Source organism: Aedes aegypti, chromosome 1, assembly GCF_002204515.2.
Source record: "Aedes aegypti strain LVP_AGWG chromosome 1, AaegL5.0 Primary Assembly, whole genome shotgun sequence".
Classification (NCBI taxonomy): domain Eukaryota; kingdom Metazoa; phylum Arthropoda; class Insecta; order Diptera; family Culicidae; genus Aedes; species Aedes aegypti.
The window spans coordinates 149,485,101-149,629,279 of record NC_035107.1 but is presented as its reverse complement, the minus strand read 5'-3'; the positions used below and the strand labels follow the sequence as shown (position 1 = coordinate 149,629,279).

Genomic DNA, 144,179 nt, shown 5'->3' with positions numbered 1-144,179 from the left:
GTCTTCTGCCCATCTACCGAAAGTATAACAAGCCTTCATTGTTTTGGCCAGGCCTGGCATCGACTCACTATGCTTCAGCTACTTTGGAGATGATCAAGAAGGAAAAAGTCGAATTTGTTGAAACATGGCAGATTCTACCGAATTGCCCATAACTACGCCCCATTTGGAAATATTGGGCAATAATCAAACAACATCTTAAGAAGGGTGGAAGATAAGCAAGTTCAGGGCTGTAACAAAAATCTTAAAATCGTATCCGCGAAAATCGCGACTGGAGAAATTTGATCCGCGCCTAGAAACACCAATCCGCGCCGAAAAAAAATCTGTTTCATTGGCATCTTTACTATTCATTATAAAAAAAATGCGTAAACGTGCATGATCAAAAACTAGTTTTTAATGGTACTTCAAGTGAATATTTTCACCTTATCTTAAAGTATCTACCATTGAGCAAAACAAGTTGTAGAAAAATCGAATAATTCGAAAAAAATCGTATTCAACAATATCACTCGAAATGTATTTGTCAACAACATTTCAATATGTTTTTTTTTGGAAAATCGTGCAATTCAATAAATGGTAGTGTCACTACAAGCAGAGAGGAGGCCTAGTTTGCAACTATACTTAACACAATTCGATATGATCTTTGCATACAATAGGAGATGCAAAATGAAGTTATTAATGATAACTTAAAAAGAAAAACGTACACATTAATTTTACATTGTCAATTAGAAGCATTGAAAACCTTAAATTGCTATTTAAATTTCGAAATTTTCTCTCATCTAAGTTCGCACTATATTTTAAGTGGTGATGTTATCGAGAGCGAAAAGATTGCCATTAATTAAATTAGATTGTCAATACTGTAATGTTTTCATGCAATACATGGATAGGTAAACACCATCATATTGTTTTAGAAAATAATGTTGCAAAAATATTGTTTTATTTATGAGATGTGGACAGCAAAACAATAAGTTTGAAATGCATACCATTCATTGTATGAAAACTGTTTTTATTTTTATAAAACTTCAAGTCTTAATATTCAATCAATTTGAGGTAAAAATACTTAAGATTGTTGTGATAATTTAATATTTTTAACAAATTTGTTTTTATGAAAATTGTTACATTTTTTTCAGTAATATTCATTAATCGTTGACAGTACATTGGACTATACATTTGAAACTCTATCGAAGTTTTACACAAAATGTTCAACTCTACAGGTCCAGATCTGAGCGAATTATAAATTAATTTTGATGAAAGCGGAGCTTACTTTTTTACACAAAAGTATTGAAAATGTAATGTACATGCCAGTGATGCATTTTAAACTGAACGCATTCTAATTTTGCACGTGAACGCAGTTAACATTGAACTCTCGTGCAAAATTCTGACGCTGCTCACGGACGGCGTGCCCGTTCACTTTAAAATGCACTTTGAAGCACAAAACCAAAAAACACTTCTTTAAACTATGTTGAGTCCATATCACGCACAATGTATGGAACCTTAAATGTCCCTCACAGCTTCAGAAAATCTTTCTGCTTTTAAATTTGTTCTTAATCCGCCATGAAACAATTTTCCTTTCGCGTTTACTTTTCAGCTCTTCTGAGTTCACATTTTTGAACTGATTAATGTTCAAGCCTACTTGATCTCTCGTTAAAAAAAATTAACTGGAACGCAAACTGAACGCGTTCAAATGCAACACTGGTACATACAGTTGTGTTCAGAATAATAGTGATGAAAGCCGATTTTCATATAAAATGTTCAACTTTAACATGCTAAAACTTCTCCTATGAGCAAAACGCATGAAATTTTGACAGAGAGCTCTAAATATTATCACAAAATTTGTCATAGTACTGCACACTAAGAAGAAACTAATATTACGTACGTAACGTAAGATTGGTGGCATTAGAAATTAAAAATACGTCATTCTTGTAATATTACATCCAACGTGACTAAAAAATTGTTGTGATTCGAATAATTTTCAGTCCATTGTGACGGAAAGCTACGTCATTTGTGACTTAAGTTTACCTAATTTTACTTGCTTCAATATGTCGGGCACATATGACATAAATTTCAATGATTTTTTCTAAGTGTGTTTAAATTTTTGCAAATTTATAAATTTGGTGATTCCACCAGATGCTAACTTTTTAACCGGTGTGTTGTGGTGGTGATTCAATCGTTGCACTGTTTTTCAAAGCAGGTTGTAAAAAGGTTTTATGGTAATCAGCTTAAACTGCAAAAGGTTTCATTTAGTTATATTTACATCCAATATTGCTTTAATTATACATACAACTTTCAGTGCTGCTTTCTATAACCTTCAAGTAATTTTTATCTTTTAGATTTACAATGCTTTTCACTGACACAAACTCCTAATTTGACTGCGGAGCTATATAATGTTTTAAAATTTTCTATTGATACTAAGATTTCATAGGGTAACCAACTATGACTGCAGCGCCAAAACTCAGCAAGAGAGTCTGCATATTATCCGCCAAATTCCTACATGGTTTAATGTCTTGAAATATTATATTCATTCATGATCAGCAAATTTGACACATTTCTGATTTCAAATATTTGAAAAACCAAGCCAAATGAGCGTCATTTTCTAAGATTTTAAACGAGAAAGAAATGCCCTTCAAACTCACAGGATTTGACCGATATAATTTTCTATTTCCAGTTTAACCTATTCAACCAAAAACCTACCGATCGCCGTAAACATCAATAAAAAAAATTAGATTTGTGACATTGAGAATTTAGGGAAGAACTATCTCTTGATTGACTAGCGACCCTCGAGAAAAATGACTTCAAATAAAATGAAAATGGTTTACAAATAAAATGTTACTGCTTTTTTTTATTTCCCTGAACAATATTTTCCATATCAGTGACTATACTAACTGAACTTTACTGCTCTCTAGGAGAAGACATGGATTTTCTGTTTTAAATAGAAAATTTCTAATTATGAAATCACGACTGTATGTATATAACTGCAATTTTTGTTGCATAATTTGGAAAATCCGCGATTTTCGCGCTTGGCTGGAAAATCCGCTACAAATCCGCGAAAATCGCGAAATCCGCGAGAATCGCGAAATTCGCGCCTGTTGTAACAGCCCTGCAAGTTCCATGGATTTTCTCAAGAAAATGTGGTAAGAACACAAAGAAAAGTTACGAAGAAAGTTGTGCAGAATCCGATGGGAGGCATCAAGAGAGGAATGCTCAATAAATGTTCAAAATTATGTGAATTTGGTCGATATTACTTTGATTTTCATGTATTTCAAGAGAACTCATGAATTTGTTCGAAAATAAACACTGTTTATATTAAACAGTTTGCTTTAAAAAATACGTGTCCACTTTCTTTAATGAACAGTCCTTAACGGTACATGATTTGTAAGAACTGGTGATATAAAAAAAATCATATCAGGGGATCACATTCTGTTATAATCTTGTTTCTTCCGTCTGGTCGGGTAGTGATCCATTTACGGCCAAATTTGCTGAAATACCATCCTTTCACTCCCAACAAAAAAGTAAAGTAAAGAGCTTGTGCAAAATTTGTTTATATTGGTTGGTAACTATATTTTTGCAATTTCTCATCGTAATACAGTTTTGTTTAAAATTCCAAACAGACTCATATTCCGAACACACGGTTTTTGTATGGCGATTTGGTTGAAATGTTTAGCTAAAATATGTTACCAAATAACAAGGAAATGGTTGCAGTTCAATTTTAACGTCTCCAATATATTTTATACCGTGGGAGTAGTGATGATTCTGTAGTTTGAGACCAGTAGAACAAGCTCATATAAATTTATTTCGCAAATTTTCATTTGAATACGATTTATTCGTGCTATTCTGAATTTGAAAATTTGAATCAAGGTGTTTGGAATATGAGACAGAATAAACACAGTGTTCGGCATTTTAATCAAAATGTTGTTCCGTACTTTTGCGTACAAACAATACTAAAACTAATTAAATTAACATTATTATTGGTAGACCCAATAGCTAACAGTTAGACTTTACGAAGAAATAAAAATTTACACAAATATCAGCCAATTTAGGCCAATCAAAACCAAAAATCATTTGAAGTCACTGTTGGCCTTAAGTGTTCGGAATAGGAGTCAAAACGGTAGGCTGTTTTTCATCACGCCAATCTGTCATCAGTATAGCAAAATTATTTCATAGGTTGGTATAATAACAGGACATGACATAATTGTATTTTATTGTATGAAGAACATAAAAGATGAGTAAAATTTTACAGTTTCTACCAAAGCGGATTTGTAGCAAAATATGTTACAATTTTGATATGCAAAATTTTAGTTATTTCAACAACATTCTGTATCTAATTTATAATAATCGATGTTACAAAAATGATCATAACTAAATCATACATCAAGTTATAATTTTGATAGTCTCAGCTAGTCGGAAAGATAAATTGTGAGTTTAAACCACACTCAATGGTATAAATTTGACTCTTTATGGTCGTTTTATTGAAAAAATCATACTTTTAAAAACATGTACGCATATTTACCGATCTGTTTCGTGTTTCTCCAAATATTTCGATCGGTAATCTTAGAATAACACATTATGAAAATAATACAGGGAAAATAAATTCTATTTCATAACAGTCTTGCTAATTTTGAAGATTTACTTTGTGATTTGAGCGATCTTACTAAATTTTATTATTTACTTCGTGCCTTGAGAGTTCTTCTGAGAATAACGCATTTATTCTCTGTTATACTTTCAGTATGACGTGGGACTATTTTAGTACCGTAATCCGGGGGCAAATTGATCATTGGGGCGAATTTGATCAGTTCGGTATTGAAAAATATTTCCTCTCAAGGATGCTGAAGGTTTCGTTAGCACCACACACATTCCATGTTTTCTAGTTTATAGATGTATAATGATGATTTTGAACTATTTCATTTTTATAAGGATCAGTTTTGCATAGAATTATTCACACTTTTTGAAGGTGTAAGCAATACTGTTGGAAATGTCGGTGCTACACATTTCCCTCTAAAATTGTTTTATGATATCTAGTTGTTGCTCCGAAAATAACTTGTAAAAAAATATATTATTGATTATGCTTTTGAACAACAAGCCCTATTTATTAATAAAAAATAGATTATCGAATTTTTCAGTTAATTTCTAATAAAGATTGGGTTTGATAACCTTCACAAATTGACCGTTCCTAAGGTTGTTCCTTATTCAATTTGGTGGATTTTATATTATCATAATATCGTACAGAAAACCGATTGCGAATTCATTAATGTATTTAGAAGATATAGCATGCACAATGTGTCCACTTTAAAAAATGAGCAGTCCTTAGGGTTAGAACTATATTGTTTGTGTCATATTGATGACACTTAGGCATCGTCCACAAATTACTAAGGGGAGGGAGGCAGATTCTAGCTTTACGACTACATGCGTCTACCAAAAACCTACACAGCACTGAACATTAATACAAAACTGCAATAAAATGTTATTATTATATTTCTATGAGTGACAATAAGATGAAACATCATAAATCCTTCATAAAAGTAACTGGTATATGATCTCAGATTCTATGTCTCCAATATCGTAAATTTACGAAATTTTTGTATACAATATGGTGACGGCTTATTATATGCACTGTTTGACCTTAAAGCGTCCGAGAGCAACCCTTCAAATTATACGACTGGCGGCGCAATGCATTGCCAATAGTAAAATTTTCAATTTATTTTGTGGCAAGATTGCAATGCTACTTACATACCTTTATGTATTAGCTATACTGCTCGTGAATAGCCCACACCGGTGCCGTTATTATTATCTTGGATTTATTCGTATACTATTACAATTTCGAAGAATTCCAACTGAGCACAGAAGGAATGTGGTGTTCTAATGGAAAGCCCCTCTCCACCGAAATCGGTATGGCAGGCAAACCCTTAGCATGGGTCGCTTCCTTCCCTTTATGGAAAAGCGGTCCACAAATAAGTAGGAAAATCTGCCGCAACACTTGGAAGCGCAGTCAACAGAAGGGGAAGAAGACCGTAGCAGAAAAGTACACGAAAATTCCTTCCCCCTAGAGAGCGAGGCTTAGAGAGGGTGGCTGACTGGTAATTGGCGTCAATTTACTCTTCGCACCGTATTCCACCAAACAAAAATAAAAATAATAATAAAGATAGCAGGCAGCAGCCGGGCGCAAGACGCCAGCCGAGGCTCGGGATCAGCGGGCCTGGATTGTCGTCATCGGAAAGCGGGAAAACAAGAAAAAATAATAACAGCATCTAGGGAATTTTCCCTCCTAGGAGCGCGTCATATCCATCCAACCATTCATCCTTACAACAGCAATCCATCCGGTACAAGGTCTGACATCGAAAAATGCTTAGTATGAGGGATGACGATGACGACGATAATGGGAATTTTCTCCTGGTTTTTCCTCCTCGTCGCGTGAAACACCCTTCTGGTGCGCTAGGGTAGAAGACCAGGGTCGGCTCTTGTCTATATTACCCAATATTATTTCAAAAAACTAATACATAATAATAGTTACTGTTAAATCTTTTAAATATATTTTGTATAGAAAAGAAGCTGCTTATCTTTTATAGTTATAAAACATGGCAGTCTATGTTGGGCTGATCACGGCGCACGGATGCTAGAAAAGCAACAATAGAGTGGAGCATCATTGTATGACTAGAGCCAAACTGTGGGCTTCGAGGTCCGGGGTAACATTGATCAGTTTTTGAGATATTTCTTAAATTTTTCATTTGAAAATCAAAATGTTGGAAGTTTTGTATTTTTAAAACAAGTACTGGTACCCAGTGCTCGTGTCTATCTATATAAATAAAAATGGAATGGTGTTTGTATGTCACGAAATGGCTTACGAACGGGTACGCGGATTTGGATGATTCTTTCTCCATTTTGTTCATCAAGGGTTCCGACGTGTTTGTGTGTATAAAAGTTCCAGGAAACTCACCGGGAAAGCCGGAAAAACGAGAGTGAACGGAACTGTCATTTTGAATGGGACGATTCGTAGCGGTTTTCATCAGCCTACTTGATGGCAAGACGAAGTTTGCCGGGACCACAAGTATACTATATTTTTGTTTCCAAAAGATTTAAGTATGTTTAAATAAATATTTTTTGATTTTTTGATTTAGCTGATATGGGGTAACATTGATCATCAATGTAAACAACATTCGATTATATTGAAAATGTCGTTACTTACTTAAATCATGGCCCCTACAGCCGAATATGAAAACCAAAATCTTACAAGTCATTTACTTTTTTAGTTATTTCAAAAATAAAATACCTCGAACAGCGGAATACGCCTAAAGGTAGGCAATTTCCTAAGGAAATTCTACATTCTTAACAGTAATTCGTTAATGTTGCCTAACTGAACATTCTTATGAATGTTTTGACAACGGAATCGTTTTTGGCGATGCCATTTTTAGTAATAATCACATTTTCCTTGCTCAACATTCCAATCTTAACTCATGGCTTTGGGCATTTGTATTGGAGCTCCTGTGAACATTCGAACGAAATCGATAAAATATTGTTGAAAAAATAGCTACATTTAAGGTTTTTTTCATACAAACAACAGAGCATAGAGAATCTTTGTACCTGCCACACGATAACATGCAAAAATGGTCAATCAGCTAAGTAAGCAGTAAATAACTGTAGAAGTTCTCATCAACAACACTAAGATGAGAAGCAGGCTCTATCTCGGTTAGGACGTAACGCCAAACGTCTAACGTCTATTTTGATCTGGATGAAAAATCATGACTTATGAACTGTCGCATGATAGAACTAATGTCCACATCGCATCATAGCGGAACCGGTTCCGGAACACTTTGACCAAATCCGGCAAAATCTAAAGGTTGGTCCCCTTGGTGCTGTTGTAAATTGGAATGAAAAACCATGAAATTTAAACCGTCGTTATATACATGTGTATCAACTGCTGAATATGTATACGCCAGTTCCTTTTGAAACAGGTTCCAGGTTCCCTTGTGCCCAGCATGGCCAAACTCACAAAAAAACTCAAGGTTCCATATCTTTCATATAAAATATTCGCTAAATGGATTCTTGAGAGCGTTTCAAAGTCATTGGTCATTTTTGATCCTTAATGCATAATGTGTCACTTTTTTTTGTGGCACCGCACTCAGAGAATTCTCCTTTTAGCACGAAAATGTTTGTTTTTAGACGTAAGGAAAAGTCAAAAAATTTCAGATCTCTTTTCTCTACAAAGTTACAGCTCATTTACCGGGCCGATTGGCCAAAAATGACCCCAATGGAAGGTTAGGTAAAAATTTAGAAAACAAAATTCAAAAAATGTTAATGTTAAAATTCTTACGAAGTAAGATTAGCTAACTTATTGCCTTTCAAATGCGCCATAGAGACTTTTAATTAGATGTGTAAAAACAGAGATATGGATAAAATACTTTTGTTTGTTTTTAAGAGGATAAACCCAAACATTTGCACGGGAGTGTATGTAATTAGTTAATAAATAGTCTTTACCATATAAAATGTAAATTCAGTGGCAAATTGAGCGAATTTGTGCTGACAAGCTTGCATTTTCAAGTGACAATATCTCAAAAAACTAGACGTGCAATTAAGTGAATAGCGATATTTTGATGCTCGAGACTAAGAAATGTTCCGCAGTAATATGGTAAACTTTGGATGGTTAGTTAGGTTTGTCTTTTAGACGTTCAACAGTTTATATCTTTTTGGACATAACTGTTTTCTTCATAGATTTTTCGTTTGTTGATCAATCGCTTAAGTAAAATCGTAATATTTTTTTAAATTTATATTATTATATATATTTTTTGGGTTTTGCTGAACTTTTCAGTAATGACTATATTTTAACTGAAAACAAAATTAAAATAAATGTAAACATGAAAATCTAGGATGAAATAGCGCATCCGAACGAAAAATTCCTTGAGTCATAAGAAGTCACTTTTTCTAAGTTATTTGGGGTAATGAAATTGCAATTGGGGTTTTGCAACATTACATATTTAGTTGAGCGTCTCTTGAAAAGCTGAGTAATCAAGAATATTAGAACAGAAAAAGCCAGCAAAAAATCGATACATGTTTTGCTGAAATAGTCGGTAATTTCTGCCAGTTTGAAATATTTTTCAGAACCCCAAATTTCGGTTATCCCAAAAATTACAAAAAAAAAAAACAAAATCAAGAAATTTTATATGTAATTCCGTACGACAGAAGTTGCAGCAGCCGTTTTCTAGTCGAAACTCCCAGGCCAGCCCTGATAAGAACTAAAAGCAACCGTTGCTGTTGGCGAAGCTTCTGCTTTTGCCGCTGTTCTGGGCTGCATGTGAAAGTGAGAAAAAGGAATCATATTTCATAATTTCGGGCACCGCAGAGGGACTCAACCGTCAGCAGAGTAGTAGGCGCAAAACGACCACTTTCACCATCGAAGCAATCGTGGCTTCCGTCACCACTGCCGTCCTCGTTCAATTGCTGATGCATGCAAGTAATTCCACTCCTCTTGTGTACATTAACGATCTTTCCACGAGGGTGAATGAATTTACTTAAGAGAAGAATGAGTTTTAAATAAGATTTTGAGATAATTTCACATTAAGGTAATTTAAACATACTTTCCGCGATAATTGCCATTAACTAGAATATTGCGTTTTCGTGAAACGAAATGGAACTCGTTTTGATTTATCCACCAACTTTGGTGTGGCCTTGAGGCAATGCGATTGATTTCACCGAAGAAGCCTTCTAAATGGTGACCACTCCATATCATATGCATGAGTTCATCCCAAACGATGAGATCGATGGAAAACCACAAGAAACAAAATCTAGCAAATATCAGCCGTCAAACCAGACATCGGCGGCAACCATGATTTTACATAATTAGCGTTGAGCATCTCAGCATATACAGGATTGCCCACAAACGCCCGCGTTTTATGTGACGCACTGCAACAATCAACTCCAATGTCAAGCACAATCGACTTTATCCAGATTAACAATCAAAATGCAGGCGCAAAGTCCGGCAAGAGGAGGAACGCACCTATACATGACCCGGGCATACAACGACGCATAAAGCCCCAGGGGCCACGCCACGCACTGACTGTTTTTGTCACTTCAGTTTACTGTCTCATATTTCACATAATGCATTTTACTGTTTAATCTCCCTCATTACCAGCTAGTGTCATATTAGGGTTCTTGTTCATGCACTCGTGCGTTTGTGCAAACTTTGTCTCCTGGCTTTGCAAACCTTGGTGGTGGAATAAGGCGGATTCGTCGTTAGATTCGGTCACGTGTCTGGGAAGTGATCTCAACTGAAAGCTCATGCGTTCACATCAACCAATGTTGATCCATGCTGAACGCCGTCGTGTGTCTCCAGAAAACTAAGGAATCCATGCTTGCAAAGTGGACCATGCGTTGTTCCATGGCAACATACATAGTTGCCGCCGTTGATTGCTACGTTCGCAATGACTTGTGGCACGCATTGTACGAATTTTGTAACCCGATCCTGAAAGTGAGTCCAGTTCTGCAGTTACAAAAGCAGCGCTAGAGTTCCTCGGGGAATATTGCACTTTGAGTTGAGCTGGTCCATGATTTTGGTAAAAGAAGCGGTTTTGCTTTGTATGCATGTGGCACGCGGTGCATGACATGCACTTTTGGGTAGATTCAATTTTTTGTCGTAACTTTAGAGGATGACTGAAGATATGCATACTCGTCATTTGATTACCGCATTTTGTAAATCAGATACAGGAAGTGGAAGCATATCTGTCGTGACTTTTAAACATAATACTGCTTTAGGCCTTGATTGAAAGGTTCCTATTGACTAAAAAGGTGGTGTAAAGTTTTACATTGTAAACAAAGACGTATGTGTGTAAACATTCCAACACAGTAGAAACAAGGAGTAAGATATAATTTACCCCATATAATTACAATAATGGAGCTATTATTTTCTCTTGTACTTATGGTATTTGTTACTACTCTAGTGCACGCGAAACCGAACCGAAACATCGTTGCATATCGCATTGGCCAATTGGTTGATGATTGCAGGGAAGGCAACGAGGTGCTCCACCCAATTCGCTAGCTCTAGTGTTCAATGCCTGCATCCTCGGGCGGGGCCAAAGTGTAGAAGAACGTGCAACAGCTCGAAACGAACCCTCTGTAGATAAGTACCTACACACTACACATATTGCGCCAGCCGCCTGGAGAGATACCGTATGCTGGAATGAATTTGTACCGGCGCTTGGCAAATTGATCTATATTATTACAATTTAAGAAGTTTCGTAATTTTTATTTTAGTTGATAATATACTTCCACAAGAAATCTACTAAATTCCACAACTGTCATTAAAATAATATACACAGTTATGTTGTTCTAAATTGTGCGATTTACTGACATAAATTATTTCAATTCGATTGAGTAACGTGCGCTACAAAAATCGTTTTACATTTTCTGATTGTATTGCTGTGTGTGTTTGAAATGCAAATATCAACTGCGGGAACACCAAATGCGGTAAGATTTTTCACAAGAAATGCGGTGGCAAAGATAGATTTTTCTTGCTAGGACGGCGGTGATTTTTATAATCGTTGCTTTGATTGTTTTGTGTTACCGCATTTGGAGGACGATTAGTCAAGATTTGCATCTCAAATGCAAACAGCAATACAGTTATCACAGTTATGAATCACTTACAGATATAGATCAGTGCTAGATTGAACACAATATTTTCAGATTAAATAGATTTCCAGTTACGCAAGAAACATTTAAATTGCGTGAAGTGTTAATTTCGAAAGGCGAATGCAAGCAATAGAAATATAAGTAGTAGAACGATAGTGGCGCTGTTATCACAAAACTGAATTATTTTATAAATACTTACTATTAATGTTTTTGATTGTTTGTTTAGTGCAATGTTGTAGAGATTGTTTTATTATGGTTGTAAAATTTGATTCGACACTTATAGACCCGGTACTCAGACTGTCAGAGCGTGGCAAACTAGATGTTTGTCACACGAACAGTCGCGACATTGGCCTTCTACGGCTAATGCTTCTACTATGCAAGCCGGTAAATCGCTGTTATAGTGTTCTGAACCATAATCGGTTTGATAAGACATTGTGAGATGGACAATGTTTGAAATTTCAGTAACAACTACATATATACAGTGCAAGGGAGGTAATTTTGTTTTGTATAGCATCACTATGATTTTTAACCATAGTATGTTCTAAAAATTATCCCCCATTGATCAATAACTAAGGGGTGATCGTAATAGACTGTTTCTATCATAAAACGGCCTTCGTCATTTATCGTATGGATTTCAGTCGCGTACTGACCCATTACGCAACGCCTTATCATTAGTTAGTTAGATTTTAGTTGATTGATATGTCCAACAAATGCTTTCCGTTGTCAAATATTCCAGAAAAATAGGAAGAGGCCAACATTTTACCAATTTTAAAACCGGGCGATATTCTGCCGAAGCTTTTAATTATTTTCCAATCAGCTGACTTTTTTATATCAATAAACATTTAGAAATAGACATTTTGAATAGAATGAATCATAAACGAAAATTCATTTATTTTAACAAGCAGCTCGAAATTTGTCTGCCAAATCGTACTTTTCATGTTTATTATCAGAACTCCAAGTCTGATAGACTTCCTGTATGTGCAGCATTCATATGTCAAAAAATATTGTTAGTGTACGGATCTGATGTAGTGGTTAGAACACACGCCTCTCAAGCCGAGGACCTAGGATCGAATATAATCCCCGAGATAGTCACTGACAAAAAAGTTATAGTGACGACTTCCTTCGGAAGGGAAGTAAAACCATTATTGGTCCCGAGATAAACTAGCCCAGAGCTCGTTAATAAAGATAGAAAAAAAAATTGTTTACGGATGACTCATGCCTTTTAGCCACCAGCACATGCGTGTAGAGGTTTGCAAAAAAAATGAGATATTTGTTTATTCATACTTGCAAAAATTGAAAATTTCTCCTAAGCTTCCAAAACATAATTTATAACATTCTCACACAAAACATTTTCATTTAAAACCTTCAAGTAGACATATCGTCACAATGAGAAGAGTTCCAATACACTTGACAGGTGGCGATAAGTATCCAGGACTTTTCTTAGATAAAAACTTCCAAAAATCACATTCATTCACATTCAAGCCAAATGTAATAAATGTTTAAAATGTCTGTATCCACTTTTTAACAGCAAATAGAAACTTTGTCTTAAGAACAAGTGTTCATATATTAAGGTTGAATAAGATGAACTTAATAAAATAAGCGTTTTTTCTCGTATAAGCAGGTGAATTCAATTCAAATGAAAATGAAAAGTCCTAATTTAATTTTACCTTTTACTTTTACCTAAATAGAGGGATAGTGTTGTTGACAGTTGTTGTTTTAAAATAAAAAATGATAGTAATAATTAAAATAATACTAAAAAACTTTTCTTTTGTCACGTATTCGGAACTTCAATTCGCTCTTGCATGCTATTGTTCCATAGCTACGTTTTCCAACTTAGCTAGGTCAGACAAACCCACCCAATATTACGGTACATCTGTGTCTTACTCAGTCAAGGCAAAGCTGGAAATGTTGAGTGCATCCAAGCTTGAATGCACGGGAAACGGAGCCATCACGGCACGGTTTACGACGGTGACGACGACGGCAGGCGTCCATACTAGTCGATCATTTCGTCTCAATTGTTTTTTTCCGCCATACTTTACCAGATCTTGTTTGTACCTACACTTACACTCAACTAGACGATCTTGCTCATGAGGGTTGTGTTGCTGAATTTTCGAGACGTAGAGCAATTTCCGTTAATTTTTAATTAAGTGTGTGGAAAAGGTGACTTCTTCATTATTCTGGACCGTTCTATCCTATTTTACAGTAAATTGAGTTTTATTCTTACTGATTTCGTTTTAATCCCAAGTTAAATGCATTCCGTAAAATATACCCGACCAGAATCACGTAACAAGATTATAACACATTTCAAATATCAAAGCAGTTATTATTCGAGAGGTTTCTTTGCCAATTGACCATTTTGCATTTTCCATGGAAGGCGAGAAGATTCCCATTACGAAAAGATCCTCGACCGGTAATGTAAGGGGCCCCGATAGCCATAGCGGTAAACGCGCAACTATTCTGCAAGACCATGCTGAGGGTCGTGGTTTCCAATCCCGCCGGTCGAGGATCTTCTCGTAATGGAAATTTTCTCGATTCTCAGGGCATAGAGTAGCAAAGTTACCCGCATTATCAAAAAATATCCCTTTTAACAGTACCGTAAAAAGGGGTAAGTTTGATAGTTTTTTTTGATGCAAACTTGATTATTTATGCATGCCGTTTCAAAGAATTACAATTTACATTTTTAAAACAAGTACTGGCATCCTAGCCATCGATTGCAGTTAATAGATTGCCAAAAGATTTATTTTGAATGGATATATAATTTTTCATATAATCGAAAGTCGGTTTTCCGTTTTGGGGTAACTTTGATAGTGGAGTATAAATCGAACGAAAATGAGTGAATTACATAACATTTATAGGGCATTGCATATCTCTAGGCGTTAAACGTTATATGGAAATTTCTGACTTATGCAGTCCACTCTCTTTTACTCGATATTCCGTATCTCGATATCGAATTAGAGAACCATAGTAAAAGTTGGTTTTCATGGCTAACTCGATGGTCCCTTAGATCGCAGTTGCACTGGTTTTGTGTTCTGTAACTCGATACCTCCCTAACTCGATGGTGTATTACCAAAAAGATCCCAGTTTGTAAAAATGTTTTTTGCTAAGAGATTTGAGACCATATTCAAGATCTATTATAACTAGGCTAACTAAGTTATCGTAGAGCAGATTGTTTGTAAGCGTTTGAAAAGTGTTAAATTCGTATAAATTTTAATATTCGTATATAAAGCCTCAAATGTTCTCGATTCAAATGGAAACAGCTCTTACATGAAGTGTCATACTAATATTCTTTAATTTTGCATTCGTTTTGCTTAACCGATTAACAGAAATTATGATATTTTGTTTAGTATGAGGTGAGTTACGCACTATCAAAGTTGCCCGCATTATCAAAGATACCCCGTTTTTCAGCGTACCCATATGTATAGACTGCCAAAAAGGCTATAATTCGATTTATATGATCAAAATTTCTGTGATGTCGCCTTAGTTTGCCTAAATTTGTTTTGACATTCAATATAATTATAATATCATATTTTTTAGGAAATGTTAGATGAACTGTTCAAGGATATTTCTCAAAACTATCGACTATAGCCAGGGTTTTATAAAAATACAATTCAAACTGTGCCATACAATCCAAATTGTTCTCTAGCCTAGTTTCGAATTTGTATTGAGGATAAAAATTCATTTGCAGAGAAAAATATGTTCTATGAGCCGGTTACCACTTTTACCCTGGAGTCGAAAACTTCGTTTTAATTTCTAAAAACTGTTTTTGTTGTAATGATAACATTTTGTCAAAATTCCGTTTACATTATTTGATAAACATCCAACCTGTACAGGTTTCAACAATATTTGAATCTCTTATAAGTTATCATCTTCACCCCATGTTACGGTACATGTTTTTCAACAACTGATGATATAAAAAATGTGTCAGGGAAACACATTCTGCTATAATCATATTTCTTTTGTCTGGTCGGGTAACCAACTGCAAGTTTTGGTTTTGCGATTCCTGTGTTAATTTCATGCACTTCGTCTTCCACAAACTTTTGACCTTTATGTTCAAGTTTGATCCGGCAAATTGGGTCCTAAAATGTTTAATGAAATCTTGTTTTTATTTAATGACACGAAAGAGCATGTTACTGCAACTATTTTACCATTTTTTCCCGCTCAAATAACGGCTACATCATATTTAAACTTTAATTTTAAAATTGGGTCCATAAACGAACCTTGACACTTTTGATCATGTTTGACGTTCGCTTAATCGACAAAAACACCACAGGGCTTTTAGTTTTAACACTGGGGTTGTTCCTATCTGACATTTCGGAAGGGACACGGAAAGCAAAATACACCCAAAATTTGAGTTTAAGCCAAGGATTGTGGCAAAGTCTAAAAAAAATGTTTTTTGGACACAAACCAAAGAAAAACATTTAAAAATTGAGTAAACATGTGTTTTTGGCCTAAACTTAAGCGTTTGGCATTAAAATTGGGAGAGGTCTTTAGGACCCTATTGATTCACATTGAAAATTATGCAAATTTTCAATAATTCTTCCGTTCCCTACATTCATCTGTTGTAAAAAAAAAACCTGTCACGTACTGCAACCAGTCCACAGGATAGAAAAATATCCAGCTCAGCAAACTTTTCCTGCTGCAGCCACCATTGATTCTTATGGCATCTTCATCCCACCGTGGCATCGTATCATCGTTGGGGCTGTAACGGAAGGAACAATTCCGCCACCGGAAAGACAACGTGGAGGAGTGCGCGGTGCTCGAAATTTCTCTCTCGGGGAAATCACACACCATAAAAAGCACTCTGAGCGGGCATTACATTTGAATAAAAATCACCATCAATGGAGGAATGATTTTATTCTCACGCGTAAAAGGAAATCGCCCTCCAATCTGTGGCCACTGTTTTGTGGTCTCGTTTTTCTTCGTGCGTCTCCGCTATATTTCAAGGATAGAGGGACAAATCGCCGTAGACGAATAGTAGACAAAGACTGCTCGCCCCGTACGCACTTAGCCGTGATGTGCATACAATAGCCGTAAAGCCATCACAAACACTCACATCACGCTCGTGACGGACTATTGTTGCTGTTGCTGAGTCTTGCCGTTAAGAATTTGATAGGAAAAAAATCACTCGTATCGAAGGGTGCAACACAAACGATGAATTTATAATGGAATCTGTTTGTTGATGGAACCAGAATTAAGAGCATGAGCGCAAATAACTTTCAAAATAATCACCCCGCTCGTCAAACCGCCAGAGCACACACACAGCATTTAAGGCGTTACAAGCCGTTGGTACAATGAAAATACACATTCGGCACGCGGCCTGTTTAACTATAGTGCTCCCAGATATTTCTCATCGAACATCCAGCATCAACAACGCAAATTATTCGCCCTGTCAGGAGTCTTTGGTTAATCCGAACTAACACTTTCTGTCTGGCTGGCGAATGTTTATTTATTAAAACGTTTCCTTGTAGAACTAACACCGATCGGAAACCCTTCTGAATCGAAGTAAGCTCAAAATTGAATTTAATTTAAAATGTTACATACAGTTCTGTTAAGAATAAAAGTAATGAAAGTCGATTTCCATACAAAATATTCAACTCTAGCACGCTGTAACTGTGTTTTCCATTGAGCAATTGTCATGAAATTTTGACACTAAACTAAAAAATATGCCCTGTTTTATCATCGCATTTTTTTTTTAAAGCTTCAATAAAAGGACCCATATTTGGGCGCAGAGCTATTGGCACGGTGCTCCCCTGACCGTTATTATCAGAAAAAAATCTCCATCAAATCTGTGCTCACCAGTCGATTTCTATAGCTAAGCTGCATGTCTGGGCAAAATTTTAAAAAAATCGTAGGGCCCGTTTTGAAGTTACGCCCTTTTGAATGTGTAAGTCTACTTATTCTAAGGAAATCTAATTCTAAGAAAATCTTTCAAACGAGTTTTCATTGGCCGTGATTATCAGAATAGATATAATATTAAAATTTGAATCAAAGTTGGTTTATATAGTTATTTGTAGCTTCTGGGAGGAGTTTTGAATGAGAAGATAGACGAAATTTGGAGTTATGTCCTTTTGGAAGTGTAATCATTGAAAACACAAATTTCCAAAAGATTAATTAGGCATTCTTTTAAGCAGGCATTCCGTTAAGCATTTTCAAATGTTTTCAAAGACACATTGCACTTATATATAGCCAAAGTCTTTCACAATTGATTATTTTTTTAAAGGCTCAAGCGCTGTAAGGCATTACGGAGCAATTTTCATGTCAATATTATTATTCATAAAATATGGTTCCGTGGCTACAAAGCAACGCCATACTGGAGGTGATTGGGTTCAATGCCCGGTCGGTCCAGGATATTTTCGTAATGAAAATTTCCTTGACTTCCTTGGGCATAGAGTATGATCGTACCTGCCACACGATATACGATGCAAAAATGGCAACTTTGGCAAAGAAAGCTCTCAGTTAATAATTGTGGAAGTGCTCATTGAACACTAAGGGATGGTACACAAATTATGTCACGCTAAATTTCAACTTTTTTGACCCCCTCCCCCCTCTTTGTCACGTTTTTTGTATGAGTCCTCGCAGACTGTGCTTGTGAAGTAAAGACTCTCCAGCTGCTATGACACATCACAAACGAAAAAAAATCATACTTTGGGAGCCTCACAAAGTTTTACAAATTGACAAAGACAAACATTTAAAATTAAGCTCTGTAAATGCTACAATTTTGAACTCCATTAAACAAAATAACAACGGATGTTCTAAACTTTGCAATGTTTTCTATCATTTTGTATCGCTGCTTTCCACGTTGTTAATTTTATTTTATTCCATACATTGCTATCCATAACCGAAAACTTAACTCGTAAAGTATTCCTTGACGTATACTTCGCTTCGATTGTACAACAGGTTACAATCAATTACATGTAAAATAAACTGAATCGTGAGTACATGGGTTCACTAGGCTAGCCAGAATGTTGTGCTACAAGAACTAATTTGATTGCATGATGTAATCAGCTTCGTAATGCCTTAAAACACTTGAGCCTATGGAAAATCAGTTGATTGTGAAATAATTTGGTTGCATATAAGTGCAATGTGCAATTGAAAACATTTGAATATGCTCAAAGGTATAAGAATGCCTAATTAATCTATTGGGAATAAGTGATTTTAATGGTTACGCTTCCAACAGGACGTAACTCCAAATTTCGTCTATCTTCTCATTCAAAACTCTTCCCAGAAATAACAAATAACTCATAAACCAACTTTGATTCAAACTTTCATATTATATCTATCCTGATAATCACGGCCAATGAAAACTCGTTTAAATATCTCAGATTTCCTTAGAACTAGGGCACTTACACATTACAAAGGGCGTAACTTCAAAACGGGCCCTACGATTTTTTTAAAATTTTGCCCAGACATGCAGCTTAGCTATAGAAATCGACTGGTGAGCACAGATTTGATGGAGATTTTTTTCTGATAATAACGGTCAGGGGAGCACCGTGATTGGGGCACTATGATTTACTTTGGCAGGGGGGGTTTTCTCGACCGAATTGTCTGAAGCTTTAGAATAAAGAACACTTCAATGCGACACATAATGTAACCAAATATGTGCTCTGCTGCTTTAAAAACACTGCTGAAGTGAATTAAAAGTGCTCCCGGCTCCCTATCCAAATGTGAACTTATGGGATGCTATTAAGAATTAAAAATTGTGGAATAATCATGTGTTTATGGGCTTAGATGGGTTTTTCATTACTGAGAGGAGAGACCTTGAATGTCAATTTACAAACTTCACGCAAAAATAATAATTGGCATAAAACGTTTAACTTCAATGGAGATCTACTCTACTTCTTCTTTGACGGTTTGCAAAGTGGAGTCCAAAAGGCCAAAAAACTATTTGATGTCCAAATAAACTTTCATGCTTGGCAAAAAATGGTACAAATCAATGTGCCCTGCAAGATCCGATCATTCTATTGCCATGGGGCTTTAGCTGATATAATGAGGCATCAAAGTATACTAAGTATGTCTGTCATAAAGTTCCGATTGAGGACAAAATTGCCTAGAAAAATTATATAAATTTTACTATAAATTCATTATACCTTTCGATGTGATGATTTCACAGCTTTGATATATTCGGCAAAGTTGTGTATTTGTGTAATATATGAAATGTTGTAGAACATGTTACTATCATAAACTGCACATTGAGCATAGAAATTGTAAAATACTGATATTCACGGCAAAACAGGTTAAATTAACAGGTTAAAAAAAAAAATAACCATGAAAACGAAGTCAAAAATATGTAGTATGTTCAGCAAAGTTGTTGAAAATAAAAAGATTTAACATGCAGTTTTTAATAACTGATATTTTTTATTGTAGTTGAGTGAACTTTGTTCACTAGATTTTGGGTGATGCTAAACATAAAGATGTTGCAATACTCAGTATTGCAACGATTCCATACTTTTGGTAGGTAGTGTATATGCTAAAACGCCTCTCTAAGAGGTTTTGATCGTCAATTTTCAGTTTTGTTCCACTGTGCGTTTGTGGTTAATGCATTTGCAAATGTTTAACAAATATTTCAAATTGATTCATATTTCACTGATTTATGAATGTATGAAAATTGATTCATTCTCACCGCATGGAGGGGTGACATTGAGTTAAACAAGCTGGAATTGGTCAGTGTTAGGAACAAAGCAGAAGAAACGCACTCTATTAGAGTTTACCTTAAAGATAACAATGAATAGTATGGATATTAATATGAAATTTCAAAATAGTTTAAGTCCTTCTAAAATTTAAAAGTTATTTAACACCTCAAAATAAGTAATTTCATGCTTTCTTCGATGTTATTTGAAAATTACTTATTGGTCTCAGAGATAATTTTTGTTTGTTTGTAATTTTTGACATCTTTAAAAAATATATTATTAAAGTTGTGCATTAATTTTTCAAAAATCCTTTGAGTTATTTCAAACAATGCTTCGACCCATTCTCATCCCTCTAATCCATTGCCATCTCGATCGACAGTACTCAAGTAGAAGCAGCGATAAAAGTTGTTATATTTCTATTTTCTTAGATAAATAGAGCAAGGTGAATATGAACATTCGCTTGTATGACTAACTAATAGTACTCAAGAATTGGTCACCGAAACTAAAATTTGATGATGATTTTTTCCACGAGGAAATGAGACAAAACCAATATTTTCAAAGTCACGCGATATTCATGACATTTATCAGCACTGCTTATGAACACTCGGACAGTTTGTAACTGAGCGTTGCCTGCAACTACCTTGTAACTGACAATTTATGCATTCGTATATCATATGGCAAGCACAAAGATACTCTTTGCCCTGGGAAGTCGAGATAATTTCCATTACAAACAGATCCTCGACCTGTGGGATTCGAACCCATGACCCTCAGCTTGGTCTTCCTGAATTTCTGCGCGCTTATCGCTACGACTATTTAGGCCCATTTTTCGTGACATATTCTCAAGATACTTCCCTAGAAGTTTATTCAGGTATTTGTTGGATTTCTGTCAGATTACAACTATTTTTAAATGAATTCCATCAAGTATTTCTCAGGAATGTCACGAATCTTCCAATTGGTGGGGAACGTGCATTTGGAGCCGACCTTCTAATACCTGAGCAATAATTTCCTCAGGGAATAACAGAAAAAAATCCTCCAAAAACAAGCATCCATGGATTTATACGTAAAGGTTTCCCTGAATTCCTTAAAAATTAATCCAGAAGTTTCTTGTTAATTGGCTTCTGAGATTTTTTCCTAGGATATGAAATATTGAAATATTTGTTGAAGCGGTGATTTTGAAGGTATTCATACACGGGAAAGAATTCTGAATATTGAATTTTTAGCTGACTACGCCCATTCTTAAAACTACTTTTGAAAGAAATCATTTTCATGGAACTACATGATAAAATCAAGCGCATTTCTGGTCTGCTGAAAATTGCCAGTACGAGCGCTTATGGTAACATATTAATATTGGCAGCACATTTTTTTTTTTGCTTGTAGCTGAATTTCTAATGTATCCTTGTTTGAATATTTGACGAAACTCTGAGGAAAACATTAGACTAGTTCTCAGAGATTCCAAGGAAAATCAAATGAATGATTCCGGGAGAAATCAATTTGACTTAATTTGAAAAAAAAAACTTTATTGAGATATCTCAGGAAAAAAAATATCAAGAGCGAAATAACCAGGAATACTTAGGAAAATTTGTAAAAACTCACGAAAAGATTTATTAGTGAATTCTTTGAGAAGCTCCTTGGTTGATTTATTTTAGGCTAACTAGTAAGACAAAAACATTTTAAGCTCCATGACAGATTTTCGGCAGATTTCTAGAAAGATCTGTTTTGGACTGCTCATAAAATTCGCGAATGATTTTTTGAATGATTTTCTGCTGACGCCTATTTGTTTTGTAGACTTCAAAAATTGTCTCTGAGAACTATCTTGATGCAGTTTTTATTAATATTTTATTGATCATTCAAAAACTCTATTCAAAATACATTTTTGTAGCTATTTTTTTATCCCTAGGCCATGGCCAACAATTTCAAAGACTTTTTAATGAATGTTCGAATCCTCTGAGCAGAATCTCAAATAGAGAAACTTAAAAGTAGATAGAGTACCGTGTACCGTGCGGAATTAAAAGGTACACGGTACTCCATCTACTTTTAAGTTTCTCCAATCCAACAACTCCAATTCAATTAAGTTTCTCAGAATTCAACAAAGCAATACATATCATGTTGATTGAAAAATAAACAATTTAAAGAAACTTTAAAAAAAACCCTCTGCCATGTTTGAATTATTATCAGTCCAGCAGTTTATCACGTATAATAAATTGTTTTAATTATTGTAAGAAAATTCTCAAAAGTAATAAGATAAATATCTGCTATTATTCTTCATGTAAACTTTGGTGATTTAGATTTTTCTGCCAGTTGAGTGCCCAGAGAAGCTTTTGCTTCTGAATTATCATCAATGTTGAGCGATACAAGTCCGGCTTTTATTGGTTTCCTATTTAACCATCCAGTCGTCGCGCGGTTCGCCACCGCCAAAGCCACCACGCTGCTGTTGTGAATGAAAAGCGAGGTTTCCTCAATAGTGTTAAGTGCAAAATACATCAGCGCAATGACTGAAAAGATGGAGAAGTTATATTGACACATAGCGGAAAAGAACTAGGTTTCGACCTACAAGAAATCTGTGCCAATTTTTAGATTTCTATACAAAGTAAGCCAAAATCGTATGAAAGGGTCGAAAATTAGTACTGGGTCGAAAATTGGTGCTTTTCCTCTATATTGAGCGGTTTTTAAATTATTTAACTCATTACGCGTGACAAAGAGGGATAAATTATGGGTGAAATTATGAAAAAAAAATCTACGTGCTCAGGTGAGATTTGAAACCGCGACTAGACGAATGCTTTACCAACTAAAACACAGAGCCAGTTGGCGACCCAATAACTAAGAAGGTTACAAGTTTCGAATTCAAATCCTAACAGTTCACGCAGATCCTTATCATAACCCATATCCACCCATCTCATGTATACTACAATGGAGTAGGTTTTAGTTTTATATACACTTATAATGTCTATGAGAAAGAAATAATCATATGATCTGCGATACGCTGACCCCATCCTTTGAAACGAACGAAGAATAGACTTCCCATTTTATAGACAAATCAAATTGACGGCTTATATCCCTGGGATTCCTCTGCAAGGAAGATTCGATTGATTATGATACATGAAATACAATACACATAGCGTATATTTTAACAACAAAACATTTATTTTGTTAAAAAATAATTCATATATGTTCAATATTTATATTTTACCACCTAGACCAGATTCGATAAAAATCGGTCTCAGCTATTTTTTTCTGTTTTCACATTTTTTAAATTTTGATAAGTTAGTTTTTTTCTGTTGTATACATAAAATAAAAATTATTATAATCAATAGACAATAATCCTTCAATAATAATAATAATGATAATAAAAACAGATAAGCGCTAACTAAAACCTATTTTGTTATATTTATTTTTTCGCTTTTTCCCTAATAATTTTCTGAGTGTATCGGTTACATCGCTACGAATATGTGAAATGCGACTCCTGCTGCTGGTGTATCATTTACTAAATTTGAAAAAAAAAGTCATCCACAAAATAATTCAAAGATCATTGAAAAATATTCATCAATATACATTCAGAAATGGTATAGATCTACCATTAAAATTGACATAAACATTTTACTACGTCTGGAGGTAGGATTTTAAAACCATTTCATTATCAAGATCATTAACATCTGACAATAATTATGTGGAAAGTTCAATGAAAATTCTTTTCAAACTAATCTCTTTTCATAACTAAACGACCTGGATTTGCAGAAATAATCAAAATATATCGGTAAGGTGTTAAAGGAAGGTACAAAGAAATCTTATTTTTGCACAACGGAGTTTTAAAATATAGATTGAATGTTGCATCATATTGCATTCCATTTATTTTTCACCGACGCCAACCGTAGTGTCGCATTTCACCAAATCGCGTTACTTCTTCAACTAGTGGCTCCAAGATTTACGTGGGGAATTGCTCTTCTGTTGTGCTACAATCATAAATCATAACCAATAAAGAACATATCTTGCCAAACATAATGGAAATTGTCTAAAAACATTCGCTGCTTATACGTTTCATTTGCTTTTCTCTAAGTTTTAATTATATAAATAAAAATCACAAATTTTACTTTTTGTATACTGAGTATGATTTTCTTTGTTTCGCATTTTTTTTTTTAATTATTGTGTTCAATTTGAGAAGATTGCTTCCTTCCTCAATTCTGATATTTTTGTATTATTTTAAACTAAAATGCCCATATAGCTGATCTTTTTGTTTGCTTTTTATTCTAATTCGAGAAGAATTCATTGTTCAATTTGTGTGACCGCCGCCAGAAGCGAGTTTAGCTAAGTATATCCTTTTTATTTCATTTTACTTCGTTAAGTTTACCGTCCTCCTTCGCATTCTCGATCATAGATTGAGTTAATTTAAATATATTTTTTTCTTTTATTACATACTTACAAAAAAATATTTTATAATTAAAATATTTTTGCTCCTTCCATGGTTTGTAGTTTTGTTGCTTTTTAAATATAGTTCGTATACGCATTTCATCATGTTAAATTTAAAGCTTAACTTATAATCTATCTAGGTAAATTGTGTATAGGGTTGGATGCTGGTTGTGGCTTGTTTATTAATCAATGAAGTATTTACTTTATTTGAGAGACATTGGTATTGAATTAATTTCAAATTTTAATCATTTTTACATTCGTTCACTGAACATTCATTCTTTGTTTGGCTTTAATTTTCCTTAAAACTCGACATTCTATAGAGTTGAAATGGAAGCTAGGCATTGCGAAGTGAAATGCAGCTGGAAATTTTTTCTAATGAGCAACTTAAAACCATATCCAAGCACTTTTTACATACCGAATGTTGAGAAATGCGCTTTTACCGATGAATGGTAAGATAAAATTGCGCAAAAACGCATATAGTATACAGCAACGATCACGATCGGATTTCATTTACGTAGTATACTGTGTATATTCAATTTAGTTTGTTGTTACAATAACAAAAAAAAACCGTTTTGTCATACGAGATAGTGTACTCATGAAACAGTTGCGATTTTCGCAAGAAACAATATCGAAATCCGCAACCTCTTTATGATCACTCGTACGGGATATTGAAAACGTTTAAAAAGAATTGCAATCAGTATTGCAATCATGTGATCAAAGACTTACGCGCATAATCGAGGAATTAAAATCGTATACAGTAGTTTGTTGTCGTTCACATCACTTATTCGTTTGTTTGTTTTTTTTTTTTTTCAAGTCATTAGGTTAATATGTCCAGCCGAGCAGCGTATCACTTTTACGCACTGCTAAGGCGGGATTAGTATATGAGAATAAGGAATTTCAGTCATATGTATATTACGTATATCGTTTGCTTTATCCTTGAAAGTGTGTTATTACGTTCACTCATTTTCACCGTACTCTATTTTCCCCAACACAAATTCAGGAGGAATAAACGTTAGAATGAAGAACTAAAACGTGGTAAAACAACACAAAAATAAAACATGGTTCAGGATTTACTTCATGTTTCAATTGGTTAAGCCTTAACTACTGTGTAACATATACTACTGATAATTGAAACAGAAGAAATTCTATCGAACCAGAGTCATCATCTCTCTACTAAGATGATTAGAGGTTATAAAATTTTTATTGGTATTAGTAGATTTGTTCTTTTTTGTTCTTGTAAATTGATGGAAGAGATTCTATTAGCAAAATTGCGACGAGGAAAAGTAATCACGAAAGAAAAATGTCAACAAAGCCTACTTCGGTGGCTTTGAATCCTAGTATGTGTATTCGCCCCAAAACCCTTGAGGTATCAATTAACGTGTTGCCATAGATTAAAGATTGGCTATATAATAGATACTAACGAAAATATAATACGCAAAAAATACTTTATCAAAGTAATAATACATCTATACATGCAAACACGGAACCATTTGACAACAATGTTTTTTTTACCAGCGATAAAATTGTGCGTTGTCAAAAGGAAGTAAGATTGAGCAATTTCGAATCGTCGCAACGGATGGTGTATAGATTTTCTTTACTTTCAGTGTCTTACAAACCGCGAGCTCTTGCACTGAAAAACAATGAACCATCTGTTAGATCCAGAGAATATATCCTCAGTAGGCGCTAAAACGTGCGTTCGTTGGATCTGGGACGATCATGCTGGTACGCACACGCACGTGCAAACGCGTACATTGTTGCCAAATTGTTCCGTGTATTGAAATTGGCGAGCTATATGGGCCTCTTGCAAAAACGAAGTATACTTGCTACTTTTTTCTTCTTTATCTTTTCCTGGCTTGCCTTAACAGCTTTCTGCTTGATTTTTGATCAATGAAGGTTTAAATTACTTTGATTTACTTTTGTTTTAATCCTTATACTTTAATTACGTATATAAAGTTGCTTTTACAATCTATACATCAGATTCGTACGTTTTGTCGTTTTACTTGTTTTGTTTAGTATTCGCAATTAAGATATAGCAAAACAATGCTATTCTGTTTTCCTTTACTTGCAACGCTGTTTGAAATTCCACCGCTTGCCGCACGTACAGAAACTACAATTCATTCAAATTGTCTGATTTATACATTTTGTCCCTTCTCTCTCTCTGTTCCATTTGGGTTTCTGTTATGAACAGGATTCATGGTTCAAGGCATTGTAATATGCTAGATGAAAAACGAGATTATACATACACACAAGGGAAGCATTGCACCTGAGCCGGTGGTCAGAGTGTGATTGTTTGCACTCACTGGCTTGTTTACCGCTCTTGCTTGTTCACTGTCTGTATTGTGTTCTCACCGTTTTTCTCTCTGTTGCACATGCACACTTGCCATTTGTGTCTTTCTGTTTTCATTACCACAGTTTACATTTCTGTTTTCTATCCAGACGTTTAGAAATGGCTCACACATGGATTTTTGTTTCTTAGAGCGAGGAGTAACATCCTGGACTTGTCGTTGTAGCTTCTGTACGTGCTGCAAACTTCATTAATCATCTCAATGCTACGTTGGTGGCTCATAAGATGTTAATGCAGATTTTCATTGGCGTTTACAGTGTTTTATTTGCTCTCATGGCTTCTGGCTTGTTCGTTTTTTGTTGGTTTGAATTTTTCTTCTTTTAAAGATGACAATTTTGAATCAATGCGTTTTTGGTATTTCTGTTTTCAATTTGTTGTATCTAAAGTAGTACAATTAAGCATATTCAGCGCGATCTCAAGCGAAGTTCTGGCCGTTATCCCAGGGCATTGTGAGCACCCGCTTCGTTTTTGCAAGAAGGTCATAGTCGTACTACGAACATGGGTGCACCACCGCATTGTAGCTCGCCAATATAGGACCATGTGCTCCCGCGAAGGGGGTACTCACAACGTCTGGTGTGCTAGCTCCATCTGTATGTGATGTTGAATCTGCATTACTTCTACCCTCGCCATTGGCACCGCCTAGCTCTGGTGGTTTGGTGGTGTCCCGTTCGTCAATCACTAAATCTATTGGCATTTTACCCTTTAAACATGAAATATATCGATGGCAGAAATTATCGCATAGTTCGTGCACCTGAAAGAGAAGGTAGAGATGGAAAACAGGATGTCAGTCGGGGGTCGTCAATTTTTCTTCACGGTTTTGCGTCTATGCGTCCGGTTTAACATTCCGATTGGAACTAATTGACACAAGGTCTATAAGGAGTCTGGAAACAATGATCGGTCATCAACTAAGCAGCAAACCTGATCAATAAAAATCAACTGCCGATTTACTAGTAGGTGTGCTTACTGTGTCAGCCCGTAGCTAAGGAAACATCTCACTATAGAAGCGAAGATGTTCCGACATCAACCAATACTTACATTGCGAGTACTTCTCCAAGCGAATGCAACCACAGGAAGACGACAAGCACAACTACTTTGTTTTATGCTACGAAAGCGTGCTTGTTTACAAACCGCCTCCGTCTCTCCTCACGATTCGTATCAAAACATACATAGAACATATTTATTGTGATTACTAACCGAAAATAAGGTATCTTACACATATGCTCGAGCGACCCACGCATAAATGGAGAGATGCAATTTTCGCTCCTCTTGTACACTTGATTCAATCAGTCCCATTGTATATCCAATATACAATTCGTGTACCAGTCATCTTTACATCAAGCCTGAACCTTAGTTACTATATTCTTGACATGTTGTGTGTTCTTTCCCCAATAAGATATCTCAATTGACGTAAATTATGCACCTTGTTACAAGGGCACCTATTGCTCTAACAGAGGTCAACAATAAGCTTTGCATATTTCCAATACCGATTCCTGAACGTGAACCTCATGTGAATGATTCAAGCATAATTATCCATAATGCGAACAAATTGTTCAAGCTACGAAATAGACCTTTTTGCGTCTAGCTATTTGAACTCAAGTAAATCTACAGAAAATTATCTGCCGACGGTAGTTTTTAAGTCCACTCCGTTGCTTCGACACCGGCTCACATGTGCCCGGTACTCTGCAACAACCATAACAACAGTCCAATGCACAAAATCGTGTGGAGGAATAATAACAGAAGTCACAAGTCATGCTACATTTTTAACGATTACCACGCAAAAACTACCCAAACCTCACGTTGGTTCGTTGGCTTTGGTAGAAAATCGTTCTTTCACCACAGTGTGTAGAGTTGCAACTGTCATTTGCACTTTGCTGCGCACAGTCCTCTTGGGCCCGTAATTATTTTACCGCGACCGGCATCTCCTCGACACAGTTTTTGTGCGAGTCGTGCTGCAGAGTTTGGTGCTCAGCGCGCTCAGACTGCTAATGTATCATCACACGTCATCGTGATTAAGCAAAAGAAGAATCAAAACTATTCCACACTGGCTGAATGCGACGCGACACGCTTGTTCTGAAGTTCGTCGTCGTCGTCATCGTCTGACGTTAGGTCTGACTGGACACACTCGGTTGTGTGTTTCGTTAACACCTTTAAGATGCTTTTGATTAAACGCATTCATTCGTATGAATTCCTTTTTTTTTCTAGGTACTCCCTGAACGCTCTTCAAATGTTTTTGTTTACTTTCCGAACTCTTTGGGGGCTTTTAGTGTTCGGACGATGTTCGACGTACATTCAACAGGGCTTCTAAAGAGATCAAGATTTACTGACCGCTTTTGAACTTTGGGCAAATGCTTCATCACCCTGAACAATAGCAGGCATGTAGGAACCATAAGATGCGAAATGTTGGTTTTGAAAAGTGTAATTAACAGTCAGATCAAACAATGTACAATTGCTCACAAAAACTTACTGTGAATTTTATGTATTCATAACATCTAGTATTTTGAATGTAGAAAATTATATCACAAGATTGCAATAAGTAGATTAGAATGAATTAAAGAATTCTTCTGCTTTCTAGCATTACGTTCCAACTGAGATTGAGCATGCTTATCTGCTTAGTGTTCTTATGAGCACTTCCACAGTTATTAAATAATTGCTCTCTTTGCCGATTGACCATTTTCTGCATTCGTATATTGTGTGACAGGATTCGAATCCACGACCTTCAGCTGGTCTTGCTGAATAGCTGCGCGTTTACCACTGCGGCTATTTGAACTCAAAATTAAAGAATATCATTATTCATCTCGTACAAGCCTAACACTTTCAATTGTTTATGTATTTGATTTTAAGCAATCGGGATATGTACAGAGCCTGCTCAGTTTGGTGATCACACGTGACTACCAAATGAGAGAGGGGCTTGCAAAAAAAACAGCACACTGAACTTCTTGGCGTTTGGCATCTTTCATTGAAATTTATGCATACCATCTTCATTTTCGTCTTGTATGTGTTTTTTCACCATAAATTTTAATGCTCCAGCATCGGACATGGAATTTGCATATTCACATTCTTATGGAGTAAGCTGGTCACATTTTTGTTCACATTCGTTAGTTGTAGCAGCTTTCCAGTGATACTACTTGCGCAATCGGCATTTACGGTTGCGTTCAAAATCTTTCGATTAATAGAAAATTGCGTTATTCAAAAAAGGATCAGATATCTTCTTGGTTGGATCTGCGCGGATGTTAAAAAAAACCGGTTTGAACGGTTAGTAAACTGGTCCAGTGCCGGTTGGAGAGCAGTGGCAGCGGAAAGCCGGGAATCTTCATTGGCATTTTTGTCTCCCTCGCGAGCGCGACCGCTTCTGTCATACTCTGTGAGGTAGCAGCTTGTGTCTGTCTGGGCTGTGGGAGACAACTATGAACCGTCTTACAAAGCTCAAGTGTAGTTTTTTTTCTCCACAGTTTTGGTTTCTTGTTATTTTTGGGACTCGGTTGAATGTGCTGTCGAAAGAATAAGGCAAAGATTAACCTTGCTTAGGTTTCGTTTCGCCTTATACGACGTTTTAATTTTATCTTTCACAGATTCTAACATTTTAAAAAATGAATTTCTTGTTCACCCTACTTCTTCTACCTTTGGTTGATCTTCCTGCATTCCCTTCTATGGTTTCTTGACTCCGTCACTCGTGCTGGGATATGTTAGATTTTTAAGGAGATGAGAACCGAATTTATGAAAGAGAAAATATCTTTTTTGATTTGAATTTATTCAACACTCGCAGACGACGGTGCGCGCCGTGAGAGAAGGGAATAAAATTAACAAAACTTTAATCGTATTTTTGTTTCGTTTCTTCATATTCTCAGTTCATTCGTTACAAACGATTTTGGTCTTGATCTCGCCTTGCCCAATGGCTCAGGTTTTTTTTTTTCATCAGTTTAAGAAACACAAACACCGCAGGGTGAGATGCTGCGAGAGAGACACATTCAGATATAAGATATCATTTGAATTTCCCATAAATATCAATATCCACCAGACACAAGCCCGTCATTATGCTTCTCCCATAAGAGTTTTTTTGATCTTTATAATGAAAAGTCTAGCGATGGAACGGAAAGAAGTAGAAGAAAAAGAAGAAGTAAATAGTTTCACGGCTGGATGTAGACGGAATTTACGAGTTGATCTTTCACAATTTTCAAAAAACCATCGCTCAGTTTCGCCGAGTCAAACGAGACAAAAAAGGAACACGACAAATCAGTGATCTGAGAAATCAATAGCCATCCCACTGTTTCCCAGATTTATGCATAACCAGCCAGAAAGTTTCAGTGTTCAGTGCCAGGTGATAAGGAGGCTTTGGTCAAATGAATCACCTCGGCGACTGTCTAAACGATGAAAACGAACGCAGTGGCACATACTGATCGCAGTAGGCGAATAAGAAAAATAATAAAAGCGACGGAAATTAAGCCGCGGAAATTTATGTTATAAAAAAGGCCCCGGAAAATTAAAATCTCGTAAATGTGTCCTATATCGACGGACGCAGAGCTCAGTGGAAGCAGCAAAGAAGAGCTATAACAACATAAAATGACTACTTTACGATATTTCCCACCCTTAATCCATTCTTTCGCTTTTTTTCCTTTCTCGTAGAATTATCTATCATGACAGACGACATGAAGGTGGAGGAAGACAAACGAGTATGCCACCAACGTATATTATATCATTTAATTTAAATTAATGTTGGAGTGCATAACGAAAAACTTATGAACTTCCTCAACCCCTCTATTAGGACCTAAGCTATACGATTTGAATGGGCTGATAAACATGAATGAATGCATTAGTTTTTCATCATATCAGATCAAGCTGATTTATAATCAATGTGTGATATACAACCTTGTATGATCAAATTATCCATCAAGCTTATTATTGCAAAATTGCGCCAGTAATTTGTCCAGTTTGCTAATCAAATTCAGGTCTTACTTTGATTCTCCCCATAACCCTGAATGGCATTACACCTAATACCTTTATCGCGGAGCAACGTAATTTAAAGCAATTATACGTTCGGACTAACAGCATTCGGGGTTATGGTATATTCGGGGTAATAGGTTTCGGAGTAATGTGATAGAATCCTTGCATTAAAATAACAAAGGGGTAAGCGGAACATAGTGAACATCCTGATTTATTACTGTGAGTTTTCAATTATTCTTTAAATTGTAGTTGATTCAGTTATACAAATAATTAGGGTGATTGGAGGCATAATGGACCCCTATGTGAAATGGACACCTCCTCATCCTATGAGAAAATGAACTCTTCAACCAAATTTGATAAATTTTGTGAGTTTTGTGTTTCATTATGAAATTATTGGGTTCATTTTATTTGTTTACCATTTCATCAGTAGCGGAGAAGCATTGGCATTTTAAGGCTACCGTACGACAAATAATGATATCGGGTGCCAAAGTTTTACCATTTTTCTTTAAATCAAAAAGTACAATATCTGGTAAAAATGGTTGAAAGTGTACTCTGTAACATAACATTCTCGTTGAAATTAATACTTGTTATAGGCATTGGTGTTGTCATAAATGGTCATTGGTAAATGGTTTAAATTTGAAAAAAGTTCTGAAACTTCTTTCGTAAGTTTAGGTCCCATATTACTCCATAATCCGGTTTCTATTCACCCCGTTATTTCCCATAATTTCATACTGTTTGACAAATACTTGACCCTTGGAAAACTACAAAGTATAACATCTTACGAATCATTATTTGTTCAGCATGACTTATTGTACTCGCCTTAATCTTGAGGAAATATATTGGCACGTTTCAGTAAATCTAATATTTAACGATGTCAATGTATCATTCTAAAATCGAGTTTCATACATGAACTGTACATTGAAGTAAATGAATCACATCACTTGCTTCTTTGTTATTCATCACGATGCACTATAGCAAGACAGAGTACAATTTCGAGCTGCAAAAGTGCACTCTTAATATGAAACTGATAACTCGTGAAATGTCTATGATAGAACCCAATTATAATTCGACGTGAAAATATTTACCCAATCTATACAAATCTCAAGCCATGCTTAACGTTCAAAGATCCATCATCGTAATCATCGTCACCATCGATAGCAGTTTTTTTTTGTGTTCAAAACTGAGATTTATTCGACGAAAAAGTGTTCACTGTGTTTTGGTTGGAGAAAAGAATCCATTGAACACATTATAATGTAAACTTTCATGTTTTTGAACGAAAAAACTGTTTTTGAAAATTTTCAAATTGATGACGAATATTCTTCTTCTTCTTGATATTACGTCCTCACGGAGACAGAGCCTGCTTCTCAGCTTAATGTTTAATGAGCACTTCGACAGTTACTAACTGAGAGCTTTTTTTTGTCAAAAATGCCTTTTTGCATTTGTATATCGTGTGGCAAGTACGATGATACTCTATGCCCAGGGAACCAGACACCAGGCATGGCTTTGAAATCGTGGACTCTAACCACTCGGCAAAGCAAGGGGGACGGATCCTACCCCTTAATCTTAATAAAAGAACTTTCAGGGTAATAACTGACTAGATGACCGATCACTGCCCGAGTGAGTATAACTTAAATAAAAATAAAAAAAAATCCAATACTTTCAATGCCGTTGTTGTCGAACTCAAAACGAAACTGCTGAGCATTGTTCCAGCTATTGCGGAGCTTCTATCAAAAAATGTCAAAATATGGAAAAGAGTTATTAGAGCACTTTGAAATTTGGGTTGTAGACTTAATAAAACAGTTTGAGTCTTGTTAAGATAGTCTGCTACATCAATCAGTGTCTATCACATCGCAATTGTAAGAGGTTATTTGATGAATTCCATATAAAATATGGATCATACGACAACGTTCTTAAATAATGGAAGCATATGTTAAAAGGCTCTCCGTGGGGCATTCATTAACCTAGTGGTAAAGCTTGCGGCTCCAAAGCAAAGCCATGCTTCCCGCTCAGTCCTGGATGTTTTCGTAATAAAAATTTCCTTGATTTCCTATACTCAAGATAAAGTTCCCATTTGATTCATGTGCCAACCTACATGGATTTTTGCAATGGGGGTTTGCACATGGAGAGCATATGCGAAAACAATACACTATTGCCAACCTTTGTTTGCATTGCAAGCATGATTAACTCAAATGAAATCAATAAACCTGACACATACGTTTCATGTTTTACTTTCATCTAATGCATTTATTATGTACATCACTTGAATGGGTGATCTGCTACGTGGATCAGATATATTTTCAATAAAATCACAACTAACTTCCAAACTTTTTAACAACATAAGGTTGGAGGTTGTTACTAATTCCGGTGAAATAATATATTGAGTATTGTGGTACCGTAATACAACCGATTGTTTATCTGTTTGTATCGTTTCATGCAACATTGCTGCTGACTATCCTTTCTCGTAACAAAATAGTTTCTTCGATTTTGATTCTTTAGGTTCTCTATTTTTACCTCATATACATTATATTATAGCTAAGTACAAACCAGGCAATCACAATTCCAGAGCGAAAAACACTCCTTAGCTGCCATTTTTGTTTACATCATATGCTTTGAAACGGTATAAAGCTTGCACATACAATGAATGTGACTCAAATGATATATAAGAACCATACTAAACTGAGGTATTTGCTAAGAATCTACTGCTTATATGACACAAATGAAATTTATGATGTATATGTGCAACTGCACGTGTATTCCAGGGGGCTGTTTTCTTGAGTGTAGCGCATAGAGTATCATAGTACTAGCCACACGATATACGAATTCAAATATGGCAACTATGACAGAGAAGGGTCTCAGTTAATAACAGGGAAAGTGCTCATAAGAACTCTAAGCTAAGAGGTAGGCTCCGTCCCAGTTGTGATGTGATGCCAAGAAAAAAAAAATAAAAGAATTTACCGACGAGGGTCTAAATATGCCTCATTTACCCCTAAGCGAGAAAGTTGCGTTTTATAGATATAAGAGGCGAAACTCAAGTATGAAATCAAAATGTTTTTTGAAACAAAATTTACAATGAATTTTTACCATAATGTATACATAATGAGGGATTCAAAAAATATCATGAAGCAATTTCAAATGTTTACTTCGTCTACTGATCAATCAGTCGAACACCTTGTTTAAAAACCCATTTTTCTTCCACATGCATTCCCTCTATGTTTATGCTCATCGTAGTGTGAAACAATTATCTTCAGACTATCTCTACATAGATACCGTCTGGTTTTGCTGGGTGGTGCACAGAAAACACGCAACGTTACTCTGGACGAAACACATTTGATGAAGATTCAGTGATAATTTAAATTTTATTAATACGATAAAAGGAATAACTATTTCACCAGAAATAAATTAGGTTTAAGCAATCAATGGACGAATTAGCGTTGAAGATGGACGCTGAAAGAAAAGGTGGTTTCCCCAATAAAACAGCTGGTTGGAAGTAAAGCGGTCGTCCCTCGATAATAGGCAAGACACACCTTTTTCTTTGAGTGCCTATTTCGTCTTCCTCACAAGGGAAAATATTCCGCATCTTCTACTGGGACTACATCGCACGCTAAATGTTTAGTCAATTGGTGCGCACAAGTTCTATCCCTCGTCATTTTTTGGGTAGTCGTCCATGCTAGTGAGAACCGGTCTGACAGACGAACAAAAAAATGTGAATATCAAAAAATGCTAAAAACGAAACCAACCACCGAAAACAGGTTGCGGAAATCGTGCACTCCCTCCACCAAACAATTTTTCGGGAAGGTACACCGAACCGATAAAGCATTTTACGTATCATTTCTTTAATATATTCATACATAAAAACTGCTTAGTGTTCTTTTCTCTCTTCTACGTGCCTACTTTCTTCCTTTCGGCTCTCTAGCTTATGAAAGAAGCCTTACGTCTCAGGCATGATATTCTGTACCCATTCGTATCGCTATTGGCAAAACTCATGACAAATTATGCTAATCAGCAGCGTTGATGAATTAATGTATGCAAAGGGCACATATTATTTTTACTTTTCCAGAGTAGTCTCCTCCTTCCATCTTTTTCATCTTGTTCATTTGATCCACCTTGGTATATATATTTATATATTTTGTCTCCAATCTTAGCTTTAACCAAAAGCGTGGAATGTAGAACAGACTTATAAAATCAAAACCAACATTATCGACATAACAGAAACAAAACATGTTGTTGAATCAGTAAACCATATTTTGCAAACTTTGTTTCAAAAATAGTAGGTACCATTGTACATTGTAAAAGGTCTCCCTAGTAGATGATATTAAACGAATTCTTGTAAAACAATTAAAAACAACAAATTGCTAATGTGAGAAGCTCCTAACAAAATAGTTGGCATAACACTGATTACCAAGTGAAAAAGCTCTATATTTACAACCGGAATAATCATGCTCTGAACCGATGTGGGAAGCACGACGCAACGAAGCATTCAATCTGCCCAAACAGAGGAACGAGTGATTAGCGCTGAAATTTGTAATAGTAAAATTAATTTACATTTTTATTTTTGTCCAAATCTAACCCCTAGTTCTCCTCTTCAAAGTTGATCAGTTGAGCTCAGTTGGTCTGAGCTGAGGGAGAAGTAGCTATCGCAACGCACCTGTTGTTGACCTCGAAAAGCGATAGGAACGAAGGAAAAAATGTTTTATTGATAAAGCAGATGCAGCAACGAGAGGTCCTACAGTATTGACCGGAAGACATCAATATAAACTATACAAAATTCCTGTGCCATTTCATCTTTAACAGCAGGTCGAAACAAGTGGCACAAGTTTTCATATTTAATTCAATTAGAGAAATGAATATATTTGCCTACTGCATGTTGCCCTCTTTTACGTAACGCTGTAAACAAAGGCGCAAAGGCTGGGAAGAGTTGTAAAACTTTATGATACTTAGCGATCCACGCGCTAAGGCCACCACATCGCTGCTGTTGGACAACCGAAGCGGAATCCTCCGGATCGGTATAGGACTAACGTGGTTGTCGAAGAAAAAGCAATAAAAAGTGTAATTTAAATTCTCTCTCTCTGTCAAGGGCAATTAATTCGATCAAGGGTTACACTGCTACAGTTGAGGTATTGCGTGAAGTCTGGGATCGGTCAGTGAATGTCTGGTCGCTACGATAAGTCAGTCGGGATAAGGTCGATTTGAATACTAGTGTTACTTACTTTTTCAAGTTCTAGGAGGTGAAACCGTAGCACTTGAATAGCTTGCACCATCTGAAAGAAAATGGAACAAAATGTCACGTTAACGGAAAGTTTTGAAACTACTTCATGTTTCTAGTATACAACCGTTACAATGTATAGATTTGTTCAGAATTCATTTTGGTCTAAAATTGATGTCTAGCAAACGAGCTATTTCCGAATAGAGAAATTGATTCTTTTTTTTAATACTTAAGGTGAAACATCTTGGAATCCAAATATGGCTGCTATAATAGCTGACTTGAAGAAATACTGCGTCAAAGTTTCTGCTAGTGCACAGAGCTAAAATTACAATTCAACTGTCTTTAGTCACTTGCTTCGTGAAATTTGAGTATTTGAAGTTCTGCCTCAGTATTGAAATTGAATTCCAAGCTGTTTCAGCTGAAAGTCAGACGGTTTAGGAATATACTAGAATCATACACAGTGGTTACAAAGAGATGAGTTCAATACTTACAAGTGAGTCTACTTCGGGGTCCGCCACATAGTAGGGTTTTTCTTGCCGTATCTGCAGGTGCGAAACAAAGAAAGAAAAAAAATCATTAATCAATCATAATTACGAGGTGTAATCAAATCCTCTTGCACGACGGGCGTGCAGCTTCGGGATTTTTTTTTTCTTCCGACACTAACTGCTCAGTAAAGTAGGAAAAGCTCTCCCCGCTGCGACACAATCGATGCTGGGTGAGCGAAGCCGATAGGAGAAATATCGAACCAAGGCGATGCGACGCGTCTTCGTAGTGGCCCGATTGAATAAGATGAATATGCGCATGCGTTCGTCACATCGTTTTGATTCGGTATCAAACAGCATGAAGTTAATTCCTCTCAATTTGGAGGTCCCTAGTTGTTCCTCTTTCTTTTGTTACGTTTGCATTTAGTGACTGGCTGTGAAAATTGTTTTTTAGATGAATGCAATTGGATAGGTTGCATTTGAATGGTTTTGGCTCTTCAAATTAATTACGCAAATTCAAACCCCCAATCTGTAACAAGAACATAATGCCAGAATCATTTCGAACATAGAACTCTGAAATTTTAAGAAGACAACTATAAGATGCTCCTGGGAAAATTTCAACAGTTGTTTGCAGTCACACAAGAAAACATAGCTTTGCACAATTATTTATAGACATCCAGTTTTTTTTTTTTTTTTTTGAAAAGCATTACAAACAATTTAAGTTTTAAGTTTGTACATCATAAAATGATAAAATACATATTCAATTATCGATCTGAAGCATAATAAGTAAACGTAAAAGCGATCTCCACTATTGTACAAGTCATTCCTTTTGCAAATGACTTGGTTTGAGTTCTATGAAATTCTTCCTGATATAATATGGAAATTAAACGAGTAATCAGACTTTTTGGTTTAGTTTTAGACCTAGACAACCAAAATTTTGATAAACACTGGACATTCATCCAAAAATATGGATTGATGGCTGGCTACGATAATTTCAGTTGTGGAGTTTGAGGCAATAATTTTCACCTATAAATGAAATTTTATGTTGACAATGTTCTTAAAAAAATCCATTGTTGAGGGCCCTTGCTTTCAATGCCGGAAGGGAAAGTGAAATTCTGTTGTTATAGACAACGTAACCTTGAAGTTAACGTTTCTTTGCAAACACATATTCCATTGTTGAAGCAAGGAGCATTGCAATACCAAAATGTTAAGTAAAATTTGAATACGTGATTATAGACGATGATTTTAATCTTTTGATCCGCCTTAAAAACGCGAGAAGAAGGAAATTACAACGTACTCGCGATGCTGTTATGAAAATTATACAGAATGTTTTTAAAAACTATTTTCTAGATGGAGATATAAAACTTTTGAAAGTAAAAATTTTCAATTGTTCCCTAGCTCTAGGCCTTTTTGAGTTTTTGTTTAAGCCTTAGATGTCAATCCTGGCAAATTTACTATGCAATTCGAAAGCGTGCAAAAATTTAAGTTGGGTCTCACTAGTCCAATTGAGCATCAAGTTGCACAGGATTATGAAAGCGCTCTCTCTCAATCAAGAGATCGTATTGGATAATATTCGGGGGACTGACTGAGAACTGAGAACTATCACTGGAAAATTAAAACGGATACCCCTAGCGATAACTGATTTATTTTACAATCTTATCAAAAACTTCCATAAATTATCATATTGATGTTGGTGCATTTATTAAACCAGTAGTTTCAATTAGCATATTTTGCGAAACATCTAGCTGTCTTTGTACAATATTTTAACATCTAATATACCTGAGCTACCAAGAGGATGTCAAAAACCTTTGTTTTCATTGAACACAGACCTTTCCGACAAAACTCAAAAATTAGAACTTTAAGTCGCAAGCATTTAATCTTCAAGTAAGATATCGTGTGGCAGGTACGATTATACACTATGCCCAGGGAAGTCAAGGAACTTTCTATTACGAAAAGATCCTGGACCGACCGGGAATCGAACTCAGACATCTTCAGCATGGCTGTGCTTTGTAGCCGCGGACTCTAACCACTCGGCTAAGGAAGAGTGGCTTCGATGCATCTTCGCCTTAATTACAAAGTATATACAATGATGCAACATTGGAGCAAATGTGGAATAAAACTATCAATAGTTTAAGGTAAAAATAGTTTCAATCTTCTACTGCCACGATAAATTCTTTATATATCTAGGTTAAGTTTATTAAAACCTTTCTTTTTTTCTAAGCTGGTGAGTAGAGCTCAAATGCAAAAAATCAGAATTTCTACGGAAAAATATGTTGTATATTTTTAATAAAATTACAGTAAGAGCTTAATTCAGTTTTACAAAATTTGGATGATGTTATTGAAGAACACTAGCCACCTAAATATATAAAATGAATGGAATGCTGGAAACATTAAAATCGAAATCTCACTTCTAAAACAATTTCAATACTTTTCTCCATAATAAAGAAGGTACCTAACACTTACCATTGAGCACGCTGACAAAATGTTCAGAATAATTCTTTTGAATCAGGTGATTGCATTATTGCTTAAATTATCGCCACAATCAAGTAGGCAGTCCTTACTAGGGTACACTAAGATTTTTCTTGTCTTGGACAGAAAGAGCTTATAAGTCAAATCAAAAGTTAAATAGCCCTCAATGCACTCCATGCATGCATGGGTCATAAAAATATTTTTCTAACGCTTCCCCGAATTCAAGGCAAGAGACAAATGCAAATGATGTTATTACCTTGACCTTGTTGAAGCAAAAACCAACAAAACTTTATTGCTCTACAGATTTACAACATTCAATGTTGAGTTGATTCGATTATCCCAGAAATAATAAATGGCTACCTAGATGCAGGAAAAGAGAAACAGACAAAATTGTTATTGAGCGCGTGCTTTGGGAAACACGTGACAACTGTCTAAAACAGTTTCGTCTGCAGTGAGAATCGTAAATCTTATGCAGGGGTTGACGAAGACCGGCGAAAAGCAAAAATTTTCTCCCTTTTCCGTATCATCCTGTGCAGAATAATTATACCGAAGCGCTATAACCTACCATTAAACCGTTCCAGAGGTTTATAGCCATGTTATTACCAAATCTACACAAAATAAACATATTTCCATGGCAGACGCTTCGGCCATCGCCTGCTATGCTTTTGTTTTACTCTGTCGATCATTATAAAAATATAAAATCAAGCGTTTGTGCGCGATTGGGCCGAAGGTTGTGTTGAAGTTATGATTGAATGATGATCAGTCATTATGGCCACTCACAGGGTCCTATTATAGCTTAGGAATTTCGAAGCTCAAACTAATGCGCGCACTGCCATATTATAACATTCTTCTTCCTATATCCATCCCCAACGTAGAAGGCACCCATATAAAATCTGTTTCATTTTGACGGACTGACTAACTGACTTGACTGACTGCCTTACTGGATGACGAGAGGAAGAAAGAAAGAATGCCACGCGTTGAAGGGATCACAAAAAGGCCAACGAAAACAACTCTCTTGAGATAATTTATGGCTGTTGTTGATAAATATTGTAAAATCTGCTAAAAATCGTTATAATTTATGGTTCACTTTCATTTTTTTACACCGGGAAGGGCCAACCCCAACATCGTTTGACTGACAGATGTATCTTGTTCAGCTGTGCAAAACCACACCTTTGGTGGTTTACGGTATTTTGCGGTAGATTTTTATATAAAAAAATAAGGATATAATCATGAGATAATTACAGCTTGCAGTTTCTACTATCCTAACTTGGCAAATCAAACGAATTCGAAGTGTTGCACAAATTATATCATTTCAATAACGCGCAATTTCAAAGTAATAAAACTCAGTCCTCATAATTAACATGGATTCGGAAAATGATATTTCAAAGAAAACCACATCGCTTCGATTGCTCGATTTGGAGGAATAAGCAACAAACGTCAATGAAAGCCTACTTCTTCTTAATCATAAGGTGAATCACGCGTTGAAATCGTTTAAACTTTGAATAATCAAATTTGTGACATCCCACCATGATTAACTCAAGCGTGTTTTAGAATAAGGCTAACCATGAGACAGCTGAAATCAGCTGACTATTTTGTTTACTATGATTTTTGACGTTTCACATTTGATCTGGCAGCTTAATCGCTAAGTAAAATGTAAAGCACCGATATCACTTACAAGATTTGTTTACACTTTCGTTTCAGTTGCATATATACTTTGAGCTGTCATTAGAATAAAGACGTCGTAAGAATGAAGACTTTTCCAAAACCGTAATCCGGGGTAACAATTATCTTTTTTTTTTTTTGGATATTACTCAAAAATTTCATTTGAAAATGCATATGTTGCATGTTTTATATTTAAACAAAAAATACTGACACCCATTGCTCCTGTCTATATACTGTATTTCGTTTTCTGAAGGTTTATGGCATGCTTAAAAAAATGTTTTAAGTGATTTTTTATTTAGCTGACATGAGATAACAGTGGTCACCCATGTAAACAACGTTCGGTAATATTGAAAATTTCAATACTTACCTAAATCATGGTCCTTGCAGCCAAATATGAAGGTCAAAATCCTTACAAGTCATTCACTGTTTGAGTTATTTCAATATTAAAAACCCCGGTTATATGCCTAAAGGTATGCGATTTCCTGAGAAAATTCTGCATTATTTAAAGTATTTTGAGAGTGATGCTTAACTGAATAAATTTATAAAAGTTTTAAGAACGGAATCCTTTTCGGTGATGCCATTTTTTGTAACTTTTTACGAGCAGGGTCTTCGTGATCAATGTTACCCCGTTGGAAAATGTTACCCAGTATTACGATAATAATAGCCCTTTAAGGATCAAATTTTCTCCATCCATTCTATCTTAGATTCCTAAAAGTCACAAGATGCAAGTTAGTTATCATACCAAGATGACATCGCAGCCAACGGTCTTAGGAGAGAAATTGGTAATGATTTGCATCTTTGTGAACGTCGTGGCCTTGCGGTTAGTGTATGGTTCGATTCCCGTTTCAGTCCGGAAAACTTTTAATCAGGAACGTTTTCCGACTGTGCCACTGGGTGTTGCATGCTAGTCCATTGTCTAGTGTGGTGCTTTCTTCATAGCACATTACCGTCCACTGGAAGCATTAACGTTTCAGTATTTTTAATCACTCCTCGAGTTCATAATGGGCTTGGTATCTTGGTTGGTCTTGGATCTTTTCGTAAATTAATTAGAATACCGCCGTACTTGTCACACGATATACGAATGCAAAAATAGCTACTTTGGCAAAGAAGGCTCTCATTTAATAACTGTAGAAGTGCTCATAGGAATACTGTTCTGAGTCGCAGACTTTGTCCCAGTGAAGACTTAATGACAAAAACAAGACTATGTCATCGAAATTCTACCACTTTTACCAAAAAGAACATCCATCAAAACATAAAATCAGAGAAAAAAATCCCTCTAGCTCTGGATACAGTGATAAACGGTTTTTGCAGGTTATTGCTCATTTCATAATCAAGAAACGCCTTTCGGCAAACAGATAGACTTCTTCCCCTTTGTATCGATTCAGTCCCAGTCATTCGTGCAATTCACCTTGAAGCTAAGTTGTAAAAATCCTTGAGAAAATTTAACCGAAAAGAAAAACATAATAGATAGCAGAATACCCAAGTTTCAAGATGTGTCTCAGCTTGACGGTACCAACAACACATATCTGAAACTATACCTTCACGTTACAGGGGAACTGCAATTTATATTTCAGCTATGCTTTCCGTAAATTGGATTTGTTCTCGTGTACCTTTAACACGGCTTCAAATACAGGCACTGAATGAGAAACCGTATTTCTATAGCAAAACAAAATCGTCTAGAATTTCAATGCTTGTAATTGAAAAGCTCGTTTTCTTACAATTCATCCCGGGACACCACACGGTACAAAGTTTGGGACCTACGAAATAAAACTGCGCATCCTTGCATCAATTCCCAGTATAAAATTTCCTTTCCCTTTGTGCTCTTTCCTTTTACCCATTCTACATTGTAAAACCAGGGGTCCTGATGCCTGCAAGCAGTATAAGAGCAAGACCATGTTTCGAAAAATATAATGCAGGAAAATGTCTACGAGGTAGATTCGGAGAAGTCACACCCTGCTTTATCGTTCCGATGGATTAGGTATAGGATATAGTGGATTAGCCTCAGTAAACAGATCGTTATGTTCTGCAAGGGACCAATGGAACCCATTTTGCCAGCATCTGTTCGAATGCATTTTCAACCCTATAACCCGGTTCTGCGTCAGCTGCGGAGCAACACTATTTGTAATGCCAAAATGAAACAAACGCTAGTTTTGACTATCATGTCTATTATATAGGAACTTTGCACGTTGTTAAATGCTAAACGTATGTCAGTGTCCAAAACCTAAATATGGTCATGTAAGTTGTTTGAACTATCCTTAATCTACAGTATAGTTAAGTAAGAAAGTTAATTTTTGGAATCAAACATACATTTTTTACTCAAATCGGAAGCTTTTCCTTAGCCCTATAATTGCGGTACCTATATTAAAGAATAGTAATTCAAGCAACAGGTTGCATAATGATGATTTTTACAACATGACTGGAATGACATGTATTTAACGCCGAGTTGATAATTATTTCTTGTATTGTAAACATCGTTTTTTGCAACGAGTTGCGTACAATATTTTTTTTTTTTGTTATTTCGTAAAAGGCCACTTACAGGGACTTTTTGAAAAATTAGATTCTTCTATGAAGATCATTTGGAACTGTTCTTTAAGCAAAAAAAATGGTTCAATTTTAAAAATATTTATTTGATTTAGCTTGGGAATATTGTAAACTTTGATCATCATAAATGAAATCTTCGAAAATTTCGTTTTCGATTAATTATGTGGAATTGATTCTTCTACCGCAACAATAAAGGCTACTGCAATCGATGCCCAATTTGGACACCAGAGGCCCAGACCAGATCTCATGAAGTGCCTTTTGAATGCACAAACATTTGTTTTACCCTACATCATTTCATTTTCGGGCTGTCAGATGCCAGTAAAATATTTATCACCTTGTACATAACTTATGCCTGTAGGTTAAAAATTATGCAATGGTTCAAAAGATTGCTACAGAATCGACGCAGTAATTCCTCACATAGTTCATACAACTTGAGTTAAATTAATCAATTCGTGAAGCATTTGTACACAAACTCCGTAATTTTGAATACGTATTAAGCAATGTTTACGGATTCTGATGGCAACTGCCCCCTCAAATCTGGGGCTGACCGCAATAATACGCAATTTACTCTAGAAATAATACAACGTTAATTATTCGTATATTGAACCACACATTTTTTTTCTGACGTTACAGGGTCAAAGTTGGCTCCTAAATTAAGCTTTCTATGAGTACTTCCAATGTTATTAAACGAGATCTCTCATAGCCAAAGTTTTGCACCGTCTTACGTTTCTCATTTTCCTATTCCATTCCCGCTTATCAAAACGATAGAAAAAGCTATCAAAATTATTTAGACTCGAGTGCCTCGTTTATTCCATATGTATCGTATCAAACGATATCAGAATGCGCTAAACAAGCCATCGAGTTAGGTGGCGCCTAAAAACAAATAAAATTTAAACATTATGTAGCAGTAATAGCCAATAATTTTTCCAAAACAGTAGAATGGTAAACAGAGAAGAACTCGTTCAACCGCACTCTTCCTCAAATTTCTCAGTTGGCAAATCAGCACATATCGAAGTTTTTCGAAACTGCATTTTGTAAACATATTCATCTTTCAATGTTTCACTTTTTTCGTTCCTTTCGTCAACTTCTGATCACATATTCTTAGCAATAAATAAACAAATGAAATTATATGCTTGGAATTGTCGACGAAGATATGAATCCAAAAACACCAACATATTTTAGTAAGGATAGAATAAGTAAAAAACTGAAGATAAAAACATCCACGAAGTTCAGAATATTGCTCCCGTGTGTAAGCATAACAATCTTTAAATGCTCGATTTAAAATATGGTTCCACGGATCTATGGAGCAAAAACTGCATACCAAAGCGAACAACACGTCATCAAATCATTCCTTACAAATGTTTTGATGGATTCCCCAAAAAGAGAATTAATCCAAACCTTAATTCCAAAATAACAGTAATTAGTGTCATATTTCAGCATCGAACATATAATTATTTAATTTGGTTGCGTGGAAGGATCATTTCATTCGTTCCACGTTGACCAACAAATTTGTTTCTCTGCATACGCGTGTGAGGCTGTGCCTAGTCTTAGCAGATCATGATGGTCCAAGAATCAAACGACCGGTAGTAAAAAAAATGAAGGCGTTTCGGCCTACTTTGGTCAATGGATGCCTCCGCAAAAGTAAATTCATGGTTAATTATTTCATTCCGAGACCACATTTCGTCGCACGCGAAGCTGCAGAATATTGATCACTCACTGAAGTAAGTTGTAAATCCGGTGGTTTTTAATAGCCCTTTTAAAGCAAACCCACCGAGCGCATATTGCAGCGACAATAAAAAAGTTCTCACAATAAAAGGCAAATGGAACGCGGAACGCTAATCGGCAATCAGGCGCATGCAGTTAATACAGTACGGAACTGGGTATCTACATGGGAAACACCAAATATGTGCTCCAGATATCATGCATATTGAAAAAATATCGTATATTTTATAACCATTTTCTATCGATCATAGGTTCGTAAAATGTATATAGATGTTGATGTTTTCTTTTTATTATTTTACAGCACTAATCACATATCGTACATTTAGTATCATTCTCGCATGAAAAACTCAACTGGTCGGAGTCGAGATACGCAATCATGGTGCGACATATACCTACCTCTACACGACGAACGATCGTAAATCAAGAGCTTTGAATCACTGACGAGCACGCTTTCGCCCAGCTGATAATTGTGTGCTTCGAAGCAATTGAAGGGAAAAACCGACGGGCCGGCAATATCGGATGGGAGTAGCAGGAGAAATCAATGTATCGGCATTTTATTGGTTTACAAATCATCATATTTTTATGGATGACAATAATTGTCAATATTTAACGTGCACAATGTAAGCATGCGAAAATATTTGCAGTAATCTTGCAAAAACGAAAGTGAAATCATAATACGACGTTTCTTAAATTCAATCAAATTGAAAAGAGCTCACGAAATTAAGAGTAAAAGAAATTGAGTTTACAGTGCCTTATCGATTTAAGTAGCAAGGTGTGTTTGCCAAATTAAAAAGGTTGTCAAATTCGGGTATTTTGAATAGATTATATTTATTTGCATTGTAACTGTCAGTGGCCCTTAGCAACTGTTCTAGAGTGCAAATGTGCAGCTTTAAAGCAAGGTCTTATTGAATGCAGCTGGTTTGTATTACAGACTTGGTCGCACCCGATAAGATGGATGGCAATTTTTTTGACTTTCTTGAATATTTGGCACCTAAACACTAATTTATGCAGTTAATTAATCCCATAAATCAGCATACAAGCTGACGAACTTGCACGCAAGTTAACTGAAATTGATAAATAATGCATCGTTAACAAAGAATAGGATAATTCGCCAATTATTGAACAGCCAAAATGCTCGCTAATTGTTGAACGCCCCATAAGGAATACACGGACTGTTCAACAATAGGCGAGGTTTTTAGCCGTTCAACATTAGGCGAATTGCCTTATCTCAAAAACCAGACGCGCTGCGACATTTTTGAAAACGGCAATGTGTTCAGCAACCTCAAATTGAGTAAATAGCGATAGGTTGGTGCTTGAGACAAAAAAGTGTTTTTGTTATTCACAAAAACACCGTTTTTACGGATTTAAAAAAAATGTTTGCGAATTTCCGCAGACATCAGTCGGAGATTCTGAAGGTTTTAACTGTAAATTGTATGTTGTAATCAAATTTCGATTTGAATTTCTGCTGGGTAAAGATTTTGATTTCCCAACATGAATAATTTTAATTAAATAGAAATCTGTGAACTTTTTGTAATTCTTATTCCGGACGCTTACTTATTTTTGCATCATATTTCGGAAACTTTTCCGAACGAATTCCGGACAGCTCATTAAAAGCATGTAGGGCAATTCGCCTAAAGGCTAAAAATCTCACTTAATGTTGAACAGTCTGTGTATTCCTTATGGCGTGTTCAACAATTAACGAGCATTTTAGCCGTTCAACAATTGGCGATTTACCCTATAGAAAAGTTAAATCATCAATTGAAACGACAAAGCAAAAAAGAGATGTGTAAAGCAGTTGCGCGTTATAAATTTTCATACACATCTATGAAAAATGTTTATTGAAACGAACCTCAAAAGTAAGAAATTTTTAAAGGTAAAAATTGAAACGTTTTGTTTGAAATGTTTCCCATACAAGTACAGTGTCCAAATGCGACTATCAGCCGAAATTGCCATCTAGAGTTTTTCACTTGCTCTTAAAACTCTAACTGAAATGGCTCCAGATATACGTAAAATCACTCGCCAATTATTTCAAGAAAACTTTTATAGATTAGCTCAACCCAAGTAAGCTAATCCTTATGAGAGAATTGAAACAAAAATTATACACATCAGCACGCCAAACTTCATTGATCATCCCGATTGTTATGTAATAAATCCTCAGAAGCATCGCAACAACTAAAACAGACGTGAGCAACTCAGTGAGCTAATAATCCTTACATATCACGCTCTGATTTTTCTTGATTTTAGTAAAAATCCTATTTCTCCAATTTAGAAAGTCTGTTTAGCAATAATTATTGCAGGCCATGCGTTGAGCAATAAATTTGAAAAATATAAGTTTTACCAATAATTACGATCCTCATCCCCTCTTTGCTCTTTGCAATGTTCACCACCATTTCTATTCTGATATATTTTCCCTGTGTTACCAAAATCGGGAAGACACTGTACATCTTTCTACTCAGAATTTATTTGGTTCAATTCTGGAAGCACTAAGAGCTATACGGCGAAAAATGACACGTGAAGATGAACGCTAAAATTAACATTCAGACTCGGACAAAAATAGAAGGCAAAATATGAAAACACGATAACGAGTACATGAAATGATGAACTGTTACAGACCATAAAATAAAACACCACGGATGAGTTTCCATTTCGCACAAGAGAGATTACCCATGGCAACACAATGATCCCGCTTGCACAACCGCTTGGCGCATCTCGACACACTGGGATGTGGATGGTGGCCAAAATGTAGGAGTTGTTCTTCAAACTAAGCATCCAAAAAGCAAATATATGTGTATAGAACCCAATCACAGAAGGCAGAAATGTACCATGGCACTCTGTGTGTCACGATTTCAAATTATAGTTCGTTTGGTTTAGAATTTCCAACACATACTTTACGCGCCGATCACAGTCGCCTGTCTGGTTGCGCTGGTTTGCATGCTTGGAAATGTTATTTCCACTCACTCATCGTTCGTTGTGTCTCCGAGCCGCACCAAGTCCAAGTCGTTTTGTGGTGATCTTGCCCGATGAAGATGCTGGCCTGATGATAATGAATCCCTCACTTTTGCCTTTTCTACACCGCGCGTTGATGCCTCATCTGTACATCATTTACCGTACGCGAGAAAGCGAACCCAAATATATACGCAGCCAGGCACAACATCAACACACCAGAAACGAGCAAAGCAACGAATATGATCAATCCCCCTACAGGTCAATTGGATCGGCTTTTTTTCAAAACTTCTTTCAGTAGATAGTCAGTACGAAACGATACAACTTGAAACACCTAATTCGAATTAGTTAAGTTTTGTCATAATATTCATATGATACCAATAGTGTATCTGGGAAAGAAGTATTCGAGACTGATTTAAATGGTTTTACGTTTATGATGTGCACAGCATAACTTCTACGTTGCTGACATGGAATGATCTTCACCACACGATTCTATTTTAGTGAAAATATTCGACTGCCTGCCTTTACTTAAAGAGCATGTCGCCGCTTCGAAAAAAAGGGGAAAGGCGAAAACGAGAATGCCACCACATCGAATAATATCGAATGACGTCAGCCTATTTTCGAAATGCACTGAAACTGCGACAGCAACTTTTAAGAAGGCTTCTCAAAAATCATTTTGTTAACGTATTGGTTGGTATTTGATCATGAAAAAGCAATAAATTTGATAAAAATAATAAACTCATTGAATTCATTACGGCATTTTCTGAAAATTTCAGACCTCATGAACTTATTATCAAACTGAGGTCGAAGACCATAGGACGATAAATCTTTGATGATTTAACCCAATTTCTTGCATTTTAAATATGACCTATCCCAGAAAAACAAAGACCTCATAAGGAAAGTCTTGAGTTGAGTATGAAATAAATTATACCGAAAATCATCCTCCAAAAAAAAACACCTATAATATAATTACTCAAAACACACAAGGCCAATTAAAACAGACTGAAATATATGACAGTTTTGTTCGATGGTTCATTCCCATATGCAAATATTATTGCTCTGATATAAAATGCGGTAGCGCGTCACCCTTAAGAACAAAATTATTGCCCGAGGTGTTCATGAATGGAAAAAGGATACATCAAAATTAGTTGTGTTCAACCGTCATCTTTCATCCGCAAAAGGTTATTCCTTAGTTAGGAGCCAGAATCGTCAATTCAGGTGCAGGGTTTCACAATTTCCCTTTTGTCATGCAAGACCCCAATGCCGTCATTGTACGAGGTAACAAAACATTTAATAAATGCTATGGTGTAGCGGGGCAAGTTGGGCCGAATGGAGCAAGATGAAATGCAAATTTTTGGGCGTGTTATCAATAAACAACAAGTTTTTCCTTTTTTGTTTGTTTAATAAATTTAATGAACATATTTCCGTTTAAATCTTCGAACTTAAAATAATTATTAGTAATCATAACATCAAAAACAGAAACCGAACACTTAAAAATATCTACGCTATTTAAGTATGAGACTTGCAATATAACATACTAACAATTAGTTAAATTACAGTAGACATTCAAGTGTCTTGAGTGAAAAGATTCCGTACTATGGTACTAATAATTAGATTTTACCTGATTACTTGCAGTCTCAAATTGCCCCGGTTCACCTTACAGTTTTACATCAGGCAAGGTTACGTCGTACTACATCATCCTGTGGATGTTTCACGCTAAAGAAATGTTCAAAATTCATTATACGCATCAGATATCGATCGAACATGAATTTAATTTCCCAAAATATTTTCTGATGTTAAGATGATAGAAGTTCACACACAAAACTAGGGGAAATCAGGTGAACGTTATCGACGAAACTCTTAGAAATGTTGTCGCTATCAGTAAATTTTTACACGGCTCGGCTACCATATTTTCGATAACGTTCTGACTATTCATACAAACCTCCACCGAAGAGATAGGTGCAATCAACCCAAAAATCACAATTGTTCGAACCGAGGGCTGTCAAGCCAAACAATATCTGTCCTATTGAGTTTGATTGATCGAACGTTTCGAAGCCCGTGGATTTGTTTGGGAATCAGGCAAGGCCTCACGACGAAATCCCCTGAAAGTCCAGCAGCCTGGTGAATAACACCATTTATTGATAATCGGTGGGATTTGACGTAAAGTACAAAGTCGCAGATTAATGGCAAGAGGTGCGTTTTCTCCGTCGCTTATCAGATAACACAACTATAGACCAAGCGCTACTGAAAGCCAGAATAAAATGTAACGATGTGTTGTAGATAAAAGAGCAGCTTGGTTCCCAAACACAACGCCAAAAGATAAGCATGGCAACGATATAATGCCTGCTAGTGATGCCAAAAAGGAAATCTAGTTGAGTATTTAACAAGTTGAAAAAAACAACGCTATTTTTAATGTTAACATACTTCTAAAATTGGAGCATTTGTAATTTATGACGAATACTGATATTTGTACAATAATTTATACATGTAAAAAGTTTTCAATTCATTGGTAATATAAACTGCCGTGAATAACAAATGTTCGAACACTTTTTTTCACAGACAGGTATGAGTTTTAATGTACACTAGTTATATTCTAGAACCATCTAAAGAAGTGCTGCTTCTAACGCTCATGTTGAATAAAAAATGAAAAAACTAGAAAACTCACCATTTTGAATTAAAAAATCGAATAAAAAGTGAAACAAAGGTACTTTTAGCCTATTGGCCGTAAACCACGAAACATAATTACTTGTATTAGAATATGATGCATGAGGACGCATACGATTACAGATAAAAAGTCCCCTATAAACAGTTACTGTGGACCTATCTCAAAGCAATGAGATTCATAATTCCTTATTCTTATCTTGATTGTCATGATTGGAAATGTCTCTGGTTCAAATTTAGGTAAATTTCATAAAGATTAAGAAGTGCATCAAATCAATTTTGTGTTCGGACTAATAACTTTCAAAACATAATAACATAATAAGCACAAACATAACAACAAATTTTCTTCCACCACTAACTGATTACTATGTACCCCTGTAAAAATTTTTTTGGTCACTCCCTATGGCTTATTCAAAAAACAATAAGTTAATTTAGATTCGTAAGTATTATAAAAAAATGAATATTGATTACTAAATCTTGTGACATTTTTCAAAACATACACTATGAAAACATGGATAATTTTGTTAGCATTGAATCGACTAAAATGCTTAATCAATGTTTGGCATTCTTTGACAATTTGGGACAAAAAATGACTGTCGACTTTGTCATTTTCTGCTTTTATAAACATTGGATAAATTTTCAAATCTACCCGTCCAAAACACAAGTTTGACTCTACCGAAATTTGACCCATAGGCTTCTTTAGGAAAAACAGTCAAGATATGAGGGTGTACTGAAATAATCGAGGACTTTGTTTAGTTTTGATTTAATTCATTAGAATTTACATCGATTCAGTTGGCCTAATGAGCTAGAGAACTATTCTATTCTTTAATCTTCTATCTTCTATATTCTATCTACATATCTTCTATATAAATAAAAATGGAATGGTGTTTGTATGTCACGAAATGGCTAACGAGCGAGTCAACAGAATTGAATGATTCTTTCTCCGTTTTGTTCGTCAAGGGTTCCGACGTATTTATGTGTATAAAAATACCAGGATATTCACCGGGAAAGTCGTATAAACGTGCGTAAACGAAACTGTCCTTTTTGTATGGGACCATCCAAGGCGTTTTCCAACAGCCTAATTGATGACAAGACAAAGTTTGCCGGGTTCACTAGTTTACAATAAAATTTAATGTTTTGCAAGCAATGAAATTTCTTCAGTTCACAACTGTGCTATTGCTCACGAGAATCATAGTATCAAGGAATAAATTTCCAGTACCAATAGCAACGTAGAACGACGAAAAAAGAACATGAAGCTCATATCGTATCTCGGTTTGTGAACAAACAATTGGGACGCTCTCTTATCAATCGATACACTTCGCCGTACTCCAAATCGAACCAAAATATGTAATCAAAATAAGTTGTTTGCCTTACGCAAACGTTGAACAAATGCTAGATAAGTAAACGGTTTCCAATATCCAATATGATGACTTACCTGTTTACTAAATACTGCCACATCTTCACTAAAGGAATCTGACGAACAGACATCACCACCCGCGACACCTGGTTCTCGAGGCGTACACGTTGCTAGTTCACATTTTTCGAATATTAGTGCCAATAGCGGGAATAGCGGGTGACTGTAAAAGAAAGAAAAAGAGAAAACACCGTTGAATTAATCAAATACCGATTCTTCTGTTAAATTGGGCTGCTTGCACCGATTTGTCACTGCTCTGATACTGACACCTCTTGCATCAAATGTCGAATAATGTTCACTGAATGAAGAAAGTTACGATCACAGACAATCAGATGTAGTACTGAAGATTTTTTCATCGACCACACAACTAACGATCATTTTCAAATCTCTATGTTGTAAACCTCACACACAGAGGTGCGCGCATCGTTTTTCTTTGTTTTACGTTGCACACTAGCGCCTTCGGCAGGCCTCGTCGCACAGAACACCGGTGTGAGCGATGGATGTTCAATAAAATTGTTCTAAGTGGTACTAATATGTCTGTCTGTGTTGCAATTTTGAATGCAGACGACCGAAACACAGAAAAATAGACATAACATATAAAAAAAAATGCTGTGTTATCCAGCATAATACGAATTTCTAAATCTAAAGCTATTTTGAATATATTGCGAAAATGCAATAGTTTAATAGAAGCCGTTGCAAACGAAAACTTGAAGTCACCGTGAGCGCCACGTGAAGTTCTGAATGCTTGAAAATGAATGTTACATCCATTTCCCATGACCGGAGAATGTGAACGTATAGGCAACAAAATTTGATAACGGCTAGTTAGCTCACATTTTGATGATAAGATCATTCTGTGTCGCGTAAGGTGACTGTTTGCTAGATTTTTTATGACTATGGAATGCTTACCGTGCCTGCTGCTGCGGTAGCAAGCTCATTGAATCAACAAATAAAGTTTATTGTTCAATCTCGAAACGATTGTAAAATTTTCTCCGTCATTTTTATGATATTTGTTGATAACTCCGGTGCGTTCACCAGCAGGAAAGTTTAATGACATTTTCTCAGCTGGTGTCACCAAAAGCGCCACAATTAGGTTCACAAAGAATGCACAATGTAAGCATCACACACAAATCCACATTTCGTTCATATTTTGTCGTTGTACAGTGTCTACCAACCAGTTGGTTACAACCCATAATAGCATACAGTGGATCGTTTCGCACGATTAGTTTTTGACGAAATTTGAACGTGTTGCCAAATTCGAATGGGCATTATAACTTGATAATGCTTTGGGAGCTCTCTAAAATTGTGTATGAATCGTCACTCCTAACAACATTTGAATAATTTGAGGATTAATTCATTAGTGTATATATTATTCGTTTTGTGATGAATAGATTTTCGTGGGGAAATAAATACTCACACGTCAGTTTATACGACCTTGCATTCAATGCACCATCCAACAGTGTACGATACATCTTGATTTTGTTAGCTACGACGCCATCTCATATATGGCAAGCATGGTGGGACAATATTTTGGTATGACATAATTATTTATGCGTAAGTCTATTGGAGGCCAAAATCCTCCATAATCACACGAAGCAATTAACAAACATCAATGAGCCATCAGGAAACTTAATGCTACATAATAAATAGAACAAACTGGATGGAATATTCAAATATTTTTTTAATGTTATTAAATGAGACCTTCATTCGCTGAATTTGCCTTTTTATGCATTCGTGAATCGTGTAGATACTTGTGGGCTTCGTGGCCGTGCGGTTAGTGTCATCAGGCAATGAGCGCATCGTCTCATGGGGTGTGGGTTCGATTCCCGCTGCAGCCATTGAAACTTCTTGTCAGGAATGTTTCTCGGCTGTACCATTGTTTGTCCGTTATCTAGTGCTAGTGACGGTGTCCGTGTATTTTACTCTATGCTCAAGAAATTCGAAGAATTTTTCATTACGAAAAGTTTCTAAGACAATCAAGAATTGCGCCAAAGCAACTCCAATACAATTTTGCTTCATAGACCCTGTTACCACAAGGCTAAACAAAATTATAATCTACTAGTTTAATGGAAGGAATTATTTGTTCTGAAACGACCTCTCCTAAAGTAGAGAACCTCTGTCTTTAAATGGAAATAAAAGTTTATCCCTCTGGCATAGTAAGCGTTTGTGCCTACTGAGCTACTACAAGCACGTCTAGCTCGGTTGCCATAACAACAACGCTCATCTACGTTGTGCAGGAGGCGTATGTGGCGCACATACACTATCGAGCCAGATGAAATATAAATTGAAATAAACAACCAACCGCATCGTATCGTGGTTGCGTTCACCTTTAGCGAAGATTTTCGAAGGTTTCTTTGTTGAATGAACACTCTCCAACCGGCAATATGTTGTTCTGCATGCAAGAATGCGATGCACGCCATGTGAGACACTGCCGACGACGCCGGTATACGTAAATATTTTGATAATGTCACTAAATATTATACTTTTACGAATTGTTTATGTAGTTTTCTGGATGATTTTGATGGTTGTTTAAGTAAGAGAACCTCGATGGAATAATAAGAGGAAGCAAAATTTCCTGGATGCTCTTGTTAGCACTTGCCAACACCACACCACACAAGTTATTGGAAGCTAGCGGAAGCAGCCGTAAGTAAAACGAATATTTAAATTTTCCAATGCCAGAGTGCTAGATAAACAGGGAATGACAACTGTAATTAAGATGGCAACCGGAGGTAAATGGGAGGCAAATTTTAAATCTGTCACATTAGATTTACCAACTTAGAAATAAATGAACACGAAATCAGTATTCTTAATTTCATTGATGAGTAAGGTCGGGTTTTAAAATAATGGGTCTTTAACTTAGAATATTTTCGCAAGGACTTTGAAAATACGTGAATTTAAAATATATATCTTAATTGAAGAATCTATGGCTCCAAACATAACCGTGTATATTTTTCTACTGATTGTGTAAGGACTGTACTTTACAAATACCATGAAATCGTGCTGAGATTCAATCAAAACTTCATCATGAAACTTGCTGTGAATCCACTAATATCATTTTAATTTCAATGAAATTTGATTGATTGATAGAGATATCATATACGCATTTCCATGTAGGGGCTTGAATGCAAAAGGGTTTAAGTGACAAAATTCTGGTTTTTAGAGAATCAATTTTTATTTTTTTTTTTTTTTCATTTCATACAAAATATATAAAAGCCAAACAGCAATCCAATTTTCTACGAATTATGCTATTTTAACTGTTGGATGGAGAAATCACCTGAAAATTCCGTTGATAAACGAGAAAACAGTATAATTTTCTGGTATATTTTTATTCTTCCTGGTGTTACGTCTCTACTGGGACAGAGCCTGCTTCTCAGCTTAGTGTTCTTATGAGCACTTCCACAATTGTTAACTTAGAGCTTTTTTTGCCAATAATCTGGCCATCTTTTCTAGTTTATTCAACGTACAATACGTTCTTTATGATTTTAACTCCCATACACCTAATTTGGCCCAGATAGCCGTAGCGGTAAACGCGCAGCTATTCAGCAAGACCAAGCTGAGGGTCGTGGGTTCGAATCCCACCGGTCGAGGATCTTTTCGGGTTGGAAATTTTCTCGATTCCCAGGGCATAGAGTATCTTCGTACCTGCCACACGATATACACATGCAAAAATGGTCATTGGCATAGTAAGCTCTCAGTTAATAACTGTGGAAGTGCTCATAAGAACACTAAGCTGAGTAGCAGGCTCTGTCCCAGTAGGGACGTTACGCCAGAAAGAAGAAGAACACCTAATTTGGCCAGGGCACTCCTAATTTGGCCACTCTCATGAGAAATCAATGCAGTTGGTCAATTTAGGAACCGAAGTTAAATCTCTGGCCGAAACTGGTTCCGTTGGCCTATATTGAGCAACGGGATTTTCAAAGCTAAAAAATGGTTTTAATTAGTTTTGATATTTTACACACATAATATGGAATGAAAGCTTGCATTTGACTTATTTGTAGTATAAATAGGGCTTCCCATTTAATTTTTATTGACATTTTCTCTTATGCTGGCCAAAACCGGTGCTTTTACCCTATATAAAAGCCAAACAGCAATCCAATTTTCTACGAATTATGCTATTTTATCTGTTGGATGGAAAAATCACCTCAAAATTCCGTTGTAAACGAGAAAACAGTATAATTTTCTAGTATATTTTTATTCTTCCTGGTGTTACGTCTGTACTGGGACAGAGCCTGCTTCTCAGCTTATTGTTCTTATGAGCACTTCCACAATTATTAACTTAGAGCTTTTTTTTTGCCAATAATCTGGCCATCTTTTCCAGTTTATTCAACGTACAATAAACGAAAATGTCACTTATACATTTTATCGTTTGGGTTCCACATGTACAAAAATCAAGAAAAATCGATTAGTCTCTTGTACAGACTTCAGGAAATGGAAGATTTTTCATACATACTTATATGAATAAAAATATATATTTAACCATTGCCGCTTAATTACGATCAAAGATAACATTGAATACTATAAAATAGATATTGCGCAACTATTTGGTCTACATTTTTGTTGCTGTCGCCCATATGTTTATGGGGTTCGCAACAACAAACAACTCCCATAACGCGATGCTCAAGAGACCATCGGCGTATGGAATTATCGAGTTATAGACTATACCAAAACAAAATTTAATAAAATCAAATGAACATATATTTCTATTTTCAGCACTGCTGTGAGTTAACTATATTACGCAAATTATTCATAAAAATTAATAACTGTTTCAAAAATTCCTTTGCTTTTAATTGCTATTCTTAAATTAAAAATCACTGTACGTTTCTCTTTATCTCATGTTTTAGTTAAACAAATGGGAATAGCAATTATTTGAATGAAAATATGAAATAGAGTATTAGAAATTGAGGAAAGCATATTCTCGTTTGATTTGAAAATGTGAAAAAAATTTAACAGCCTCATAAGACAATTTCTGGCTGATAAAGCTGTAAAAATATATATATTTTTATAATTTTACGTGTAACAGAACTACATGTATTAGAACTATATAGAATTGGTAAAATTGTGAACTAAAGTGTTGTTTTTTAATCAATTTTCAGTCAGAAAGGGTAAAATAGGTCATAACCATAGAATACACAAACAGAATATGATCCAAGAGTATTCTAATTTTCTAAATTCAATGTTATCTTTATTCGAAATAAACCAAATTACTCTACACAACAAACATTTTGTGAAATAAGAGTTGAACAAACCATTCTCAATAATATTTCAGCTGAATAAACTGTTATTCAGCTACTAATTTTACTTGGGTATTATTACATCATCATTTGAACATAAATGAATATACATTACATTTTCAACTCGAAATGCTAAAATTTTACATGGGCTTGTAATATTGAAGTGAATTCGATTGAATATGAGAAATTGATCATTTAAATTAGCTTTTATCATCATAGTATTATCATTTTTTGAATGCAAATAAGCAGCAATAGTCAAAATTTACTTTGTATTGTCATCAAAAAACGGCAACATGGGTCAAATCTTAGTTTGAACAAGATGAAACTACCACCTTCGTTTCAGTGTATTTTTTTAAAGGAAATAGGGACATCATACCATCCTAATCCAGTGGCTTCTAAAATATGCAGTTAAAGGATCATTTTGCTTACTGTACATAATTTTAGCTCCCGTCTAATATAATGCCAGCAAAAATTTACAAAACATTTCTATAGAAAATTAGTAAGGGTTGATAGCTGATCCCTGATAAGTCAGCAAAAACTAAGCAAACTCCTCCCACTTTAATTTATTTGTTGGTATGGAACCTTCAAAAAAATTATATGGATCGCCAAGCATTATGAACCTCTTCACCTCCCCTTATAGCGTGACGTATTTCAAAAACGATCCCAAAGGCTTCGAGTGGCTTGCATCACGAATCAAGAAATCCTTCTTGAAGAAGGCCCAACGCAAAAGTCGAAACGTCGGAAGTAATTCACCGTTTTAAATTTTTGCCGACCGATCTCTACAATGCAAAGTGGAAAGACCAATCTAAAAGATTTGATTTTCTTAAATAGTTTTCATTTGAACTTGCACTCTTTGGATTTTTTTAACTTGATAATGTTTAATAATCCTTCGACTGAAGTTTACATTTGATCAAAATATTTTCTATGTTGAAAATTACTGGAAATCTTAAATCATTTATGTCTCTTCAAAAAACTTCCGGTATGCGAAATAAATATGTCAACCATTTATAACTGTTCAGTGCCATACTTGTTCTCGTTCGTTCTGGTCTGAACATTTCCAATTATCTAAGATCATCGATACATATGACCAACAACTTGGAGTAATTAATACCATAAAAATTTAAATATCATCTCATCTCATTTACTGTTGTGATTAAAACAAACCATAAAAATATACGATCGACCAGGTCCTTCTCATTCTCTGCCTTGCTTGCTGCTCATTCTTGCTTTTACGGCATTTTAACACGAGTCAGACAGTCTGCACCACCAGAAGAGTGTGTAAATTTTAGAGAGGTGAAAACATCCGCTACAAAGAGCAGCTGCAGCGGCCAAAGCAAAGTTTCAGCTTCACCAGCAGCAGTGTGGTCGCAATCCTCAAGCGAAGGGATACATTCTCATGTAACCAAAATATTCGATACAGTTCAACTCGACATTGTTCTGGCCCGGATTCTCCTCACACTACGAGGTACAACCGAATGCAGATGGGCATTGCACAAAAACGAACAACCTACCTATACGTGTGTACAGTCAATCCTCTGTAAGCCGGTTTTGAAGGTGAATCAGAAAGATCTTCAAATGCACTCATAAAAGCAATTTCAGTATGGTTTCATTGGTCATTAAACGCTTCTAGGACATCTTTTTACGAAAGCCTTACTGTATTAGGTGTCTTGTGTTCGTTTGTATGAATTAAAATAAAGAGATAGAGAAGCGAAGCAAAACACGCGTTAAAACAATGGTCATAAAAAATTTATTACTATTTTTTACTCTCAGCTCTGTGGCGAAGCTTTTTCTCTCGTCTTTTACGAGGCCTCATCTTTAGGAATCTTCATGCATAAGGAGTAACACTTTACGGATAACCACGGTTAAGCGGCGGCAAATATTGTAGATCCATCACCATTTCTTCCTCCGTGCCATGTTGGGCTAGCCAACGCCGACAAGTGACAAAAGAATGCTTGATGGAGCTAAATATGTGTAATAAAATATATATAATCATTTTGTGGTTAGTTAATTACGTCTGCCAAACAAAGAGCTGCTTTTCTGGGCTAAAGAGGTGCCATAATTGGTTGATGACCATGGAACTGTACATCACTGTTTGATATTGTACTTATCAGATCTGCTGAAACCATCGACTGTCGAATGGATCTCTGATAGCTGGTAATCATTGTGGACTTGCAATTAGGCTGCTTCTGAAAATAGTACTGAGGATAGTAAAAAGGACGAAATCCATTCAAGATTGTCTGTGGCGTATGAACGGAGAATGGCCCTTCAGAACAGATCGACTGGTTTACGATTATGATGCGGTTGAAGAGCTATAAATCTTATTCCTATATGGTGTTGTGCTCTGCAAGGAACATGGTGTAAGTATTGTACCACGGACACATGGTGTCGAGTTCCTGCGATATTGTAGGTTGGATATGGAACAAAGTTTTCAAAATAAAATTATCTCCCCAGATGGTAAAAGAAAGCATTCGATATTTACGAATACTTGACGGTTTCTTTGATCGATTATTAAGCCAACTATTTTTTCCCTTTGTCTCTTCTTCTTGACATTACGTCCAATTGGGGTTTTCAGGGGTGTCGAAATTTTCAGATTCGTGGATCAAAATTTATTCCAAAATCAATTTTGAGACGTAGAACTATTAAAAAAAGAAAGAAGAACTCGAATGTAGACGAACTGCAAACTGTTCGTTTAGATAACCTAGTGTTCATATTTGTTCATGTTCTTGTACGCTATACCGAAACCATTGGATTTGGTAAAAAGTGAGCTGTTTTTATGTTATGCGTCTTTGAACGAGATACATTTTATATTACTTTTTATGACTAATAGGTGATAAGAATCTTATGAAAATGCTTAGAAATGTTAAGCCACAATGTGGAAACAATATTAGAAACATTTAGAAAATTTTAAAAATCCAGCTAAAGAAACAGCCTGCCGTCTGGTAACACTGACACTGTTATTAAAAGAAAATAACCACAATCGTTTTACAGATTTCCCAAAACCCGTATTTTCGCTCAAAATTAATGCAATGTTCATAGTAATCTATCGCTGCGCAACACTTGCAATCTAGAATGCAGTGGTGTGTTTTCATAAAGATTGTTTTCAATTTGAACGGAAAAACTGTTTTATTTTTGATGATTGCTGATTGTTGGACACTTGAGCCTTACTGAGAGCTTTCTTCTGAACCATTTCTGCATTCACATGTGGCAGGCACAGTGATAGTTTATGCCCAGAGATACTAGAAATTTTGATTACAAAAACATCCGGCAGGGACTCAAAAGCGGACACCTTCACTGTCCATGTTTGCATAGTCGACATAAGCGCCATTGACATTTTCAGCATTCTAACCATCTTCTTGAGCGTATGTTGGCAAATACCGTGTGGGACCGAAATCCGTACACCTAAGCACTAAGCCAGATAAAAACATCTATTAAAAATATTTGGATTTGTAAAAAGCAATTATTCACTCTTTCTCTATGACTTTCACATCATTTAAGATATAATTATTCCCAAAATGAGCCTGAATTTGAGTAAAAACCTTAAACAAAACAGGAATTAAAAACACTTGTTTTGGATCGAAATCTGTACACTCTAATAAGGTTGAATCAAAATCCGTACACATGTGATTCGAAATCCGTACAGCTGCCCGAAATTCAAAAGTCAAATGGTAAAGACATCAATTTCTTATAATCTTTTTATTCTAAGTGAACATCAAAGTTAAAAACGATGCTTCCAGCAACAAAGAACCATTAGACCAGTGATTCCCAAAGTGGGCGAACTCGCCCCCTGGGGCGATTTTGAAGCTCAGGGGCGCGAAAATTTGTAAAACTGAATCTAGGGGGCGAAAAAGCCAGAAAGGAGGCGAAAGTGCTGGCATGAGATAAATTGAAAACAAGGTTATGTGTCGTTGTAGAAGACACTCAATACAGTGGACCAAAGTGTATTGATGGTCACAATTTAGTGAAAACTAATTCAGAAGGCAGTAATGAACGCAAGATTTTCAAATTTGCTTTTGTAAATTACTAACCAGGAGACCTGGTGTAGTGATTAGAACAGAAATCTTTCAACCCCGAAGAGCTGTGATCAAATCTCATCTCCGAGATCATCTCTTATAATATTATAATATTAAGGTTATAATGACGACTTCCTACAGTATCTTTCAATCCCGAAGAGCTGTGATCAAATCTCATCTCCGAGATCATCTCTTATAATATTAAGGTTATAATGACGACTTCCTACAGTAGGCAAAATCCTAAATCCTTGGGTAAGAAATTTCGTTTATCAAGATAAAAAACTAACCTGTTGATTTTAATTATTATCAATTGTCGTAAGTTAGAGAGTTTTGTTGATAATGAAAAATGAATAAAAACGATAGATTTGCTGATGACAGGAAGGTAAATATTATAGTTATTTGGACTATGCAAGTCGAGGGAGAAGTAATCTTAGTGATTTTAGGAAAACATACTCTAATCATTCATAACAACAACATACTTGAATTATTTCCTGTAGTTAAACTTGTTTGGTTGAACATCTGTATCGAAAATGAAAAATAGATAGAGTCTTTGACTTATTTTTATAAGGTCAAAATATGTCTCGTCTGTCTGAATACCGACCATGTGTGCTTTAAAATAATAATAAAAAGATTAACATGTTCATCCCATATGAAGTACTCCATCAGTAAATTTGAAAATTAAATCAATTTTTGGTACACTTTTGATAAGATCAGATACTCAGCATAGTGTTATAAAATAGCGGTTATATAGTACAAAAATATAAATTACATATCAGGGGGGCGTACCCCTAAAGGGGGCGAAAGTCAAAAAAGTTTGGGAAACACTGCTTTAGACGCACTGACCACTCTATAGTAGGTTCCAGGTGCCCTGGGCAAATTAGGAACATTGCAAGGAACATAGAGTCTATTGAATACGATCAATTAGTACACGGAACAAAACAGTGACATACGAACAATTTTCAATATATTTGAAACGATTATCCCATACCAATTTCGAATTGAATGCGCCAGCTGTTGGAGTAACCAAGCGAGTTGAAATTTTGAGAGAGCTATTTTCTTACCCGTGCTGTATTCTAGGGGATGTCCCGTTGAGATTTACATTTTTTTTTGTTTGAGGGCCGGTCTACTGAAAACGTCAGTGGCGCTTACGTCAACTAAGCAAATATGGGCAGTTCAACATGACTGCTCTTGGTTCAAAATAAGGAAAAATTCTCATTCTAGAAAATGTTTTGAAGTGTAAAGTTATGCCGTACAAATAAATAAATGTAGCATTTATGGTAGCCATGTTTAAGCCATCTTTTTTTAGATTAGATGCTGCTCTTACTGTAGAAATCTTTCATCGTTATGGATGTCATAAAACAGATCGATCTTGGCAAACATATTTATACAAAATCAGAACAAAACAAGATAGCAGATAAGTGCAGAAATTGAATTCATTGTGTATTTTTCATATGGTGTACGGATTTCTAGTTCCAAAAATTCAAACCAAGAAAACATTATGAAAATGAAAAATTTAAGAAAATATACTTCTTAAGCCAAATGTGAAATGTTATCTGTTCAGAAAACTGTATTTTAGTTAAAATTTTAATTTTCCTTAAAAAGATTTAAATGGGATGATCATTATTTAAACTATATATGATATTGTAGTCAGCAGTTTCATACGTGTAGAAAATATGATATTGAGCAAACTGTTGAAGACACTATCGGTGTAGCTCGTTATTTGAGTTTAATATATTAGGCTGCCGTGAATCGCAAGTCAGCCCCATCTGTAAAAAGTAGGCATTGAGAAAATAGGCTGTAAAGTTTCCAAACTCGTTTTCCATACGAATATTCAAAAAATTCCAGAGGCTTAAAACATTTTCAAATCTTTATGAAACTTTCACAATTTGCTTTTCACTACGATACCTCTCAGAGAAAAATATAAAGATGATCGAAAAACGGTTCATTTTTGTGTTACATGGTAATCCGTAATGGGACTGATATGCGATTACTTTTCATTATGGGACAATCTGACTTGCTGTTTTTCTCCTATTTTTCCGAACTAATCATATTATCCGATTAGTGCACCTGAAAGAGCTTTGGAAGATATGTTGAAAACGAAGACACGAAGAACGATTAAGTAGAATTATCCCCAGAAGAAGACTCGATTCTGAGTCGAAACGTCGGGAAAAATCTTAAAAACATCGTTTTGATTCCTCCCAAGACTGCAGTGCCGAATCCAGTAGCTATAAAATTCACATCAGTCGAACCTCTTTCTTCTTCCTCCAATATGTTGAAAACTGAACTCAACTCAATTTTGACGAAAATGCAGATGGGACTGACTTGCGATTCACGGCAGTAGGGGTCATGCACAAATTACGTCACGCTCCGACGGGGGGAGGGGATCAAGCCAAGTGTGACAAGCCTTACAAAAAATTCGGAGGGCTCATACAAAAAACGTGACGAAGGGGGAAGAGGGTGTCGAAAAAGTTGAAATTTAGCGTGACATAATTTGTGTACCCTAGTACTAAAAGTAAAAACTAAAATTGACCTCCAAGCATCGTTTTAATTTCTTTGTTTTCATTCTTACGAGAATAAAAGTGACAAATCAAGTAAATTTGATGAATAATGTGAAAAATGAGAAGGAAAGTGAAAGCCAAATAACTTATAAGTAGCTTTTAAAATAACAACACGTGTTCCATTAACTAATTATCTTAACTTTAAGGCGAAGTAGGCCGTCATTGAACTTTGTAAGTGTCGTTGATGATTGTTGCTAATTCATCTCATGATTTCGGATCAAAGAAAATCGATTGGTTTTGCACTAACACAGCTGAAAAATTATCAGCATACTTTAAGCATGTTAGCGCGTACAGTGATACTTTTCCAAGTCAAAATAAACTATCAAGACTGAGTTTTATCACTTTGAAATGCAAGCTGAAAAGTCATCATTGTTGCCAAAACGAATGACGGGCTACTTAGCCTTAATAAGCACAAATCGTTCATCATGGGAAATTGGTTTGAAACATTTAAAGAATGCCACAATAAAGTTGTATTTAAGCCTCAGAATTTCTGACTTTATCATTTAGCTACAAAATGTTTCGAAAATAGCTAAAGTCAATAGTATAATTTACCAAGTAACAGCTAAATGTCATTTGCGCTTATCATAGCATGCTTGTAATCGCAATTATACTTTGATAAGTTCATACAAATGCTAACATACTGTGGAATTGTTACTTAGGCATGAAAATGTTCATAAGAACATTAAGCTGAGCAGCAGGCTCTATACCAGTTTTATCTAAAAAAGAAGAAATCGGGTCAAATTAACAAAATTTAATGTGTGTGATGTGATGTTATCATGCGTGTTTCTCAATCTCAGACATCAGATTATAAAGGAAAGTAAACTCTTTTTTGTCATACAAAAACCTTTTCTGAATTTGAAATATTTGGAAATGTTCCATGCGTTTTTGTACTGGGGGAACAAAAAAGTCACCCAGCATGAAGTTTCACTTCAAATTAATAAACACCTCATTCAAAGCATTCACTATGACACTACACGTAATTAGTTATTTAGACTAAACTTGACCCAGACGTTAGCCGATTCTGTTCCATCTCAAGTGAAATGTAAACATAGGTCAACAAAGTGTCTTCATCTCACCAGACGTAGGAGACAGACAGAGAAAAAAATGGGAATAAAAAGAACGCCTTAAAGTGTAAATTTAAAATTCAAATATTTGATGACATGAATTGGTCACCTCGCTTGCGAGCATTGAGTCAAATGCAAGTCGTTAGCGCAGAAAGGAAAAAAAAAAAGTGATGCACACCAACGAGGTGCCCTTCTAGTCACTAGGAAAAAAGCATGCGTATTGAATAAATACCAAGCTCTTGAAAATTCATTAATATTTGTTTTTGCTTTGCAGCCTGCTCCTTTCAAATATGCTCCTGTTTTAGAAGGAAAAAACTGGGAGAGAAAATCATCGAACCGACAACGAGCAATAAAGGTTTGTTTGTTCTTATTAATTTCATTCCGAAAGGTGTCACACAAAGCCTTCATTCTCCCGCAACTTTTTATTTTTCACTCTGTTTCTGCCCAACCGCAGGTACGACGACGACGACGTACAAAGAAGATAAAATACGATAATAGCTCTAATGACTGCAGCTCACTCCCCAAGTAACATGTATTGAGGTAACAGTTGTAAAACTGTTGAAAAGGGAGGATGATTGTATGATATTAATGGGAAATAAAATTACGATCATCCGAACATATTGAAATGACTCCGACAGTCATGTTTCGGCATCGCGCGAAGAACACGAAAACAATATCAATATGATCCCAGGAAATTTTCTGGGATACGACAGATGTTTTAGGAGACCTCATAGACAGAAACAAGCCCGAAAACGAGTATAAAAAAATGTGTGAAGATCATAATGTTAGAGAAGCAATACTATGTTATGCATCCTGCTTGCTATGGATCATCACGATACCAAACGAAACCTTAAAAATTGCACACAAAATCCCCAATATGAGGAACTATAATTATGATTAATAGATTGATCACAACCTTAGAACCTTAGCCTGTTCGTCACAGGCTATCGAGCGGACCGGCCAATTGACTGACTGACGGGTTGACTGCATCTCACTCCGACAGTTGCCTGATGTCCTTAATTTAATATCTGTTATTATGGTATTTTTGGATAATCGCTATTATCTGTTTTATCTTTTGGGTGTATACGGTCGTGGTTTGCTTGGTCGAGCGTCGAATAAAGGAAGCATTCAATTTAAGCGTATCCTCAACACTTAAAAGGTTGTAATTTTATAAATTCTCACAATTTTTGGACTTATAATTATGAATGTTGATGTTTGTTTCTTCCAAGCCAATGCATAAACGAATGATTTATGGCCTTTTAATATGCCAGAGAGCTAAGTTCTGACTATACTCGTCGTTGCACAGTGAAGAGAAGAGTACGTCGTCCACGAGACAGGCGACTCACACAATATACTGAAAGCAGAGATGATCCTGCACAACCGTTTTGCAAGAGGGCGGGTGCCACTTTTTGTGGTGGGCAGTCTCCAATTACTACCGAGGAGTGATTAGGATCCGTTGATAACTTACCCATAAATAGCTTCTTTATCACGTTTATGCACATCTGGTTGCACTGCACCCATGTGACTCGTGGCTGGTGATACATGACTAGAGGTTCCATGGTAACCATGCATGCCGACTGATGCAGCCGCAGCATGGTTCATGTGAGGTGAGTGATGTGGAGGTAAACCGGATAACCCAGGCGGCCTATGGCCTGCATGGGGGTCGTACATTGCCGCTGCTCCACCGTCCATTCCATAGCCGTGCAGGCCATCGTCGTACTATAAAAAAAAACATAGAAAAAATCGGAATGAATAAAACAATAGATCAACGTTCCAAAAATCTTACTTAATTTTTAATAATGTAGCTAATGATAATAACTTAATACTTTGTTCGACCAGGACTGCTTATCTATTTTCTCTACCCAATTAATTTTTGCTATTAACTTTTACGGCCACTGACATGAATAAGTGTGTTAAGTGCTGGAGTCATTCATAGCGCTAGAGGGTAAGGGCAAACATATTTTACGAAAAAATTGCCGTTAGGGCTAAACGTGCTGCACAACTTTTTTACTGAAAAGTTCAAATCGCATTTCACAATAGTGATGTTTAGCTTCTTTCATTCCTCCGTTATTATCAGCAAATTTATTCCAACGATTTTAGGCAAAATGAGACCGTAAAAGAGAACGTGTTAAGATAGTTGTACTGAGAACCTCTAATATATTTTCTCTGTAGTCGTCGAATGGTCACTTCCCCGAGTTGTCCGTTTTCCGAAAGGTTTCTTTACACATCAACGCGTTACAATATACTTGATCCGATAATTCGCTACATACCAGTCTATCAAAGCTGTTTTGGGACAAGATGAAATGCACTGTTTAGAATGTGATGTCAATAACTGTTTGCAGGTTTTCCTTCACTGAAACCTTGTTTGATCTATTAGTTGACTATGTTGAGATGCTGTAATCAGTTCATGTTTAAGTAGTATATTCTCGTGAGCTAAGGCTGAACCAGTTTTGCTCACTAGGTAGACACTGAACCGTTTCCAAGCAGAAATATGTGCTCTTATGTGTGGATTGAAATAAGCACTTAAACAGCGTGTAATGAGTTAAGTTACATACTTCTGTTCGGATAGTCAGGCTACTGTACAAGCTCTTGCTTCGGCCGCCTCAAGGTCGAGGCTTGTTATCACATGTCAAAAAAAAAATCAAGAAATCAATTCAGTCAACTCCTAGCCATCGTTCCATCGCTGGAATCGAATTGGCTGATGAGTTAGCGTGCAATTGAGCATCGCATGACCCCATTGGCCTTGAGCCAGCTATTTCAAATTCCAAGTTCTTGGAGAATCTTCATGTTTAAATTCTATGAAAATAGTTTCAAAGTGTCATACAATTCATTTCAACTAGATCGAAAAATCATCTTCCTCAAAAATAGAATAAAAATATATGAATTCAAACACTTTCAGATGCAGAAAGCAAAGAAATGCATCGTTTATCGGCCAATATGAACCGAACCCTCTTGCAAACGATGATGGTACTGTATAACCACTGTATCATACAGCACAGCGACATACTGACTTCTTCTGACTTCTCAACAGCAGCGGCGGCGGCGGCGGCGTCATCAACGGCGATCGCAGCGATAGCGTGAAATTAGATAGAGCGTAACGGTTCGTTGCAATGCGTAAACAAATCAGCTCACGATGCCGGCTCATTGGAGTGTCTGATGTGTGTTAATTTAATTAATTTAGCAATTTATCCATCTTGGATATGCTGGAGATGAAAAAAAATCGGCTGAACTAAGTTGCAGCGCTAGATACATGATAAACAGACCATTTCCACTATGTGAGATGTCGATGTGCGGCAATTGAACTACATACCTACTACATGGCAGAAATTGTTATTTCGGCACGGATGGTTTACGCTATGAAAACAAAGTAGGCTTCTTTTTACAAAATGATAATTTCAAGTCAGTTCCGTGTCATAGTATGCATATGCAGTATCCTGCAATTCGTTTATATTGGCTTGTCATTTTCGCGAAATGACAAGAAGGGAATGATTTGCTGACAGTTACTGACGTTGCTTTCCCGGGGTTTTATTCAAATGTTATATAACTATGAGAAACCGGTGTAAAATCTTCTTGGAAGTGTGCATATTCTCAAGGTCGTCAATTTTGACAAGCTACAATTAAATTCGGAAAAAAAATATTCCGCCCACGCTGAAGCAAACTATAACGTAACTCATATTTGAAATTTTGATTAATTCCAAATCAATGAAAATGTTATGATCAAAACAACCTGGGATGCAAGGGTAACGTGCCACCCCTAGAATTAGTTAAATATTCTAAAATTTGTAACATTATGATCATCTCAATTCAGACTGTATTTTAACAAAAGGATAAGATTAAAGGCTAACTAATTTTTTTGATAAGATGCCTTTGAAATGAAACATTAAGAAGTGATCTTGGCTAGTCTTTAAGTTTTGTTTTGGTGAATTCCTATTCAAAGAGATTATCATTACATCTACAAAAACGGTATCACTAGTTGCCATTCCAATAATTCCACTTCATAAATGTAAACCTGCTCTTACGAAGTTCAATGTAAGTTAAAACATACATTCAATATGAATTTTACCAAGCATCTACAAAGAATTTTGAAAATAAAATCCGATAATGAATCAGCCATCAATCATCCCCCAAATATTTTAGCGTCTTCTCAAGGCGTCTGCCAAAGTCCTCGCCAAAATTCGACAAAGAATCTCACAATGAAAACACTACGATTTCTGGAAGAATGCCATATAAGTCTTGTAAATGTTAATAAAAAAAATTAGGGTGGTGTATTACTTTTCGCATAAATGGAAGACGATGTTTGGCTTATATAAGCACAAAAGTTCTAGCCAAGAACTTTAGAAACACTAATTGTTAACACATTATCTTCTAATTAAATTAAATATGGCAGATCACGCATGAAAAGTTGTCTAAATTTAATGATATTCATGCAAATAACAGCTAATCAATCGCAACATTTTCTTAGGAGTAATCACAAATTGATGAAAATGGAAAAAATGAATCATCAATTATTTTTAATGGCGTATCTAGAGAAATATTTGGTGGACAAACAATTTGGTTCGATAACATTTTTCAATAAAATTGATAGTTTTCAGATAATTTTAAAATTAAAAAATGCCGTTATTATCAAATGGGAGATGTGTGATAGCTAAACAGTCTGCGCATGAAATATTGTATTTTTTTGCAGAGAGAAATTCAGGTAATATCTGAACTGTGGTGACAGATCACTAGAAACAGGGATCTAAGTCTTCGACATTTTACATGAAAAACGGCCTTTGTGTACTATATCCTGTCCAGAACTGTACTCGGCACGGGAATGATCGATAATATCCCTCTGTTTATAAGTTTCCCAATCTTCAATTTTAGAACATGTCATTAGTATAAGGCGGTTACGGTCAATTCAAGCTCTGATAATTGCTCAAATAAATCGTGATGAAATTTTTTAAACTCCTATCAAATTCTTAGAAGTTTTCAGATTCACAAATATTTCGTACATTGACGTCTTAAGGTCACGTCTTAAGGCACGGGAAGTCATTGTATTCACCCTATCCATTTGAAGATGCAAATCTCAAATACCACTCCATACTACTGTGAAAATGCGTCGCTATAATTTAATACATGTAGTGCACAAGCCACCTAGTTTTTGGTTTGCAAGTTAACTAAAACTCGTGATTCACTTCCTCAGAGTTTTAATGACAAAAGATAGGGCAAATATCACGGTCTCCCGTAATACTTTCATAAACAGTTTTACAAAAGAACCCAGCAACAATAAAGTTTATGATCATTGATCCGTTGAGTGTGATTGAATGTTTAACGTGAACTCTGGATGAATCAACCACCACTATTATGAAATTTAGGATCATATCAGATTTTCCACAACAAGAGTATCGAAATAGTAGTTTAAGCAACAAGTTGCAGAAAAATGATAAATCATCAACTTTTGTGCAGCACAAATCGTAATTTCCTCCAACGAGGCTCGCCGAAGTGGATAATTACGCAAATTGCCAGAAAACTCGAATTCTGCAACTAGTTGCGTACAACTATTTTTTTCAAATTCGTAGATTTCTTGAGGGTATTAAAAACCATATCGGGATGTATTCACCTTTTGTTTTGCATTTTTGTTTTCTAATTGTTGTACAATGATTCATTGCGAATGAGAAGCGTTTCGCAATATTGATTGTCGTAATCAGTGACTATTACGACACTGCATAATTCAGTGCATGAAAGTAGAAAGTTTCATGACAGATTGGCGTGATGAAAACCACCTGTTACGATGAGAAATTGCAACAAAAATCTGAACAACATTTTTTTTTGGTCATTGGTTATACACGAGAAACTTAATAGACCCTGAACATTACTATTTCATCCCACTGTAAAATGTCCAAGACATTCGATAATAATAGCAAATTACTGAAACCCCGATGTTTAATAACGCCACATAACACAAAAGACCAAACAGTTCAAATGTTACTAAAAGCCAAGGCGCGTGCCTTCAAATGAAAACCTCAACAAGAAAAGAAGAGAATGTTCCTGACAATTTACGTCACACTTTCCATTTGAATAGAGATCAAAATTTGAATGACGCAGATAAGAGTAATTTGAAAAATATTATAATTTATAATTCAAACCAACTATATTAGTGCCACGTTCTAGTCAACGATTTTCAATTGGCTGTTCCTTCTTTCTAACTTCTTTGGGAAATGGATTGTGGTAATCGGTCCGCCAGTGGCGACGCTTTCCAACTAGAGCTATGCGTCTGATTTATGCATTTATGATGATAAGTCAGAGAGATCAGTATAAAACACTCAAGTGAGCCAGTAGATATGTTCAATAAGATCGCACCAAAGCAATGAATAATTACTGCACGCCAATGAATGGCAGTGAGACGTTGCTAAGCTCCCCAAATATAGAACAATGACATTTCCTTTGCTTTATTTCCAGGCACTTCACACTCATCCAATTCTCAGGATAAAATGGCGACTAACCGTCTCCCAGGTTTCTACATTTATATCTAGAGGGAAAGCATGAACCACAACGACACAAAAAAAAACCTTCGCAACCGAAGCGGAACTATAAAATAAAACTTGAATTCGTGTATAATTAGTGGGGAAAATGCAAGATAGCGATTCAAGTGAAATGAGTGAGAAAAATATATTCTATGAGGAAGAACGGGCTGAAGAACCCTTCGCTCTTATGTACGAAAACGCAACAAACAATGCGAGAAACACAGGTAAAACGAGATTGTTGAACTGACAATGGCATGAGTTTTCCATTTTGTGTTTTTTAGGCTGCCTAGGCTGTATGCTTTCAGTGCGTATGAATCCGCCAACGGCCATTAGATGGAATTAAATTGGTATGGTTAGTAGTATTTTATCATGCGATATGATGTTGAATACTGGGACATTTTACTATGGTTTATGGAATTTAAAATTCAAAACTGTTTCACGTATTACACTTGAATAACTGTTCTACACTGCGTGATTGAAAGATCATTGCAAATGTTGAAACTCGGCAATTATTCACTAGTATGGTCACTAAAGTCTAACAAGCGTTTCTTACCATCGCCGTTATGCCATCACATGCAGAAGGCGTTTATTGGAGTGCTTTATTGAATTATGTCCACATCTCCACTACGATGCAGGACACTGCACAAATGATACTATGCATGCGGCTAGTGCCTTAAAATTGCATCAACAGTTCTGTCTCATCTCTGCCTGTCACACAGTGTGGCCCTAAGCTATCGTATGTACGCACTAACGATGGCAATCAACAGCCGCGATCATGATGGTGCCGATGATGATTCCTTCCTCATTCATCCGTTTCACACAGGGCATAGAGACAATTCGTTCATATCAATTGTTCAAACACAGACAAACAGATGTAACACTTGGAACAAATTCCTTTCATAACCATCATCATCAGCTGGTGAACATATTGCACAAAGTTCTGTTTTGTGCAACAAGACCAACAGAAGACGCTAGAGTGACGATGCGCGTGCCTCCCCGAGCAGATGAAAATAACTACTGAATACCAAATTGAGGTATTCCATACCAGATAATTTCCAATACTTACAACCTGAATGAGGTATGAACGATCCCTGCATAAGAGGTAAAATACCTCAAATAATACCTTCTGCATATTCTACAAATACCAAGCTGATACTTAGATCAGGTATTGTAATACCTAAATAATACTTGATGGATTTTCATATAAAGTGAAATTTTTCAATACTAGATCAATACCTCCAGCAGTCCTCAATAGCTGTCGAATACCAAAATGAAGTATTTTTAATTGTTTTGAACATTTTTTTCAAATACCATTATAATACCAAAATGAGGTATTGATAACTGAACAATACCTAATTCTGATATGATACCAAAATATGGTATGCATAAGTTATTGGCGAGTTATTCTTTCCTCCTCGGGTCTAGTTGTGAGGTTTACAACAGCTTATTTATAATTATCGTTTAATGAGAGGTCGATAGAAATTTCGATAATTTTACGTCTGTTTGTCTATGGTTCAAAGCTGTATACAATTCTTCAATCTAACTCACTCTGGGCGCGTTTTTCACTCTATCTTACCCGTCTGTTCCAGTACTATTGCCGGTATGCGCGACACAATCAAACACTCACACTCCAAACGGGCCGTGTTATATTTCGTTTGATCAAATAGATGAAAAATTTCAATTGATTTTAACAATGTTCGAAATCTGTCAAATCATTTCACACTACATCATCGTTTTCATCGTGCAGCGCTGGGATGTGCAAACTAAGGGCAAGCAGCTGCCAACGATGAATCTTCAGTTCTGTGCGGTGGGACGATGAAACAGGTTGAAATTTATATTATTGATTTTACTTAAACTTCATTTTACGCACGTTAGCTGCTATACGCTGAGATTAAACTCGCTTATTTTACGCAGTGTTGTCCGTGGCCGGAGGTGGTCAGTTAGCTAGCCAACTATTGGCTCGAACGGGTACCTACATAAATAGGGAAGGCCTATTAAGTTTGGGAGCCATGTGGTGGAACGTGGAAGGCTGCATTTGACAAAGGAGAAATTTCATCTCTTTCTCGTTTTTTTTTTGCAATGAAATTGAAAAAAAAGGATTTTGTTTCTCTGCTTCGTTTAGACCAGCCAGTTTTGGCGCGGTTAGGCATCACTCCGCCGCATCGCGGTATTGAATATCAATGGAAATGAGACTCGCAGACACTACCGTCGGATCTCTACTCGCACCACCAAATCTGTATCTAAACTTCCAAAAATTGAAGCAAACTGAACGCCAATAGATGGCGTTCCCAAAAGTAATGACGACAATCGTGAGTCAAGTTGCCTTTTTCGCCCTGCATTCACACGCCGGCCCATGTGGATTCTACTACTAGCTAGTACCGTACGACAAAAGTAAAGAAGCGAAGCAAAAATAAAACGCATGCGTGTGTTTTCATACTGTCAAAAATTGTGTGTCTACCCATCGTCATCACTAAAGCACAGACGAGACACAACGCAGAAAAAAAAACAGCCCATATAAATAGTAGAGTAGTACCCCTCGTGAGGACGTGAATGCCGAGAGCAGACAAGAAAAGATCATTAATCAATTTTACTATACGGCCATTTTGAAATTCATCACCCAGAAGTTTGAGCAAGGTTCATAATTTTTGAGAACCGAACGTCGTCCCGTAGAATGAAATGCAAGAAAACGGGAAAGGTTTCTCAAAGCCATTGACTGATCGATATTTACATGGTAGTTTCGCTTTAATTTGTGGAATTTCACTTGTTTGTGGATGTTTGTATTTTTTTTCCCGTCAGATTGTTGAATTCTATGTAATTCTATGAGATGTTGATGCTATAAAACTGTTTTAGTCATCGATACCGTGAATAATTTTCTGAACTGCAATGTTTATTCAATTATCATAGATTTCTGAAGAAAATTTATGTCATGTCCAAAGCTACAGTATTGCTTCTCAACAGAGATTAACATTAGAATAACATTACATATGGGATGAATTATTATTAATGGTATATTAATTATTATTAGGTAGATTGATTGTTTTTCGCGCGTTCTGACCATTTTACTATACTTTTACACACCAATTTCACTCATTCATATGATCAAATTGTATGAATCACATTAACTTTCAAAGAACAATGTGTTTTTATCATGACATTACGGTTTTCACTAAAAAAGGTAGGTTATGGCTCTGCCCTTCAAAATCTTAACATGAATTCAACTGAATCGATTCTGCGTGGTTGCATAGAATTTTTTTCGTTTAAAACTATGAAAGTTTACATGAAATTTCTTTACCGATTGGCCCTTTTTTCATTTGTATATCGTGTGACAGTGACAGGACCCCAAAAGATTCTCGATCGATGGCATTCGAACATACGACACTCAGCTTGGTCTTGTTGAAATGCTGCACGTTAGAGTCCACGGCTACAAAGCAAAGCCATGCTGAAGGTGTCTGGGTTCGATTCCCGGTCGGTCCAGGATTTTTTTTTTTGCGTAATGGAAATTTCCTTCACTATCATCGTACCTGCCACGCGATATACGAATGTGAAAATGGCAACATTGGCAATGAAAGCTCTCAGTTAATAACTGTGGGAGTGCCCATAAGAACACTGAGCTGAGAAGCAGGCTCTGTCCCAATGAGGACGTATTGCCAAGAAGAAGAAGAAGAGGTTTAAGAAAATAACCCGTGACGGAGAGAACAAAGCTGCCGAAAATAGAAGTAATTATAAAGAAAAGAAATTAATTTTCAACATAAATTTTAACTGCAAAGCCCCATTCTACAGTCGAATAAAACAAGCAAATTTTTGTTAAACTTTTTCATTTTGGTAAAAACCTTTGTATATGCCAGAAACTTTCAATATGAAAAACTGTGTAATCAAGCAAAGTGTTATTCATTAAAAAGATTAATGCTAAGGTTTTGCAAACAGAGCAAAAATTTTTAGTTTCAGAGCAAACAAAATATGTAATTCAATGTAAATATGATCGGTAGTCATGAAGAAACTGAGCAAAGTTCAACCAAAAAACGACCTATAAAAAGACTATAATAGACTATAATAGACTTACCTAGATATCAAAAATCATGTGGTATCTAGAGATATACATAGAATATAACAGTTGAAATTCAAAAAAAAACAAAAGTTCTCAAATACTTTATGAGAAGTACATATTTATAGCGTATGATATAGCTATATGATGTATGTACCATAGAAACCGTGCTATGATTTCAATTTCGAAAAGCCAAAATCTCTAACTTTCACGGGAATACAAAATTTTGTGAAAAAACTAAACACAATTTTGTAGTAACGTTCTATTCATACTCTAGGATAATCTTATGGAAATCTGTTTAATATTATTTTTAATAAGCCGATTTCTTAAATATTTGTGGAATCAAGAAATTTGAACATCCATCAAATGATGTAATTTGGTGAACAACACACATTTTTCTCAAAACCTAAGAGCACTGCTTTTTGCCAGCTTAAGAGAAAATGTCTTTAAAATTATATGGGAAGCCCTGTTTGTACTACAAATGTCAAACGCAAGCTTTCAAACCATATTATTAATGGCCAATCACATTGATTTCTTATGAGAGTGGCTAAATTAGGAGAACCCTGGCCAAATTAGGTGTAGCAATGAGAATTAAAGTTATAAGGAAAACGGATTATTTTTTATGCTTTGAATCGATGCAGACGAGTAATTGAATAAAGCTCAATAATGTGAATGTGATCTACTGAACACAAAAGGTTACAAAGTGATTGGCTATGTAAAACAGTATATAATTCACTGTGGCTACGACTGGCGTATGGCCAAAACCGGTGATTCTACCATACACGCTACAAAAAGATTGAGATTTTTTTAAAGACGGTCAAAATCTATTGAAATCGTTATGAATAGTCAAAGTGCGTGATTCAGAATCATGCATAGCCACAAAAACAATTTTGTTTTTTTTTGCCTTTTTTCGGTGTATTTCTTCAAATTTTTGTTCACAAAAACAACTTTTTCATTTCCCATTTAAAATAATCAACTTTGGATGGCTCAATCTGAATTATAACTACAGTACTAACACATACTTTCAAGTATATTTTCCTCTACGAATTCAAAAATAATAACGGTTTTATTATTTTATTTTTTTGAATCAAGTAAACTTTTCATTATATGCTGATACCTTGAAATTAATTATTCAAGTAAGGTGACTTCTAAAATATTGTCAAGAAATTCACTTTGTTCGAACTTTTATTATCCTTAAATTCACGTGAGTAAAAATAAATCTTAAAAATACATAATTAATTTCAAGATAAATTAACTACTGTTGAAATTTAAATCAAATCGGTTGATAAATAATGCAGATCTATTACACCAATTTTTATTCAAAAGTGGTAATGGTTCGCAACTGTAGCCGCAAGAGTTGACCTCTTATCGAGTTGAAAAGTGATATACGAACATTATTCCATTTTCACGTACACAAATATGACATTTGATGTTTTTACAACTAAATTTCTGAAGAAACAGAAGAAAATTATTTCAGAACAAGTTAGTTTCTAAACGAATATAATAACCAGTAATTGTAATATACGAAAACAGATAAACCAACCATTAACGAATCAAGAACACCCAGTGCTTTTTACGTTGATGCGGCAAAAATTCAAACTATTCAGTTCACGCCCTCCATAAAACCCGAAATCCCCAAATCTTAGACCTATTGTTTTCAATATCACATTAGGAATGCTTTTTAGTTCGTTCAACGCTGAGAACACGGTGGAAGATAGACAAAGACGAGCATCGGGTCGATAATCTGGCCGCGTTTCCACAAAACGGACTCCGTCGCATCTCTCACCGACCATCTCTTCGATCGACCAGCCGAAGCTGATGTTGCCGCTATGTAGGTGCCTATATTGCTAGCTGCTCCCCACACAATAATGACGCGATCGTTAGTGCCGCCGAAAGCCGTAGCATGCGCGTGTAAGTGATTTTTCTCATTTCTTGGCCCACGTCGCACACCTCTCCCAATGCGCTCGACTCCCGACGGGGTTACTCGAGCAGTAAGACTCATTCCTCGCAGCAGAGTTTAGTTCTGCATGATTCATCAAAAGCAGAGAGTTTCGGTTATTGAAAAAGAAACGTGTTAAAGCTATAATGAAAAATAAATCAATAAACTATTTGAACTTGGGAATTGAAAAACTGTATCGATCCAACAGACGTCTAATGCATGTGAGATGGTTATAATGAATAATAATAGCTATTACAGCGTCAGGAGTATAATCTCATACATCATCCACGGGCAGATGAATTTTAAAGACCGCAGTTCACATACAAACGGCCACCGACCGGTGAAAATCGCCTTCTGTTGCTAGTTGCTTCAGAAAAAAACCATGGACGGATTTTTTAATTATATCGTTTATCAATGCCTTACTATTCGTGTTAATCAAGATCTGGTATGATCTGTTGCACGTATGTTTATTGAAAAACTGTAAAAACTTGGATCTGCATGATTACTGAATGTTCTGGATGTCAAGCGTTAAAACTTGACAAGTAAGAATAATTTGAATATGTTTTTATATATGAAAAATGAAAAAAACGAAACGAGATGCATTTCTTTCGCATGGAGAATTAATCCAAATTTCTCGACACATGTTATAATTAGCCCTCAGAGCTATATTTAGCTGAATCATCCACTAACGCTTTTGTATCCTGACCTAGCTAGATTCAAACAAATTCACGATTTTAGGTTGCTCAAAAATCTTCAGCTTTTGCGTACTCAGCAAGAGCAGTTAACCAATAACCAGCTGCTTTATAAAATTAGGTCATAATCATACAAAGCAGAAGTTCGTTTTCTTTCTGGCGTTACGTCCCAACTGGGATAGAGCCTGCTTCTCAGCTTAGTGGTTCTCTGAGCACTGCCATAGTTATTAACAATATGAGCCTAATATTTATAATGAAATCTTGTTTTACATAACACAATCTTTTGTGTTATTATGTCTTGCAATAACTTTGGCACATTTTCTATCTCAAATAACAGTTAATTTATAATAAACTTTACATTTTTAAGATGCTTTGAAACTTCAACCTTTGCACAATTGAACGGTTTTAGTCCGTTAGGCCGAATTTAGTTATGCCGAAGACCATTAGGCCTAATGCCGTTAGGCCAAAAAGTTTGTTAAACCGAAAGGGTCATTAGGCTGAAAATGGCCTATGGATCTGATGATAGTAAGGCCCATTCGGCCCATTCGGTTGTTAGGCCGAAAGTGTCGTTAATCCGCAATAACATTTGGCTATTTAAGATAACACTGGGGTTATTCCTTTCTGACTTTTCGGAAGGTATACGGAAAACAAAGTTCACCCAAAATCTGAGATAAAATCTAGGGGTGTAAGATTGAATCAATACAAAACATTAGGAAATTGAGTAAACTTGTGTTTCTGACGCAAACTCAAGCGTTTGATGCAAAAATTGAGGTGGGGATTTGGACACTATCGACAACTTTTACATACACACTAAAAAAATATCGTGTAAATTTACGCCATTGACATACGAAGTATTAAAGAGAGTAATATAACGTAATTTTAAGGCACAAACATTTCGTTGTATTGAATTTCATATTGTTTGAATCACACAATTTTTAAGTCACATGGAACGCAGTTTTATGATAACGAAGCATTTTTAAGTACAAACGCTATCAAATTTAGGTCATTTCATTTCTTACTTCGAGTATTTTGGTGGGCCCAGATAGCAGTAGCAGTAAACGCGCAGCTATTCACCAGCAAGACCAAGTTGACGGTCGTGGGATCGAATTCCACCGGTCAAAGATCTTTTCGATTTGGGAATTTTCTCGACTTCCCAGGACATAGATACTGGGACAGAGCCAGTTTAGTGTTCGTTTTAGCGTTTCTGCAGTTATTAGCTGATAATTTTCAGGAGCCTTCCTTAAACGAGTGGTTAGAGGCCGCGGCTACAAAGTAAAATTCCTTGACTTCCCTGGGCATAGAGTATAATCGTACCTGCTACACGATATGCGAATGCTAAAATGGCAACTCTGTTAAAGAGAGCTCTCAGTTAATAACTGTAAAAGTGCTCATAAGAACACTAAGCTGAGAACCAGACTCCGTCCCAATGAGGACGTAATGCCAAGACGAATAATCTCTGTGCATCTTCGACTGCTCCGGTCAATCACGGAGTACAACTACGAAGCGGTCATCTATGCTTGAGCTCATGCTCATTATCCGCAAAGGTTTAACTTACAAATTCTTCATGCATTTTTGACGTTGGATAACGTCATACGGCAACATACTGGGGTACAATTTCGAAAAACGAAAAATCGCTCGCGTCACGAAAAGTGGTTAGATTTTGTCTGTTAATAACTTACTAACGCCCGGATAGATTTTCAAGATTCTTGCTCCAATCGATTGGAAATCTTTCTACGAATCTACTCCAACAATGAAAACTATTGATTTTTATGACTAAACTATTGAAAAAATGGGAAATATCGAGGTATGTCTTATTTTTCATAGAAAAGTAGCATTTTTTTGCTGTTATAAGGTTTTGACGTTTTGAAGTTTACATGTACACGCAACTTTAACATCGATTTGAGCAAAGAGGAGAACTTACACGGGGAAATCAGACTACCCAAAAAATAAGTTCTTTTTACTCGAATTTGGGTAAACTGTATTTAGTTTTTACCCACGGTTGGGTTGTTTTGCCTCTCTCGCAACAGCAATGTTGTCAAAAACAGAGAGAGACGCACCGACCCATCGTCGAAGTTCAATGGAAAAGCCAAATTTGGGTTCTTACGAGTTTACCTAACGTTAAGTTGTTTTAACCCTTCACGGAGACTTCGAAAGCTAACGCTGGGTAGATTTTTTTGAGGACTGAGTTATTTGTTTTGCCGCTGTCAAATGGAAACAACCTAATGATAGGTATATATCAGTTAACCCAAATTTGGGATATCCCACGGAAGTGCCGAATTGCGTCAAAAAGAAGTCAAAGTTGGGTAGATTTGCGGCTCCGTGTAGAGTTCGCGGTTCATGGAGAAGTACCGTAAAACGGGGTATCTTTGATAATGCGGGTAACTTTGATAGTGCGTAACCCACCACATACTAAACGAAATATCATTATTGCTGTTAATCGGTTAAGCAAAACGAATGCAAAACTGAAGAATATTAGTATGACACTTCATGTAAGAGCTATTTTCATTTGAATCGAGAACATTTGAAGCTTTTAATACGGATTTTAAAAATTGACACAATTTTAGCATTTTCGAAACGCATACAAACAATCTGTTCTGCGGTCACTATTTGATGTAGTTTTGAATAGTTGGCCACTTATCTTTGACAGCCTAGTTATCATAGAACTTGAATACGGTCTCAAATCTCTTAGCGAAAAGCATTTTCACAAACTGGGACCATTTTTGTAATTTAAGTCAGAAATTTCCATACAATGTTAAACGCCTAGAATTATGCAATGCCATACAAATGTTCGTAATTCATTCAATTTTGTTCGATTCATACTCCATTATAAAAGTTACCCCAAAACAGAAAACCGACTTTCGATTATGTGGAAATTTATGTATCCATTCAGAATAAATCTTTTGCAATCTATCAACTGCAATCGATAGCTAGGATGCCAGTACTTGTTTTAAAAATATAAATTATGATTCTTTGAAACAGCATGCATAAATATTCAAGTTTTCTTCGAAAAAACTATCAAAGTTATCCCATTTTACGGTACCTCAACCTCAAACTGGCTTCGAAACTCACTAAAGCAACCAATCTTAGTGGATCATGCGTGGATCTAACGTTCAACCGGAATCTTTGTTTAGGGGGCAAGAGTAACCGCTCATGCTTCTTCTTCCATCGACCGATTCTATTGGTGTTGAAGTGAACCAAATAATAACAATAAACCAACCAAATAATAACACACAATGTCCATAATAGGTCAGAATTGACATGCAACAAATAGTATGAAAATTGATTGGATTTTTTATAAGTAGAAATCTTTCATAAGTTCGTGACGGTCTCAAGCCAGGAAATAGAAGAAGCTAACGTTATCGAACGTCTACTTGGCGGTCGTATCTCGGAAACAACCTCTAACTTTTTCTTTTTTATTTTTGAAGCTTGAAACTCAATAAGTCAGTTCATTCACCCCAATTCAAATTGTATTGCTCTGGAGTGGCCAAATCTTCGTTTATTGACAAGTTCCCTCAAATTCATGAAGATTGAGACGTCGTGCGGTACGTTTTGAATATAAAACGGAAATGTCCCCAAAGAAGCCCTCGTGTAACCGTGTGCTGATAATTTTTATTGCTGGTTAATCATTTTTGCAATCGTACATCATGTGGCGAGCACAAAGATACTTTATACTCTGAGAAGTCAAGAATATATCCTGAAAAGACCCTTGACCAGCGGAATTAGAACTTACAACCCTCAGGCTGGCCTTGTTGAACAGTTAAGCGATTCTCACTAAGGCTTTTTGGGCCCAAAGCATAAATGTATAATACCAATGATATATGTACTTGATTGATTCATAGATACTTCTCCAAACTTTAAGAGCATAGTCAACAAGTTCTAACAAGAAATATCAACGATTGTTGCAAAGTGCGGTAAAATTTCGGTTATAGTAAAATAATCAAAATTAACAGTTGAAAAGATATAAATAGCGCACTGTAGCCCACCAATCCATCAGCCACGGTTTCCTGAACAAAAATAATCTGATGAATACTGTTTAACACAAACTACAGAAATACCTACAAAACGATGATCCCACATAAATACACAATTCTTTCAGATTTAAAGATTATGTCTAAAAATTTTGCCCGCTGACTTGATTTTTTAATCATAAAAGGTTTTCTCACATTTATGTAGAAACGCATGCAAATCAAAACGCAATGAACCTAGTTATACCCTTATTAAAAAAAAACAAGTTTTAGGTTTTATTCTGAATCATTCTAAATCCAAACTGATAATGTGTATGGTATCAAATAACTACGCCACTGAGAGCAGACCGCATGTCGAATGACGTTAGGACGAATGCCGTTAGGCCGAGGTTCATAAGTCCGGTTTAACATTTGACTATTTAAAGTGAAAAATATGAACTACTGTTTCAAATGGGTAACACATTTATAAGTGTTTTGATCTGCTTTTAAACAAAAAATGTCCTTTCAAGTTATATTGTGGGCATCATGGCCGTGTGTTTAGCGGCGTCAGTCGTTTAGGCGTATTGTGAGTGCTACGAAATGTGGGTTCGATTCCATCTCCATCTCGGTGTAAACTTGTCGTCAAACGAAAAATTCATCACTGGGCTACTGGGTGCTGAAGACGGTGTAAATTGTCTTTTAAATATTTCATAGTGGATATTGTGGGCTTCAAGGTAATGCCCACGAAATACTAAAAACCCGTTCGGCCGTAAGACCCATAGCACTATCAACCGTTTTTGGCCTAATAACCGTTTCGGCCCAACGGCATTCGGCCCAAAACAACATGGAACCATTTCATACTTCCTTGTTTTAAGCAACGGATCTCTAAAAAATACGATGCTCGCCAGCTACGGCAACGCATAACTGAATCTTGTCAAAAACTGACGTTAGATATCTGACATTCAGGACCTTCAGGAAATTTTCAGTAGACGATATTTTGGTAGTTGAAATCCCGTCGAAAAAATTGTCTGCGGTCTGCTGTCAATCTCGGTAAAATATTCGAGAAAAGGTGAAAAAGGTGGAATTGACCCGCTCACGAGCTTTTTCAAGGCGTATGAGTATCCATTCATTGTACATAGGCAAAACAACATTATTGTAATGAAAAATAAGCTAATATTACGTATTATCATTTATTTTTATTGGATATATTGGGCAACGTTCTGGCACACGAAATTTAGAATGCGGACTGTCGGCTAGTTTGAACCAAGATTCGCACAGCAAAAAAAAAAATCATGAGATCTCAGAAAATTAAAACTGCATATCAGTAAATCGTGCTTTGTTGCTCAGACACCTAGCAACTTGTAAGCTGAATCTCAGATAAAATTAAAAAAAAACTAGATTCACACATTGTTTTAAGTAGAAGACTTTGATGATGTACAATTTCATAGATTGGGCTGCTAAGATTCCGCAGGGCTGTGGTAGCGTTCTGTTCAGTTTTCATCATAAGACGTAATTGACGTCGGATGAAGCGATCAATGAAGATAAAACTGAAAAAAGAAAACCGACCGAAATCATGATCATTTCAAGATTCGAGAATTTCAGAAAAAAAAATCAAGCGGATACGAGTGAAACACCTTGATGCGTACCTCAGTCACCAAAATGTTTTTTTTATTCTTTCAACATTCAAGTCCTTTTTGCTAAGGTCCAAACAAAAGGAAAATATTTTTTTTATATTTTTGCTCATTTGTTAGGAACACACATACGGTGCGCACAAATACATTTGCTTCACGCAGCCATTGCAAACAAAAGGCAAACAGTGCAAAAAGGAGCAAACGAAAAGGGATTTAATGCTTGGCAAATCCAACAGCATCAGGAATTTCTCAATCTCCTTTTTTCTTACTTTCTTGGTGCGCACGGGCAGTTGTTGCCCCGGTTGATTCTTTTTTGCGAAAACCGAAATTGGATTTGCATTTTTAAATAATGGAGATTAAGCGGGAACCTCAACATTGTCCGACGCACAGCTTGGGACTTTCTGATTGAAAACGATAATTAAGAGGATTGCATTTTGCGTCCGTCCGTCTTGCGCTGACTGCTCATTTTTGCATCTTCTTTGAGACAGGGCTGAAGTTTCAACCAAAGAAATATAAAACGGTATAATTTGGTTGTTTCTGCACTACTCCTTTCGACATTGCGCCAGTATTAGAAACAATTTAAGTTGGCTTTATATGGAAGTCATATATAGGAATCAGCCATTAGTTTTGAACTTCAGCTGGGTTCGTTTTTTTACAGATATTATTAACAGTGAAAATTATACGCAACCGATATATTTCTGAAGATCAACACATTATAATAAGTGTATTATTCTATAATTGTTTTTGTAGCGTTAGATATTTCGCTGAACAGATTTTTTTGGAGTATGAATTAAATTCTTGATCATATAATCATACCCTAGTTCAAGAACATATCTCAAGACCGCCGGCGTATCAATAACTTTTCATGACCAGGTTTAAGATTTTCTCTACCATCAGAAACACTATTTGCCATATCAAATATTATCCTTAAAAACCACTAATACGTACCCTAGGCTGTGCCATCAATTTCTGCGAAGTAAGCGGCGGGTACACTTGTTCCACCGCTTAGAATCCAATCAACAAAAACTCAATAACTAAAAATACTTCACTCTTCACTTAAAAAACACATACACAACACTATTGCCACTTCTTCACCACAACTTCTCCTCACAGTCTCTGTGAAGCTTGTACTAGTTCCAGGAGCGTCGCAAGTTACTTATTTTTATGCTTTCTGTAATACCAATAACGCTCCCGGTAAATCATAAGAGATCGCCGATGTATCTCAAACGCGAAAGCAATGATTTAAGAATCTTCCAATAAATGGAATCAGGAAAAACATAAAATACGTATACTCTTGCCTAAGCAAAATCACACTTGGTTTATTTCCATGCTTGATGTGTTTACCGTTTTACCCGGATTTGATTAATGATAATTTTCTCTTTCACACTAGCACGCGCGCACACGGACCGAACCGACAGTTCCAGATAATGACTTTACTCTTCCCGTATTACGTATATCTTTGTTTCTCTCGTGATTGTTGCAATCTTAAATAAAATTTCACTTAGTTATACACTAAAATCACAGTTTTATCATAACTCGTTACAGTGCGTTGTGTGACTCTGTTTTTCCTCACGTTAAATTTGTTTCTTTTCGAAAACGCGCAACGATCTTCCTTCCACGAGCGGACGAACGAACGAAATAATTGTCTCTTTTTATGACAAAACACGCGAAAAATGTTCGATCAATAGTAGAAATAGTACACAAACATCCCACGACGTCTACCGCGACGATGAATTTTCAGCAGCCGAAAAAAAGAATATTAATTACTTGCATTTCGGTTCAACGAGCGAGGAGAGCTCTTTGCACAATGTCGTCGGCTGCGCGTGTGATGAGCGAGAAATGATTTATCACACTTACGCGAAACACTGTCTAGGTTTCACACTGGAGTCTTCACTTTCGATGCGCGCTTTTTCACCCGGACCGTGTAAATGTGTGCGGTGTGGTGTGTGCGCGGTGCGACGAGGACGAATTCTACAACATAGACATCTCTCCTTGTCACTCGCTCTCGCTCGCTCTCTTTCTCTCAGCTAGTTCTGGTTTTGTGCGGCAAATGATAGATCAGATTGCACGTTGAATTGACCGAAAGGATAACAACACAACACGAGGTTGTAATAATCACAGCGGGCGCTGGACCGCCGATGTCGATGAATGTTGTGCAGCACGCCGGTGACCGTTGGTTGCATTCGGATGACAGATGAAAACTAACACTCTATCGCACAAGTGGTCACGTCTTATTTTGCACACATTTGTGCGTTCTCTAGTTGATTGTAGCTGAGGTATGATCCATTTATTCGGAGACTTTGCGTTTGGTTATAACTACTGCCGGTAAACACTGCTAATCACTGAAGAATGCGTCGGAACGTTTCGGAGTGATAAACTGTCCGTTCTCAATCGCGGTAGAAAAATTCTCACGTTGTTGTTGTTATTATCGGCACCGGGTTCTATTATTTTTAAAAGCAATATATATTTGTCTAAATTTGCCGAAGTGCAGAAATTAATGACTAACGAAGACGAATTTAAATGATTATTGGTATACTGTTATTGTTATAATAATTTCTCTTATGGCTGAATATATAAAGAGTGAGAGCGACGTTCGTAAACACGTCGTACGCGTTTCGAAGGCAAATATACACTGTCTTGTCAATCAACATTCATCTGCAGTGGCGGGAACGTACAAGAGGTAGCGACAAAATTTATGAGCCCGCCTCTTTTTATGGTTGCTTTGCCTTCTCGTTGAGGTAAACCTCTCAGCTGCCAGCCTGCTCTCTCTTGCATGTCAGCATACGAGTTGAAATTTGCGCACGCAATAACTCCGCCTATTCTCGTACTAAATGTGATAGCTATATACAATTATTTATATGGCCGATTGAAATGAAGAATGTCTTATAGGATAAAAATTTTAAATTTAATACACGCACACAACACTTCATTATAGCTCTTTCCTACTCTCTCTTCACGAATACCATCGCAAAATTTGTTGCAGTAGTCGTACGGCGACTTTCGGCTACAGATTTTGCTTCGTGCGGAGTATGCAGGCTGCATCCAACTTCAACGCACACTTGGATTCTGAATGTCGATGTCAACATATATTTAACTCGATGCGCGTGGAATGCTGTGCTACTGCTGCCTTCATTCGTCTCTTTTCGTCGAGTTGCGGTTCATAATCCATTAAAGCTAGACTGATGAATTCTTACACAACTACAGATTATCAACATCTCTGGTTGTTATTTGTGTTAGTATCAGCGATATGGAATTCGCCATCCATTGAGTATTGAGAGCAGTCTCCTTCTCTCAGGGTTGCCTTCAGCTACGGTATGCATGGGTACGAACACAAAGACGCGCTTGCGGCTAACAACTCTTGAGATTCGTTTCTTCCCATCGTGTTTAGGCAGATTCAACCAACGACAGAGTCGCAAGCTTTTCTCGAACAGTCCCGATGAGCTTCAGGGCAACTACGACGTCACCAGTAAGGACGTGTTTCGAGGCTGTCTTATCAATATTTGACAGGCGAAACTGATCCCTGTAGTTCGTTGCAAGTCACTTCGCTTATTCTTGGATGTAGCAAAAAGTGCACTATGAGCTTCAGGAATTTCGTATTTTATTTTGGAAACCGACTGGAGTGAGAGAGTGAATGTATAGCATCTTTGTCAGGATAGTGATGCATCCTTCGCATTCTAGAAAAATGAAAATTGAGAAGAATCCATTCGGCTACTCGTGTGAATGACTGAAGATCTTCACCTGTAACGTTACCTCCAATGATGGATTTGCGTTTTGAACTGCAACAGTGACATGTACTTGGATCTCCAAAAGGATTTATGGAAAACCCGCCGCTGCTGATTTGAATGGAGAGATTTAATAACATGGAAATGGGATAAGCGTCAGATATCACAAGACTTCTGCTTTTATGAAACATGATAGAATATTTTAAGCGGGAAACCATGGCTATCTCAGTGTGGTGGTGTTTTACATGTTCTTTCGTGATCAATTTTATATATTTCGCCTGATTTAAAACAAATAGCCAGCAATGTATTCTATCAGCACAATTACCCCTAGGCGCTTTCAAATTTGTACATCATCAATTTAATCATTAGAATATGTTAGTCAAGGATTCGATACAGTAAACGTATTCTAGCCGCCGCCTCAATCTAAATGCGTTTACATATTTTCATTTTTATAGCTTCTTGTTCATGCTTCCAACATGAAGATTTTTAAAGTTGCTCAACAAAAAAGTTTATTTGAAATAAATTTTGAATCATTACATTATCGATCCGACTTTACAACCATAATGTAAAACTCATAAAGGGTAAACACAAATTATTGCCAAGCCTGCTAATCGCTCTTACCTGTTTCACTTTGAAGACAAAGTCAATAAACGTCATTATTTATTCGGAACCCAAATAGCCGAAGCGGACAGGTATCCAACTGACCATGCTAAAGGGTGGCGCTTTTCCAATTGGGACGAAGAAGAACATACATAATTATTCCTGTAAAAAAATCATTGAGATGCGACTAGTAGTTTTACGACAAACCAAAAAGCCGATCGATAATGATGTGTGTTCGAGTCGATGATAATCGAAAAAAGTGAGGGAATTGCATATTTTTGCATAGCTTTTACACTTGTTGCCATAGAAGAAAATTAAAATATGGTAAAATGAAAAAGTTATTTACGCATTTAACTTCTACTCTTACAAACTTATGACAAGACTTCGAAAATAAAGTAGGCTCGGCTTTTTGTTCACTCTTTGAGTTAATCAAATTCAATCTCGATTAATCTCGCAATTAATGTTGAAATACATAATAACTGGAAATATCTAGGAAGAATATCAATGAGGAATAGAAGAGTAGATGAGATGCCTAAATATCTATAACAAGATCATGCCGAGGGTGAGGTATTGAAATTCCACTGGTCGAGGATCTCTTACGCATTCGCGCCCTAAACAAACAAGTCAATCAATAAGAAGAGATCGCTTCCTAAGGACTGTTCATTTAAAAAAGTGGTCACGTATTTTTTTAAGAAAACTGTTTATTTTCGAACAAATTCATGAGTTCTATTAATATACATGGAAACCAAGCTAATGTCAACCAAATTCATATAAGTTTGAACATTTATTGAGCATTCCTGGAGAATGCTCTGACTTTTCTCTTGATGCCTCCCATCAGGTTCTGCACAACTTTCTTCGTAACTTTTCGTTGTGTTACTGACCACATTTTTGTGAAAAAATCGATGGAAATTGCTTTCCTCCCTTCTTAAGATTTCGTTTAATTATTGCCCAATATTTTCCAATGGGGAGTAGTTATGGCCAATTCGGTAGAATCTGGCATGGCACATCAACAAATTTGACTTTTTCCTTCTTGAACATCTCCAAAGTAGTTGAAGCATTGTGAGTCGATGCCAGGTCTGGCCAAAACAATGGAGGCTTATTATGCTTACGGTAGATGGGCAGAAGACGTTTCTCAATGCATTCAGTTCTGTAATTTCCGCCGTTGATTGAACCCGTTGTGAAATATGTAGTACTTTACATACCGCAGGAGCAAATTGCTTGCCATTTATATATAACAGATATGGAACGCCAAACTTGTAATATATGTCTTTGAATTCGTTTGATGTAACGAAAGAGAGTTCTAATATAACATCCAATACGCGACACCACTCCCATAAAGTCGTACTCTTAGCCCGCTGGCAGAACAACAATAAGCATTTGCATCTTATAAACTACAGAAGCCCGTTTTTTTCCGATAAATAAAAAAGCGTTCAATACAAGATGGAGTGTCTTGCCTCATTGTTAGGGTCCATTCACAAATTTCATAACGCTTTAGGGGGTTGGTGGGTGTCTTAATGATGTTACGGCTCGTACAAAAATTGCAGAGTATCAATACAAAAACCATCACGAAGGGGTGGGAACATCCCAGAATCCAAATGGTCGGTGTTCAGGCAGACCGGACTAGATCATTTTTTAACCAATAAAGTCCTCTGACAATTCTGATCTTATGATTTTGATATAAATGTTTATTCAAATACATAGCACCCAGTATTAAGACAACAAAAGCAAATATGTTGTTATTTTGTTAGAACGCAAATCAAAAATAATAATTTTACTTTTTATTATCCTGTGATTTGTGCCTTCTAAATTTTGGTACAATATTTAAATTGGATTCCAAACTGTTTCACCAGTTTAGAATGAAGTCAATCCTAAAACTTTCTAGAGTATAAATCTGAAGAAGGGGGCCTTCTTCAGCCTATCGGTAACGTCCGCGGCTACAAAAGTCCAGGGTATTTCCGTAACGGAAGTTTCTTCACTTTCTTGGTCATAGAGAATTGTCATACCTGCCAAGCGACATGCGAATCAAAATGAAAATATACTAATTCGACGGAAAAACGATTTAATGTTTTTTTTTTCATTGAATATAAACATATATGGCAAAACTGTGTAGCAATCATATATAGTTTTTAAGGATCAAACAATCCTCTTCAAAAAGAGATGATTTTCCCTATTTCTAAAGTTTCCAAAGATATAAACTCAAGAAAGTAAGCAAAATTATGGGTTTTTGTTGAATTTGCAAACACGGGAAGGGAGAATATGCTTCAGATCGATTGTACTATGAATGAAAGTTGATTGCACTTACTATTCCATTTTAAACTAAACATCATACAAACCTCTTCCATGAGATTCGCAACTTGATTTTGTGGCATCACGTTACTGGTAATATTCTATTCATGAGCATGAGCATAGATGACCGTACAATTCGTAGTTGCCACTCCGTGATTAACCACAGCAATCGAAGTTGCACATAGGTTTAATTAATGGGGCTTGGGATTAGCTTACCACTCTCAATGTGCACATATGAAGAGCTCAAAATTTGAAAGTCAATAACGGCGTCGGAGACGTCCTGGTAGTTCAGAATTTATATACACACTCAATATGTTCGGTAAAAATAACTGGGTTTTTGAACATAACTTTTTTTTTAAGTCAGTAAACTAAAAAAACTGTCAAAAATCGAAAAACAGAGATTTTTCACTGAAATTTTGCAGAGAGCTTTTTTTAATATCATATATCGATAAAAAAATAAAACATGGTGAAATTTGCTTTTCAATTACGCGTGGCGACAGTTTTCATTTTACTGACTTTTTCGGTAGTTCCAAAACCCAGTAAAATTTTACCGACCCCAGTAATTTAATCTAAGTGTGTAGGTTTATTGAAAAATTGGTGTGAAGATCAAAAAAATGTTCTTAAGACAAGTTTCGATTTTCAAGTAATAAGTGCATGCAGACTTTTATTTTTTTTACATTTGTCTTGAACGCCCTCTAATGTGATTTTTGAAAATTATTTATTTTTACATGAGTCTTTGATACTTAACTTCATCTGACCGATTCATTGGAACAATATGCCTACTTGAAGGTTCCAAATTAAGGGCTTTTATTTTACGTGGAAATATTATAAGTTGAGTTTTGAAAGCAGGGAAATCTTCTATGTTTGCAAGTATAGAAGAAAAAATATCCAAACTTTTTTGCAATCTACTACAGATGACACGCTGGCTTCACATGTGTCATCTGCAAACAAAGATCTCAGCACACTAAGCTCATACGGTGAATTTCACCGTAATCTCAACAGCTGAACAGTTCGGTGAAATAAAACACCGTAATTCCGTCGAAATTTTACGGATTCCGGTGATTTTTCACCGAATACTGTAAAAATTTACCGTACTCCGTTAATTTATTTCACCGAACTGTTCAGCTTTTGAGATTTTACAGGAATCCGTAAAATAATTTAAGTGTGAGGTAAGTCAGATATGAAAATAGTGTACAATATCGGTGTCTGATTTCTGCCTTTAAGAATACCAACCCGTACAGTAAGTCTGTCAGACTTGGATTTCTGATAATTAACCTTAATTTAGCATACAACTTTGGATTATTCTAACCAGTGCTTGACATGATTCATTGTCCGACATTTATGCAAAAACCATTTCCAAAAATTACCGTCCAAGCTGAATGATGTTAGGCAAAATTATCCCTAACCAGAGCATAAAAAATATATTTATCTGGAAAACTGACATTGAGAATGAATGAAGAATCATGGTTTTGCGAAGATTAACTCTGAAGGTTCCATTACATAGGGCAATATATAAATGATTATATCTCTAGCCTAGCTAAACTGTAATCTTATATGTCTCACTTTGTAACGAGAAAAATACGGTTGACCCAATAAACATATGTCATGAGGACATTTGGCTGATATCATTAAGAGAAAGGTATACACACATTGAAATAACAGCAGCTTAGTCCAATAACACAGCATCTTCGTAAAAAAATCTTCGATTCTCTTATATGGTAAAATGCAATACTTTTCTGAACCACCAAAAAATAATGTTTAACCATCGAAATTATTCTGAACTGCATTGATAAGTGTTGTTAAACACATGAATTTTGAATTCTGTGGCAAATTATGCTAATAAATTGCCATACAAGCTGTCAAACTTGCATGTAAGTTGGATGAAATAGTTAATTTTTGCCTTTTTAACAGTCAATATCTCAAAAACTAGACGTGCTATGATATTTTTGAAAACGACAATTCAGCAACCCTTAATTAAGTAAATAGCAGTATTTTGATGCTTGAGACAAAAACGTGTTCCGCAGTGTAATTTTTGAAACAGAAGTTTTAAGTTTAATGCATGTGATACATCCTACTGAACATCAGTTATTTATATTTAATCAAAAATCATCCAAATGCACACAAGTTAGCACGTTGAACCATTATTGGCAAAAACTATTTTTTCTTTGACGTAAAACTGTTATAAATAACTTTTTTCAAAAAGTTTACTGATAGAGGAAAGTAAGCTGATTGGACGATAGTTAGAAGCCTCAACGGGATTTTCATCCAGGTTTGAAATTGGAACAACCTTGGCACTTTTCAATATGTCAAGAACATATGCAAACTGAATACATTTTCTAAATACACTCCCATGCAAAAGTTTGGGTTTACCCCCTAAAAAACATACAAAATTGTTCTGTCCACATCCCTGAGATTACAAATCCAATTGAAACTCTCTATGGCGCATTTGAAAGGCAATGAGTTATTCTTATTTCGTATGTATTTTTCCGAAAACATTTTTTTTAAATTTGTATTCTAAATTTTTACTTAAAATTGTGACATTTTTCAAAAAACACACTAAAAAATTATTTCTAAATTCCTCGGCATTGGATCGATCAATTATAAAGTAAATTTAAAAAAAGGCACTTGAAATGGTAATCTTATATTCTTTGAAGACCACTCACGATTTGTTTTAAATATTGGTCGATCCAATGCTGAGGAAATTAGATATGATTTTGCAGTGTGTTTTTTGGAAAATGTCACAACTGTTAGTAAAAAAATAGTTTACAAAATTCAAAAAATGTTTTTGGAAAATACATACGAATTAAGAATAACTCGTTGCCTTTCGAATGTGCCATAGAGAGTTCCATTTGGTCGTTTTATCATAGAGATATGGACAGAACACTTCTGTATGCTTTTTAGGGAATGAGCCCAAACTTTTGCATGGGAGTGTATATCAATCAAGAATTAGGAGCTACCTTCTGTATTATTTTGCAAAATTTTTGCATTATGTGCTGTAAAATTGAAAATGACCAATATATTGAAACACCTGTATCAAAATTACATTGCAAAGGTCAAACTTGTTGATGTTCTTGACTCATCTTTAATCTAGTAAACGTTGATAATGTGCATATCGACATACGGAGAGAAAATAGCGAACAAAATCAACATCGAGTCATGTAGATTACAAGATAAGAAGGATATCGAGATATTGAGAGAGAACTTGTATGCAGAATAAAGGGATCGACGACATCGAAATTTGGAGAGTCGACTGTATCATCTATCTGTGTACACTTAGTTGTGTCGACAAGTGTCATCAAATGTCAATTGGTTGGGACTAGTGGGTCCTAAATTAAAATAAGCTTTCAAACTGCATAGCTAGTTTCTGGGCCCAAATAGCCGTAGTGGTAAACGCGCAGCTATTCAGTATAATCAAGCTGAGCGTCGTTAGTTCGAACCCCACCGGTCGAGTATCTTTCCGAGTTGGAAATTTTGTTGATTTCTCAGGGCAATCTTCGTACTTGACACCCGACATACAGGGGATAGGCAAAATGACGTTCTATAGATGTTAACATTTTTCCAAGAAACTAGATCCAATTGAAGATTGACTGCAGGTGGACGCATTAAGGTTCGTTGGAAATCTTCCGAGATACGGCCATTTCCGTAAAACTTGTTCCGAAAAATATGGTCAGCAACGATTGTATTTCTAATCACCGGAACTATATGCAAGTGGGCATCAAATTTTAAGATGATGCTACCGGGAAAATATTCAGAACCATTAGATGCCCTGAACAATCTATAATAGGTTCCAGGCCCTGGGGAAAGTAGAAAATTAGGAACATGTGCGGTACCACATCAATATGGGTATTAAATTTTAAGATTTTTGAGGGTAATGCTTTCGAAAGCCCTTCAGAACCACTGGCTGTCATGACCACTCTATAGTAGGTTCCAAGTCCCCCGGGGGATGTAAATAAGTGTAGAACCATATCAATATGGGCAACAAACTTCAAGATTTTTAAAGGGGAGGCTTCCGGAAGCATTTTCAGAACCATCGGATGCTCCGAGATAAGTAGTCAATTTCGTCCATATCTGAAAAGGTTTCAATATGGGCACCGAACTTCAATATTTTTGAAGATCATTCTTCTGAAAGCAGTCCGAAATTGAGGAGCACTTTAAACCTACTATAAAGGCGTCATAACAGCCAGTGTTTCTTAAAATAATTCCAGAAGCATCACTTACAAGAACCTTGAAGTTTTAAACCCATATGGGTATGGCTTCGAACATGTTTTAAATTGTCCATATCCCCGGAGCACCTGGAATCTACTATAGAGTGGAAAGTAGTTCTAAAAAGCTTCCATCACCTTAAAAATGTTGAAGTTCAATTCCCATATTGATATAGTTAAGGACACGTTCAAAATTTGCCACATCCCCCGGGGCACCTCGAGCCTACTATAGAGTGACCATAGCAGCCAGTGGTTCTGAAAATGCTTCCAAAAGCCTCAATTTTGAAAGTCGTGAATTGATATGGTTTTAGACATGTTTTGAATTGGTTACATCCCCCGGGGTACTTGGACCCTACTATAAAGTGGTTATGACAGCCAGTGGTTCTGGAAGTGCTTTCGAATGAATCACCTTCAAAAAACTTTGACAATTTGATACCCATATTAATGTGGTACATGTGCGGTGCCCATAACTGCATATTTGTAACATTCGACAAAAGTAGGCATTGAGTAAATGGGATACCAAGTATGCATTTTATGGCAGTATGGGAGGAAACTGAAATTTCTAAAAATTACCAGAAACTCAAAAGTGCTTATTTGAGGCTGATATTTTGTACAATTCATATCGCATACTAGGTGAATTCTCAGAAAATCATTCTAATAGAAATTTCATTGCCATTACTTTACGAGACTCATTTATAATCTCAATGTGACTGTTTTGCGATTATTATTGCCAAGGTGACAAAACAACTTGGTATTTTTTTCGAATTTTCTAGAACAATCTCACAGATTTCAGTAAGTTAATCAAAAGTATTTATCATTTGATGACTCTTCATGGTATTAACTCCAATTTGACAAAAATGTTGAATGTGACTGTTTTGCAGTTATGGGCAGGCTGCGGTACCACATCAATATGGGTATCAAATTGTCAAAGTTTTTTGAAGGTGATTCTTTCGAAAGCACTTCCAGAACCACTGGCTAATTGGTCACTGCCCCCAGTGCACCTGGAACCTACTATAGATTGGTCAGAGCATCTAATGGTTCTGAATATTTTCCCGGAAGCATTATCTTAAAATTATAGTCCGGTTGATATATACTTGATTAGTAGAGTGTCCATCCCGGGACATCCCGGGCCAAGAAACCCCAGGATTTGACAAATTTCGGGATTTTTCGTTTCCCGGGATATAAGTTCAAACGTCCCGGGAATCCCGGGATTCCCGAGATGAACGAAAAATTAGATGAAAACCACTGAATTTTGATGCAAGACAATAACATTTTCCTCAGAATCAAAATAAAATTGATAACATAGAAAAACTCATAAAAGACAGAGACCAAACTGCCAAATAAAAATATTGTCTAGTTGTAAATGTTATTTATTATGTTCTCTCAAACATTATCCATTTTTATAAGAGTTGGAAAAACCATTCTGAAAGTGCATAGAAACTTCAGTCAATAATTTGATAACCATTTAAATGTCTGAAGCAAATTAATTTAATGTTATGACTTCAATGTTTCCACACTTTTAATTAAATTGAAAAGAATTAATTTGAAAAAAACGGCAGGGCTTTTTCACAAATTGATATTTTTAGAAATTTAAATGAGCTGTAACATCTCAAGGACACCCTTACCTCTTCAGCGTTATAAAACTTGTGAATAAGCCCCAGTATACCCATAATTAAATAGTCAATGTAAGCTGTTTAGTAGGGTGCGGCTTATTTTTCAAAAGTTCTCAAAACCAAAAATTCGTGTGCTCTACTGAATTCAAACCACATTAAAAGAGAAACCTCAAAATCTGAGCCAAAAATATTAATATTTAGAGGTGGCGCAAGCGTCTTGAAGTTGAATTTTCAGGTTATAAAAAATGACCTTCAGTGAAGTACACATAACTTTGTTATTTTTCAACCGATTTTAAAACTTTTAGCATCAATACCTTCAAAATTAAATTTGTAAAAACTTTGTTGAACATCAAATTTGTCTAAAATCAAAACAAGTTTTAGTTAAAAGTAATTTATTCCAAATTTTTCCTCATTTTACTAAAAATTTCAACTTTGTTTGACCTTGCGCCACCTCTAAATGTTAATATTTTTGGCTCAGATTTTGAGGTTTCTCTTTTAATGTGATTTGATTTCAGTAGAGCACACGAATTTTTGGTTTTGAGAACTTTTGAAAAATAAGCCGCACCCTACGGTTTAGTTATTTTATCGGAATGAAGCAGTAATATACCTATAAGATAAAACATGTTATTATTTTCTTTCTCTTGGAAAGCTACTTTCTCTTTATGTTTCATCCAAAAAACATTGTATTAACGTAATATTTCTTCAATTTCAACAAAAATAATAGTTTTATTGAAAATCTAAAAAAATCCCGTGATCCCGGGATTTCCCGGGACAAGCCCCAATTTTTATCCCGAATCCCGGAACAAGCAAGATGGCCGGGAAACGGACACTCTAATGATTAGAAATACTAACGTGGCTGATCATGTTTGCTGGAACAAGTTTTACGGAAATGACCGTGTCTTGGGAGATTTCCAACGTACCTTAATGCGTCCACCTGCATTCAATCTTCATCAAGTTAATGTTAATCAAGTTAATGTTAATATCTATAGAATACCACACTGCGCAAAATTACAAGCGACAGAAAAAATGGGACTTGGACATGTCCTCGGAAAATCCGGAACATCTCCGGTATCCGGTGGTCATGGTATGCATGGCCAAGCAAATTCCTGAAACTAGACCAAATTTGTCATCGAATGCTTCGAGATGCATCCAGTTTCAACCATTTTTCAAAAAGTTATAAGCATTTGAATTTGGGCAACATTTTGCCTATCTCAATCATTTTGCCTATCCCCTGTATTTAAAAATGGGCAAGATATTAACTGAGAGCATTCTTTGCCGCCCTCAGTTGATAACTGTTAAAGTGCTCATAAAAACATTAAGCTGAGAAGCAGTCTATGTCCCAGTCGGGTGTAACGCCAAGAAGAAGGAGTAGGTTTTCGAGCTTTGTTAATTGCGATAAAGTTTGTGAGAATTTGTGTTCCTCTTTTAATGCCGGAATTGGTATTTTTCTTGTTAAAGTTTAGATAATTGAGGGCTTTGAGCTGTTATTTTAAAAATGTTATGTTTCTTAATTCAGGGAAAGGATTTTTTTGAGATCCTGCCATATAATTTGCATAGCAGAATCATGAGTACGTTAAACTTGCTCTCTCCTCACGTTTTTAACCTCTCTACCAGCAGCATCATTTTTAACCACAAAAAAAATCAAATCTCGATAATTTTCTTGTTTCTCAATATTTTCGCACCAGTTTTCACAAGTTCTCAAAAAAACTCTTCTAGCTTAAGATACTAATCATTGGTGATGTGGTTTTGAAGATATTCCGAAGTTGAAGTTGTTTTTTTTGAAGTTTTCAAGATTTTTATTTGGTCAGCATGGTACCAGAAACCTAAATGCTTATTATTCAACAACGGCTGTACAAAATTGGTTCATTTTTTCACAACATACTCTTATTAATGTATTGTTCCGAAGAGAGAATTTCCGAACACGATAAAAATTCTGTAGCCTGAGAAAATTTACATGGGTAATGGCTACGCGTCGGTACCTCAAGGAATTTTGGACTATCTCCGGATCCAAATGACCAATGATAAAAATTGAAACAGATTCTAAAACAAGAAGATTTTTTTGAGAACTTGTGAAAAAATGATGTAAAAATATTTAGAAACATAAAAGTTATCGCCGTAAAAAATGAAGCTGCTAGTAGAGAGGTTAAGATCGTCACGGATCCGGATTCATATATTTGTATACCGTCCATAACTGCATATATGTCGCATTTGAAATTTTTGACAATTTCGCGTTAATACCGTGGAGAGTCATCAAATGATAAACATTCTCGATCAACTTACTGAAATCTGTGAGATTGTTCTAGAAAATTTGAAAAACATAGTTGTTTTGTCACATTGAAAATTATAACCGCATATTACTTACATTGAGATTGTACATAAGCCTCGTAATGTAGTAGCAATGAAATTTCTGTCAGAATCATTTTCTGACTATTCACCAAATATGCGATATGAGCCGTACAAAATTCCATCCTCAAATAAGCGCTTTTAAGTTCATGGTAATTTTTAGAAATTTTAGATTCTTCCCGTACTGCTGTACTTGGTACTCCATTTATCCAATGCCTACTTTTATCAAATGTTACAAATATGCAGTTATGGGTAGTATTGCAACGTCCCTTCCTTTAACAATGGAGTTTGTTATCAATATTAAATTTTGTTGGAAAAGGAATGTTAACGTCAAAATTACTATCGATGCCCAGTTGGCTTCTAGATAATTGAAAGTGAAGGTGTAAACTTTGGCTAAGAAAGCTTTTAGTGAACAAGTGCTTCACATTCCACACTTGTTCACTAAGAGCTTTCTTAGCCAAAACATGGTGTACCATCACAAAACATCAACAAGTACTTATTCAAATTGATTATTGTCGAATCAAAATTGTAGTAAATTTGATAACCTTTAAACTGTGAGCAAAATTGTGTGTTTTTTTAAGCAGGGGAGGCTTACTTGCCTTTATGGCACACTTGTCCAAAAATTCAATACTAATCAAAAGAAGAAGGTTTTTTGGTCTACCTAAACTAAGCTTCTCAATAAGGTGGTTAGAATGCTGAAAAGGTCAAAGGCGCTTACGTCGACTATGCAAACGTAGGCAGCAAACATATGTTGCCAAAACATAATGAGCATGGTAAAAATGTATTAAGTTGAGTGACCGAAACTTTTCGGAGAAGTGGGATATTCGGGGACTGGCATTCGGGGAAAGGACATTCGAGGAACTGCCGTTTGATGAAAAATAGCGCAACCAAACAATGTCGCCATGTATGCTCACCGTGGACGTAATTTGATCAATGATGACGAATGACAGGATACCTTACATTGAATACTCAAAGATAAAAAAGATTTTTTTTGCACATGATAGTTGCTATCACGTGCCAATCTCCAATGTTTCCTTCCATTTATGTAGTTAAACAGGACAAAGTAATAAAGAAGTTGGTGCATTTGCAGCAATACTGACGTTCCCTGCATATTTTAAAAATGTACGATCCAGATGTCTCTCTGACCTATCAAGTATTAAAATTTCCAAAAATGTTACTCTCTACATATCAAACCTCCCAAGCGCGGCAAATGCGACTCATTGATAGCCATCTACAAATTGGAAATTCTGTGTCATACTCGTGAAGAGATCAGCATGCGCAAGCGAAGTGAAAAATAGCGGACAGCATTACATATATGGATTTATGATAATCGCATTGATCAATAAATTATATTCAAATGAAAATGGAATGGTTTATAAAAGGAGATTTTTATAGTCAATAATAAGTTCATTATTGTCTGCAAATCGAAAAATTATATACTCATCTCATCGAACCCGCAGCGTTTCTTTAAACGCAATGAAGAATCGCCATCACACAAGCTCAAGCATCGCTCGCTCTGAAGTGCAAACGCAGTGAGAATCCCCTTTTCTGTACATGGAATTCTTTTGTCCACAGTACAGCCAATGTCAGTGGTGCAAGATGGACATCAAAGGTGCAAGTGAGGGCCTCCAAGGTATGTGGCCTGGTCAGAAATTAAAAATAAGAAGTATGAGTCGAAAAAGATAAATGTGTTTGCTTATGAGCACCATGAAGGCCATGGGAGCACGGAATTACGATTTTAACCATACCGCGGAGATCATCTTGCAAATGAACTTTTTCTTTCAGCTTACTGCGCAGCACACATCATGTAACATAATCTTCACACATACTTCCACACACATTATTAAAAAGAAGCCTTCGAAATTTATGTATTTAATATTAAATGCAGTTTAATTTATGTTATTTTTCAACAACTGCTTCAAAAAACATGCCTGCGCCAATACGCGAGTAATCATGCTAAAAAAATAAAATTTCATTTTGATCAACTTTGAAGAAGAAGAAGTAAGTATTATCGGTTAAGTAGCATAAAACATGTACACGCCATCAGCAGCATAAGACAATCGCAACTGGGCAGATGTAATCAATATTTACAAATGTATAGTCGTCCAAAAATCAGCTACTCAAATGGGTTTACATGCCTTCCGAATTATTGGAAACTTTTGAATTCATAAAACTCCTGACCTATGTTAAACTTCAAATAAGGATAATTGTATAATATTGATCTTCCACGTCATGCACAAGTATACGCCAAAATCTTCAAAAGATGGCTGTGATGAGCGTTTGCCCGCCGATGAATAATGAAGTGAATTCGAGAAAATAGATTTTAGAAATCATCTGTTTCATATGGCCCAAAGGCGAGACGAACAATAATCAATCATCTTTACTCGCTTATTCTGCTTCCACCATGGCAAACAATATGAGTACGATGCGATATGCAGACGATAGTGTGCAAAAATGCAAAATTGAGATCCTTTGGTGGTATTTATTGATTTTTTTTTCTGCTGTTGTTGAGATGAAAATTCTCATTATTGGAATGCCTGTTTTTTTTGCTTCTCTTTAGCTTCAGATAAAAACGGCCTGGAAACTTTTCGTATCTCTGGAATAGCATAAGTTGAATCACTGCTTGATCATCCGCAGCGACCCTCAACTTCTCAACATGACAACCCTCTTCGTCTGAGTTGGGAGCAAAAAAAGACTTAAACCGGATGGGAACTGGATGAGATTAATCAATGCACATGAGAAGCAAATCAAAGATGTTTAGTCGGAATTCAAATGCTAATATCAGTCTATAATATATTTCATGGCTTCAAGCTTGCGTGTATCTCTTTAGGCGAATGCTTTTAAATGTTTTTTTATGCTGATAATTGCTTCTAATGATGTTGTTACATGATGAAATACTAATTATGAATGTCCTCTACCACCTTGATACGATGGTTTGAACCAAGATTACAGAGCATATTCATAAATTTCATAACGCCGAAAATTACCATTTTTGTTAACCACCACCTACTTGAAACACATTTTAGGATAGTCAAGTTTGAAATTTGTGATTTTTTTATTATTAGTATTATTCCAAACATTACATTCATTTCTCATATCTTGGTGTTCTGTGTTAGACAACATTATCATGCTAATTAAGTTGATGAAAAAAGAAATTAATTGATTTCACCTGCTTATAAGAGAAAATAAAAACAATTTACTAAGCCTATCTTAACCAAATATATAACGCATTAATCATGGCAATAGAAAATTACAACGATTTTTATCTAAAATTATTATTTATATGTTTTTTTTACATTTATTAAAAGTTTTAGACAAAAATAGTTGCAATCTTCTATTGCCACGATTAATGCGTTATATATTTAGGTTAAGTTATGAAATTTGTCAATGATCTCTACAATGCAACTAAATTTGAACTTTTCTGTTACGAGTTCTTTTTGTGGTATATTGATAAAATTTCACGCATGGTGAATATAACAAAGTTCAAAACTTAGGGGTCATGCTCATATTATGTTACGTTCCAATGCGGGGGAGTCAGACATAGTGTAGCAAGCCTTACATTTTATAGGTCTCATACAAAAAGTTTGTCAAGGGAGGGGTTGGTGGTTGGAAAAGTCCTATTTTTGCATGACATAATATGTGTACGATCCCTTAATAAGGCTAATAGAGCGAAATTCTAAACCTTTTTTTCATGTTTTTGGATGTCATTTGCCATAGACCTAACGAACATATTCGTAAAAAAGATCAAATCGTTTTCTGGTGAGAAAGCGAATTCAACTTTTTCATGTAACTAAACTAATACCAAGGAGAAAACAATCAAAATATTGACTATCATTTAGATCAGGCCTGCCCAACCTTATTGAAACGCGGGCCAAATCGCACAAAAAATATTGTTTGACGGCACATTTTTTTAAATGCAAAAAAATTTGCAAATTTCTTTAGAAGAAAGCAAAAAAATGTTGTTAAGGATTGAGAGTCTTTTTCGAAATTATGCAATAATCTTGCACAGGATATTTTGAATAATCTACCCAAGAAATTATGGACGTTTGGAAAATAATGCCCAGCATTTTATAGGAACCATACTCAGATTTTTGCCAGTTTTATTCGACATCACGCATAAGATTTTGTGAGGCTCATGAACCGGAATGAGGAACTTTTGCGAATATCTTGGTCAGAATGAGAATTATGTCCAGGATTTCACTAGAACTGTTTCTAGGATTTTTTTCAAAATTTCGCCTAGTATTAATTTCGAAATCCTTCCTTGAAAATTTTGTGAATGCTGTCGAGGGCTTTATTCTAATATTGGCCAAGATTTTAGAAAACTATATTTTGCATTCATTGCAAATTTTAGCTATAAGTCTGTAGAATCCTGTTTAAAATTCTGTGCAAATCCTGCCTATGTTATCAATAGGAATAGTGACAGAATTCATGGCAAATCCTGTCTAAGATTGTGCAAAATGCCTCTCTTATGCATTATCCGGCCAACCATTCTGTGTTTATCACTCCCAGAAGTTAATTGAGCTTATTTCTAGGACTGTTGGTGACTCATTCATTCATTTCTTGACATTACAATGTTATTACAATAAAACCGTATCAACAATTCCACGCCATATAACTCGGTTCGTAGCTCCCTCCATCCTCGGCTGCGGCCCACACACGCCAGATCTTGCAGCACCTGGTCAGCCCATCGTGCCCGCTGTGCTCCTCGCCGGATTGGAAAAGAACACCATTGCTACAGGGTTTTTTTTATCAATTTGTTTATTTTTTAGGCACAAATGTTTGATTAAAACTCTACGGAGCCGAGGAGCTGAACATAAGAGTTTGATTTAAAATACAACTTCAATAATAATTTTTCCGCGCACATTTTTTTCTCGGTGCTAAGTTTGATCCAGAGCTAGAGCCAGAACCTGATGCTGCTGATTGAGCCCGCCGCTGCTTCGTCTGTGGATTAACCATTGCTTCATGGATAGCTTGTGCCACCTCCTCTAATATTGCCACGCTTTCTTTTCTACGTTTCTCTTTATCCGCTTCATCCGTTTTCTTGTGATCGTTGTGCTTCGTCTGATTTGATTCTACCACGTCCGTGTAATGGTCAATATCTTCCTCCAGAACTTCAATAACGTCTTCATCCAAATCTTCCTCATTTTGCATTAAACCCGGTTCATTTTCGTTGCAAATATCGATGCCGGCGTACGAAATCGATTTTTCCTTCTGCTTCCTCGCTGTATCCCGAACTTTCTTCTGTGGACATGAGTCTTTCCGATGTCCCACTGCTTGGCACGAAAAACATGTTTCCTTAAGTCCGTCGTAGAAAACATTTCCTTTCCAACCAGCAATATCGATCGACGGTGGGATACTTTTTTTCACATCCATGTGAACACCTGTACACCAGTGTACAGGTGATCAAGACCTACACTGCTGTTCTGAATAATAGCAGCGCATGTCGATTTTCATACAAAATGCTCAACTTTGACATGCTGTAGTTTTGTTCCCTTTCAAGCAATCGAGCTGAAATTTTCTCCATAGAACTACAAATATGATCAATTTTGTAACTACAAAATTTCAGTTTTTTCTGAGTCCCTGCCGAAAAGTGAGACACTAAGTGAAATTTTTCGAAAAAATAGCAGTTTTTCATTTTAAAATTTTTTTTTCTACAAATATTTTAAACATTTTCGGTTTAGATGTAGGTTTGATAAGTAGGAGGAGATTGTTCCAATGGTAAGTGATATACAATTTAAAACTATAATGTCAAGCCGAAATTCAAATTTTTAAAACTGCTATTTTTTCGAACAATTTCACCTAGTATCTCACTTTCCGGCAGGGGCTTAGAAAATTTTGAAATTTTGTGTTTACAAAATTGGGCATATTTGTAGTTCTGTGGAGAAAATTTCAACTCGATTGCTTGAAAGGGAACAAAACTACAGCATGTCAAAGTTGAGCATTTTGTATGAAAATCGACATGCGCTGCTATTATTCAGAAGAGCACTGTAATTCCGGAGGGAATTTTTCTCTGGTCACGCATTCCACCTTTCCGATGTCTTGAAGCACCAGCGATAAGGTTTCATCGCTTATTTCTGGCGGCAAATCAAACACGCGGACGTACCGCATATCGGTACCCGAGGTTAACATGCGAACTTCAACCGACTTGCCACTTGAATATACGAACGGTCGGGGCTCCAGGTTTTTCCTCCATTGCATCGGAAGAAGCAAACTTAATGAAGGGTACCGATCGCGAGCTGTTCTATAAACTGTTTCCATTAACAGTAAATCAGTTTCCAACTACTTTGAAAAGCTTGCGATCTTAACCCAAGAGGGTCTTGGGCTGCCCCCCGGGAATCGAAACTGCACGGTGTTAAGCATCATCTCGTCCATTGGTTTGGATTAGAAGCTATCTGCGACACAATAGGCACCACCGATAAACCGACCGACAAACAAAGCAGTAAACGCGTACGACTACCTAACAGTCCAAGCTGAAGGCAAAAACAATTTTCGGTTGTGCGAATTTGCACACGTCTGCATTTGACGATAGCAGCGACAGAACTGATTGTTGCAGGGTTGTTGTCAGGCATTCTTACAACAAGCCCCACCCAACGCATTCTTCCAGCTTTTGGTACCTTCAGGATGCTAGGTTCGCAGTAGAGTACAGTGAGCTCGTGGTTCATCCTTCGCCGCCACATACCGTTCTCCTGCACATCGCCAAAAAGCGTCATAAGCACCCGATGTTCGAAGACTTGGTAAATGAATTCATCTACCATCTCGAAGGTATTCCCGTCAATCGTAACGCTGGTTCTTAAGCGAGCCCTGTTGCGTTCAGCTTAGCCTACCATATTGTACTTTCTTTTCGACGCATTCACCACCAGTCCGATTCTTGTTGTTTCACATTTAAGGTGGGTTTATATTTCTGCCACCACTCCAAATTTTCTTTCTATTATATCCATGTCATCAGCAAAGCAAACAAATTGACTGGACTTTGTGAAAATCGTGCCTAGACTGATAAACCCGGCTCTTCACTCTAGCGCAATGTTGAACAACAGGCACGAAAGTCCATCACCTTGTCATTGCCCCCGGCAAGATTCGAACGAACTGGAGTGTTCGCCCGAAAGCTTTACGCAGTTCTGCACGCCGTCCATTGTCGCTCTAAGCAGTCTTGTGACCTTCCCGGGAAAGCTGTTCTTGTCCATTATCTCCATTGTTCTATCTATGCGGTCGTTACTGTCGTATGCTGCAGGTGATGCGTAGGGATCTGATTATCCTAGCATTTTTGGAAGATTTTCCGTACTCGATCTAGATCTGGTCCGTCGTCGAGCGGCCATCCACGTAACCGGCTTGATAACTTCCTATGAACTCATTTGCTATTGGTGATAGACGACAGAAGGTAATCTGTGATAATGCTTTGTAGGCGGCATTGAGAATAGTACTCAGTCGATACACAGACAAACAGACGTCACACTCTCATCGCTGTCCATCGACCAACTTTTTAACGATTGATTCGAATATATGGTAGGTGGTCAATCGACCACCTGCAGCGCTCACGTCGTTTTTGTTCGCGTTTGACGTTTACACATTACCGCCACCTGTTGGTCCATCGGCCAACTACAGTGGTTTTAGAATTGGGCGTACATGTTTTCGCGACTATGATTTTGATCGCGATTTGTTCTAAGTGTTACGTCTGTTTCTCTGTGGTCGATAGTTCTCACATTCTAGCTTGACGCCCTTTTTGTACACTCTTCTCCCCTTGCTTACACTCCTCCGGTAGCTGCTCTGCATCCCAGATTCTGGCTATCACTCGATGTAGACAAGCGACCAACTTCTCAGGTCTTATTATTCCTAGCTGCCTTATTATTCTTAAGCTGTTGAACGGCATCCTTAACCCCTCTACCGGCAGCTTCATGTTTACCGTAAAAACAAATATTCAAATCGCGATAACTTTTTTGTTTCTTGGTATTCTTGAACCATTTTTTCACAAGCTCTCAAAACACTCTTCTAGTTTTAGAATATGCGTCGATATTGATCATTGGGCATTTGGAATCGGAGATATTCCAAAATTCCTTGGAGGACCGACGCGTAGCCGTAACCCATGTGAATATCTAAGGTTACAGAATTTGCATCGTATTCGGATATTCACTCCTCGGAACAATACATTAATGAGAGTATGTTGTGAAAAAATAAAGCAATTTGGTGCAGCCGTTTTCGAGTAATGAACATTTATGTTTTTGATACCACACTGACCAAATAAAGATCTTGAAAACTTAAAAAAAACCTCATACCGTAATTTTCAGATTTCTCCATGAATACTGAACCGATTTTCATGATTTTTTTCAGAGTAGCTCCTTATTACCTGGCATTATATAGCCTACATTTTATTTTATTTTTTGATAAATTGACGTACAACATAATGGCGGCCAATGACATTTTGTATGGAAAATGTCGGTCCCCCAAGGAACATTGGAATATCTTCAAAACCAGATCACCAATGATTGATATCGACATGGATTCTCAAACTAAAAGAGTTTTTTGAGAACTTGTAAAAAAAATAGTGCAAAAAAACCAAGAAACAAAAAAGTTATCGCGATTTGAATATTTTGTTTGCGGTAAAAAATGAAGCTGCCGGTAGAGGGGTTAACTTTGAGGGGGGGTTGATTGCTATTGTCCAACATTCCGACGTAGTCATTTGTTCCGCTGTGTTGAACCTCCGTGTCTGTGCTCTCAGCGCCATTCAAGTGTTCGTCGTAGTGCTACTTCCACCTTTCAATCACCTCGAGTTCGTCCGCCAGAATATTCCCATATTTATCCCTGCACATTTCGGCTCGCGGCACGAAGCATATGCGGGATACCTTGAGTTTTTGATAAAACTTTCGCGTTCCTTGGGTGCGGTGCAACAGCTCCATTTTTTCGCATTCCGTCCCCTGGAACAGACCGGTCTGCTGATTCCGCTTCTGTCTACAAAGTTCCACGTTCTGTCGAGTACCTTGCTGCAGCATTAATGCCCGCGCTACGTTCTTCTCCTTCAGAATCATTATACACTTCTCGTCGAACCAGACATTAATAATCTATGATGCTGTTAATTATGTTTGAAAGTTTAGCCCTTTGGAAATTACTTTTGTTCTGGCCTCATTAATCGAATGCTGAAGAAAGTCATGGTTAAAATATATTGTTGTGATCCTAACAAGATGATTCTTATAAACTTGATATTTTTCATAATAAATCTCAAATCGATCTTCTACCTGAAATTAGACTGCAAAATTCAGCATTTTTTTTTTTGCCTTTAAAAAGCAACTTCTGTCCCCACCCTAAAATAATTAACGATTCTAATGTGAAAGCAAATAAAACACTAGCAACGAGCGTGCATATTCATGGTTGACATTTCATGTGTTGAAGTACATAAGTAAACTTTGCAAGTAAACAGTGCAAAAGTTTGGAGTCACACCTAAAGAAACATACAATTTTTTTTCTCTATATCTTTGTGATTACATGTCTGATTTACACTCTCTATAATTCATTCTAATCTTCCAAGGTATTTTTATCAAAATTTTCATTTGATTTGGTTTTCTAAATTATTAAATGAAATTGCTATATTTCTCAAAAATCAGTCGGAAGAAACATGGCTAATTTTCTCAGCATTGAATCAATCAAAATTTAAGACAATGGAGAACCGTAATCTTATGTTTTTCAAAGAGCTGTTGCAAAATGTTGGCGAAAAAATCCTGAAACTATTAGAAATCAATCCCCCGAGCAAAACTTTGGAGTCACTAGAACTTACTTAAAACATGAAAATCCTGAAATATTGTATACCATTTATGTACACTCCATTATTTTAATTGAAAAAGGCATAGACTATCCCATAGGGCAGTGTTTTTCAGCGTTTTTGGCACGTGGAGCATTTCTTCAAATAATGTTTTTGTATGGAGCACCTGTTTGTCATTACTACTCCGTTTGAAATCCGGATTTTATAATTCTTACGAAAATCGTAAAATGAGATTTATTTTGATTATATCTCCAACTTTCAATTTTAGTCTAAAACGATTTGTTTTAGTTCATTGGGAAAGTTTTCTATTTCAGATGCCTAATTATTAGGGCAAATAAATGGAACTACATCATATGTTTCAAAATTCGTGGCTTCAAAATTTGCTATATGTGGCAGATTTGCTATAACAAGGAAATTTTCCAAATGGAGATGAGCCTGGTGTAGTGGTTAGCACACGCCTCTCACGCCGAGGACCTGGAATTCGAATCCCATCTCCGAGAAGTAAAACCGTTAGTCCCGAGATAAACTAATCCAGGGCTGAAAATCTCGTTAATAATCATAGGAAAAAATTGCTTTTAGTTCGAATTTAGCGAGTTTATAAAAGAAATATTTCCTCCTCGGAGAACGATTTGAAAACCGCTGAAAACGGACAAAGTATGTCATTTTGTTAACATAAGTCAAGTATTACTAGTTTGAACAAGTTTCATCTGGATTACTATGACATTTTGTTGTTGTCACTTCAAAAAAAACAAGGTCAATTACAATGTTGCTTTATGCTACATTTACATTCACCCCCAGTAATGGAGAATATCTTCAGTCTTAGAATAAGATGGGGCAAAAGTTCGAGTGTGATAGATGTTACTCCTCAAGATTTCTAGATCAATTCAATATAAATATTATGTATGTCATAGTAGGTCGTAGAAATCGATTCATATTGCCCATTGCACGGTGACGTCATCAGAAAATCGCTCTCTTTCCCTCCTTCGGGAAATCTGAAAACAACAGTGCCAGTACCTGTCAAAGTTGACAGGAACTGGCACCATTGTTTTCAAGTTTTGTTGAAGAGCGAAAGAGAGAGAATTTCGCCGTGAAATGCCTAATTGGAAAACTTATGGCTACCGTACAATGGGACGAAAAGAAACACTCAGCTACATGTTTGAATGTGTACAACTTGAACAGTGTGGAAACAAACGAAATTTATTAGTCTCAAATATGGGTCGCGTCTTTCTTTGCTGAAACTCCAATTGCCGTTAAAATATAAAAATTATATCGTATATCGTACAAAGATGTATAAAAATGTTGTATGTTTCTATTCATCCAGCAAAGCTGTTCAGTAAATATCAATACTTTTTTTCATTTTAACAGAAAAATACACATTTTTGAGTGCATCGTGAAGAAATATCACGATGCATTTACCTAATGCAGAAATAAGTTGATACTATTAAAAGTAATTTCAATTTTTGATCGCGTTGGAAATCGGCAAAGAAGGCGGATGTTTCAAGCTAACAAAAATTGTTGAGATTTCAACATTTCCTTCGTAATTTTTGTTATGAGAAATGCAGGATTTTTTTTTAATTAAAAATAGTCTACCGGTACTCTGTTGCTTTTGAACTATTGGTGAAAATATATTTCAATAGATTTCTAGAGTTTATCATTACATAATATTCGTATTTTTAACTGTAAGTCGTTTTGTTTATATTCGTCCTACTTATTCTTTTCGTCCCGTTTTACGGTATTTGTTCGATTTAGACGTGGATATTGTAATTTTCGGTCGAACTTCCATTGCATGGAACAAAATAAAAAACAATCTTTCAAAATAAAAAAAACAATCTTCTTCTTTATGAAGATACGTCCTAACGGTGATAGAACCTGCTTCTCAACTTAGTGTTCTTATGAGCCAATTGGCTTTTCTGCATGTGTATAAATCAGCCAGGCTGGCCATTTGTCTGCACCGGCTGATAGGCACATTCTGGAAAACAGAACAGCTACCGGAGGAGTGGACGGACGAGGTAATATGCCCCACCTACAAGGAAGACGACAAGTTAGATTGCGAAAACTTTCGAGCGATTCTGAATGCGGCCTTCAAAGTAGTATCCTAGATTAGCTTCCATCGTCTGTCGCCTGTAGTAAACGAGTTCGTGGGAAGTATTCATTGACGGACGATCGACAACGGACCATATCTTTACTGTACGGCAAATCCTTTAAAAATGTCGTGAATACGAGGTCCCAAAGCATCAGCTTTTCATCGACTTCAAGGTGGCATACGATAGTATCGACCGCCTAGAGCTATGGAAAATCATGGACGAGAAGAGCTCCCGGGAAGCACATGAGACTGATAAGTGCAACGTCGGAAAGTGTGCAAAATTGTGTGAAGACTTCAGGCGAACATTCCAGTTCGTTTGAGTCCCGCCGGGAACTACGACAAGGACTTTCGTGCCTCTTGTTCAATATTGCGCTAGAAGGTGTAATGCGGAGAGCCGGGCTCAACAGCCGGGGTAAGATTTTTACGAGATCCAGTCAATTTGTTTGCTTCGCGGATGATGTGGACATCGTCGGCCGAACATTTGAAAAGGTGGCAGACCTGTACACCCGCCTTAAACGCGAGGCAGCAAAGGTTGGACTAGTGGTGAATGCGGCCTAGACAATGTAGATGTTGACTGGTGGGGCCGAGCGCGACAGGGCTCGCCTAGGTAGCAGTGTTACGATAGACGGGGATACGTTCGAGATGGTCGACGAGTTTGTGTACCTTGGATACTTGCTGAAAACATCATCAGTGGAAGTTCGACCTACTATGGTTCCCACCACGGTATAAAATATTAAGTAGGTGATATATTCCGAAAACTGACAGCTAATTGACGACGTCATTCCTATCCACCTCGAACAAATTTGTGAAAAAAATTATCTAGTAGTCCGCATAAGATATGCTATGATATGAATGACGTCTCATGTTTACAATCAAATTTGATGTTTAAACTAGTAAAGAGCCTGCCTTGTTAATTTTTATTCCGTTGGTTTCCACAAGAAGCTCAAAAAAGATTCACACCCGCACAAAATGCTCCATGTACAAAACGCTCGTAAGGCCGGTAGTCCTCTACGGACATGAAAACTGGACGATGCTCGAGGAGGAACTGCAAGCGCTTGGAATCTTCGAACACCGGGTGCTTAGGACGGTCTTTGGCGGGGTGCAGGAAAACGGTGTGTGGCGGCGAAGGATAAACCAAGAGCTCGCCCAACTTTACGGTGAACCCAGTTCCAGAAGGTGCCAAAGCTGGAATGATACGATGGGAAGGGCATGTTGCAAGAATACCGGAACACTATCCTGCAAAGATGATGTTCGTTTCGGATCCGGTTGGTACAAGAGGGCATGGAGCGCAGCGAGCTTGGGATGATCAAGTGCGCGTCGATTTGGAGAGCGTGGGGCAGAACCGAGGATGGAGAGATGTGGCCATGAACCGAGTATTGTAGCGTGAAATTGTGATTTAGTGTTATCTGTTCATATGTAAACTGAATAAATGAATGAATAATCGGGTGGCAGGTAAATACAAAGATACCCTTGGAAGCGTTGCTAGGCCCATCATAAGTATGCTTTGATGCAACTTAGATTTGCGGATAACTGCAATTTTGGAGACATTACATTTAGGGGAAGTGGTGGTAAAATGAACAGGGGTGGTAAAATGAACACCGTTCCTTTTACCGAGAAAAAACAAATTTCGATGAATTTTTATCATGCACGGACGATTTAGAGCATTTATCTGAGTGTTCGAGTTGATACGGAGGTCAATTGAAGTGAAAATATCAACGAAAACTAAGATTTTAGAAAACCACGTTTGAAAATTAGAACTGACGTAACTTTGAGCTCGGAAGACTTGAAGTTTTTCAGTGAGGTGAATATCGTTATGATATGATGTCAAATCTGATACTTTGAGAATTCTTTTCCAATGGGTTACAATCATTAATGGATGTATTTTCGGTGGGACAATGAAAACTTTCAGAAATATTTGTTTTGCTCACGTTTTTTGCCTGATGTTCATTTTACCACCAACCGCTGTTCATTTTACCCACATAGTGCAGGTAAAATGAACATTTGCATCGCTTTTTGATAGTGATGAAAATATGTGAAAATTTAGCTTTTTTAGTCTGAATCCATGTCGCTGCTATAGATTACTTCCCTATTTTTGATGTTGTGCGATAGAACTATACAAATTCTTCGTTTTTATATCAGAAACAAGATGATTTCCTTAAGGTGTTCATTTTACCACCCCTTCCCCTAACCTTTTTTTGTTAAAATTTGGGATAAAAAATTAGCGTGTATTTTTCAGCAAATATTAGTTCATGGCTGGTAGAAGATTTTCTTGACATAAATGTATTCGGTCAGCAAACTTTTGTCCCAGTCGAAAAGAAGTTCGCTTGGAATAACAAAAAATGGGTAAATATGTTGACACAAGTTTGTTCAGCAAAAATGCATCCAATATGTTAATGGGTCACTGTGAATTATATATTTCTCTTCAAGTATTGTACATTTTTCTGGGATTATGAATTATTCAAAACAAGCCAAACTTTTGCCCCACCTTACTCTACTCTTTCCCTTGAAGTGACTTTGAACGGATTGAATTTGATGATCGTTTTCGAAAACAATGTTTTTATGGGGGTTAGATTCCGCGGTTACAAAGCAAAGCAATGCTGAAGGTGTCTGGGTTTGATTTCCGGTCGGTCCAGGATCTTTTCGTAAAATTTTCTTGACTTCCCTGGGCATAGAGTATCATCGTACCTGCCACACGATATACGAATGCGAAAATTGCAACTTTGGCAAAGAAAGCTCTCAGTTAATAACTGTGAAAGTGCTCATAAGAACACTAAGCTGAGATGTCCACCAGCGAAAAAAGAGTGATCAAATTGAAGTTAATTGATTTCAATTACATTATATGTGAATTGTGGCGAACGTTAGTTTATGTTTGAACATGTTAAATGAATTATTGAAACATTTGAAAGCTGTGAAAACCAGAGTAAAAGGACTTTTTTACTTAAGATAAATGCTATCCGGATTTGTGAACCATAGATTTGATTTTTTAATAAAAATGTGACAAAACATGGAAGGAATGCTAGAAAAAGTGAATGGTCGGGTGCTAATTTAAATTGTAGTGGTAAAATTGATAATGATTGTTTCAGATTATTGGCGTTGGACTACAACCAAAAAATGTAAGTAACCGAAAAACAAGATAATCTTAATAATTGATTTTTAAAAGCATTATTCTTAGCTTCCCTGTATTTAATATCAAAAATTATAATGTAATAACCAATTTTAAATATAATTTTCTTAATTTTACTTGAACTCAGCTTGCTAAAGCGCTGGTGTCCGGAAATTGATTAAAAAATGTCCGGCTTTTTGATTCACATGTCCGGATTTAAAACCAAGACATGTGTAATTTAAATCAATATTTTTATATTATATTCGTTATTAAAGCAAGAAAACTACAGTGAAACCTCCATGAGTCGATATTGAAGGGACCATCGACTCATGGAAATATGGAGTCATAGAACAGCAATCCTATGGAAACCTGTTTCAAGGGACCATCATAGTAACCATGAAATTTTGTTTCTAGTATGGTTCCATGAGTCGATATCGAGTCATGGAACATCGACTCATGGAGGTATCACTGTAGTCATTTTCATCAAGATAAAAGTCAAAACGATTCGATAAAACAAAAATGACGTATCGTCTTAAATTTTAACCTAATTAATGACTCTGGATATGTGGAAGTCTGAAAAAAATTCCATTTTGATTTTGCATATACAGTCCCCCTGTTTCAGATAGTTTGATTTTTTACAGGAACCAGTACGGTGTCTCAAAATAAACTTATTTTTCATTGATTTCGTCGTTCGTGGTATCGAACATGAAATAAAAAAAAAAAGAATTCATGTTTTGAACATTATCGAAGATTTTTTTCATTTTTTCATCATATATAGAGTGGTTGAAAGGACGTCATGCAGGCTAAGTAGAACTCATGTGAATGTAGCAAATGCTTTTAATTGGCAATAACTTACTATTCTTAGTGTGAAAAAAATCAATGATGTGCACTAGAGTGATGCAAATTTTGAAATTTCAGCTCCCCTATGCTTAAACGATTTCTATTATGGTTAATAGCATCCTCTCAAAATTTGAAGTCATTTGGAAGAAATTTGACTGTGTACAAGCCGTTCAAAGTTTATATGGAGATTACTATGGAAAACGTCAACCTTTTGTGTTTAACCCTTTATCTTTTCGACACAATATTTTATTAAAAAGTGAACAAACTGTTCTCATGTGAAATCTCTTCAGCTACAACTTTGCCGAAGACCACATTTTGATTGGACGTCAAATTAAATTGTTATTCACTATTTTAAAGTGGGTTTGCATTTTACATGCTTCACCAACTGTTCGGCAGGCAGGAAGAATAGATCAAAGTAATCCAGGCTACTATTTTCTACAGCAATAGAGCAGTGTTGCTCTGAAAGTAATTGAATGATCATCTCAGCATGACTTAGACTTCGTTATCAATAATCACAAATTTTCCTTACGTCCTATCAAAATGTGGTCTTGGGAAACGTTGTAGCTGGGAAGATTTCACATGAGAAGAGCTTGTTCACTTTTCCATAAATTATAATGACGAGCAGTTAAAGGACTGAACACAAAAGGTTCGCCTTTTCCATAGTAATTTCCATTTAAACTTCAAATGGCGTGTTCACAACCAAATTTTTTCCAAATGACTTCAAATTTTGGGAGAACGATTTGCGTCATAATTAACACCGTTTAAGCATAGGGGAGCAAAAACTTTGCATCAGTCTAATGTGCACATTTGTAGAAATATAATAGCTCCTAGGTTGTGTCCGGTGTTGAGGGCCACCTTTCAAGATTTATCAATTTGATTTATAGAACATGAATTTATCGGCTTAGGTGTCCGGTACTGAGTGATCTCCCTCTAGTGCTTTTTCAGTTTCAACATTTGCTCGAATTTTACTTGGGCCTTAAAGGTATTCGGTTTATATACAACAAAAAACGCAATGGTAAGTTAGTGAAATAAAATATCTCAAGGTAGTCATAAGAATGCATATAATATAAATTCATGATAAATATACGTTGTATAATTATATTATAAAATTTATACGCATGCACAACGGAACTACCACCGTTCAAAAACCATTTCTAGAGCCCTTTCAAACAATTTTAATGTTTAATGATTATCATGATTAAAAAATATAATATCAACTGATTACACTTTTAACAATTTTGATCCATGCAAGTACTATATTTTAGCATAAATTCAGAAAATTTGGCACACTTGATAACAACACTATTTTTATTATTGATGCTTGTAATTCAATCTATTCTAGCAACGAATTCATTTCCAAATTATCCCGCTGGTTCTAGTATAAAAATATGCCGTCAGCTGCAGTTCCTTTCAAGCAGAGGAGAAAATACCATACGTTTGTTAGATACAAAGTCTTTCCTCAAACGTCGCTGAGCACAGAAAAGTGAAACTGGAAAACATTTCTCAGAAATAAGGACGAATAGGAAAAGCAAAACAGAAAAAATCAATGTATCAAAAATGTTGGGAAGAAAAGGTCGACTTAGAAAAGAAGGATCATCTGAATACTGACTTTACACATCCAGCAGCGGTGCGCGTTCGACTTCACAGGCGTATTCTATCTATAAGAACGCTCAATTTCTCCCATTTCATATGGGTTCCCTTCATCTTCTCACTGTGGTTGTTGTATTTTTTTTCGGTTTCTTCTGGTAAAGTCATCTTTTGTTGGAGGGCCAAATTGACAATCTATTTTTACTTTCTTCCTAACTTCTCGACGCATTTTGTTTCGCTTTGGTATGTCGTGTTCAAGAGACGACGGGGCATTGATCCTATGATCTATGCCTTTTCACTTTTTATCTAAGGGTGTGACGTTCTATCAGGTACCTCATTGTTTGTTTCGAACTTTTCTAGATGACTTCGATAGCATCATTATATACGAACAGGATGGATGTAGCTCGCATAACTAGTATATCTTTGTATATCGACGCACTGGACCTAATAATTGATAATTAGTTAGTTAGTTAGTTAGTTTTGTTGGTTTAAAACATATGTTCAACATTGCTTGGTTTGATATCAATAGATTGCACATTTATTTTTACTGCAAACAAATCATCTTATCCATTTTATGTTTTTTTTTTTGGGAAAACGTTCAAAAAGCGAAATTTTAATTTTATAAATATAAAACGAATGTCTTGATTTGGATAGTCCATTCTAAAGTGAAAAATAAAAAGTATGCTAGACGCAACATTATTTCTCAGAAAAAGCAGTTCAAGACCAGCATACCAGATAATAATTAATTAATATTACGGAACCACTTCGAAGAGCTGGGACAATTTATTAATTCGCCAAGTAAAACCGGATGGTAACATGAAGTTAGATTTTCAGTGGGTTAGCGCTGCTGAAATATGAATGCCAAGGAACCTGAAAATAAACATATACTGTGTCATACTGACACAGATAAACACTAGACTGGCCCTCAAACAAAAAAGTTGTAAATCTCAACAGGGCACCCCCTATATATGTGCCTTAGGGAAAGAAATAAGCTTTCTCAAAATTTCAACTCAATTAGTTACTGCACCAGCTGGCGCATTCAGTTAGAATTTTGTGTGGGATATTCGTTTCAAAACTATTGAAAACTGACCGTATGTCACGGAACGGAACCGTGTAATAGTTGATCGCGTTCAATTCACCCTAGAATAACAATTTCACTAGTTTTTACCCTAATGAACATAACTGCAGAAGGTTGTATTTGAATGTAAGCTCATTTTCATTAACATTTTAGTTGTTGAAAGTTAGACTTAGATCAGCACTCCGGTACAACCATATATATGCTTGCGCCTTGTCACGTCATAGTTGGCTATGATGCGCTTAGTGGCTATGTTGAAACAAATACAAAGCATTGTTTTGCTTGTGACTGCGTTAATGCATGATCTTACCAAATCTACTTCAGATAGTTAAATTGAACGCGATCAACAATTTTCCTGATCCATGTTTGTTGATGTTTGAGCTGAAAATCCCATATTAATTTCAATTCAAATGCGCTAGCTCATGGACTACCAAATGAGCTGAAATTTTCAGGAAGTCTTCCATCATCCCTATTGAATAATCGTAGGGGTGCCCCGTGAAATTATAGAATTTTATTTTCTTTTCCCATACTGAGCTGGGCCAGTCTAATGTACACAAATCGACCTAAGCCTTCTTTTCACTCAAACCGGCTGTACCGTGGGATAACTTAAATTTGGTTGAACTTTCATATAGATGTCAGTAGATAGTTTTAGTTTTACAACAGTAAAGTTTCTAATCGTGGGAAATAAGATTTGCCGGAAAAATAATTTGCAAAAACCCGAGTTTCTATTTCAATATTAATTCTTTATTTCTCAACAATAGCCTATTTTCTATTTACTTCCAAACAATATTGATGGCTATTATTCATTATAATGTAATATTAAGCAATGTTCTTAGTAGATCCAAACATATGATACAAATTGATTTTAACGTCGAACATTAAGTTTTATTTTAATTCATATATTCGTGCCCAAGACAAATTATATGCAAAGCATAATGAAGGATCTTTCCAGAAATCTATTTTTCTTGAATTGAGTAAGCCAAATAAACAATCTTGATGGATTATATTTAATGGAACAGTCACAATTTCAATGTAAGAAAAAGACAATGGTTTATTTTTAGTCCAGTACTTGTAAAGATTGATTCAATGTCGGCAAATACGATTTGTCATGAACGAACTCGATACTTCGTTTTATTGTATGAAGTTTTACTTCATTTTATGAACTTTTTTTTGTTTTTAAGTAAGCTACTTACAAAAAGACCCATGAAGATTTAATGGCATAGAATACAATGTAGATGAGATACAAAGAATAAAAAAACGTAAAATTTGCTTTATTTTTACGTTTTTCACTTAAGAAGAGACAAATGTCAAATTTCTCTTTAAAACATGTTATCAAATTAGAATGAAATTCAATTCGGCAACACACAGATATATATTTAAATTTGACGTGAACAGTAAATTTTACTTTAAATTTCATGATGAAACCATGAAAATCATCGAAACAATCTTGCTTGTATTGTTCTTAAATTCGGACCAGACATGAATGCCATTACAAATGATAAAGTGTCTTAAATAAAACATAACAATAATAATAATTAAATTCGGACACTTGAAATATTTCTTGTCATTATTTCCAGACACTATTGAACTAAAATCCGAACAGCACTATTATAAAAGGAAATATTAGAGTAAAATTCATAAAAAAAAATGTTTAAATTAAATCGTGTGTCGCATTTATGAGCCGTTGATGCGACCATTCGCTCTATGATACTCAAGAGAATGAAATTTTTGCATATGTGATTTGGCACTTGTTGTTTGAACTTCAACAATAATTTGCTCGCCAAGATTTTCCTACAATAAAACTGCCATCAAATCATTCACAACACTTTTACTACAGTATTTTCCAGTTTTCTCTTATATTTTCATCTCAATGATTCACTCACAGATGTACAACATACCCAAGTAACCACGAAGCTATATATGCTTACTTTATGTTTGCTATATAGTGCGCTATCAGATTCTGCTTTAAAGTAATAAAACCTTATAGAGCGCAATAAAGCAGATTTAAAGTTGAAAAGGGCCCCACTTCGAATTAAAGTGATACTTGCAAACATGATAATTAGCACCGATAATTTAGTTTTAATGCATGAGCCCTTCAGAAGCATTTAGGTGAGTATATTTAGGGTTCATGATTTATAATTGCTTTAACGCATTATTATTAAATTTAGCCTTCAATTAATTAAAAAATATCGAAATGTCCGGATATTGGTGCCGTCCGGATTTTGATTCACCATGGTACCGTGATGAATCAATACCCGGACACTTAAGTAGACACAAATTTTTGAACCCTATTTTAAACATATATTTTTTGAATTAAATTGAAGTGCGATATTGACACAACAAGGAATATACCATATTTTGGTAGGATGATGATTTTAATGTTGAAAGTTATGAAAATGTCATGAATAACATTGAAACAATCAACCATATCTTAAATCCAGACAGTTGACGCATACCTTGGTTTTAAATCCGGACACTTATGTATCAAAATCCAGTCACCTGTATTGTAACATGAATGTTGGAATAAAATATATTAAAAGTGTATTAAAATTAACTATTATGCCACATTTATGATCATTTGATCAAATATTTTATGCAGGCGTGAGCTACGAAGCAAATTTGTAAAATTTGAGTGAATATGTTGTTCAATTTCCTCAACTAGCTCAGGACTCATGCGATCGGGTATTTGATGTTCAATAAGTATTGAAATTTAAGCCAAACTGATTTCTTTAGACTTTATTCCACGGACATTCATAGCTGAGTCGACGGCATCTCTCCTCTTCTCTCTCTCTCCTCTCTCTCTCTCCCTCTCTCTCTCTCTCATCTCTCTCTCTCTCTCTCTCTCTCTCTCTCTCTCTCTCTCTCTCCTGCCTCTCTCTCTCTCTCCTCTTCTACTCTCTCTCTCTCTTCTTCTGCTCTCTCTCTCTCTCTCTCTCTCTCTCTCTCTCTCTCTCTCTCTCTCTCCTCTCTCCTCCTCTCTCTCTCTCTCTCTCTCCTCTCTCTCTCTCTCCCTCTCTCTCTACTCTCTCTTCTCTCTCTCTCTCTCCTCTTCTCTCTCTCTCTCTCTCTCTCTCTCTCTTCTCTTCTCTCTCTCTCCTTCCTCTCTTTCTCTCTCTCTCTCTCCTCTCTCTCTCTCTCTCTCTCTCTCTCTCTCTCTCTCTCTCTCTCTCTCTCTCTCTCTCTCTCTCTCTCTCTCTCTCTCTCTCTCTCTCTCTCTCTCTCTCTCTCTCTCTCTCTCTCTCTCTCTCTCTCTCTCTCTCTCTCTCTCTCTCTCTCTCTCTCTCTCTCTCTCTCTCTCTCTCTCTCTCTCTCTCTCTCTCTCTCTCTCTCTCTCTCTCTCTCTCTCTCTCTCTCTCTCTCTCTCTCTCTCTCTCTCTCTCTCTCTCTCTCTCTCTCTCTCTCTCTCTCTCTCTCTCTCTCTGTCTTACTCAATCTGATTTTTGAAACATATATTTTGGAAACATTATTTTGCACATACATATTTGGACCATCAAAATAAACGTACATTTCAATGACCAATCTACTTTTTCCCAATTGAACTCACTTTAAATTTACACGATTATGTAACATTTAAGCATTCTTAGTTGAAAATTAAATTTATATTTATTTTATTTATTTATTTATTTTGAATTCTACGGACAACATTATTGGTCTAATTGAATTATAAATACTTAAGCACTAACATTGAATACATCTTTTCAAGAAATTACAATTTAAACAATCATACTGAATCAATTAACGACAGGAATAACAAATCAACAAGATCACAACTAATTGCAACACAAAATTGGATCAATACAAGTATACGTTTAATCTACGATGCGAGCTGCAGTGGTTCCCAGTAATTGTTCCGAAATTCTCTGAAGTGCAATCCACAAGGCCAGGTGGACGGTAGCAGTGCCTTTCGTTTCAGATGTTCGTTGATTCCGATTTTGAATACTTCTCTTTCCTCAACGCAGTTTTTAATTCTTGTCAGAAAGAGCCAAAAACGATCGTTTGAAGACCGCTCCTCTACGATACTGCTCGAACAGTCCATTTCTTTTGTGCCGCATTGGGTATCTGATTGTGTTCTACACGACGACGACGCAGTGGTACGATTTACAGTCGGTGAACCTATGGTCGGTGCAATGCGAGAAGCAGAAGCAGAGGGAAGGGCAAGCGATTGATGAATGGCAGTTATTTGCTGTTTTAAGGCAGCAATTTCATCGTCAATACGAGTGATCTCGTTAGCTTCTGGTGCACTAGGTTTAGGAACAACTTCCTTCACAAGAACATTGCGATTATTTCGCTGCTTGATCATCATTTCACTGCATGAATCGCACATCCACCACAAGTTATTAGACTGCCGATATTTACGAAGTTCATCGTAATGCATTTTTACGCACGACGCGTGGTAAACATTGGTGCAAAATCCTTCACAACCAATACTGTTTGAGTCTCGAGCGATGACTTGCGAGCATTGTGTACAAGTTGAGAGTTTGTTGTTCATGTTGAAAGCTACAGCAATGATTCGGCGGACGATTTTTTCACAATTACAGAGCAATGTGTTTGATAACAGATGAAATATTTGCGGTATCACAAGAACAACTAAACAAATGTCTCTAACTATGCTTTGGTCGATTTAAAAAGCAAAATAACACACAATATTTTAGCAATCTTCGCGACGTTGATTCGAATGGCTTAACTATATCACAAAGCACACACACACACATATTTATATAGGTTTACATGATGCTGTAACAAAACAGGAATTTGGTTTACTTTTACAGTTCTCTTTAATATACACTACATTGACAATTAAATATTTCTATCTGTGGATCTTCTACCTAATTGATTCTTTATGCATTATCACTGACTCTCATTGACATAATCACGGAGTAGCAATAACCGATATGTGCAGTCAGTTATCTTAGCTTTCAATACTTCCACAGTTATATATAAGTTTTTTTTTTTTTAAATTTGATTAAATGCTACGCTAGCCAAAAAAGTTGGTGCCACTTGAAGTGGTTTGAAGCAAAGGGCTATTAACAAAATCCTACTATTGAGTAAATTCAGCAATTTTTCACTTCATCTCAATAGTATAGGAACCCAAATACAATCCATACTTCTAGGAAATATGACATATGACGTTACTTTCAGGAATATGGTTTAAAAAAAATCTGAAACATATTTTTATGTTCTTTTTTTGTATTACCCTCTAAGTAATACTCAAGCATTTAAATAATTCATTTTTTTCAAAACATTTTATTTGAAATATTTAAATATTTAAATCGAATAATTCAAATTTAAATATAAATTAATTTAAATCAAATAATTTAAATTTAAATTTAATAACTAAATTTAAATATTTAAACATTGAAAATACAAAAATGTCTCGAATGTTATGAAAAAGATTTCTGACAGTGGCACAACCAAGGGGGTCAAAATCCCCCTAGAGCAGAAAAATTTAAAGAATTGCCACCAAATATATTATTTTAAATTCAACACTACAATCCACAAACATCGTAGCAGTAAGTTGTATTAACAGTTATGTTCTTCTAAGTTGATATTTTATAATTATAAAGAACCCCGAACAGTTTTATAACAACCAAATTTTCTTGCTTTTTTCTTATAAACAGGTTTGGGACGAGAAGTTTGAATATTGAGACAACTGATTGATGTAATTTCGGATTAAAAAATTGTTCAGTTGGTTTAGCATTTAGCCGAATTTTATGAAGTTTAGAACACGTGAATTCCCGCAAGAGTAATTCTTTAGTTTTTAATGATTACAACTAAAAATCCTAGGAAAGATGAGAGAAGATAGCGGTTTTGTACGTAAGCTGAAAAACCCTGTTCGTCTACAAGCTGAAAAAGTTTAATGTCTGCAATGCTAATTTGCCTTCGACCAACTGCTAATAATAATCTCAATACTGTTTACTTCAACTTATTGCACTTAAAGATCAATCCGTTACATGTAAAAATTTGAAAATTTTTTGAAGAGGTGAAGAGTGATTGAACGCTATCACGCTAATGTATTTGCATCCATGCAGCTTGGATAAGCTACGAAGGATGTTGATTCTATCGATATCATAATATTGCATCTCGTCTAACCAGTCATATTTCAAAAGTAAAATCTGCACCAATTTTTGTAAAGAACGATATATTATTTGGAACCTTTTATTTTCCACCAGCGTACTTTTGAAAATTTTGGAAAATTTTGCCAGGTACCTACAATAGTTTCCCTTTGACTAGCGGTGTAAGTTTATATAAAAATGTACTGCCGTGAATTGCACGTCAGTCCCATGCATTTTCGTCAAAATTGAGTTGAGTTCAGTTTTCAACATCTCTTCCAATGCTCTTTCAGTTGAACTAATGAAATAATATGATTTGTTCGGAAAAAAACAGCAAGTCAAATTGTCACATAATGAAAAGACTTTTGCACCGTGGAACTCATAATTGTAACTTGTTTTGATCATCTTTATATCTTTCTCGGAAAGATATCGTAGTGAAAAGCAAGTTGTGAAAGTTTCATTAAGATTGTAACATTTTCCAATCCTCTGGAACTTTTTGAATTTTTGTATGGAAAACGAGTTTGAAAACTCCACAACCCATTTTCTCAATGCCTACTTTTTACAGATGGGACTGACTTGCGATTCACTCTAATTTTTATACCCCCATTTAACTTTCCAAAAAAGATTGTCTGTAAGTTTGCAAAACCCCCCCTAGAGCCAAATCCTGGTTGCGCTACTGATTTCTGATATATGTATAACACGCATAAGATTTTCAAAACTTTCGAAACAGTTTAGGATTTTTCAAAGGTCCTATTAATAGAAAAGAAAAAATTATTTCAATGCCATGAAAAATTAAAAAAAAAAACTCAAAAGGTTGGATATTATAAGGTAATATTTGAACAATGTGTCTGTCCATAGAATCAATTGCAAACAAAATTCGATATGGTTTTGCATGCATCAACACCGTGTGGCTCCACTTTTCCTTCATGCAAGAATGTTCTTGAATAGTCGTAGACGAAACTTAACCTGCTGCTTCATGAGTTATTTAGATTTTTTTGGAACACTGTTTTTGTACTGAGTAGTGTTTGGTCCTTTGCTGTGATGCGTCAGGGGGGCGTCAGAATGTGTCACCTATTTGGTGAAATTAAGGAAATGACAAAATTTTCATACAGTTAATAACGTGCATATAGCAGTTATTACCGAAACGTATTTAAAACCTGGATCTAAACTCAAAAGAGATCCTAACCTTTTTGCTTATCGTAATGATCGACTTGATGGGGTATGTGGGGGTGTTGCAATCATCATTCATAGGCGTATAAAACACAGTCTGGTAAATATACATTCATAGCTGCCAATTTGCCTTTTCAATGCTCTGGACAGCAAGTTAATTTGCTCCAAACTGACTTGTGAAAATTGACTCGCAATAAGTCAAAATTTTTTGTCATTGGTGATTGCCAAACATCGGTCATGGAATAATTCTCAAAGTAATTCCAACGGCAGAATTTTATTTGATGAGTGCTTCTCAATTCAATACCCTGATAGCCCTACGTCTTTTTCTAGAAATCCATCTACAATTGATTTGGTCTTAACCGACACTAGTCATCTTTGTAGCCAACTGATTACTCATGCTGATTTTGATTCTGATCATGTCCCTGTTACATTTCAAATATCCCATGAAGCGATTCTCAATCCTATCAGCTCAACTTTCAATTATTTTCGAGCCGACTGGAATATATATGAAACATTTATTGACTCTAATCTTAATGTTGATATTCCTTTACAAACAAAGCTTGATATTGACAATGCTCTTGAAACATTAACAAATTCCATGGTTGAAGCCAGAAGCATTGCAATTCCAAAATTTGAATCCGTGATTATAGACGATGATCTTGATCCGTCTTAAAAACGTGAGGAGAAGGCAATTTCAACGCACTCGCGATCCTGCACGCTTTGCACAATTAAGAAACAAAAATTTTGAAAATTAGATTTCTCAATTGGACCCTGGCTCTAAGCCCTTTTGGAAATTATCTAAAATCTTGAAAAAACCTCAGAAGCCAATACCGGCATTGAAAGAGGAAAACAAATTATTACTAACTAATTGCGAAAAAGCTCAAAAACTTGCTATGAAGTTCGAAAGTGCGCACAATTTTAATTTAGGACTTACTAGTCCAATTGAAAATCAAGTTACTCAGGACTTCGAAAATATTCTCAATCAAAAGAACGTTTTCGAAAATGCCTGTGAGACTGATTTGGAAGAAGTGAGAACTATTATTAAAACATTCAAAAATATGAAAGCTCCTGGCGATGATGGAATAAATAAATAAATAAAGAAACTTCCAGAAAGTAGCTTATCATTCTTAGTTGATATATTTAACAAATGTTTTCAGTTGGCATATTTTCCTGACAAATGGAAATTTTGAAACCAAACAAAAATCCTGCAGAAGCTTCTAGCTATCGTCCAATCAGTTTGCTTTCCTCCATCAGTAAACTTTTTGAAAAGGTCATTTTGAACAAAATGATGGCCCACATCAACGAAAATTCAATTTTTGCCAATGAACAGTTCGGATTCCGCCATGGACATTCGACCACTCATCAACTCTTACGTGTAACAAATTTGATCCGTTCCAACAAATCTGAAGGCTATTCTACTGGTCTTGCTCTTCTAGACATAGAAAAAGCATTCGACAGTGTTTGGCATGAAGGTTTGATCGTAAAATTAAAAAAAACTTTAATTTTCCAACATACATTGTTAGAATAATTCAAAGTTATCTGTCAAATCGTACACTTCAGGTTAATTATCAGAGCTCCAAATCTGAAAGACTTCCTGTATGAGCTGGTGTTCCTAAAGGCAGCATTATGGGACCAATATTATACAATATTTTCACATCTGATTTACCTGAGTTACCTCAGGGATGTCAAAAACCTTTGTTTGCGGATGACACAGGCATCTCCGCCAAATGACGAAGCCTGCGTGTCATCTGTAGTCGATTGCAAAAAAGTTTGGATATTTTTTTTTCATACTTGCAAAAATGGAAGGTTTCTCCTAATGCTTCCAAAACTCAACTAATAATATTCCCACATAAACCCAAAGCTCTTTATTTGAAACCTACAACTAGACATGTTGTCACGATGAGAGGGGTTCCAATAAATTGGTCAGATGAAGTTAAGTATATAGGGCTCATTCTAGATAAGAATTTAACTTTCAAAAATAACATTGAGGGCATTCAAGCCAAACGTAATAAATATGTAAAATGTCTCTATCCCCTTATTAATAGAAAATCAGAAAAGAACAAGCTTTTGATATTCAAGCGAATTTTCAGGCCAGCCATGTTGTATGCTGTACCAATATGGACTAGCTGTTGTAATACCAGGAAGAAAGCTCTGCAGAGAATTCAAAATAAAATTTTGAAAATGATTCTGAGGCATCCTCCCTGGTATAGTACCAATGAGTTACATAGAATATCCAATGTTGAAACATTGGAACAAATGTCAAATAAAATCAATAATACTTTCAGGCAAAAATCCTTGCATTTTAGAAATGGCCTAGCAATGTCTTGTCGTAAAATCAATCCGTTTGCTCTACTTTTGCCTTTCTTGATTGGTGAAGAGTCTTCGATAGGCCACCTAACCAGGGTTGCGCTACCTACATCGTGCTAGAGGGGCTGCCTCCTCAGTGCTTACACGATACAGCATTGTCCGTTTGTTCTTTACATGGTAACCACAGTCATACCCATCACAACCATCCACCTTTATCAGGGCTTTGGACCTGTAGCTCTGGTTCTCAATAGTTTCAAGTTCTTTCGGACATGCTACTATGGTGAGCCGTCATGCGCTAGCGGTGTGTTTTTTTTTTTTTAAAGCACTCTGTGCTTGTGGCCACTACTGTGCCGGAATCAGTTGATCTGTAGCTTCTTTACCGATACAGATCTATTTTCAACTTATCTATATTTACATCTTCTTTCACTCTCTCCTACTCTTTTACTCTCACACCGAGCAGGTAGGAGAGAGCTCTGCTGTTAGTGAGGCTAGCTGCCTGCAAAGAGGGTCAGTTTGTCTTAGTCACCATCTGATAATCCCCAAAGCACGGTCCTCCGTGCAGCGTCTTCTGGTGACTGGACGGGTTTTATTTGTGGAGGGGCTGGGAATTGAACCCATGACCTTCGGCTTATGAAGCGAAAGCGTAACCTCAAGGCTACGGACTCCTCGATAAAGATATGCGCTAGCGGTGTTAGACGGGTTGAAACAGGGAGACGCTCTTTTGAAATTACTGTTCAACATTGCACTCGAGGGTGCTATTAGGAGATCTGGCGTACAGAGAAAGGGCACAATTATCACAACGTCGCACATGCTTCTTGGCTTTGCGGACGATATAGACCTAATTGGAATCGATCGTAGGTCTGTGCAAGAGGCCTTCGTGCCTCTGAAGAGGGAGACAGCGAGGATAGGCCTGACCATTAACTCTACCAAAACGATGTACATGGCTGCAGGTAGAGATAGAATCAGGCGTGGAGGTGTTGGTGCTGAGGTAGTGTTTTATGGGGCTGTGTTTGAAGTTGTTGAAGAATTTGTTTACATTGGAACACTTGTAACATGTGACAACAACATTTCACGCGAAGTGAAAAGACGTATTGCGGCTGCGAATAGGGCCTTTTACGGACTACGTAACCAGCTTAGGTCCCGCAGCTTGCAAACGGAAACAAAATTCGCCCTGTATAAAACATTGATTCTTCCCGTGGCTCTCAACGGAGGACGTTGAAAGAGTCAGACCGGAAAGCTCTCGGTGGAAACTCGAAAATGGTGTGTGGCGCAGACGCATGAATCACGAGTTGTATCAAGTGTACAAAGATGCGAATATTATCAAGCGTGTAAAATACGGCAGACTTCAGTGGGCTGGTCACTTGGTGCGAATGTCGGAAGAAAGAATTGCGAAAATAATATTCTAAAGTTTTCTAAAGCTTGAATATTTTTCCTATAGTCTCATATCCGAAACATACTTTTTCCATCTCGTGAATTTCGTCAAAAATTTTCATATGAATTTCACATTTACGACGATTTTTTTTTAAAGATAAGCGAATGTCATAATACCTATTTGTTTGTTTGACATCGTTTCTATAAGATTAATGAAAGCTTAAAACATTTCAAATACAAATCTATCAACCCGTTGATTCATAAATATCGGGCTAGTTCTTTGGAACAGATTTTTGTATACTATATTTTATGAAAACAACAGCCTTCATCAAGGTTGGAATAATGGGTTTTCACTATGTGATGATAAGTTTTTACTTACATTTACTTACAGTACTAACGCGTTTGGAAAATAGAAAGCTGAAAATTTCACAGAACACTATTTTTAGGGTAAAGAAGATATGGGAGATTGGATTTTCAAACTTTTTAAAATTTTGAACCGCCACAATATAGTATATGTCCTCAAAACTCACTAAAATCTTGAAACAGTCTTGCAAAATACCTGTAAAATACCTCGAATTATATCTTATGCATATTCTACAAAAAAAAACAAACTCAGGTAAAAAAACAAAGATCAGGTATTGCCGAAGACATTATACCTCTAGAAAGCAAATCCAAAGTACTACTTAGAAGTTTTAGCCATCGAAAACAGCGATCTGCCTCTAGCCGAAAGAAAACACCGTAATGGCAAAATAAAAAATACAGGTCCAATTTTTTTTGACTATCAATCCGATACAAACAATTTCAATGAAATCATACTATCTTTAAAAACACCTTTTTTCTCTGGTCTTGCCTGTTTCATTCCGGGGGGAATTCAAATTTTAGTTTGCTTGACATTAACTTTTTTGTTTCTAAGCGGAAAGACTTCCAGTTTATTATTACCTCTTCAAACGTGATTTGAAAAACTTGAAATCAATAATGAAATCAATTATGCTTTATTCAACTACTTAATCAGAGCATGAACTGATGCAGACGATTTGATTTTCGTTTGATAAAACAAATGAACGAGATTCCTTACAATGAAATCAAATCGTAATAATTCATCCCTAATATTTTCTCGACGCACAAAAAGTTTAACCGTAAAACGAGGTATCATTGATCAGCGGGGGTAACATTGATCGGAATAACCCTCCTCTTAAAAAGTTCAAATCAACAATTTTCGTTAAGACGTTTTAAAAAAATGTGCTGCTTTCTCTTAACGAGTAGCATAGTATATTTTCATTTTTTTTTTATCTAATAACTTTTTACATTGAGAATATTGATTTTAGAATATCAATTCTTATCTAGCCAGCACAAACCTCACATTTTTTGTTTAGTTGAAACATTATTAGTAAAAAATGTGTATCAAAATCTTTTAGGTACTGTAATTTCGGGTGAAATTGATCATATTACACAAATTGATCATATTACATTATTTTCCATATCTGTTTTCTATAATGTTACTTATGCCAAACAACTGAATGCAGGAAAATAAGTACGACGGTAAGCCTCATTGACTCATATACCAAAATTTTCATACAGATGTGAATTTAGTGCTCAAAATCGTCTCAGAAATAAAAAATCAAGGGGTCCCATTTCAGGGTGAAATTGATCACTTGTCAAAACGATTATTATTATTTTTGAAAACAACTTTACTCACTTAAAAAGTTTTCCTGAATCCAAATATGCTGACGTAACATTGTAAGATTTATGAAAACAATAAACAATTAAATTTCAAGAATACCGCAGAAAGCGCCTAAATGTAGGCAATTTCCAAAGGAATATTTTGATACCGTAAAACGGGGTAACTTTGATAGTTTTTTGGAAGAAAATCTGAATATTTTTGCCTTCGATTTGAAAGATTTTTATTTTATATTTTTATCTCAGTTATCGAATGCAGTTAGAAAATTGCATAACGATTCATTTTGAATGGACCGATAAATTTTCATCAAATCAAAAGTCTATTTTTGGTTTTGGGGTAACTTTGATAATGGGTTGACAATAACTTTGATAATCAAAGCCGACAACCAAACTACTGTTTGGCATCATTGCAGTTGGAACTTGATTGGATAATGTTGATAGAGAACATGGATTAGATTTTGTTCATACAATAACAGAATTTTTAGATATATTCACATACAAAAGGGTTTTAAGCTCAAACATGCATAACAAACACCATTATGAGTCAGTATGAATTGGTATGAAATAAGACTTTTGAATCGATTTTGATTGATATTCACGTTTCTACATTAAATTCAAAATAAATCAAACGATTTTGGAATATTAAAATGTTTATTTTGAACAAATCCGAATGATTTACTAAAAGCAATTGGGGTGTTGCGTACCTCTGGGCGTTTTTTTTTTTTTGCTAAGAGATTTGGGACCGGATTCATCTTCTACTATAATTGGGCTATCCGGGATAAGCGACGAACTCTTTAAAATTACAGCAAATAATGATGGTAGAACAGATTGTTTGTACGGGCTTCAAAAATGCTAAAATCTCATCGATTTTTAATATTCAAATATAAAGCTACAAATGTTATTGTTTCCAACGAAAATAGTTCTGACATGAAGTGTTATACTAATACTCTTTGCTTTTGCATTCGTTTTTGCTTAACTGAATACCAGAAATTATGTTATTTCGTTTAATATGTAGCGAGTCCCTCACTATCAAAGTTACCCGCATTATCAAAGATACCCCGTTTTACAGTATCTATCAATGAGCAAATTGATACGAATTTCAATGATAAAATCTGTTGTCGGGATGTCTTTTCAACATCCTTACAAACTTTCAGGTTGATACCATCTCCAAATCATTGTTTAAGAAGTTTATAGATGTCTGCTAATACCACATCGAATACGATTATGGAATGGAAAAAACATTCTTTAACACAAAAAACTTCGTAACATACAATTCGACAATAGTTGAGAAAAACTACCTAGTAAATGGTTGCATTGATTTTTGTGCTCTAGTAGTAAGAAATAAAACGTGCGACACGGTCATCAATTTCACCCTACAGCTCCTTTTTCAATTTTTATTTTCTTAAATATCGTAAAGTGCCCTAATTCAGCGCAGTGCCTAATTCCGCGCATTTCATACACAATTATTTATATATGTAAATACACATTAATATTTCAGCAACTTTTAATGCTATTCGAGGCTACTTTGATTAAGAATAAGTTTGAATCACAAACAAAAGCAAATAAGGCATTTTTTCGCGACATAAAAAAATAATCAGTGAAGGCCCGTCGAAGTAGACGTTATTTTTCTAATTTTCTTAGCGTCCGCGCTAAGACTGTAGGACAGCAACAAACGCGATTTCTTTATTAAAAATGTTTTATTTTTTATGCAATATTCCATGGAACTACTTGCTACAGATATGTTTCATGGTGCTTCTATGAAATCTTATCAAATATTAGCATAATTATTGAGTGTTATTCAAAGAAGTATTGCGCGGAATTAGGCCACGTCTTTTTTCATAATGCCCTAATTCCGCGCACTGTTCTTCGCATAACAACAGACAAGTAAAACATGCTATATCCGTCTTCACATCTGTCTATTTCTCTGAAAAGTAACTTTATGCATACATACGTTTCATGTACAAGCGGAATATCGGGAAAGCCCACTTAGGCAGCGTCCATAAATGACGTAGCATCTTTTGACCAATTTTTGACACCCCTTCCCCCTTCGTAGCTTATTTTCCCATACTTAATACATGGTTCTCCCCCCCCCCCCTAAAATGCTACGTCATTCATGGACGGTCCCTTACAGGGAAAAATACCACGTGGTTTATGCACAGCCCCAACAAAATAGTCTATACACACTTAGATTGTTTTCACGAGCTCGGCCTGTTCGGATCTCGGTTGAAATTAGCCGAGATTCGGCATTCTGAATTAAGTGTGTACATCTGTGCGCACAAAATTTACTTAGCATAATGAACCACGCATAACATTGGCAATGTATACTTGTTTATGATTCTTATTTATATTATACAATCCATATAGAATTATTGTAAAAACAACATATCGTTCACATGTCCAACAGGTCGTAATTTGTAGAAGACCCCACAAATTACGACACACTCTCGGCAAATGATTCACAGAAACTTCTACATAATTTACGAAGCCTCCATACAAAAAGTATGATAATACGGGGGAGAGGGATTGAAAATGGCCATATTTTGTGTGACGTAATTTATGGATGACCCTTAGGTTCTTCTGAGGTTTCTTTTTGCTTAAAAAAATAAGTTTCAGTTACCCGTGGCATTAGTGGATACCATTAATTGATTTGCTTAAAACCCTTTGATTCCAAGCAATAATGCGAACTGGTCCTTGTATTGTATGAATAGTGCAGTTTGCTACAAAGCAAAGCCATGCTGAAGGTGTCTGGGTTTGATTCCCGGTCGGTCCAGGATCTTTTAGTAGTGGAAATTTCCTTGACTTCCCTGAGCATGAGGTTTCATCGTGCCAGCCACACGATATATACGAATGCAAAAATGGCAACATTGACAAAGAAAGCTTCAGTTAATAACTGTGGAAGTGCTCATAAGAACACTAAGATGAGAAGCAGGCTCTGTCCCAGTGAGGACGTTAATGCCAAGAAGAAGAAGATGGGTTTTTTTTCTCGACCGAATTGTCTAAAACTATGCAATAAGAAGCAAATTTAAGCCAAATATGAGCTCAGTAGATTTCGAAAGAGTATTTCATTTCTAAACTTTCCAGTTCAAAGAATAAAATAATTAAATTGTTAGATTCTATGGGATAATTTCACAACATAAAATAGGGTGCTCATATCACCCCGTCGACAGAAGAATCGACGAAAAATTCATTCGTGTTTTTTTTTTGAGACGACGGAAATCGTGCGTATCTAGGTATTGATCTAAAAATTTCAATTATTACGACTTTTCATAAGATGGCCAAATTGCCTCACTTTCCCCTAGACGAAATTCACACGTACCAATGCCACGGTTTTGGTTATATTTATTTCATGTGATAGACAAAAAGTTAATAAAAAAAACTGAACGTAGACTAAAAAGTTACGGTTAATACAAAACTCTACTTTTTCTCATACAAAAAGTGTTACGGAAGGGAAGGGGGTTGAAAATTTTCAATTTTAAGTGTTACGTAACTAATGGATGCAGCCCCTTATCAAAATTAATGTTAATTTGATTGTTTCATGAGTGCGCGGAATTAGGCATTCTTCTGCGCGGAATATGGAAAAGCGTTTTAAAAATGCGCGGAATTAGGCAATTTCAACGAGTGAACTATTTCAAAAAAATCACAATTTTAAATTATGAATACAGTCTAGTTTATATTTTTCCCATAATCTTGAATAGATTTGCTAGCGATCCACCCATAAAGCTTTTTTGTTGATGCAATACTAATTTTTAATTAACAATTTGAATCGTTTTATTCCTTAACTGCGCTGAATTACGGCACTTTACGGTATAACATTATGTTATTTTGCCATTTTCAAATCGACCACTGCTGGAATCAGTTTCACTTGGTTCATGACCGCCTCTATCCATCTTCGACTTCCACCCACGCTCTCCAAGTCCTGGTACACCTGGTCTATCCACCTAGCTCGCTGCGCCCCACTCCTTCTTTTATTCGGAGCGAGCATCATTGTTGTCCTGCATTCTAGCAACATTCCCAGCCCATCGTATCCTTCCAGCTTTGGCCACCTTCTGGATACTGAGTTCGCCGTAGAGCTGGGCGAGATCTTGGTCCATCCTTCACGGCCACACAACGTTCTTCCCCCATCGTGGGAGCTGGTAGGTTTCCACTGTCCGCTGTGCTGACGTAGTCATCACCTTTGCTGTTCTGAGCTTCTGTGTCTGTGTCCTCTGTGATATTCAGTGTTCACCGTAGTGCTGCATCCACCTTTCAATTACCTCGCGTCCGTCAGTCAAAATGCTCCCATCCTTATGTCTGCACATTTCAACTCGCGGCATGAAGCCTTTGCAGGATCCTTTGAGGTTTTGATAGAACTTTCACGTTTCTGGATAAGCGTACAGCAACTCCATTTCTTGGCATTTCACCTCTTCTAGATGGCGCTTTTTCCTCGTAGTAGGCGGGTTTAATGTTTCCGCTTCAGTCTGTATCGTTTCACGTTCTGCCGCGTCCGCGCTGCATTATTCTCCTCCAAAACCTCTTGGCTCTCCTCGTCGAACCAATCGTTTCTTATACTCCGTTCCACGCATTCGATAATGGTTTCGGCAGCATCGTTAATGGCTGTTTTGACTGTCCTCCAGCAGTCCTCAAGAGGGGCCCATCGAGCTCGTCCGGCAACGCTGCTTAAAAATGCAGTGCGTACGCATTGGCGACATTTGGTTGTTTCAGTCACGCTAGATTGTACCGTGGCGGGTGTCGGTACCGTTCATCATTGATGACGGATAGTTTTGGGCGCAGTTTTACCAAAGACGAAATAAAGACCCCTATGTTTCTGGCAGTTGCCCACAATTTTATGGCGCAAAAGGTAATAGAGCAAAATCTAGAATGCCGTGAAAAGTGTCCTGCGACCTGTCAAACTTGGGCTTTTGCAGTACCAAGGGACCAAATGCAGAACTACAAGTGGTACCTAATATGAACCCGACTACTATGTCTCTATTCTGTTTTCACCTCACCAGGTAGTGGTTAGAGTTAGTGTTAGCGCAACGATAAGTTCTGACAATATGTTTAATTCTCAACTTGCACATTCTTTCGTTGATCGGCCACCACCCGAACACGTGCCTCTGCATATTACCTTACCTTTAAATGCTCGCACCATTGTTCCTGTCCAGCGCTACGATTTCGAAACCGCAGACCTTAAGTGTATTCGGAGAGTATGCGTATAGTTTTGATGAAGTTGAGAGATTTGCAGTTCGCTAGTCCATTTCCGTCGCTATGGTCTTTGCCGATTTTTCTGGTTCGTATTCTCTCGTTGACGTTCCTTTGCTGATGTGTTTTTACGATTGGCTTGCAGGGCCTGACACTAATCCCCTAGATTTCCGGAGGACCATTGGCACACGGACGATGATCAGCCGATCAGCTGATCAGCATGAGAAACAGACGCTATTGTGAGCCGCTCCTAACATGGAGTACGGACGCTCCAGGTTTGCCGAAGCAAAACCCTCCTTTTTTGCCGGCATACAACCAAAGTTTCCATCGAGGTTGGTTATCCGATCGTCCCTAAGGTTGCTCATACCCCGGCCACTACCACGAAGAGATAGAGATAGGAGTTGCTGGGCAGCTGTCTATTTTATTCCTTCAGATACACAAAGTACCAATGGTACGTCGTGCCTAGCATTTACTAACCAAATGAGGGACTAATATACTTCAAATCTTAATTTGCTTTGTCTTCTCTGTTTATGTAACATTGAGTACGCGATAATTGAACATTTGCTCCAAATGGTCCACTTGCCCCTCCATGGTGGATCACCAGTAAAAACAATCTATTTTTGAAACAAATGTGAAGAAACAATGTCTAACAGGAATGGTAACACTCTCATTCATGTTATTAGTGCTATTTTGATGTTTTGAAATAATAAATTATGTTTAACTTACAAAAATAATGTGAAGGGTATTTATACATTAGTTACATTAATAATAACGAAAAATGAAATTGTTTTAAGGTGATTATAAAACAAAGCCAAACTTTGAATTTTCAAGTGCACAAGACTGGAGAATCTGACAACAGTTCGCGTTGAAAACCAATCAAATTGCTTGCTTGCTGGTGGTGGCAAATGGGATAAATTTTCAACGTGGAGCGCTGTTTGGTTCTCAAGTCTTGTGCTCTTGAAAATTTGAGGTCTGGCTTCGTTCTATAATCACCTTAACTTCTTCTTCTTGGCAGTACGTCCCAACTGGGACAGAGCCTGCTTTTCGGCTTCATCAATTTTACAATGAAGTTATACAAAAGTATGGTAGATTTTTCTAGAAGTACCTCATAGTTATTGATGACTTATTTCCTAATTTGTCAAATTTAAGCTTTCGGTGAAAACTGATTTTTAATTATGAGTTAAGTTTTCAACGTTTCGGAGCAATGGTTTGCTTGATTATCAATAACACTTTTGTATTTCTTTAAGTATGTTGAATTCAACAAATTTTAAAGAATCCAGAGTTCCTGAGGAAAATTTTAAATAATACTGATTATCATTTACATAGGTGATCAATGTTACCACAAATCCGCCAAATCAAAAATTCGAATGTAACATATTTTACCATGTTTAAAACGTTCAGAAAACTAAAGTGCATTATATAGTCACAAGCGATGGATGCCACTACTTGTTTTACAACATATAAAACCAGCCACATTTGCATTTTTAACAAAAAAAAAGTACTGCAGTACTACCATAAAAACTGATCAGTGTTAGTCCGAATCACTATAATTATTTCTGTTACAAAACAAAGAATGATAAAGATTCGTCAAGCATATCCCTTACCGAAGATTGTTTGGTTTCAGTTTATTTTTTTCTTCAAATCATGAGTTTCATTCCTGATTAATAGCATGTGATTATAATTAGGCGTGTTTGCGCCAGAACAAGTGGGCGGTTTAGTGGTTGGAGGTGGTGAAATAATTATATGTATACATCCACCACCACTTATGGCTGCAATATTCACTCACTCAGCTCTCATCGGAAGGCTGGCTTCTTCCATTACGATAGAGGAGGTGATAGAACGTTGGATGATACATTTCCCCTAAACAAAACCACACATCCACCACCACTCATCGCGTTTTTTCGACTTTTTTTTTAATTCGTTATTAAAGAAGAGCACCGGAAAATAACTGTTCTAATTACTTCGTGAGATAAACGCCAAGTAAATATATTTGCAAAAAAAGCAATTAATATTTCATGTTCTGCTCAAAGAGCGTGTTGACTTTCAAGGGATTTTTTATCTGCAACGTTTTCTATTTTGATCAAATATTAGATGACGCCACACAATTAATGTCATGGATGCTCAACAAAGGAGCTGTTTCACATCGCCAACCACCTAGCAAACTGAAAACTCTTCTCAGAAAAACTCCACTGATATCGTTTGTTGTCATAAAACAGTAGCTGTTGGAGAGACTATCTCGATTTTTGTTTATCTTATCAAAATACGAGACCAATGTTTTTTGAAATATAATTCAAAAGATAAAAAGTCAACGCTCTTCTAGCATGGCGTTTATTCAAAGCCATTACTGTTAATTAAAATGGGAGTATCTCCATTGCAAAAAAGTAAAAAAATGTCTTCTAAATACCCACTTCTAGAGTATCCCAAATAGAGGTAGGCGAGTCATAGTGAGCATATTAAGCTCTTTGTTATGAATTATAGCTAAGTAAGCGATACAAATGTACTTTTTCGTTGCATATTTCTAGTGTGATCTTCAATTGAATGCAAACGGTTGTTTTGGTGTTATGAAAAAGGTGTGACCGTTTTGGAGTGCTTCGTGAGGCCCAAGCAGGACGCTTCGGTTTTGCGTCGTCCGATAGATTTTGCTCATGATTTCACGCGTTTTCGTCGCCGGAGAATTTTTTTTTCCCTGTTTTGGAGCGTCTTGCTGGGTGGTGCTTCGTGAGGCCCAAGCAGGACAGTTCGGTTTTGCGTCGTCCGATAGATTTTGCTCACAATTTCGCGCGTTTTCGTCGCCGGAGAATTTTTTTTTCCTGTTTTGGAGCGTCTTGCTGGGTAGTGCTTCGTGAAGCCCAAGCAGGACAGTTCGGTTTTGCGTCGTCCGATAGATTTTGCTCACGATTTCCCGCATTTTTGTCGCCGGAGAATTTTATTTTCCTTGTTTTGGAGCGTCTTGCTGGGTAGGTATTTGGGAAGGCCCAAGCAAGACGGTTTGTTTTCGGGACGCCAAGAAGTTTTGCTGTCAGTGTCAGTTTTGTTTTCAGTCGAGAATGGATTACCAACTGGTGAGTTCGTTTCATGCTTATGATAACACATTTTTTCTTGAAAGCGTAATTTTTATGTAATATCGGCATTATGCTTTTTTCTTATACAATTTCAATATACATATATTTTTCTCTTTTCGACATTATTAAAAATTAACTTTTGAATTGTTCGACATTGTGAATGTTGACGTATTTTTTAAAACTTCTACCATATCGAGACAAAATGCACAGTAATACTGATATGTCATTTTCAAACTAACTATGTATGGTTCGTCACTACAAGTGTCGGCATTATTCCTGTTTCATATAATTTAAAATATATACATGTAATTTTCAGTTTTCGTCATTAATAAAAACGTCTTTTGAATTGTTCGACATTATAGATGTTGACGTATTTTTTCCAAAACTTCTCGAGACATAAATACAAAACTAGCTTTAAATGTAAGTCGTATATTTCCCCCTTGTCCATGGATCGCATCACCGACCAGAGGTGACTCCCAGATCTTTTCCTCCCTCACTAATAAACACCCTTCCCGTGGTGATTGTGGAGATGCAGAGGTATTCTCGGTCTCTAGAAGCAACAATCATTACACCCTAACATTCCTTCCCCATCCCAACTGACTGTAAGGACTTGGCCGGCGCCGTTATTGATCAATAATATTAGATCTGCTAAAATTGCACTTCGAGAGTAAGCGGAAACTCCCATCCCTTATTCATTTGGATCGTAGTGCAATTCTTACCAGTTCCGATCAATCACGGAGTAGCAACCATTGACATGTACAGTCAGTCTATGCTATGCTATGCTATGCATATTTCTAGTGTGATCTTCAATTATATCATATTCCTTCTTCTTCTTCTTTCTGGCATTACGTCCCAACTGGGACAAAGCCTACTTCTCAGATTAGTGTTCTTATGAGCACTCCCACAGTTATTAACTGAGAGCTTTTCTTTGCCGATTGACCATTTTTGCATGTGTATATCGTGTGGCAGGTACGAAGATACTCTATGCCCTGGGAATCGAGAAAATTTCCTTTACGAAAAGATCCTCGACCAGCGGGATTTGAACCCACGACCCTCAGCATGGTCATGCTGAATAGCTGCGCGTTTACCGCTACGGCTATCTGGGCCCCTATATCATATTCCTAAATGAATTAATAAAAAAAATTGTTTAAAATAATTAACGCGGATATTTTTTTTGCCTAGCTAAAAAACAAAAGTTTTACTAAACAGATGTTTTAAAACTGACACGAATGCCATATGTTTGGTAAAGTGTCATTAATAATAATAATAATATTAATAAGATGTTTTAAAATAGTTTATTCTCTACCACAATTGTACTCGGCAAACCAACTTTACATCAATCTGACTCATAAAGCACTTCCAATACTTGGAGTATGTGAACTTCAGTCTTGTTTATTTATCTATGATGTCTTAAAAAATCCCAAAATGCATCATAATCTGATTCTAAATAGCAGAATTCACAGACACAATACAAGACATACTAACAATTCAGTTAGATCTAGAGCTTCCTGTAATCTTGTCCAAATGCGAATGTCTTTCTATGGTCCAACTATATATGATGTAATTCCAGAGCGATTGAAACTGATAAATAGTAGATTATTATTCAAAACAAGCCCTAAACAGTATTTAAGGTCCAAAATTAATTCCAGTTTGTAGCTACATTCTTTAGAAGCACACTCTATGAAATGTAACAATTAGTCTTCTTCTTCTTCTTTCTGGCGTTACGTCCCCACTGGGACAGAGCCTGCTTCTCAGCTTAGTGTTCTTATGAGCACTTCCACAGTTATTCACTGAGAGCTTACTATGCCAATGACCATTTTTGCATGTGTATATCGTGTGGCAGGTACGAAGATACTCTATGCCCTGGGAAGTCGAGAAAATTTCCAACCCGAAAAGATCCTCGACCGGTGGGATTCGAGCCCACGACCCTCAGCTTGGTAACAATTAGTCTTATGAATAGTTAAATAAGTCATATTATTCCAGTTCAATTAATTTTCAAATGAATCAGGGACCCCTTTAAACAACAATTCCACTAAGTATCCTTAGTTACACATTAAACACACTACGGTGAATTTCACCGTAATCTCAACAGCTGAACAGTTCGGTGAAATAAAACACCGTATTTCGTCGGAATTTAACGGATTACGGTGTGTTTTTATCGAATACTGTAAAAAATAACCGTACTCCGGTAATTTATTTCACTGAACTATTCAGCTGTTTAGATTTCACAGGAATCCGTAAAATAATTTAAGTGTGTAACTTCTCATTAAAGTTTTATTTCTCCCTTATACACACCGATAAGTTTTTTTTTTTGTTTTCTTGTCATTTATGTTAGTTTTTGTTATTTGAGTGTAGATGAGTCCTACCAGAGGGCTCATTAACAAAAGTTTCTGGTTTTGGGGTTAGCGGTGGGTATTAAAAAATAAATAGATAATACATAATACATACATGGTCACTATTCCCCACGTGCTCCTCGTTCCCCACCTGCTGATTGTTCCCCGCCTACCCCCAAATGGAAAAAAATGAACAGTCTAAAGTTTCAAATAGTACACCTTAGAATAATATCCTGAGTGCAACATCAAAATTCAAACACATTTGGTACACGGGAAGTGCTTTGTTATCATTCATAGTTTATCACTAATTTCTACTAATTTTAGAACACCTTGATGCTTGGATGAATATTATGAGAGGTCATCTAAAATTGACGCATTTCACTTGGGGGAAAGCTACCTTGTGATTTATGTGTGGGAGGCGGCGTTATCCACTACTTGATGCAATGTATTGAATCATTTCGATAAACACATTTGTTCCATACGAAACGAGCCGTAAGCGAGTAAGATTAAAAATCATCCGAAAAATACAGTCCATCCGACCCGACCGAAGTTGGCCACGATGAACAGCGCCAGCTATTGGTCCTTCGAACCGGATACAGCGCCGCCCGCCGTAGGAAAGGAATCTACACATCCACCGCTCGTCGAGAGCTATTCCGGCACGCATGCGTGGTGACCCAAACCAGAGCGTGTATTCCAAGAAGGATTCTGCTAGTCATCGCCGCCGACATGTCTACTTGGTGCCCTAACTACTCGCCCGAGGAAGTGATCAACCACCAACGCCGCTGCTCATCACGAGAATTTCCGCCACGTTTGCCTGGTTGTAAGCCCAAATGTGTATCTCCGAGAGGAATTGGTCGTTCACTATTGCCGCCCAATCTGACACGTTAACGTGAGATCCAACCAACAACGTGTAGCTGTTCACTATCCGACACGTCTGGGCAGTACCCATATCGGGACGTGTTTCGCCGAGGAGAGTAGATGTGTTTCGCAGCCGCCAATAATCCGACACGTCTGCCCGATTCTCATACCGAGACTTGTATCGCCAAGAGGAAGATATTCGTTCCTGTGCCCAACACAAATCACCCACAGGTTTTGTGGCACTATACTAAAGCGTATAGCACTAGGAGAAACCGTATCCCGACTATTCGACATGTCTGCGTGGTGCTTGGACCAGCACGTGTATCCATCATCGTTAGCTTGTGTTAGCTTGCGCCAAACACCGAAAGAAGTATTCTACAGAAGCTTGTCTCTGACCTGGCACGATTGTGCTGCCAAGGAATCGCCAAATCTAAATTTTTGCCACTTGGTTTGTTCGTCAGCACCCTTCTTCTTGAGGGCCAACTCGATCCGATCTGAGGATTATATTCGACAAGCTTTCCGAAGAAGTCCCTTCCATAAACCCCAACGTCGTAGAGTTTCGAATTTCATCAGAGGATGCTATGCAGCAAAATGGGATCCACTACTGAAGCAGTAACTGGAATCGTTGAACCGAACGATCAAGGTACTGTTTCATACGACCGAAACGCCGATTGGAAGACAACTGTTGATCTGAGTTTTCGTCGCTTTCCCGTCAACGAACACACGTTAGTCTGAAGCTAGCGCGAGTACAAAGCGCACTTGCTGTCGCCACGAAACAAGTGAGCCTACCTCGACTCAGGGCGTACTTGAAGAACGATGAGGATGCCTACGCCGAGTTCTGTACCGTACACAGCAAGGTGGTAGCTACAATTCGACGAAGATCTACTTCCTAACACCTGCAGTAGAGCAAAAGCCAATGAAAATTAATTGTAAAAAGCCGCAGGAAAACCACGAATTATCGATCAACGCACAACCGAAGAGCCATCCGATTATGAACTTTCAGCTTACAATTCAACAGTCAAGTTTACATTCCTCATCCAATCTGCATCAGAAGGACTTCCAAACAACAGTAGTGGATTTCAACCGTATCTTAAAAACGAAAAATCATTCAAGACATTTAGATGAAAATTGGATCCATTGTTATTTTTTTAACATGATTGAAGTAAAGATTCGTGATAAAATTTTTGATATTATTTTCTAAATAAAATTCTATTTAACTTTAAAGGGATTCTTTGTAATGAATGTTGTTAGAATTTCAGAATTCCCAGAGAATTTCCTTGAATTATCATACATAGCAGGAGCTAAGAAAAGCATTTCTTATAAGGACTGTTCATTTTATAAAGTGGACACTTTGTTTATGTCATATCTTTTTATTTTTTGATAAAATCGTGATCGGTTTTCTGTGCAACGTTGAACTATTATTCTACAATGTTATGAAAATATAAGATCTTACTTATAAGCATTTCTTATAAGGACTCTTCATTTTATAAAGTGGACACTTTGTTTATGTCATATCTTTTTATTTTTTGATATAATCGTGATCGGTTTTCTGTGCATCGTTGAACTATTATTCTACAATGTTATGAAAATATAAGTTCTTACAAAATATGCTTGGTTGAAGAACTAAATAGTTTTCCAAATATCCTTAGAAATGCCATTCATCAAAGTTAAACATTATTTTTCACAAAATAAAAATCCTCATTTTTGTGAACAAACAGAACCTTGGTATTGGCCAGTTTCAAAATATGCAATCGAGAAAAACGCGTTTAAAGATTTTAACACATTTAGGCCTCGTATTGGTAAATAAAATTAAAATCTTTAAAACAGTATAAAGAATAGCGTGCTCATTGGAGTCAAGAGTTTGTATTATGGGAATAAAGTAAATTTAGCAACGAAATTCAAAGTGGGACTGTTATGTAGAACCACCAACATATTTGCCACTTGCACCGAAGAACCAATTATCCGGAATAACCCAGTATGTGGCCAGGTCACCCAAAATCTCTTGACTTCTTCTTGACTTCATCAAGTTTGATATGTCGCAAGATAGGTCTCAGAACCGCCGATATAATGGCCACCTCCTCTGGAGAACAGGGTATCCAAAACAACCTGGCATGTTATCAAGTTATCCAAGAACCTATGAATTACTTTTCTTTAGCCTTGATTTGGGAATTTATGTAGTTTGATGTTGCCAGATAGGTTTCAGAACCGATGGTTTAGAGGCCATTTCCCCCAGGAAACCGGTAATTTGGAACAATCCGACATGTTGATATGTCGCAAGTCAGGTTTCAGATTCGCCAATATAGCATGGCCACTTTAACCAATGAACCGGTTTTTGGCACAACCCAGCACAAC

General features: G+C 36.2%; 1 protein-coding gene across 1 annotated transcript; it reads right to left on the bottom strand.

The window, feature by feature from the left end:
- Window positions 1–24,029: 24,029 nt before the first annotated feature.
- Window positions 24,030–87,257, bottom strand: LOC5575090 (homeobox protein homothorax). Its single transcript, XM_001661763.2, has 6 exons — window positions 85,571–87,257; window positions 67,340–67,590; window positions 53,033–53,174; window positions 37,609–37,659; window positions 37,122–37,172; window positions 24,030–27,727 (listed from the first exon to the last, which is right to left on the bottom strand). Exons 1-6 carry the CDS (start codon window positions 85,583–85,585, stop codon window positions 27,467–27,469), a joined length of 771 nt encoding a protein of 256 aa, XP_001661813.2. The 5' UTR covers window positions 85,586–87,257; the 3' UTR covers window positions 24,030–27,466.
- Between the last annotated feature and the right edge of the window lie 56,922 nt (window positions 87,258–144,179).

Excerpts from the sequence above, each read along its gene's own strand:
- LOC5575090 (XM_001661763.2), bottom strand. Across the intron at positions 53,175-67,339 it reads GATAAAGAAGCTATTTATGG|TCACCCGCTATTCCCGCTAT; the intron begins GTAAGTTATCAA and ends TTTCTTTTACAG. Across the intron at positions 37,173-37,608 it reads ACCCCGAAGTAGACTCACTT|ATGGTGCAAGCTATTCAAGT; the intron begins GTAAGTATTGAA and ends ATTTTCTTTCAG.